The 144,179-nt window shown below is 38.4% G+C and overlaps 4 protein-coding genes across 5 annotated transcripts; 1 reads left to right on the top strand and 3 right to left on the bottom strand.

The window, feature by feature from the left end:
• Positions 1–11,619: 11,619 nt before the first annotated feature.
• On the top strand, positions 11,620–37,275 carry LOC146001697 (serine/threonine-protein kinase H1 homolog). The gene is made up of 3 exons (XM_083139352.1): positions 11,620–12,658; positions 34,954–35,124; positions 36,444–37,275. Exons 1-3 carry the CDS (start codon positions 11,771–11,773, stop codon positions 36,621–36,623), a joined length of 1,239 nt encoding a protein of 412 aa, XP_082995478.1. The 5' UTR covers positions 11,620–11,770; the 3' UTR covers positions 36,624–37,275.
• A 6,580-nt stretch (positions 37,276–43,855) lies between these two features.
• On the bottom strand, positions 43,856–105,021 carry LOC146001696 (zinc finger TRAF-type-containing protein 1 homolog). 2 transcript variants are annotated; one of them, XM_083139351.1, is made up of 6 exons: positions 104,770–105,021; positions 60,712–60,950; positions 58,482–58,693; positions 54,018–54,178; positions 52,821–53,023; positions 43,856–45,316 (listed from the first exon to the last, which is right to left on the bottom strand). In XM_083139351.1, exons 1-6 carry the CDS (start codon positions 104,977–104,979, stop codon positions 45,289–45,291), a joined length of 1,053 nt encoding a protein of 350 aa, XP_082995477.1. In that variant the 5' UTR covers positions 104,980–105,021; the 3' UTR covers positions 43,856–45,288. The 2 variants fall into 2 exon arrangements, 1 of the variants encoding a protein (XP_082995477.1); XR_014443594.1 differs by lacking the exon at positions 43,856–45,316 and having other exon boundaries at positions 52,891–53,023; positions 53,451–54,178.
• Positions 105,022–112,239: 7,218 nt separating this feature from the next.
• LOC146001695 (neuralized-like protein 2) lies at positions 112,240–127,945 on the bottom strand. Its single transcript, XM_083139350.1, has 4 exons — positions 127,824–127,945; positions 125,643–126,422; positions 119,440–119,572; positions 112,240–117,013 (listed from the first exon to the last, which is right to left on the bottom strand). Exons 2-3 carry the CDS (start codon positions 126,364–126,366, stop codon positions 119,454–119,456), a joined length of 843 nt encoding a protein of 280 aa, XP_082995476.1. The 5' UTR covers positions 126,367–126,422; positions 127,824–127,945; the 3' UTR covers positions 112,240–117,013; positions 119,440–119,453.
• A 10,086-nt stretch (positions 127,946–138,031) lies between these two features.
• LOC146001281 (A-kinase anchor protein 14-like) lies at positions 138,032–143,578 on the bottom strand. Its single transcript, XM_083138581.1, has 3 exons — positions 143,012–143,578; positions 140,766–140,873; positions 138,032–138,347 (listed from the first exon to the last, which is right to left on the bottom strand). Exons 1-3 carry the CDS (start codon positions 143,429–143,431, stop codon positions 138,225–138,227), a joined length of 651 nt encoding a protein of 216 aa, XP_082994707.1. The 5' UTR covers positions 143,432–143,578; the 3' UTR covers positions 138,032–138,224.
• Positions 143,579–144,179: the final 601 nt, after the last annotated feature.

Here is a 144,179-nt window from a genome sequence, read left to right as displayed (position 1 = left end):
TGAACTGGTTTAACCCTATTCCGTGAATGAACGTATCAATAAACCACTGATCATTTTGGCAGTTTATAGTTCCCGTATTTGGGCTTTCCCAATTGATGGACAGGTTGAAATCACCAAATAGCATAATATCACCACTTGTCATTGCTGCTAATACCGAATCCCTGCAGGCTTCTAGGATGGAAATAGGAGAGTTCTTATGTGGGCGATAATACGATCCAATTAGATTTTTTTTTGTTTTTTTGAAAATTGAGTTCTATCCAAATAATTTCACAGTCTTTGATTAGGTCTCTTCGTATTTTACAATTCCATTTAACATTAACGCAGATCATCACTCCTCCACCACGACGACTTGCACGGTCATTTCTAAATACATTGAAATGCTTTAAAAATGGTAATTCACTATCCATCACCGTGTCGTTTAGCCAGGTTTCGGTGAAAACTAAGCAGTCATATTGCAGTAGCTCGCTTAAGTGAATGTCACAGTCAGAAAGTTTGTTTTTTAAACTTTGCACGTTCTGGTAATACACGGAAAAAACAGTATCATTTCCTTGGGAGGGTTCCGGGTTGACATGGATGTCACCGCACAAGAGCACGAGGCACAAGAGGTGAAAGTAACCGAGAGTGGATCGCTTACCTCGCGGTCGTTGGTCCTCGGACGTCCGTAGTCCCATCATGGCTGCGGTCAGGCCAGAAGAAGTTCCAGCGGCCGGAAAAAGAAAGTTCCTATATCCTATTTTCCACGTCTCCAATAATGAGCCACTATTGACCATAGTTACATTAGAGTTCTGATTCACACGTACGTGGTATTGAAAAACACAAATGAAGCACAACACCAAGAAAATAAAACCACAATTTGCAGAGCGAAGAAACACGCTCCCAGTACTATCCGCCATCTTTGAAAGACCCATGAATTAATGAAACAGTGATATTTTTATAATTATTAGTAAATTGTAATGTATGTATTTTAATCGCAATGTCACATCACCTTAAAATCCAAGAAATTGAACGAAAAAGAGTCTCCCATTTGAACATTATGATAAAAAGAGATAGCCCAGGTTTGAAACCCAGCATACGCCACTGGAAATCATGTTCATATGTTTTTGTTGTGTATGTCAATTTATATCTTAATGCACATGCTATGTGTTTTTTTATTATTGCAAAATTAAATTTAAGAAGTAAAATATTGTAGCAAGAAACAAAAAGGTAAAACTATTTTCCTGCGATATGTGTTAGCATTTATGTAAATAATTAAATAAAACTGTTAAATATTGGTTATTTATATGGGTACGTCAACACTAAGTGCATTGGCACCCGTCACATGTCCTTTCTTTACAGGTGTGTTGCGGACATTAAAACACACCCATGCCCTCGTCGGGACTCGTACAATAGACCTCCGGATCGAAGCTACTCGAGTCGACCACCCAACACGCTCGGCTACCGTGGCCGGCATAAAATTGTTAGGTTGGCCTCTTAATGTAAATACATACTTCTTAATAAAAATGTTAATTGTTATCTAAAAGACAAATGAGCAGACACAAAAGACATACAGAGACTGAAATATTTTCTAAACGTTTTTCATGCTACATTTCATTTTTATGAGGAATATGGCTAATAGCTGGTTAAAAATATTACAAATTATTAGAAAATAAAGCATTCAAAGTACTCATAGTAACCCCGTGTTAATTTGTGAAAAAGTAAATTTTATAAATTGAACTGAAACCTACCTCTCACGGTTGCGACTTCCAAGGACAAGCGTTCATATATAAACAACGTGGAAGACTCAGAAATTACCCTGTTGGGACGGAGGGTCGTGTGATCGTCTCATAGAGGCGTGACCACGGCTACTCCTGTGTTTTATCTTTTTGTAAATTTTTATTATCCACATAAACAATATTATTTGGAGCTCAAAATTCAATTCTGTTGCTAACCTCTGCTACTTCAGGGTGTGATTCTTTACTGACATGATTTCTGTGAACATACATTTAGTCATTAGCAATTGAAAGTTGAGTCATCTGTCACTTCTACTAGTTTGGTTATTAGATATATATATATTACCCTCCCCTTCCCTCTTTTCGTAATCGCCATTGGCTGTTATTAATTTTTATCCGATCCATGAGAAAAGGTGCCGGTAGTAGGCTTTCCGAACTGTTAGGTTTGGTTTGAGTTGCTGTTTTAAGTCCACTTTATGCACAGTAAGGCTAATCGGGACTGGACCTACAGTTTAAAGTGGGATCCGAACCACTTATGCATCCACCGGGTATCGAAACCTTGATTACCCCTTGATTACAAGGCAATGACGCTACCACTGCGCCATGGGGGAGGCCCCCGAACTGTTAGGAAAAAGAGCACTGCTTGGTTAAAACATATTAATGATTCATCAAAGTATCCCAAATTGATTTGGTTTATTTTACTTCGCTTTTCTGCCAGTTTTGGCTAATCGTGAAGACGAGGTTGAGTGATGAAATTGATTAAGGGACACTAACAACGAACACCCATGTCCAGGTCGGGATTCGAACCCGGGACCCCTGGCATCGTAGCGCGCTGAGTTAACCACTACACTACGAAGACCGGCATATCCCAAATTGTTAAAGCAAAGAGTGGAATTACTGTTACCATATTAAATTAGAGCGCTTGAACAAACGTTAAAAGGAAACAGAGACGACAATGGCAGAGCTTTGGAATTTACAGTTAATCTGCACTGGATGTAAATATTTCAAGCAGAATCCGAACCACTAAAAAATACGAAAACGAATTTATTCCAGATAGCTAGTTGGGTCAAGTAAATAAACACGTAAACAAGAGTTGGCCAAAAGTTTAGGTCTCTTTTCATTTCGTTATCGTTCAGTTTATATGGATCTACACCGCAAAACTTCGCTTCTTCTCGATATCTTTTTCTGTCGACTGCGCAAAGAGATTGAATATATGAAAAATTCCGCTATTTCCACATGGGACAACATTGTCATTAATTTTATGCAATGTTACCGACATTTTACACAGTACTAACAACAGACTACGTACGTACAGTTGGCGCAGGTGTAACGAACGCTACGTGGTGGGTATTTCCTTGCGAATCCAGACGTCACATGAAACCCACCTATTCCTTTAAAAAACTACTGACTACCATGCGAGAGACCCGGGTTTGATTCTCGGTAAGGAAGAACCGGGATTTTTTTCCACCTGTTGAAGCGGCTCCGGCGCCCACCCAGCGTCGTATAAAGTGGGTACGTGGAGGAAACTCTTGGGGTAAAGGCGGCCAGGGGCGTGGTGCTGATCACATCACCCCCACCTTCGGCCGTGATCAAGAAAATGTGGGACTCTAACTTCACAACCCCCATACACCTTCATGGCTTGACGCAAAGCACAGGAAAGCACTTTATTTTGTAATAAATATAAATATACGAAGACTTATATTATGTACCAGTAACATGAGTAAAGTACATGTTAGTCTCCACAAAATATTTTATTACAATTAATGATCGATTTGTGTATGTTGAAAGAAAATTTTCAGCAGAAAGTAACTGTAAAAGTAACTTACAGTTACTTTTGTAGTAAGGTAACTGTAAAAGTAACTTACAGTTACTTTTGTAGTAAGGTAACTGTAATTGAGTTACTTTTTAAAATGAGTAACTGTAACTCTTACTTTTAAGCAATTAACTGTAACCGTAACTCAGTTACTTTTTTAAATGAATAACTGTAACTTACGTTTTTTAGCAAGTAACTGTAACTCAGTTACTTTTTTAAATGAGTAACTGTAACTGTTACTTTTTAAGCAAGTAACAGAAACTGTAACTCAGTTACTTTCTTAAATGAGTAACTGTAACTTATTTTTTAAGCAAGTAACAGTAACTGTTACTTTTTTAAGCAAGTAACAGTAACTGTTACTTTTTTAAGCAAGTAACAGAAACTGTAACTCAGTTACATTTTTAAATGAGTAGACTAGCTGTAACTGGAACTGTAACTGTTACTTTTTAAGCAAGTAGCTAACTGTAACTGTAACTCAGTTACTTTTTTTAAATGAGTAACTGTAACTTATTTTTAAGCAAGTAACAGTAACTGCAACTGTTACTTTTTAAATAAGTAACTGTAACTGTTACTTTTTAAGCAAGTAACTGGAACTGTTACTTTTTTAAATGAGTAACTGTAACTGTTACTTTTTAAGCAAGTAACAGAAACTGTAACTCAGTTACTATCTTAAATGAGTAACTGTAACTTACTTTTTAAGCAAGTAACAGTAACTGTAACTCAGTTACATTTTTAAATGAGTAGACTAGCTGTAACTGGAACTGTAACTGTTACTTTTTAAGCAAGTATGTAACTGTAACTCAGTTACTTTTTTAAATGAATAACTGTAACTTACGTTTTTTAGCAAGTAACTGTAACTCAGTTACTTTTTTAAATGAGTAACTGTAACTGTTACTTTTTAAGCAAGTAACAGAAACTGTAACTCAGTTACTTTCTTAAATGAGTAACTGTAACTTATTTTTTAAGCAAGTAACAGTAACTGTTACTTTTTTAAGCAAGTAACAGTAACTGTTACTTTTTTAAGCAAGTAACAGAAACTGTAACTCAGTTACATTTTTAAATGAGTAGACTAGCTGTAACTGGAACTGTAACTGTTACTTTTTAAGCAAGTAGCTAACTGTAACTGTAACTCAGTTACTTTTTTTAAATGAGTAACTGTAACTTATTTTTAAGCAAGTAACAGTAACTGCAACTGTTACTTTTTAAATAAGTAACTGTAACTGTTACTTTTTAAGCAAGTAACTGGAACTGTTACTTTTTTAAATGAGTAACTGTAACTGTTACTTTTTAAGCAAGTAACAGAAACTGTAACTCAGTTACTATCTTAAATGAGTAACTGTAACTTACTTTTTAAGCAAGTAACAGTAACTGTAACTCAGTTACATTTTTAAATGAGTAGACTAGCTGTAACTGGAACTGTAACTGTTACTTTTTAAGCAAGTATGTAACTGTAACTCAGTTACTTTTTTAAATGAGTAACTGTAACTTATTTTTTAAGCAAGTAACAGTAACTGCAACTGTTCTTTTTAAATGAGTAACTGTAACTGTTACTTTTTAAAGCAAGTAACTGTAACTGTAACTCACTTACTTTTTTAAATGAGTAACTGTAACTGTTACTTTTTAAGCCAGTAACAGTAACTGTAACTCAATTACTTTTATAAATGAGTAACTGTAACGGTTACTTTTTAAAATGAGTAACTGTAACTGTTACTTTTTAAGCCAGTAACAGTAACTCAATTACTTTTATAAATGAGTAACTGTAACGGTTACTTTTTTAAATGAGTAACTGTAGCTGTTAATTTTTTAAGCAAGTAACTGTAACTGTAACTCAATTACTTTTATAAATGAGTAACTGTAACGGTTACTTTTTTAAATGAGTAACTGTAGCTGTTACTTTTTTAAGCAAGTAACTGTAACTGTAACTAGTTACCATTTTAAAAGTAACTTTCCGAACACTGGTATTGAGAAACAACACCTGATCATCGTACAAAGCTAAGGAGCGCAGTTAACATTAAAACGAAATAATGTTGGCAGAAAGGGCATGGGAAAATATGCCTCCTTGTTCAGTCAAAATATATTCACTCAACACAGCAACAAAACAAGCCCTTGTGATGAAGATCTTGCAGAAGGCTCATAATAGACAATTCAGTCCCTGTTCAGGAGAAAAAAGAAGCTCTCTGTGAGCATCTGTCTGTTCTCCAAATTCCTCTACCACTTTACTCCCCCCCCCCTTCCATCGCTTCTTCTCATGTGATGGTTGAAATATTCCTTGCGTGGATATCCATCAGATACTGGCCTTGCCTCTAAACAAAGCTGGTCTTTGTTGCATGTCTGATGGACAGTTAACAATGTAGTGTACTGACCGGAGAGCGGAAGAATATTGCTTCAGAGTTTTTGCGCAAATACTGCCTCTGAAAGTGTTGCTATTCCCAGTAATTAGTTACCACATACCCGGTTCGGTGGGCGAGAACGTTAAGTGGCCGATTTTCGAAGTTCTCGGGTTCGAGTCCCGGCCTGGGCGTGGATGTCCATTCATCAATTTTATCTGACCATCACTCATCCATGCTTTCACTTATTCTGATTCTGATCCTCTTTTTTTACCGATTGGTGTCGGTTCTGCAGAGAGCTCGCCATCTGTCACGATCTTCTGCCAACTTCCTTCCTTCACTCCACGAGATGTTCCTCCTGCTCAGGATATCCTTCATTCCCTCATTCCATGTCCTACGTGGTCTTCCTTTCGGTCTCTTCACATCCAATCTTCCCATTCTTGCCTCCCATACCTGATTAGGTATTCGCTGTTCAGGCATTCTGCTGAGGTATCCAAACCATCTGAGTTGTGCTTGCTCAACATACTGATATATTGGTTTTGTGTTTAATGTTATTCTGATTGTTTGATTTCTGATTTTGTCCCTTCTGGTCTTTCCCACTGTTCTCCTCAAATATTTCATTTCTATTTTTTGTAAGTTTTGTTTTTGTTTTTCATTAATTATCCCGGATTCACTTCCATATATCAATGTTGGTTGGTACATAAGTTGATTTGTACACAATCATTTTTTATTTTTGGCTTATTTCCTTTTCCCCTAATAATCCTTTGTTTATTGCATAATATAATCTGTTGGTATTCTTTATTCGAGTGTTTAATTCTTCATCTACTTTTCCATTACTATTGACTGTAGCACCTACATACTTGAAACTTTGTACTTGTTTTAGCTCTGAATCTTCAAGGCTTATTATGCAGAGTTTTTCTATTCTCCCTATTCGTAACACAGTTGTTTTATCTTTGTTTCTTTTCATATATTTCTTTGACATATTACCATTTATTATTTCTAATTTTCTTTGTAGGTTTGCTTGTGAATTTGCAAACAATACAATATCATCTGCATATAAAAGTTCAGATACAGTTACAGTTTCCAATTTCCTACCTTGAATTGTCTCATCTTTGGTTTTATTTCTTTCAGAACGTCATCCATCAGAATGATAAGCAAGTATGGAGATATCTCCATACTCATCGTTGCAATTAGCCAAAAGTGACGAAAATACAAATACATTAGCTATTACTATACACATTCAGATTCCAGTCATAGCCGTACGCAGACCCTTGATGAAAGTTCAGTCTGAGGAAGAATATCCTCATTCCGTCTCACTGCCCTTTTGTATTGATGGATACTAAACAGGGGCGTATGTGGTGTGTGTCCGGACCCACCGATTATCACTCTACTAGAATAATTCTAGCTCCTGTGGCACAAGAGTTCACTGTTTCCTTCCCCCTTAATTTTCCTTCTCTGTGATTCAGACTAATTTACATATAAACATGATTTCGTATAGCAGATTCAATACAACTACACATAATTTATTCATTTCTAATTTATTCTGCGACCACGTAGCTGTAACACATCTAGGATAACGAATAAAATGTGCGAGTCGTAATAACAAGTAATTTGCCAGAGAACAAAGTGAGATCGTCCAATTACATAGGAAATAAACCCGATGTAGTTGCTTGGAACTTTCGTCGGCATGAAAATACTTTAATTTTTAAAGATAATATTATTGTTTATTAACGGTAGTAAGATTTGCCTACACTAAATTTCTACGTGAGAGTATTAGGAGATGCAACTGACCCCCGTTGACCCCCGTTCGCACGCCTATGATTCCAGTACTAAATAATAGCAAGGCAATCTTGTTGGAATAAAGCAATGCACTTTAGTTTTAATTTTAGTAACTTCATTAGTATATAATTTCAGAATGCTTCATAAGGATTATTTTTACAGAATACGGTACGGGCCTGATTATTATGGTTATGACCAGGCCCGGACCCAGAATTGGGGGGGGGGGGGGAGGGCGAAAATGTGGAGCAAAGAGAAAATCAGAAATGCTGTTGGATTTATCGAATTAGGTTATTTTACGTTGCTTTTCTGCAACTTTTGGCTAATCGCGATGATGAAGATGAGTGAAGATATGATGAAACTGTTTAAGAGATTCGAACCCGGATCCCTGGATTTGCAGCGCGTCATTCTAACCACTCCGCCATGGTGGTCGGCAAAATGTTGGTGGAGTATTAGATGTGACCACCAATGCTCTGGTAGCATTGCAGGTAGAGCTAAACGTGTAATTGTAGAATTGCAACATTATGGTCGAAAGTAACGGGAAGAATTAAACTTGCCGATAGAAAACTACAGCCATTATAATTCATTGTTTATAGAAAATAATATAGCTATTTATAAATTAAATTACTATATGTATCACCAACGATTATTAAAATAAAGAACAGGTGTAAATATGAGTTAACCAAAGAAACGAGACTACAGCAGATCGATAGAAGTCTGGAGAGGGATTGAAAAGAACTGACTGTCCCGACCGACTGGGACAGACGTCTGGTAGCTATGCATCAACGGGTGTAAAACTAAAATTACTCAATATTGTAGGCTGCAGCAGGCTTCTGTAACCTGCGCGTCTCCACTACAAAGCCATTTATTTATGCATGGACGACTGATTGATTGATTTGGTGTTTTAAGTCCACTTCATGCACAGTAAGGCTAATTGGGACTGGACCTACAGTTTTTAAATTGGGATCCATTTTGTATGGGCGAAATCAAAATTCCAATGCCAATGTTATTTTCGTAATTTTTATAGGTTCATATTAAAATATTTCATAGTTCGAGGGGAGAAAGCCATGGGTACGGGCCTGGATATTCCCCCACCACTACTACCTTGGACACGCCACTGAACACGAGGAAACAAACGAAGGGGCTGTCCGGTTTAGTTCGCGAGTTTCTTCTACTCTTGGTTGAGCATTCAGGGGCGTCTCTTCCGCATACAGATCTGTTCTTGGACACATCGCTTCCCTCCCGTCCCTTTGCGAAAAGCATTCAGTGTGCTACTACTGGTTTGCTCCGCCCATTCGATTTCTTCCCTTCTCTACATTTATGTGATTCCTGGGACCGACAGAGTATAGTAAAAATCTCCATTTATGCCCTCTGCATATCGTATACTCGCCGTGCATGTTCAATCAAATGTTCAATGCAATGGCCTGTCTTCTTCCTCAAGCGGCGAAGAGAATGCAAGTCTGCGATGCACCGGAACGATCCTTGAGAAGAATAACAACGCCCTTGAAAATATGACGATCGCACAGTTCTGCCTCAGGTTCTGCTTTGGATTGGACGACCTTCACGTTTACAGAAACGTTGGTGTGCGAATCTCTCAATCTTTAAAATACAGCCTTGTTGTCCATTCAGCCTTGTGTAGAGTGTTCCCAGATGAAATTCTGACTGAGCTTCTAGACAACCGGATGTCCAAATCGACCCATAATGAATGTGCTTTTGTAAACATCCGAAATAGCGTCTGAACATCGCGTCAATCATTTTGCTTTCCCAAACACGTGATTGTTCAAACAGTTCTTTCATTTGCTTCCAAGATGATTGTCGACTCATCTTCGTGCTTTGAGATTTCATTGGAATAAAAGTTGAAATATGATACATTCGTTTGTTTAACCAACATTTATTTATTATTATTATTATTATTATTTTCACGCAAATCCCTAGAGAATGAATTAAGAATAGGTTTGTTGGAATATCTATTGAGTTCCATTTGATAATTAAATATTAAAGTAATTTAATTTCATAAGCTTACAGATATAAATTAAAACGTGCAACGAAATGTTTTTATGTAAAACTTGTTAATTCTGATTTATTCTCTCCAGATTTTGTGGAAAAAATTACAATAGTTTATATATTCATAGACTTTGCAATTATCTTCACCTTTATCTTCCTATCATGGTTAAATTATGTATACAAAAAATTTAAAAAAAAACATTTTTTTCAATATAATCGTTCATAGTCTTGGCGTGGTACTTTTAACTTATGAGAATTGTAAGAACAATAATGCTGGTTAGGTAGACGTGATTTATGTAATGACCAGGGAAACGATTTATATGTATTAAAAATGTGCTAAGTATGTAAATACATATTTCGTTATTTCCATCAAAAAATGGAGTTAAATATGGACTTAAAATTGTAAAAAATTACCTTTTTAATACAATAAGGCACTACACGAGCTACATAAAATACAATACACTTACATTGATATTAATTGTAAAAAACACAAACTGTATTTTCATTTTCTGTTTCCAAAACAATGAATAACAAAATTTTGTTGTAAGTGTTGGAATGTAAATTTCCTTCTGTTGAGACAACAGAAGATGGATTTACTGAATTGATTGAGTTGTTGTTTTAAGTCAACTTTATGCACAGTAAGGTTAATTGTGACTGGACCTACAGTTTAAAGTGGGCTCCGAACCACTATGTGCCTCCACCGGGTATCAAACCGGAACCCGGGATCCTAAGATGGTTTTATATTGACTAAAACTGCGTTCAATATCGCAAGAAGTAATTGGAGTGCATTTGAAATTATAAAAACTGAATTTTTCGAGCCTACATGCCATGATGGCCAAAGATAATACAAAATATAACTGATGTCGGCTTCATACATAAATAAGTATTTACCTATAAAACCGTTCCCTGGTAATGACGAAGAAAATAGATTATCTGATTAAATTAGGTTATGTTACGTCGCTTTTATGGCATTTTTGGCTAATGAGTGATGATATGATGAAAGGACACTTAAAAAACACCCATGACCAGGCCGTGATTCGAACCCCTAACCCCTGGCGTCTTAGCGTGCTGTAATAGAAAAATCAAATAGAATCTAATGAAAAATCTTATTGATTCAAAAGTAATCACATGCTAACAATATAACAAAAACAGTTGCTTTATACACCAGTTTTCAGAATGAAAATGAGCTTTAATTACACATTTCTTGCCTTGTGCGATATTCTATTCTAATGAACCTCTTATAAGTCGTAATATGCAGTATGCACCACTGGTGTATGTAGAGGAGGGGCTGATGGGCTACAGCCCTCTCCGAAATCTTGAGAAAATCGACGTTTTCAAATAAAAGCAGTGAACTCAGGAAAAAATCCAGAGCGTAAATGTAAGCCCCCTCTTAAAATGACTCCAAGTTGTCATTTTTGAAGGTAGAAAATTCTAAATATACGGAATATCTTATTGTGTCTACCGACCCGTATGTAGTATCAGCCTTTTCAACTCCAGCCCCTCCCGTAAAGAAATCCTGCTTACGCCAGTGGTATTCACATTAAGTGAAATAATTTACCAAATCGATAATTCGTTTAAAATATAAAATGTAATCTATGATGCCGAATATTAATGGGAAAAGCAAGAGAGAAGCTGAAGTTTGGCGTGCCTATGAATTATTTCTTAGACTGACCAAGTGATGTAAGAATGCTACAAAAGCAACATTAAATATAAGTTTGCTAAATTTTAAAAAAGAAAAAGTACCAAACTTGCCCTGTGGTCCTACAATAGCCTTACAGGACCAGGAAATTAGGAAGCGCAGATATACAACACAAATTTTACTGTGTGACTCGACTCGAACCCAGGACTCTCAGAAGCGAGCACTCAATTGCGCCGGGCACCTTACGAGACGAGGTTGTAGCTGCAGTGACGCAACCTTGAAACACTTGATAATACTTGCATTCCTACAGCTTGCAACACTGCTCGCAGCAGACGAAAGCTTTGTGGCGGTAAAAGCTATTCAGGCAGTGGCATTCGAAGATGAGCAGTGGTATGACGCGAGCTAACGGACTAACGCAATCCTGACACGTCTGCTGTTTAAAACTCGTGCGGGCAAAATGCTCGGTTGTTTGTGAAAGTGCTGTGAAACGGGAGTTGCGGCAATGGGCTGTTTACTTAGCAAAAAGGACAAACCCAAGAAAGTGACCGACCAGCCTAAAGTGGACATCAAGCCTGTGATGTATGACGTCGATTTGACGTTAAGTGAGTGCAGCCCGAACAGGAACCAAGTGTGCAAGGGCAGTGACGGAATCACGCGTAGGTTGTCCAATGGCAGTGCGGAGAAGAAGCAGAAGTTCAAATCGAAGTGCGACTCCAAAATATCGGCCAAGTACGAAGTGAAAGCTCTGATCGGGAAGGGGACTTTCAGCCGGGTGGTGAGGGTCGAACACAGGGTCACGAAGCAACCGTACGCTATGAAAGTGATAGACTGTCGGAAAGGTCGCGAGCTGTTCGAGGCAGAACTGTCGATATTGAGGAGGGTGCGCCACCCGAACATCATCCACCTCATAGAAGTGATGGAAACGCAGCATAGGATTTACCTGATGATGGAGCTGGCGATCGGGGGAGATTTGTTCGACAGGATTATTTCAAGAGGTTTTTTTACCGAAAGGGACGCGATTCGAGTTCTGAAAATGGTGCTGGATGGTGTTCGCTATTTGCATGGTCTCGGAATAACCCACCGCGATCTGAAACCAGACAATCTCCTCTATTACCACCCCGGAAACGATTCCCGGCTCATGATAACCGATTTCGGGTTAGCATGTACTCGTCGCTCTGGCGGGGATGCGTTCATGTATACCGCCTGTGGCACTCCGGAATACATTTCCCCAGAGATTGTTAGCAGAAGGCCCTACACAAGCGCTGTTGATCTCTGGGCCGTTGGAGTTATAGCTTACATCCTCCTGGCTGGAACTTTCCCCTTCGATGACGAAAATACAACTAGGCTTTACAAGAAGATATTGCGAGCTGAATACTCGTTTTCTAGCGAGGTGAGTACGTAGATATATTTACGAATTCAGTATTGGGGTGTTATTTATTCATGTCTTCAGTTTGGGCTGTAAGATTCTGTAGCAATAAATACACCCTCCCCCTCCCAAATTGGAATATATCACGGTTTTGGAGGAGGGGTATTTAAATTCATTATTGCATTTCAACACTCACGGTTGTTAATTTTCACTCTAAAGTTACATGTAATCGAGCCGAATTAAATTTTCCCTTGTCCAGTACGTAAGGAAATATTTAAACGATGTTATAAAACCTGCAAAATGAGAAAGTGTTTAACAGATTAGAACGAAGATTTGAATGATAGGAATGACGCCTCTGGTTACTGTTGGTTTATGACAGACATGAATTCTGTATGGGGCTTGGGGGAGAGGACTCGACTGTTTACAAAAGTGAAACACATACGAACAGGAACATAGATCGAAATAATTATGTTGTTTTTATTTTCTTCAGAACAGGGGTTCTGACACCCCGTAACCCCTCTAGGGTACACTCATGATTACATCACACAGTTTTAATGTGGTTTACAAGCTGACGACCTTTTACGTATAAGAATTAGAACAATACAGGGTACTTTTGAGATACGAAATATCCGATAATTATTATTGAAACTAAAAAATTCTTACTAGACATTGGGAATTGTGAGCTAACAATTTGTGCAAACTAATTGACTCGTGCGACATTCCACATACCCTCCATGTCCGATTACAAGCAATTATTACCCATTCCACGCATCCGTCGCTGCCACGAGTTCCAATCATGTGATATCCGCTTTCTTTCGTCTGCTACCCATAGCAAGGGAACTCAAATCGCCATGACCTTGGTTCCCATGGCTGTCACCAAATTCCGCGAAGCGCTTCAAAATTATACTTGCAAATGGAAGTTAGTCACCGGGGCTCAGCGTGTATGTATAGTACGTGTCAGTTTAATACAATATGTAGTACAATCAAGATAAAAGATACGTAGACACAGGTTATTCATAACAGTTTTCAATCATTCTACATTGAATTATTCATCCTATGCCCTTACGCTGGGTGAATTTGTGTCTAGTGGCGTTCCAGAGGTGCCTCTGTCCTCTTGACGGTTTTGTTTCAATTTCAGAACCTCACAAAACAAAGTTGATGAATACGGCGATGAACAAATTGAGTACACGAGCGGGTTAAGGCGTTCACTCGTCTTGAGATCGTTCGCTGCGGGACGGCATAGGTTCGAATCCGGCTCTGGTCGGAATTTATTCGGCCCGCGTATAGGGCCGGTGGCAACCCACCATCGTGAGGAAATTGGGGAGCTCCGAGTGAGTGAGCGTAATCCGGTCACGGAGACCTACTATAACGGCTGGGGATACGTCGGGCCGACCCCCCCGACTATTCCAATACTGGTTGAAGATCTCCACGCTTAGAGGTGACGAAGGAAATCGTGGGAGGGAGACCGGCAGTCGGTAGGTACGCCTAGGCCCTCATGGGCTGTTGCGCAACGGATTTATTATTATTATATTTGAACTTGATTGACAGCACATTTAAACGGTTTCAATGCATTGTTTACATCTGCATCTGCATGCGAGTCTTAAGTATGCGCGCCCGGACGGCAAATGTGGATGAATGGATAAAAATGTCTCGTTGATTGTGTTCTTCGATTGGTAAACAATTCTGAATTATTGTTTTATCATTGTGCTGTTTTTGAATAATGATGAGTAGGTTTGATTGATTTGTTGTTTTAAGTCCACTTTATGCGCAGGAAGGCTAATCGGGACTGGACCTACAGTTTAAAGTGGGCTCCGAACCACTGTGCCATGTGCCTCCACCGGGTATCGAACCCGGGATCACTTGATTTCAAGGGGACGACGTTACCACAACGCAATCGGGGAGGCCTAATAATGAGTAGAATCATATCCTTCGTATGCACATGGAAAAGGGGGGCTGATGGGGTTACTGCCCCTCCCCCCAAAATTTTTGGTAGGGTTACCAGATAACAAACTTTAGAAAAGAGGACATTTTTAGATGCAGCACTTCGAACACAAGTTTTGGGTTTACTAGTGTTTTGGTGAGCTTGTAGATCACACACCCCTGTAAAATAAAATTACACCGTTTCAGTATAACTCATAATAGGCCTCATTATATGCAAATGTCGGAATATACTAATATTTATTTACTATGCTGGTACTATTATACGCAGTGCCGGATCTACAAGCAGCAAAACCCCGCAGTGCGGGGGGGAGGGGGGCGGAGACAAATAAGCGTTTAAGGGGCCCTCAGCCATTGACATAGTAGAGGGTTCGTATATGCATATGTAAGAAACAAACTTAGTTACTCAGGAGTACAGGAACGAATACAACATATACAGGTAGAGAAAAGGCCTCCTCCATGGCGCAGTGGTAGCGTCATTGCCTTGTAATCAAGGGGTCCCAGGTTCGATACCCGGTGGAGGCACAAGTAGTTCGGATCCCACTTTAAACTGTAGGTCCAGTCCCAATTAGCCTTACTGTGCATAGAGTGGACTTAAAACAGCAACTCAAACCAAACAGGTAGAGAAAAGTAAAATTCCCTGTGCACATAGCACCGTGCCACGAACGACATTTAGGGACATCACGAGAAATGCAGTAGCGAAGCTTTCTTCAACCAGTCTTGAATCAGGAAAAAGTTACGAGTGACTACATGATTTTAACAAATGTACCATTTTCCAGGTGTGAGAAAACAGTGTCCTATCACGTAACCCCCTTCCCAAAATGTTGAGTTGGGTGTGTGTGTGTGTAGGCAGAGGGGGGGGCCTTTGATAATATTTTACGGGGGGGGGCAAGACTTGTAGATCCGGCACTGATTATACGGTTCTGAAACTTCGTCTCTTACTTTAAAAGAAGAACGTAAATTGAGAGTTTTTGAAAAGAAAGAACTTACTACTGTCAAGATTTGACTGCTTTCGAAAGCACCAGCAGAAGCCGAAACACGATGGCCACAGGCTTTCTGCCGTTCGCTGAGGAACCACGTCGGCCATCCTACAGACAGATGGAAGGGGCAGTGAAGGGAGGGCGGGGAGGTTGCGAAGATCGGCGAGGACTGAGGAACCAGCAAGTTGTTCCTCAATCAGCGTTGTCAATCCCAGCATATTGGTACTAAACCAAGCACAGTTTGATATATGTTGGCACTTAGCACCCTGCTTTTGACATAATGGTAAAATCTACAAAAGTCCCTGGGAGAGGAAAAATCGAATTCAATGGAATATGTTTTCAGGAAATAGAAATAATATTATGTCCACATATCTACTTCACCAGCGGACATGTTTCAAACGAAAGGGAGTATGCCGAACCAGCGGCAAGCTTTTTTTACAACCATGCCACGATCCATCTTCTATATTTTCTTCATCCTGCCCGATTTAGTTCGTCAGGAGATTTTGTGGTAGGAAATCGGTGGAAATTTGGAGCTAAACAATTTTCTCAAACCTTCTTTCTCTGTTGAACCCATGTTGTTTGTTGCACAATTTTAATCAATTTTGGGGGAAAATTTATACTATTACATAACTGTTAAGAATAAGTAACGCAAGTTCAAAACTCTAGAAAAGTAGATGCAGAATTACAATTATCCGAAAAAAGTAATTAATAATAAATCCTAGCACAATTTAGAAACATTTAGCATAATTTCGAGGTTTATGCAGCACTTTTTGTTATCGTGAATCCACTCGATGACAGGGAGGGAGAAGAAAATCGAAATTCTTGAAAAATATGGAATATCGTTAATGTTATTTCGTCGGTTTTTCGAGGTTCATATTTAAATATTTCATAGTTCAAAGTGAGGTGCAAGGGCGCCTTGCCCAACCTTGAGCATAGGCCTGCAGCTAACATTCTAAATGCAGAGGATAGTACAGTGGGATCCATGAGTATTACCGTGCAAATTGTTCATCACCATGTTCGTGCACTTTATTTGACCCAATAAGAGCTTCAAGAATTAAAAGAAAACTCAAAACAAGCTGTTGACAATTTCTGCACCAGCATACATAAAAAATCCATCGCTTAAGAACACACAGGATGTAAGAGAATAATTAATGAAAATAGTCATGGACAATTTGCACGGTAATATTCATGGATCCCACTGTACAAGCGATACGTGTGAATGTAATTAACGCATTTTTCAAACCTTCTTCGGTTTACCATAAATTCTTCCTACACTCCGAACAAGTCTCGAGTCGTCACTGGAATATTACATAATAATGAACTGCATAAACTATATTAATTCTTTGTTGGAAGAAATGTTTCTTGTCTTTGCGCTTGCAACTGAGAGTGTTGTATTTCTTAACTTTGAAATTGAACATGGAAACAATTTTAACAATTATTTACAAATGTAAAATTTTGTTACCGATCTTGAAGTTGAAGCAGTTTTCTATACCCCTAAAAAGAGGACATTTCCCCATTTTCTTAAAAACCCGCCCGGACCATATTTAGGACCCGAAAAATAGGACATGTCCGGGTATAAGAGAACGTCTGGTAACCTAATTTTTGGACAATCAAAATTTTGAAATGAAAGCAGTAAAATACTCGGGGAAAACTAATGTTGTAAATGACCCCGCCTTTTTTTTATTGTGTATTTCGCACCCCCTAGAACGCAACCTCCGAGAAAAATCCTCCATATTCTGGTGACTAGCAATTAAGAGGCAGTATGTTGTATATTATTGCGACTCTATGATATGGCCTATCATTCGGCGTTCTTTTCACATGGAAAACGTATTGATGCCTGAGAGTGAAATGGGAAAACCTATATCTTGTTGACGAGATCTTAAATTTCAGCGAGGCTCACTACATTATAACATTTATTTTTCTGATTCCGTGTAATAAGCAGGCAAATTCATCGAAACTAATATGTATTTCGTCTATTGATTTTAGAATCAAAAACTTAAATATAATAACTCGCAGTACAATTTTAATTGTATATGTTCAACAGTCTTTACACTGTACAAGAGATATTGTAACTATCAATTCCTAGGCAGTATACGTACCACACTTGACTCGCAGAATGAGACGCTTAAATTACGCAATTAAAATGTCAGGGAAACCACAATTATGATTCATCAAAATTATGTCGTCAAAATTTCAGCTGATAAGAAAATAGTGCAGGTTCTTGAAGTGTTTGTCATGTTGATAGGCATAATATGCAGAGTTGGCACAAATGGTATTTCCTAAAGGAAACATTTTTTTACGTTTTAAACGTTCTAAACAGTGTTTAACCAATTTTTTCTTTTAAAAAAACACCACACGTTATGAAAATTTATTTCTTAAGAATAGTTGATCATTAAATGATATATCAGAAACACATAATTACCTTGGTAAAATACCAGTTTATACGTTATTTTAAAATATCTCATAAGTTGTTCGAAAGAAATCAGATTATTTCCAGATTGGCCAGGTCAATCTTTTCGCGTGGTGGCTACACTGTGATCGCAAATATCGCATTGTACGTATTTGTATTTTTTTAAATTTAATTATTTTACGTTGCATTTATCTCTACTTCGGCTAATCGCGACAATACGATTGACTGATGAAGGGGTGCTTACAAATAACACCCATGCCTAGGTCGGGATTCGAACTAGGATACTTCAGTGGCGAGATCGTTCGACGCACGCGGTGAAAATGCAATAACATATTATATTTACATTAACAATTACGTGAATTAAGATTCAGAACAAAATGCTTTAAATTAGAAAGTGTTTTTAATCTTAGGTTGTGTTTTAAACGCTAAAGAGAGTGTTCAGACATGACAATCCTGGAGATAGACCTACGAAACTTTATTGAGAATTCTTGTAAAGAGAGTGTGTGAGAAAATTTTCATCCCGGCGAGGTGAATTCTTGGCGGCCCCAACTTTCCACCTCTCTCCCTCAAACTTTCTACCTTCATTCATCCAACAATAAACATGGCCATATTTATGGTTTTAATGACGAAAAATAATAGCCATATTTTAAAATACTTTAGGTGTTACTGTTAAATTACACCTTTATTGTATGTGTTTATTTAGTAGAGGAAAGTCACCAAAACCGACATACCGTTTTGTTTTTTAACCTTAACTCAGAGTAGAGAAGGAATTTTCCGAAGTGGAATACATCAATGAGAATATCAATTCCATGCCCAAGTATAAGCTGTATAACAATATCTATTACAACAACATTTTGTTTCACAAAATAGTTTTTTCACGTATGGTACAATCATGGCATCTTAAAAAGGGTTCCTAAACCGACATACCTGTTTAATAAGTAAGGAATTAAATTACAAAGCAACGCAAATGAATGTGTGTGATAATATTTTAATGGCTTCTATTAGAGAATAAAGCAATTCATTTCATCAACATGAAAGGAAATTTAATTTATTTGGCCTATTTAGTCTTCAATGGCAACACAAATAAAGTCATTTTCAGAAATCACAGACTACAGGTCATGTTCTGCACCTGCACATTGAACATGAGCCCAAAGATTGCACAAATGATATACATGTACCACTGGCTTCCTCAGAATATAGTCCTTCACAAAAAATACATTCAGCATCTAGGACATATTGATCTGGCGTAACGCTTTAGGGAACTCAATTTTTGACGTATGTCGGTTTAGGGAACGACGCCATCAACAACAATAACCTCAAAAATCTACAAGTACCACCATGGACGTCCGCAGGATTTTTTCCAGGGAGGGGTAAGGAAGGTATTTTTTCCAGGGGGGGCAAACAAGTCACATTTTCCCCCAAAAGAGTATTGTTACCTAAAAAAAATATTGCTTAAATTTGAATTTATGGTGTTCATGCAATAATTAACACATATTATTGTGGCTAAAATGAAATTGTATGTGTGAAATACATAATTTTTGGTTGACTTTCCTTTTCCAGGGGGGGGGGCACGGCCCCCCTTGCCCCCCTTCCGGACGCGCATGAGTACCACCTCTTCCCAACTAAAAGAAATATATGTTTGGAATCGTTATTCTATCTACAATAACGTGATTGAAACTATAAAACTTTACTCGTCCTTCCAACATGGATAATATACAGTGGCGTGCCCAAGGGGGGGGGGGTTGGTGGGGGTTATAACCTCCCCTTTTGGTCCAGTATTCCTAAAAAAAAGAACATCAAAGGTAGGAAAATATGGCAAAATGAGAGCTGACTACCAGAAGAAGTGTACGTAACCCCTCCCTTTCGAAAATCCTGGGCACGCCACTGATAATATAGCACTATGGACAGACAAACAAAAATATTGAAATCACCCCAAAACAAAAATCTCTCCCTACACAAAGAAAACCGTCACGAACACTTGTTTCGCTGGTTGCATAATATCGAGAGCCTAGAGAATAGAGTTACCCTGTTTCCGCGAAGTGGCAGGACTTCTCAGCTGTGAAATAGGCATGTGTCAGTTTTGGCGACTTTCCTCTACATACCTAAAAATGGCATAGCACTACTTATTACGTTATACAGCAGTGACCTCAATTAATTCTTGTTTACACAAATTCAATTCTTTTTAAAACAAATATCCACACTTATGCAATCATAAATAAGGTTTTGGTGATACTCAAAAGAGGGCGCTTCGAGGGGCAGCGCCTCGGGCAATCGCCCGGGTGGTCAGCCCTTAAGCCGTGTTCGTAAAGTTGTGTTTTATCCCAAAATAGTTATAAATTGTCTCAGATTGCCAATATTTAGGGTACTGAGGCAATTTGGAGGACGCCGTCAAGTTTATATGGTGTACATGTGCATCTCAATAGCATAAAAGTGCACAATAACATTCCAGTTAATTTTAAATCATCCACTTTGTATTGCACTCTTTAATCGTGGAAGTAATGTCGATTCGTTTCTAACCGACTTTTCAGGCCAGTAATATAAAACGCCTAACGCATTAAAGAGAGAGAGAAAAACTCGTAAAGAATGCCCAGCCTCATGCTGCTCGAGTCTAACGTCCGTAGTTTCAAGAGCTCCTTCAACACAAAGTGTGCATTGTCAATGGCAGGCTCGATGAACTTCCTCTTAATATCCACAACTCAACTTGAAAGGAGAGGTGGAGAATGACGTGGTCTAGATCTACAGGCCAGTTTCGCTGATAAGTTCCACACAACATGCTCTCTTACAAGCAGTTTCTGGCATTGGATGAAAACAATGGACTCTTTCAGTGATTGTAGAAGGCTTGCTAATCCGAAACTGCAAGACCACTCGACCCACTCAGAACAGCGAGAAGAGAAATCGAATCGACCTGAATCGAAACATGAAAGTTCGATTTGGGAAATATGTAAGGAAATATTTTACAACTGGTCGAGGTGAAAGAATGTAACCATTTCCTATCTTGCTTGTGAAAATGGGTAACCAATGAAGGTGCACCTAACCTGTTTTTATATAGCTTTCGTGGTGTTATCACCTACTTCTGGACTCGCCTTATCGTACAGGAAAGGACATAGAAATATGTGTGACAATGAGGAACTTACCTTGGAAGAAAGCAATACCTAAAATAACAATGGCATACTGATAATTTCCGGTCGTTTTTACAGAAGACACCATAGCCAGAAAAAATGAATCATGATAAACGAAACCACTGAATAAGAAAAAGAATGACTTCAACCAATGGCATTTCGGGCTGAGAGGGCTAAGGACATGATTATACCTTTTTCTTCCTTCACACAACGCGCTGACGTCACTGCGGTCCATGTATTATGCCAACAGCGTGGATAAGCTTCCCATTCTCGTCCAAAATAAAATATTTTGAAATTTTCACTTACCATCTCACCATTTTGATCCCATCTTATTTTTGATTTCTTCCGATTTCCATCTTTAATTTTACTAACTTCTCAGTTTGCAAAAGTGTCGTGACCTTCCTTGTTCTTCTCTTCTGTTGCTTACTTGTTTGATTTTGTTTATTTTTCGCCACTTTTACTAATCGCGAAGACGAGGATGAATGATGATATGAAATCACCGTAGGGAAACTCGCATAGAACACCCATGCCTAGGCTGGGATTCGAACCCGGGAGCCCTGCCGTCGTTGTTTCTTGTTGCTTATCTCTTACACGGTTGACATGTGTCATGCGTAGTTTTTCTGTGCTATTTATTTTTCTGCGAAATGTGCCTTAAATTACAACTTCAGTGTTCGTTTAAACTAGTACAGTATTTCAATTCCTAGTGTAACATTGTCTACGCCTGTTCGTGACAGTTTCATATGTTAGAAACAATTTTTGAGAAAGTTATTTTTACATTACTTCTCGCGTGACAAATACTGATCTTACGGCTGCCGTGTAACGGTAGATTCACGCTCCCTCTCCGCCAAAACCGCGCCACTTCGCTCGGTAACGCAAGAGGTTATCTACTCGATTGTTTATAGGTTAGGCATATATTTTGTTTATGGTTGATCGATTAATTTGGTTAATTTTACTTGGCTTTTCTGGCACTTTTGGCTAATGAGGATGAATGATGATATGATGAAATTGATGAAAGGATACTCCCAAAGAACACCCCTGCCCAGGCCGGGGCTTGCACCCGGGACCCCTTGCGTCGTAGCGTGCTGTGACAACCACTACGCCACGAAGGTCAGCTTTTTATCAATGAGTTAATAATGTGGTATTAGGGAAATTGAAGCAGAATGTGTTTTCAAGAACGTCAACAATTATCACTTATAGTTACAAAAGCTAGCTGATTGGAAAATATCGAAAACTAAAATTCTGTTGCAAATGTTATGAATGAAAAATCCATAAATCCCACGATTTATTTGAGAAATCCATGTATCATATGATTTTGTATCTTCGTACAAGGGTGGAAGCCTCAAGTCTGATAGTGCCACCTAAATATGCCACTGCATGTAGATAGTAGATAGTCCAAATACACACGTTTCGTGTAATTACGTTCAACTTGGTGTTCGCTCCGACTTGATCGCCCACGCACGTTCACGCTCAAACAAAATGCTATATGCCAGTGGCGGCGATTGGCTTCCAAAACTAGGAGGGGAAGCTGCCGAAACTGGGGGGGGGGGGGGCAAAGACCGTTTATTTTCCCTCGTAGCTAAGGTTTAGCATAGTGCGGGGGCAACAAGTTAGGGGCAACTGCCCCCTAATCACCGCCACTGCTATGTGTACATGTTTTCACATGTTGAAAATACCGTATATCGTTGTGCATAGTCTACGTGATTCTTGGCATTGACCAATATCATGAGCACCTCTAGCACCGATATTGCGTGTATTATTCCCCACTTGATTGTGCATGGAAGATCATAATTTGCAGGAAATTTCAACTTGCTTTGTTTGTGTGATTTTTAGTGCTTGATTCATGTGACTTTTTCTGATAAGCTGTATTTGTGCCATATTCGCAACACTTTCTCCTAGTATTGTAACGCGATAATAAAGGGAGGGGGAAGAGAAGCACACAGCTGGTTGTCATTAGTTCCTATTTGAGCAGTTGTGTTGTTAAGTCAGCTTGTTAGCTAGAACTCGACGTGAGTCACCTTGTGCAATTCACAGATAAGGTTCGTCATTCGCAGAGTATTTTTTGAGGCGAGCGTGACATGAAGTGCTAACAGTTCAAAAGAAATGAACAACAAATCGAATCAAAGGCACATATTCCAGTGATATGTTTTTCTACGCAGTCTGCTGAACAATGCTGTGAATTATGTTGTTGAGCTATGACGTGTTATGTTGCTCTGTTTGGTCATTTTCATACATAAACTTTGGTAACAAGCACGTACAGTCACGGATACTGCCGGGTTGTAATTAATATATAGGCGCCGACCCCATGGGGCTTGGGGAGGTTTAAGCCCCCCAATATTAACGATGTGAAGGCCGAGTCCCCCAAATAATTTTGCTTAAGAGGATATAATGTATTATTTTGCTTCTCTTGTAAAGTTTACTCTGAATTGTGCCACATGAACTTAACTTTAAATACACATTTAAAATTTTCTAGACCATCAACTTTGGGGGGCTGAGACCGCTAAACCATCAACTTTGGGGAGGCTATGACCAGAGACAGCAAAACACATGACTTATTACTATATACTAAGCATATGCTTTTGGGTATTGTTAAAATTTTTACTAAAAAAGAGTTTCGGGCTACAAATGGCTCTCACATGACATTCAGAACGAGATCATTGATATATTAGGGAGATCTGTTTTGCGCTCCGTGGTAGCAGATATTAAAAGTCTGGAATATTTTGCTACTATGGTTGACGAAACTTGTGACATATCCATCCGTGGACAATTAATATTCTGCATTCGAACTGTGAAGTCGGGAAATTTTCGGGACGGGAAATGTTCGAAATTTCCCGAAGCTCTGAAAAATCTTGAATTCTACGTCATTTTTACTTTAAGTTATTTCTGGATTAAAAACTAACAATTTACGATAAGTTCCAGAAATTGACAATGCAGAAAAGTCGAGAAATATCGACATTTTAAAATGAGCATTCGGTATTTCCCGGCTGCTCGGGATCCCAAAAAAGTCGGGATCGGGACGGGAATTTTTTTTTCCGAATCCCTGTCCCAACTTTCTGTATCCCGCACACCCCTAGCTTTTATGATATTCCGAACACTGAGGCCAAAACTTAAAAAAGGGAGAGAGTGAGTCATTCATTAAGTTATTTCAGTGATCAGAGCCCCCCCCCCCCAATAATTTTGACAAGTCGGCGCCCCTGAATTAATACATTGACTTTCAACGGAATCATTACAACCAGGCAGTGTCCGTGACTGTACAAAACTTCAGCCAGTGATGTCCCCAAATATTGGCGACATACCCTTCATTGTTTTCAAAATTGTTTGACTTTGATTTATATCCATTTTGGTGCTATATGGTTCATAGGTGTGAAGACACCAGAATAAAAGTTGAATGACATGCGCAGCTCTTCGTGGACGTATCCAATTAAAATCGTGTGCAATGGCATGCGAATTTCTCTCCCTAGACGTCACTTTGATCTCGATGTGTTACCGATGCGCTAAACAAATTTTAAGGCATTTATGTAACATCTCGAAAAGGAGCAAATTGGTACAAGAATTCAGTCATAACTTTTTACTGGTTAAAGATTCGCTGAAGAAACCTTCACCATCGCATTTCTCGTGAAATTCTAGCCTGGTTTGATATAGCCTATCATATCACACCCTTCCCATTTAAAATTCTGAAGTTGAATTCAAGATGGCGGCCGTCATCGCCATATGCCCTACAGCATTTTCTCCCACCCCTATTACAAACCTATAATGTTAGGTTTGCAGAATATTATGTATAACTTTTATTCTGGTGTCTCCACACTTTTGAACCACCCTGTATTTACGTTTACACCCACTAAAATCGTCCTTAAACTCATAGATAGTAAATTCTGGATAAACCCCTTGTTTTGAGAAAGCGTGACTAATAGAGTACTAATAGGCCAGGAAAGGGAGTGGGGCACGAGAGTGGACGACGCAAACCTCTAACTTCTTTGAGAGCCAACCATCCAGTAAGCTCCTAACTTTTTTGGCGATGTTAGTTACTGTTCAAATGCTTTAGTTAAACACGTGAAGGAAAACACGCAGAAACAAACAATAAAAAACAACTGGCTTCATACATGATTTTGATGTACAGGGTGATTCAAAAGCAGTGACCTGCACTGAGGAATAGTTAGTGTAGCAGAGATAGATCAATCAATATCACATTTCGAATTATATTCAAATCACAATATCTATTGTCTTGTTAAAGCCACAGTTCATATGCAACACTTTCTTTTCCACGCACTTCTCGTCCATCGGTGTGATCCGCGGGCAAAGCTGGCTGGATACCCTAGCTCGCTCTTCTTCCGCCTGACCAGTTTCTAGGTAGAAACGGCCGCCCCAAGGAAAAAGGAAAATTTTTGCCTCTACCTCCCTTGTCCCCTCGCTGCAATGGTTGAAAGCCCAGGCTTTCAGGTCCCCCAGTCTATCTCCTATAGGACAGATAGGGGATTGGTTTCTCATAGATTTTTTTTGTAAATCCTCTAAAGAACTCAGGGTAAAATTTTCTGCAGTATTTATGTTCTCTGTATTTACACAACCTTTTACACGTTGTACAGCACGTATGTATAACATGGGAAGCAGTTTTATTATTTATGAAATGGGAACATGTTATGTGCAGACAATAATATTACGCTTTCTTTCTTTTTTCTTTTTTCAAGTATGGAATATATAATGATTAAATTACAAATATGTGCTCGGGCTCTCACTCTCGTTTTAGTAGTGTTTTATTTAAATATACTACTCTTGGCCTCTAACAGTCATAAATACGGAAGTATTTATTTGGGCATATTGTTGTTGGTTTGGTTTATTTTACTTCGCTTTTCTGCCACATTTGGTTATCGCGAAAATGAGGATGAGTGATGATATGATGAAATTGATGAAGGGACCATATATGAACAATCCAGGCCAGGATTCAAACCCGTGATGAGTGCGCATTCTTGTCCTTTGTGTTGTACTCTGCAGTGAATAATGAAATAATTTGGAATGAAAAATGTATCTCAGAACTCAAAAAGCCAAATGAATATTATTGAAGGAACTACAAAAAAGTGTGTTTTGTTTCTGTGCATAAAGTGTACTTAAAACACCAAATCAACCAACCGTGGGTAAGTGGTTTTCACAGTGTGCTACGATACCAGGAGTTCAGAGTTTGAACCCCTACCTGGACGTGGTGTTCTTTGTGTTTGTGGCTTCATTAATTTTATCTTATCATCTTCGCAGTTTATAACGGTCAAATATTGAGTGACAAGTAATTAATCTAATTGCCCGTTAGTAGGAATTAATTGCAATTGGTAATATTAATATCCGTCGCGAATACAGGTGTCTAGCGAACTGTCTTAGCCAGCACTAGCTTGCTCAACCACCGTTTTCCGCCCGAATTCGGATTTACATGCATTCTTATGGGAATAACAAGAAAAATGCACCTTCTAAACCAATGGATCGAATTGGATGAGATTTCAACCAGCGGAAGAACACATCATCAAAGTACTGATTCCAAGATTTGAGCCTAATCAGAACAGAAATACGGAAGTTATGAATTATTAAAGATTCATCGCTGGATTGAAAGGGAGAAGCTACCCTACTGAGTTGTCCTTGCTTTTCGTGACTGAATACAATGGAGGAAGAGTTAGCCTAATCTCTGCGCGAGGAGCTGCTACCAGGGGTTAAGGACCGGAGTGAGCATTGACCAGGATAGGAGGACAACGGTCAAAGCACCAGAAACAATAAACAAGCACCTGATCATAGAGGGTAGCGCGTCACTACGTTCAAATCTGGAATAAAAGGGATGATTTGGAATAGCGAGACACAGTTTTGCACAGTTTTGCCTACAATCGCCACCGGAGTGTGAGCTACGCGCGACCTAGCTGCGAGGTCTGGATTTGTTTTCCTCGAGTGAGTGTTTCAGAGCCATGGAGTAGAGCAGAATAGAACCAGGGGGTCCTTCTCCCCCTCGCCGTCTACGCATCCGTGTGCATACGTGTGGTTATGTGAGCATAACGCCAGACACGTCCACCCGTGTCAATCGTCCGAAACAACGTCCAAAGTAGTGAAAGTTAATAACATTTGATATCCATGTGAAACCGCGAATGGCTCATCGCGTATGTTCGTCTCGTCGCCCAAGTCACGAATCTGTACTTACGAGTGACCGCGAAGAACTGACCTATTATTGCGCAAGTTGTCGTATGGAGTCGACAGTGAACGTGTACCGTCCGGGACGTCCCTGCGAAGTGCACGAGTGAAGCCAGGATCCGATGAGGCCAGATGGAGCCGCCGACTGATCCACTTTCGCCAACCAGGATAACCGCGAGGTGCAACAATGGAGTGTGGAGACCTTCCAAAACTGTAGGACCACTTTCACCCAACCCAGGTCAGAGGGAATGCAGCGAAGGTAAGATCCAACCATGTGCGTGTGTGAGAAAGATGACGACTATCTTCCGCGAATCTGCGTAAATCTAATCATTGCATAATTTAAATCAGTGCTATGGCAACCCTAGACATCGGTATTCCGGCGGAAGTAATCAATGTTTAAGATGAGAGTTTATGTTAACAGCAAACAATAGTTCATTGAATATATGTATACCTTCAGAAAAGATAGAAGGGGTTCGCACAAGGAACCATTATTCACTTTATACTTAAAATCCTAAGCGATAAATTGTAAAAGGCAATGTAGCCAAGACATAGCAAGAGTATGGTCAAAGTAGTAAGTAATCTAACCTTTGTATTTGTCATATTGTCGCAATATGCCATAGAATGAGAGAATGAATGTGAGATCGAGTGAAAGAGGGCAAGATGTAATGTCTATTTATCTGTGCTTTAATATATGTGTATATTCAGAAACACCGTAGTATTATGTAACGTCATTTCAGGTTATTAAAATCAAATCCTCCTAGGTTTATTCTCGGTAACTCCGACTGTTAGGCACTTATCCTGACCGTATTATAATTCATGTAATGTTTAATTCGCCCAGCAGGTGAGGCGAGAGATTCTTCGTTGTTGCGTTGCTAAGCTCAGCTCAGTTGAGTTAGTTGAGTTAATTAGTTATTTATTAAATTAGCAGCCCGTGACAAGTTAACCAAATGTGACAAAAAAAACGACGGTAAGTAACAAAAATGATTGATTGCTTGATTTGGTTTATTTTACTTCGCTTTTCCGCCACTTTTGGCTTATCGCGAAGATGATACGATAAAATTGATGAAGACACACACACAAAGAATACCCATGGCCAAGCCGAGATTCGAACCCAGGATCTCTGGCTTAGTAGTCATATCAAATCGTTTTTTATTTTCAAATGTGGGTGGGGTTTACGTGTACTTTTTTTACTACTCTTTCATCATTTTGCAACCATTTCCTGTTATTGACATTCTTTTTTTTAGGAATAGGGGTGTGATCCACACCAACCCCACCCCCCCTTGAGCACGCGACTGACTGCTACCCCAAGTGTCGACGTCACCACACGTCACTGTTCAAAAGTCCCTTAACACCCACTCATAAAATGTAAAGAAGTTAGTATGGTCACAATTGGTCATGATAGAAACAGGTTAGGCCTAGAGGGGGGAACCAACCATATAGGTGTGTTCATGTGCGTCCGGAAGGGGGGGGCAAGGGGGGGGTCGTGCCTTCCCCCTGGAAAATGAAAGTCACATATAATTTAATTTCAGCCACAATTATATGTCTTAATTATTACATGAATATGATAAATTCAAATTTAAGCAATGTTTTTTGAGGAAACTACACTATTATTGGGGAAAATTTACCTTGTTTGAATCCCCTGGAAAAAAAAATACCTTCCTTGCCCCTCCCTGGAAAAAATCCTGTGACGTCCATGGGTGTGTTCCAAACGGACGTCCGCCATATTGGTGCCGACCATATTGAATTCAACTATTTTTTCTTAATGGGAAGAGGGTGATGTGATATATCAAAGCAGGCTAGAATTTCATGAAAAATACAATGGTAAAGAATTTTTCAACCTATCATTAACCAGGAAAAAGTTATGACTGCATGATTGTAACAAATGTATCATTTTCCAGGTGTGAGAAAACAGTGCCAGAATGCTCCTAAAGCATCGAGATCGTACTGCTGTCATTGCAAATGATTTTAATCAACGACACACCCTACAAGATCCAATATGTCGAATGTGACAGTTGCACAATTACTTCAAAAAAGTTCCAGGAGACGCGATCAGTCAACGACTGGCGATGATCTGGACGTCCCAGAACTTCTACCAACGAGTTAGGAGCATTCTGACACTGTTTTCTCACACCTGGAAAGTGAGGTATTTGTTACAATCATTCAGTCATAGCCATTCCTGCACACCAATATGGTTCCCCTTAGGCCTAGCCTGTTTCTATGATGACATGTTTCTGACATGTCCGATATCACTGCCTATATATGCAAATAAGTGATTCATGGATGAAATATATCTTATCTTACGAAACGCCCTCCCTTGCCCGGGAAAACAAATGCTACCACTACCTAGATACAGGCGGTAAAATCTCCCTCGGACAAGTGAAATAGCGTTACGGTCCAGGTTGAGTTCGTTTATAGGGACAGGTGACCAACAGTGCATAGCTATTAGCCATATCAATCAGAAAACATATACTTTCAATTACCATCTCTTTACCTGTAGCCGGGAAGCGGCTAGCTGCACACCTGAAAATCACGGGTAGCGACATGCGTACGAAATGATATAGCCCAAAATTAACATGAAAAATAAAAAGTATATTCTATTCATAACAAAACAAAAATCAATTTGTTACATCTCCCCCTCTCTCGCTCACACATTCAATCTTTACGGGGTCATCAACACAAAATGGTACATAAAATGTACAGGTTTTATGACGACGAGCCCTAATTATTGCATTCGCATTTAATTTTACCTTCACTTTTGTCTAAACAGGTCATTTGTGATTTTTGCTCCAGTGCTACTTCAACTCACTAGCCAGCCCTTACTTAAGTTCACCTTTAAAAACTAGGTCGGTGCGGTGACAATACATTATTTGTCCAGCATAAACAAAAGCGTCTCAACAACAATTACGCTCACGTGGGCGGACGTTTTCCTTTTACTTGACCTCACGTGGTTCCAAACATAACAATAACCTCCGTTGAGTGACGCAAACATATACTCTCTAGCAGGCGGGACTTCAACACTTCGCCGCGACGAGCAATTCATATTACCAGGCAAATACTTTTTAACAAATAATCACATACGCGACCTGACGTAGCTAGCAGCGACACAGCGCTGACACATAAAAATGAACAAACCTCAAATAGATTAAACAATTAAGCGGGTGGCTCTTTACTCTAGTAGTACGCACTTTAAACAAATACAAAAGGAGCACAAACAACAACGAATTTAAGATCATTAAAAAAAATCACAAGAAATAAGAAAAATTGACCTGAGACAATTAAATTACATATAAGAAGCGCAACGGGAGTTTGGTATGAAGTTTCGAGTTGTGTTGGCGTTTTCAAAAATGTTGACGAATTTCTAGGGCGTTCTCTAAATATCAATCGAGCCGGTACGTGTTGACATTCATACTGATGAATACATTACCATCTCTCAGGTTCCACGGTGCATCCTGGCGTCTTCATGGGCGATTGAAATCACTTAGTATGCACACGAAAGGTTTTCCTATTCTTCCTCCGTCGCGACGACGAAAATGCGAAGAGCGTTCATGCATCTGGTTCCTCGGCGGATCAGAGACGATGGGTCGTCGGCGTCGCTCGGGAACCTCAATGGGCTCGGCGTCTCTTCCTCTCGGGATCGGTGAACATCTCCGTGGTCTGGCGCGATTCGGACGTCGCATCTGGGCGGTGGGCGGTCGTTGTTGGCTCGTCGGCGTTTTCTCCATCACCGTCGGACGATCTCAAGCGTCGGGACGTCAACAGTGCAGCGCTCGACATCTCTCTCTCTCTCTCTGGTAGGCTTCGTCGGTGTAGCTCGGGTTTCTTGGCATGTTGTAGGCAATGGTCGGTGTCAAGTCTGGCATCGGGCGAATCGAGGGTAACCCCTCTCCTCTTCTCAATTCCGTTAGCCCGCCATGATTTTTGATGTTCCTTGTTTCACAAAAACTATAAACGGCGTAAGATTATAACGGAAACACAGTCTCGCTTCAACTTCCTCCAGCGGTTGAGGTAATCGCACTCGTATCGACTTACTGCCTATCACACACTGATGTTCGCGAAACAAAACAAAGTCCACGGTATACGGAGAGGTGGCACGGAGGTGCTCTCGCTACAAGAATCGCTGTAAACTGTGTGTCGAAAAAGCATGTACTTCGTTTTATCCGGATTTCGAAAAAGGACGCTCGACGGTCGTTGAAGGGACGCTTCCAGAGAGGTCATTCCACTTCGCTCCATTGTATCCCAGGCTGGACAGGGTCGTGCTTGAGGTTTGGTTCCTACGGATTAAGCTACAGTCTCGTTGGCGCCCAGAGCTTAACTGCAATCTGTGCCCATAAACCGATCGATTATAACCAATTCGTTCTGGCATCCGTAATTCTTGCTTGATCGCGACGAAACTCCACACATCCGTCCTTGCACACATGCTGCTGCGCTGGTAAAAGTTTCACCTAAATCCGGCCGCTGGAACCCGAGATATTTAAATGGTTGTCGTTACGGTCGAATTTCCTAAGCTTTAGAAGCATAACGTGACCTTTCAGGTGCTCGCCCGTCAGACTCGCGACTTCCTTTCTTTCTCCCGTTGGCTTGGCATATCAAATATATATACATACAAATAATAACACTCAACACCTTGATTAAACACATTTTTTTACGGCTAATGGTTAGAATAATAATAATAATGAGGCAGGTCGACGGTAAATCTGACTGTCACAATCTTATCTTTGTACACAGCCTAAATCTTTTATATTTTATAGGAGGTGTTAAGGGGCTTTTGAATCACCCTGTATACAGGCCCATGGCCAGGGGGGTTAAGCCCCCTTGGAACTTTCGTCAGCCCCCCTGGCACTGCCGTCAGCCCCCTTGACATTAGGTAAAACTATTTTGTGTAATTTGTTTGCAGTGAAGTGTGAAAATGTAGGCAGCATCAGTGGCGTACGCAAGGGGGGGTTACCGGGTTTAAACCCCCCCTTGAGCTCTTGAAATATTATGGAAAATGCTGTAGAAAAAATTAAAAATGGCTAATTTATCACAGTCAAAGATCTGCGACAGTAATAATAATAATAATAATAATAATAATAATTTGGATTATTATTCCCATGCAGCATGAAGAAAAACACAACATTCCAAACACAATCTAAGCGGCCGCAAAGTTCAATTTTGCAATTTTCTTTTGCAAAAAGTCGCGCAGTGACTCTTGCGAGAATTGTGAAAATTCCTTGCTTCGTCCTTATTGCAAACGTTCTTCCCGATACTGATTTCACATCCCCTTGTGAACTCTCAAGTGATGCTGAGTCTACATCCACATCATTAAATAATGTCGAAGAAGTCTTTTGTGAATCACCTAGAAGGGATAAATGTGTTGGAATGTCTATAAACTTACTTTACAACGAAAACATAGACTCAGTGGAATTTAGCAACATGTATTCTCGCGTTTCATCATCACCCTGGGTGAGTTCCATAGGTAAAGGTAATGTAAATTCCCCCGTGTATATAGCCCCGTGCCATGAAGTCACACATAGTGGTGTGGTGGGCCCCAAAGATTCTTGATCTCGAACTATTTTGCAGGTGATGTGATCAGCACCATGCTCCGGCAGCCTTCATCCCCCAAGGTTGCTCTCAGATACCCATAGGCTGGGTGCGGAGACAAGGCTGGATAAATTCCAACCAATTCCGGGAATCGAACCCGGATATCCCACGAAGTTGTCAGACTAGACCAGCGCGGCTCCTTGAATGAGTTTCATATTTCGATTATTTCAATAAATTTAATATATTTGCTTGTTTTTATGGATTTTCTTCACACTTAAAATGTCTCACTTATCATATACAAATAACCGTTGACTAGACAATTATTTTGAAACAAAAGAATTGTAATTTTGTTCTATTTCTTTCATAAATAGCAGCTGCATTAGTAGTAATTAAACTAATTAATTAATTATAAGAATTATTAATTAATTTATTATTATTATTAATTAATTAAAGTATAATAAAACAATGGTAATGTGAATTTGTAGAAAGTTTTCGAGATAACACCCCCCTTGATGAAATCCTGCGTACGCTACTGGGCAGCATATATTATTATGCTCAACTATGGTGAAGGATAAATTCACGGAACATGAACAGCAGCTATTCCATTCGTTGATCTTAATTACAAGAAGTCTAAATAGTGACTCTAGACTTTAGAAAGTTGCTTCATAGGGGAGCTTCTTTATCTGTACCTTCGCTGCCCGAGTTGCGACCTCACATTTAGAGAGAAACCCCTATCTGCGTCAAAGGTCAACATGGAAGGAAGGGGAGTTTTATGGTTTCGGCCCGGGGGTGGAATGTTCGCTAGGCACAATGACTGAATTCTGTCCATTTTTCTTGTGTGATATAAATATCTATCATCAATAGTAGTATGGAGTGTGTAGTAAGGGATGATTTCAGCAGCCGTCAATTGACACTTCAAGTGATATTTTAAAAGATATAAAAAAATGTAGTATTTGTATGATGTCTCTAAAATATATATAAATTAATGACCCCCTACTCCCACCCCATGCCTCCCCCCACACATAATTTACCTTCATTTAATACTGTTAAACTTTTGAAAAATAGACTTCCATTACAAAGCCCTCCCTGATAACCCGTGAGACCCCCCCCCCCTGGAGATCAATTCTAGCTACGCGCCTGCCTGTATATATAGACACACACACCCGTCAAAAAGAACAAATTTATATTGTGAAAAGGTTATGATACACCTATATATTCACGCGCATATAACTACATGTATTATATGATAAATTTGTATTATGTATTGCTCTGTGACTGACATATCCTATACTACTGATGTACCTAATTGTAAAAAAATTGTAGCCATTGGATGCAAATAAATGAAAATCACATACATACTTACCATTTATGCTATGCTCCCTCCTGAAAAAAAATCTGGATCCGCCTATGAACTGGAGACAGTTTCTATACCTTGAGTTGACATTAGGAAGAGAAATTGATGCTATTGGTTATCAAAGGGTTTGGGGAGTGTGCGATACACAATTCCCAGTTACTATTTTTTTTTCTAAGAGGGCACTTGGACCTAGAACCCACCTGAAAGAGTGGATGGGAAAGGTGTGATGGCTGACCAATAAGACATGTTCGAAATATCTGGCAGATACACCCAAACAGCAATTATAATAATATGCAAATTGTCCATCATGTTCACTCTTTGTTTTCCCCAATGTGAATTTCGAGAACTGAAAGCAAAAGAACAAATAAGCAGAGGACAACATCTGCTCCAGCACAAGTACAACTCCTTTCCATAAAAGAAAATAATAATAATAATAATATACAGAATGAAGAAGAAAAAAGATTGAAAATAGTGATGGACAATTTGCCTACTGCTATCTTTGCAGGTGATTGTAGAGTGGGATGCATTGCATTACCACGTAAATTGTCCATCACCATACTCATTCACTTTGATTTGCACAATGTGAGGTTGAAGAGATAAAATTAAATGCCACAAAGCAGGAGACGGGCCTCTATACCATATAAAATTTCAAATTTCCCTAAAATATGTAAAATACACGAGAAAAATTAATGAATTTGCCTGGTAATAGTTATGCATTTCACTGTATGCTGTATTTAGCAGCAATAACCACTGAGGCAGAGCCCACACAAACAAAATTCTACGGAGATGCTGTATACAATAACCTAATATTTACTGATTCGTATAATGCACAACATTTTTTTCTCTTGCAGAATTGGGTAGACGTGTCTCCACTTGCTAAAGATTTCATCTCGAAACTTTTAGTGGTTAATCCTGAAGCCAGGATGACTGCTGCAGAAGCTTTGAGGCACCCTTGGTTACTTGGTCCCACAACAATCGACTCAAGACGTCTCCAGAGATCGATCAGTCACAGTATTTTCAAGGTGAGTACATAAAAATCACTGCATTACTTCCCAACTGACTTTAAATTAGGGATGGACAAGTATGGAATTTTTGTCAGTGCTGATAAATAAAATACAGATGTAAAATTTTCTGATAAATATTCTACTGATCTGATATTAAATGGTTAATGTTACTTGCTATGTAGGGCTACTAAACCTCCTTAATTAGTGTATGTAACCAGTTTACTGCATTGGGTGTTGTTTTGAAAAAGAGGCTATGTATTTAGAAATTTACAAAAGTGTATATTTATATTCATACAAATAATTACAATATGGTAGAATTTTGCCCTAAATTTCAGGATCTGTAAAATGCCTACATCAGCTGAAACTGATAAAATATTTATTAATTGGTATCATCCCCTATTTAAACATTAAACTCAGTAAAAGCATCACGTGCATCTATCCCATATCAAAAATAGAATGAATACATTCTACATTGATGATAAAATCTAACACCATTGCCAATAATTTTTGCTTGTTAAGCTGACGATACAGAATTGTATTTTGTATATTTACTTTTCATAATTTACATAGCTATTGTGCCTCTCTAGGATAATTGTCAAAATGAATTCAATAGAATGAAACATCCAAGCTCAGGTTGGGATTTGAACCTAGAACCTTCAGTGGTGAAATTAAGGTTTTGCCGCTCAGGCACTGAGGCAATATATATTCGTAAACAATTTCAGAGACCATGAATATGAATGGTTAATGAAATAAATTTATTATTGTCAAGTGATACAGTGAATATCTCATGAGCATTGAAACATGGATGAAAAAAAAAATCACAACTAACAATAACTTGCAGTGCAACAGCCCTGGCCCACTAACAGCCTATCTCCCATATGCCTCAGCAGAGGTAGGGGATCCAGTAATGGAGTGACATGTGGTCAGAACCACTCATTGTTGTACCAGGTTATGCTACTCATTCGTAGCTGCCAAATTTCCTCATGATGGTGGGTGACCACCTGTGTCATACGCTGGCCAAAGGAGAGAAGATGTTACTTTTTCCCTCTCCCCAGGAGACTCAAAGCAGCACACGTGCTGTAGACCAAGCCCACAGCCTGATGCATTAGACCGCATGGCTAAAGTGCAAGACATTCTGACAAGTGGGAACTATTATAAATATGAATTCAACAGAATGTTATTTTTATCACTTCACCCATGTTTTCATGTATGTTAAAATATTAAATGTTATGCTAAATTAATAATCTAGAAACTGCAATATAAACATATATGTAACATACATAAGGAAACTGTCTTTGTTTAATTCATTATTTTATTTTTGCCATTCTAATCTCCAGGCCTCTACGAAATCATCGCAAGAATCTTCGACAAGTCAATCCATCGAGTCTTCCCAATCAACTCGATCTCGCAGATCATTACATTCAGACCACAGAAGGGTTTGTTCCCATGATCTAGATAACTTACAACATGACCCTGAGGTTTCTACGTACTACAGGAATTTTTATAACCTAAGGTGATTCTTGTAGATGACATTTTTTTAAAAAATGAATTTAAAATTCTAACGATGCTCCAGTTTTGAAATTTGCATGTGCTATATTTTAATAAAATGATCAGATGTTAGTTATAAACTCCTAGTGCAAATATTTCCAATTTTGTATTGCTACATTAATATATTTTTATGAACATGAAGCAGATTGCACATTTTTAATCTCTTGGACTGTTTTTCATTGAACTTGACATGTAAATGTATATATATGTACCTGGAATAATAACATTAGTGATATATTTATCTGATTATGTATAGAAACATCAGATAACCTACAATTTCTGCGAAAAAAACAAACTATTATGCATCCTATGGATGAGTTGAACACATTTAGAGAAAATTAAGTGTTTTGTTAGAATAAAAAAATGTGTATATTATTGAAATAAAATACTAAGTTATGTACATGAAATATCCTGATTGTATACACTTGGATATTCCAAGATGTTAAATGAGATAGTTGTTCAAAGATTGTACAATGAGTTCATACAGATATTCTTAATCTAATTTAATTAAGATCATCAATTTTAAATGCTTCATAGGACACATTAGAAATTTAATTATGCAGTATTTTTATGAATGTAATTTCTTTTTCATTGTACATTAAAGTGTGATGTCAAATTTGATTCCTCTATGTTCTTCTCAATGCAATGAATAACAAACACCCTCTAATCCATTTCATGAAAGAAAATTGACAACAATGGAAAGTTTACAACTACACTGGGATACAAGTAAAACATAACTAAAATTTACTCTACACAGCATTTTCCCATGATTCCTATTAAATAATCAAAGGATGGAATGATTTAACCAGTTAAAAGCAATGGGATCACAGGAGATTTGCAATAAAATTGTACAAGTAAATTAAATTTTTTCCTTCTTACTTTGTTAAAATTATCAGTTTATTTTTTTTATTTTATAATATTGCTTTTCAACCTCTGGGTAAATTTCTACAATAAGAATGAATTCTGAATTGATTAATTTAGTGAATGAAATATCCTGCTTTATCCACTACTAGAACCAAAAGCAGTGGTGTATTCTGAAAATTTGACCTGGTTTACTGCAACAATTCATATTTATTGTATATATTTATTATATATTAGATATAATATAAATAAAACACCAATGAAGTCAGATTACTTCAATTTTTCCGACAAATTCTATATTCATGAAAAAAGTGGTTTACTGCCAGTAAACCAGGTAATATGGGAAAATACGCCACTACCTAGAGGTTTAATAGCACTATTGTACAATAGCCATTCTACCTCATCTTGCTAGTCAAGCAGAGATTAGACAGTCTTTATTCCCAGACATTGTCTCTTCCAATTCATCATCTGTTCCATTCACTGGACAACCACCTTAGAGGATGACAGTTCTGAAACCTAGACGATATTCGAACTGCACTTGATTTCTTTGGATCTCTCTCTGCTCCTACCACAACATTGGAGACAGGTAGTGGCGGAGCGTGACCTTTCCAACAGTGTAAGCCTATAATGATGAAGGTTATTTCCTGTTGTGCTTATTTTTGGGCTGACATGGTTGATTTATCCACACACATCAACCCCCCCCCCCATTTTTTTCAGAACACTTCCCTGGAATTTTTCACCAAATTAAACATTCTGGATAAATCCCTGGGATTGGTGTTTTCTTTGCTAGGCTGTGTATCTCCTACATTTCAACTGATAATTAAGTCAGTTTTTTTCCTATCACAATGAGTAACGTAACGATAAAAAATATTCAAAGTTACATAAAATGAATAATAATAATATTAATAATAAAGAAACTAAAACAGAAAAGTGCTGAATACTTTTTACAACCGCATAACCAAGTATCAGCTTCGTACCCTGAATCACAAAATCGGTGCACTTTATTTTTCGTTTCTGTTACTATGCCTGTTAGAGAAGGAAGGGGTGGGCCTACCTACATCCACAAGTTTCTTCTTGGCAGCAAAATCCTTGCTGGATAACTGAGTCTTCAACAAGTTATCCACCCCACTGCACAATCACACTCATTTTATTCCATAATGCAATTCACTATCACACCACAGCACGGGGCCCGACAGTCTGCTTTCAATAGATGGAATTCGCAAAAGCAATACCTCGACAACAAGAACGGGGAAACAAAAAGAAACCAGATCCAAAATTGGTCACTGTCAAACCGGTGATCTTTCAAACTGTGAGGGGAATATCCCTTTCGGATATAAATAAATTCCCTCTTTTGCCTTAAAATTCCCTTTATTTAGTAAAAAAAAATACAATATTAATTATAAAAGAAATGATCACTAATTGTAGGGGCATATCCAAAAAATTCTATCAAAGGACATGTAAGTGCTTTCTTAGGATACTGTAAAAGCAAATCTAGCACCTAAAAGATCATAAACAGGCTTTTCGTACGTTGTTCGAAGAGTGTTTGAATCACAGACTACATAATTAATAATATTTGGTTCATTTGAGAGTATTTGAAAATAAGATCCTTAGGAAAATCTTTGGACCTAAAAGGGATGAGGAGACAGGTGAGTGGAGAAGGTTACATAATTTAGAACTACATAATTTGTATTTATGTCCAGATATTATTAGAATAATTAAATCAAGAAGACTTAGGTGAGCAGGCCATGTGGCATGAATGGGAGAGGAAAGAGGAGTTTACAGGATTCTTGTTGGGAAACCTGATGGTAAGAGACCTGTAGGAAGGCCAAGACGAAGATGGAGGGACAACGTTGAGATGGACCTAAGGGAAATCGGTAGGGATGGAAAAGAGTATATAGATCTTGCTCAAGATAGGGAAAGATGGAAAGCCTTTGTTGCTGCAGCCATGAACCTTCGGGTTTAAGAAGGCTAGACAGTTAGTTAGTTAGTTGGTTCATTTGACATGAGATTTGTAAAATTGGTTCAATCTTCAGCTTTCATTAACATTTATTTTTGCACTTTTTAGCTCAATTATTACCAGCTGAGTTCATACATAAACTGAAAACAGAGATCATTTCAATATTTCTGATGTTTATGCTCTCCTACAAGCTAAAAACAGAAACAAGAATTTAGCACATCAATGTGCATCAAGTTTTCCTGTATCCCGCTCATTTTTTCCCTTCCTGTTAGATTTTTGCTTCAGAATTCCCTTTTCCTGGAAAAAACCTCCTTGAAGCACCACCGGCTCAAATTTCCTTTTTCCAACCATTCATACCCGACAATGCCGGAACCCCTCCTCTTGCAGGACCTGTCTCTCGCTGGTGCGTATTGAGTGAAGCCAACCCAAGCATAATGGTGCTAAATCTCGCAAAAGTTTTAAAAAGTAGTTAAGTTGGGGATATAAATAAAACAAGAGGGCCACTTTTCGTTGTGGTTGAATTTTCTCAAACTTTTCACGTATAACGTCGAACCCATGCCGTTGGTTGAACCATTCAAATTTATATTTATGTTTTGTTATAAATTAATATTAATAATATGAAAATCACAGAACAATTTAGTAGTATGTAGCATAATTTCGGAGTTTAAATGACACCATGGATGTCCAGAAGGGGCAAGGCAAAGAGACACTTCCTGAAAAATGAATGTCAACCATTTTCACACATACAATTTCATTTCAGTCACATTAAATTGTTAATTATTGGAAGGGCATTGCAGAAAAATGTTAACTTCAAATTGAATTAGTATATTTTGAGAAGGGAAATATACCTAGTTTACCCCAACCCCTGAAAAAAAAAATACTTTGCTTAATCCTCCCTGGTGGAAAGAAATACTGCGGACGTCCATGAACAACACTTTTTCTAAACATGAGGTTTGCAATGCTGCTGTAAGCCTGTGGCCATAGGTTTACGAACCTAGGGGTTGGCCCGCTCTTCTCCCTATATTCCTTGCTCTTCTCCATCCAGGTACGTTAGGCACTGCTCCTTCACGGTCAGAAATTTGTAAGGCAACATTCAGATGGCTTACAACTTTTCGCAAGCAGAAGGCGGGAGTTCCCATGTGTCCCCTGGTGCAGAAGTTTTGCAATCTAACAAACAGGATCTTGAAGACTGGTATCGAGCCGAGTTGAAGTTTTTACGAATTTTGCCATATAATTACACACATTTTACTAGAACTAATAAAGTGTAAGCCCGGCTTAAATGGACCCTCCGCGCCTGGAGACAGGTCATTGCTGCTAGGGACTATGTTTGACCTGGCATGTCTGTTTCATGGCACTCGAAGAACTTTCTTGGTTACATTTGTGTTATAGATCTGCAGAAACTGAAGCGATCGATTGATTGGGTTTGTTTTACTTCGATTTTCTGTCACTTTTGACTAATTGTGAAGATGAGGATGAGTGATATGATGATATTGATGAAGGGATACTCACAAAAAACACCCATGCCTAGGCTGGAATTTGAACCTGGGACCCCTGATGTAGCATACTGTGCTAACCACTCTGCCACAGATATCAGCAGAAACTTAAGCAAACACTGCAGGCTCTACAGTGTCTCCAACCCAGCATAGTGCCACTGCTCTACCAAGTCATCCCTGATTTTTCACTTCTGCTGTATTTTCCTGTGTGGAGTTTTGTCTTCGTCAGTGATAAAACAGGATCTATTGGCTTTCAATGACAATGTCAACAGTGGCCAGTATCTGCCAGCATGTATCTTACCTCCTAAGTGGGCAGAAGAGGTACTGTGTGGAAATTTAAGTAAAAAATGAAGGCCTGTTGAAGACTTATCCCTCCACAACATGTGTAAAATTATTACTGCTTAAGCCTGCTTTTTGTAATGTACGCCGGTGTGCGGAGTACACCTATCACCCAACCCTTAGATGCAGAGGCTGATTTTCCAGGTATTTGCACTAACGCAGAGCATGTTTTCAGCAGGAAATTTGAAATTCTGCATGCTCCTACATGAAATTTTATTTTTCCAGAACTAAGAACGTTAGAGGTACAAATGATATCTTATTTTGTTCAGTATACTTTGGGCTATAATTCTGATGGGGAAAAATCTGTAATCAGTTAAAGAAGAATAAAAAAGCTTCAGGACAGGATAGATCAGGCACAGATGAGGTGGTTTGGAGTCATGAAGAGGATAGATGCAGAAAGACTTACCAGTAAGAGCTTACCATGCACAAGGAGTGGGAATAAGGCCAAGGGGGAGACCAAGATGTCGGTGGAAAGAGCAGATAGCAGTGTGTGTTAGGAGAAGAGGACAAGATTGGAACACCGTGGAAAGAGAGGAGTGGTGGAAGACCAGGAAAAAATGGAGAGGCTTGACTTCTATGCCGACCCAGCCAGAGGCAGCGAACTGCGAAGGAGGATGATTGACTTTCTAAATGATATCATATTATAAAGTTAACACCAGCTGCATGCTTGGTGGACAGGTGCCTAAGTATGTAACAACTGAAGCAGTTTCATGTTCACTTTCAGTCATGTACAGAGGTTGTTCGCTTTATATCCGACAATTGTCGATTTGGTGCTGCAACCTGGCATATCACGCTGGAAATATGGGTCTGCTGGCGGGAGCAGTGTTGTGTCTGACCTTGTAGGTGCGTGAGTGTTGGTAGTGAATGTTATCAAATGGCGCCGAAAATCAACCGGTATTGGGAGGGTTACGTAATGGCCCTTTTCCATGCTAAGTTTTCATACGTACGCATTGTGAAACAGTGTCGGGAGAATGGGTTAACACTCGGGGTGACTACTGCGAAAGCTATTGTGGCCCAATACACACAACAGGCTCTCCTTGCGAAACATTCACTCACGAAAACCACCAGGAGAAGCAAAGTGTCACCCGTAGTGTGAAGGGGGATCCGTCGATTGGCGTGCCAAGAAAATCCCCCGACTCAACGTGATATGGCCCACAGATTTCACCTCGCACCGTCAACTGTGAACAAAACAATTCGCAAGCGCCTCAGGTTGAAGTGTGTGCGGAAGGCCCGTGTACACCACCTTCTACCACATCGAATTGCCGAACGTAAGACAAACTGCAGGAAACTCTATGAAAAGTACCTGGCAGGTTCCAAAGGAAGAAAGTTGTCACAATGGATGAATCATATGTCCATCTCACTGCTGGTGGTCACATTCGGGCGATCACATACCGTGACATTGATGGCAAGGGGCGCAGCAACTTTGTTCGTCAGTGCAGGGAAAGTTTCCCTCGTGGCTTTATGGTTGTGACGGGATTCGGATATGAGGGTAAGTTGATGATACGCAAGGTGGACAAAAACGTGAAGGTGAATGCCAGATACTTCCAAGACTCCATTCAAATGGCAGAGGAATTAGAAATTCATGTCATTCCATTTGAAGACATTCCTGTGAAAAGCCCAGATGCCAGTCCAATGGATTTTTGCGCATTTGGACTGTTGAAACGACGTCTTCAACATCACTGCCCATGCACCCTGGATGGTCTATGGAAAGCTTGCAGGGAGGAGTGGGACAGAATTCCCATGCCTGTCCTGCGCCGGAGCTTGCTGCAATGGAAACTGCGATGCCGGGCGATAGTCAACAATGCTGGGGGTCCAATAGAACATGATCGGTGGTGGCGGTGCGGTATCTCTTAAGGTCAGTACCCGTCAAAAATGGACGGATATAAAGCGAACAACCTTCTGTAGTACCTTTCATGTTCACATTCGTATCCAACACCTACATGTCCTTCCCTTCTTTATTACTACTTCTCATAATATCTGGAACTCCTGTGCACTCGGTCTTTCGACGCTTTGATATTTTTCTTATTTATTTAGGTGCATTGGTGATAACTGCCCCCAAAGCACGAAACTGATGTTAACTTTATAACAATACATGGCTTAGAAGTACAACAGAACAACACAGCATAAAAACAAAAATATAATAGATCGAATACAGAAAAGCACCCACATGCAGTATAGTTCAGAGTGTTGCAATCTCGCAATGAATATCAATGGGTGACACGTACCCCACTTGCCTAACAAAGCAAGGTGTAACTTGTGAAATATTTGCACAAATGAACTTATTTTTAAAACATGTTGTTGAAGGAACTGAAGTTTACTTTCATGGAGTGTGACCTTGATCTTGGGAGAATAAAAAAATATATATATTGCCAATTACATTCAGTATTGCCAATTTCCATTACAGTGAAATAATAAAGCTCCATTGTTTGTTGGTAAATTATTTAATAAAGTCATTTTGAGGAATAGTTTGCTCTCTTGACAACTTGTTGGTTAATACCTTTACATCTTTCATCCATGTCCTAATTATTGGTTGCAAACAAAAACAAATGTGTGTTTATTATTGTTATTTTATTGAAAGTTTACTACATATTTTTAGCAATATTACACAAGTATTGCTAGCTAGTGAACTCCACTTAAAAATGTTCCAATTCTTCCATTTTGTAAAATAAACATTTTGTAGCACCTGATATCACACAATTTCATAATGAACTTGAAATTCTGGTTTATATATTGACAGTTATATTTTCCTTATACCTAATGTTGAGTGTGTTACGTGAGTATATATGTAAGTTCTGATTTGCAAAATAAAATTTAAAAAAAAAACAATGTAAGTGGTAATATTATGCATTCAACTATGCAAAAGAAATTGCTACTCTAAGTGAATATTAAAACTGAAAACAAAAGTAACTAAATAGCAACTTACAACACAACTAACATAAGTCAAGAACACTACAGCTGGTATGGTTTATTATTTTTTAAAAAAAATCAAAACTCCTAGGAACAATGTGTGCTCGAATTGGTCTTGATTTGTACACCACGATCACACACCATTTATTAAGCACACGTGCTTATATTTGTGATTTTTCATTTCATAAACCAAATTTTTGCTCAGAAACAAACAATAATGAAACATGTAAAACAGTGAATACTATGTATGATACTACATATAGCTGCATGGATACTAATATTAATGTTTTAACATTAAAAAACATAACCTATTTATTGTATATAACAACAGCAACATACTACGGAAATAGAAAGACTATACGAGATTCAATATCCTTATAACCTATATTTATATTTTATAATAAATAATATTAGAAATATTCTTTCTGTTTCTACTCTTCTTGTTCTACCTACACAATATTTGGTACTAAATTGGTTTGTGAGGAAAAATAAATATATGAATATTTTACTAGTAAAGAAAATTAGAAGACAAGTGAAAAACAATACAAATTTCATTGTCATGTGAAGTTTCTTCTGCTTCTCTCGAAAACTAAAAATAAATCTCAAAAGTGACATGCTCATGCCTCAAATAGAATCTATAGCTACATATTACTTAATTTTTCATCTTCAATATATGGACACTACAAAAAAATCATAGCAATGAACATTTACACTATACAATCTTGAGATCCAACAAATCTGTTAATTACATATAAAGCCCTTTTTAATATATATATCCATGTAATATTTGACAACAAGAAAAATCTAGCATCCAAAGATATCTTCAATGTATATATTTTGCACCTCCAAGACATTAACTTGAAATTTGTATTTTACCCTTGTGGTATTGTGTACTACACGGAAGCCTTAAGTATGACTTTTGCATCCTAAAAATTGCAAGGACAAAAACCTGTTCTTTAGTTTTGTCTTCCATTTTTATATATGTACAAAATTTGACTATACACTTAAAGCCACAAAATACATGCTCCATCGAACATTTTCAAAAGCAAAACTCTATACAATCTACGTATCCATTTATTATTTTGACATTTGAAACATGATGAGCCTGAAAATAAAATACAAGAATATTTTATAATATATATTTATACAAAAAAAAAATGAACATGCATAATGCAATACCAAACAAGTAATCTTGAAAACTATTACTAAGTAATGAAGAAGTTTTCTTGGGATATCAGCCAGGTGATTTCCGGATAGGGTTCCGAGCTTTCGAGAGCTAACGTCACTCTCATCTTCAGGTTTTGAAGTGCAAAGAATAGTTAGGGTACGGTTATATGTGTTTGATGTGAGAGGGGTATGGTGTAGGTGGTTGGCCAATCAGATGCAGTCTCTATGTCGGCGTTCCCAGTCGACTATCGCTAACCAGCCTGGGTCCAGTTCTAGTCCTGTGTCCCTGTTCAGGTTTTCCTTTTCCACGTGTATGGCTATTGCTTCTTTTATGATCCTGTCTCAGTAATTGGATGATTTATTTTATTGATGATCTTGGTGGTTGTGAAGTCAATTCTATGGCCCTCCTGGATGGAATGTTCTGCCAACCCTGATTTTTCTGAATGAAAATTCTTGATGCATCTGGTGGCATGTTCTTTGCAGCGATGTTAGATTGCCCTCCCTGTTTGTCCGATGTAGGCTTTAACACAGGTACAGACGGTATGGTAAAGCCTGGGTGTCTTCTGTCCTAGGTCGTCTTTATGGTTTTAAAGTTGGCTTCTGACTTTCTGTGGTGGTTTGTGGATTGTCTTAATGTTGTGCTTTGAAAGAAGGCAGCTGATGACTGTGGAGAGGTTTCCAGTCTATATGATGATGGCTACCTTCTTCTCTTCTTGGCCATATGGGGGTTCTGGGTTTCTTTGTTGTTTATTCTTGTTGTGCATTACTCGCTCTAATGTATTGTTGATGATGCCCTCAGTGTATCCATTCTGTCTGAAAGCTTATTTTATCTTGAAGGTGCTCTGCGTCGCTGATGGAGATGGACTGGTGAAACAACAGAGAGTACAGTTGATCGCTGCGCTGGATGGTGAAAACTCTTGGCATTAAGGTATAGGTCAATGTGAGTAGGTTTCCTGTATACACTGTGTCCTAAGGTCCCATCCGGTTTGCATCTGATGAGGATGTCCAAAAACGCTGGTGCTGGTTGTTGAGATGATCCAGGAATGTCTGTTGCTCTGCTTCGCCATGCAGTCTGATGACAAAGGTGTCGTCTACATATCTGTAAAATTCAGGTTTCTGTGGAGCTGAACTGAGTGCATCATGTTCGAAGTTCTCCATGAAGAAATTGACTATTGCAGGCATCCCATTGCCACTCTGTTAGTTTGTTTGTAGTACGAGGCACATGTAAGAAAAAAAAGGGCTGATAATTTTTTAAGCAGAGTTGGCAACACTGATGAAGTTGAGCATGCGCAGGGGCATGCCCTAGTATTCTGTGCTTGCAACAGAGATAGAATCGTCGGAGTGGGGTTGTGTACGTGCGAGTAGCAGTAAGGCGAAATGGCTGCCGTAATACAAAATCCCGCCAAAGTGAAGTGAGATCTGTCGTATGATTTCTGAATGGCAAAGGACAGAATGCAGCTGACATCCATCGGAAATTGTGTGCCATTTATGGACCGACAGTGATGAGTGAAGGGAAGGTCAGGCAATGGTGCAGAGAGTTTTGGGAAGGGCGTTCAAATGTTCATGACTATGAGCGTAGCGGAAGGCCTAGTGTTCAGGCGGATGATCTGGTGGAACGCGTTAACAAGAAAGTGCGTTCCAATTGCCGGTTCACAATATCTGAACTCCCCAAAAAGTTTCCAGAAGTGTGTGCGAAAACAGTGCATCAAATTGTGACTGACAACCTGGGGTATCACAAACTGTGTGTGAGGTGGGTACCAAAAATGCTGACAGACGCTCACAAAGATCAAGGAGGACAGCTGCACGTGCTTTTTTGGCCCACTGGGGGGAGGGTGGGGATGACCTCTTTTCACACATAGTGACGGGAGATGAAATGTGGATATCGTACGCCACTGGGGAGTCGAAGCAGCAGTCAATGCAATGGCGGCCCTCTGGTTCTCCTAAAGCGAAGAAATTCAAACACATACCATCAGTTGACAAAATCATGGCAACTTTGTTTTGGGACCAAAAGGTGTGATTTATGTGGAATTCTTGGAACCAGGATGAACAATTACAGCAGAGGTGTATTGCAAAACACTGAATAATCTGCGACGTGCCATCCAAAATCAGCGGAGAGGAATGCTACGCTCTAGAATTTTTCTGATCCATGACAACGCCCACTCACACACAGCTGCTCGTACTGTTGAGACAATTCAAAGATTTCGATGGAAACTATTCAATCATCTCCCTTACAGCCCCGACCTTGCCCCAAGCGATTTTTCTCTTTTTCTTCACCTGAAAAAGTGGCTTGCATCGAAGCATTTCAACGACAGTGACATGCTCAAGATATCAGTTCTGGACTAGCTCCACTCTCAGGCGGCAGATTTTTAAGCAGAGGGTATACATAAGCTTGTGCCACGCTATCAGAAATGTCTGGAGGTTAATGGTGACTACGTTGAAAAATAGCCAAGGTATGTACTTGTTTATCAATCACAATAAATTTCTTCTATCATTTTCTTGTTTTTTTTTAAAAAAATATCAGCCCTTTTTTTTGGCATGTGCCCCATACTTGCCCTTGTAGCTTAAGTAGGTTGAAGTCCGGGTGTGTTTGAAGAGGCTGATGATGTCTGGTGCGAAGTGTTACTCTAACAGTTTCAAGGAATCTTGTAGAGGCACTCTGGTGAAGAGCAATACTACGTCAAAGCTAACTAGAAGGTTGCCGGGAGAAGTTCTGATGTTCTGCAGGGTGTTGATGAAGTCCGATGATTTCTTGGACATGCTGCTGGCACTTGCTCGTCAGAGGCTGGAGTTGTGCCATTAGGAATTTGGTCAGTCTGTAGGTAGGGCATCAAATGGCGCTGACGATAGGTGTTGGTACAGCAGCTTTGTGCATTTTGGGAAGGCCGTAGAGTCGTGGAAGTACGGTTCCATTGGGTGTTAACCGGTCCCCGGTTTCTTTCGGCAGTGTGGATTTCTTCAGTAGAACACTGGTTTATCTCTCTATTGCAGCTGTGGGGTCTCGGAGTAAAGATTGGTATGTGATTTTGCTGTGGTACTCTGTATTCAAGTATAAAAGCAGAATTTCCTTTGTCTGCTGGTAGAATGATAATGTCCTGGACTTCTCTCAGTTGCTTGAGTGCATCTTATTCTGCTGCTGTGATGTTCAGCTTCGGCGGAGTGGCCCTTTTAAGGGCCACGTGCACTTCTCAACGTACGTCCTGAGCAGCTGTGGCTGGTAGGTCTTTTACGGCTTGCTTGATGCTGCTGATTATGTCTGTGGTTGGAATGGTCTTAGGAGCTGGGGCGAAGTTCAATCCCTTCGACAGGATGGAGATAGTGGCTTCGTCAAAATAGTTTGTCCGTCAGGTTTACAACGGTGCGGTAGTGTTCTGTCGGTTTTGCCGGTCGGCTGTCGGTTGACCCAACCTGGCTAGCGATAGTTCACTGGGAGCGCAGAGGTCATAGAGTATAACCATACCCTAACAATTCTCTGCACTTCAATCCTTGAAGATGAGAGTGACGTTAGCTCTCGGAAGCCTATCCGGAAATCACCTGACTGATATCCCGAGAAAACTTCTTCATCATTTGCCGCCAGGAAAGCTTCAAGATTACTAATCCTAAGTAGTCTACTAGTTCTAGGAATGGCTATGTATCCTAGTTGCTTTAATTTACTTTAGTTGCTTTAATTTACTTATCACAAAAGACCAATCTTCAAGAAACTATTACTTTTTTGAAACAAATTCACAAAAAAAATTAAAAAACTGACCCCCTGCACACAAACATATTTTTTTAAAAATTTCATCTGTCCATTGACCCCTACTTAACACACAATGGTGACAACAGGGTATGACAGTAGGACATGTGTATCTATGCACGTACCTACAATAAAACAATATTTTCCTAGACTGAGGTGCTTATTGGCACCTATGATGCTTTTCTTTGTATTGCATAATCCTATTATTATTATTGGTGACAATGAACTACTGAATTATCATCAATAAAACTTAGCACATTGTAGGAAGCTGAGTCAGGGTTGCTACGATTTTTTTGATTATGAAATTCCCTGACATTTCCAGGTTTTCCAGTCCAAAAATGAAATTTTTCAAGACATGTTTATCATCATGATTTTTGCTTTTGAAATTTGTTTTTTCAATTAAAAATATAATAATTTAATTATTAAGAATATTCACTTTCACAACTTTTTCTTAGAAAATTTCATTCTACACACAAGAACACGTGAAAATTTGAAGAATAAAATGCAAAATTACAATCGGCATCAAACGTATTGGGTGCTACAATCATGTGCATCTAGCCTTCAGGCAAAGGTAACAGAGGTACATTAACAGATCTCCACAATATAAAAACAACAGAAAACGTTCATAAACCATTCACAATTTTTCATTTTCTGGCGGATTTATAGTGTCATAGAAAATGCTGCTTTTTTGCTTACATTTGTAAGTACACAGCATCTGAAGAATTTTTTGTTGCATATAGGAATTCTATAGAAAATGCCAACAATCCTATAGAAAATGCTAACAAGACTTAAGATCTATAAAATAATAGACAACAACCTATAACCATCACCAACCTTTCCCATAATTAGATCATATTGTCAATTTACTTTAGTTATCAATCAGAAATCTGGAATGCAAATTTTACTTTGATAATCTTTCTAATATCTAGTATTATAAAAGTGAAAATTTATTACAGAAATTCAAAGGAACCATAATTTTGCACAAGACTGAGAATCATAATAACAAAAGAAACAAGTTTCTAAACTGAATCACAAGAACCGAATCAAGAAGTGGAAGTGAACTGCTGGTTCATTTTACAACTTTTTCTCTTGGAGAGACTATGTAAATTCCAGATGATCTGCAAGTACTGCTATTAGATTTTTTATTCGCATTAGTTTACTGCAGGGGTCACCACAAATTTTTTTTGAAAAAAATTTAAACATCTTCATCTCTCGTTTTTTTTTTTTTTTTTTTTGAATGGGATAACAATTTCCTTTTCACACGAATACGATACTTTGAGGGAAAAAATGAACTTTTCGTGCAGCCCATCTTCAGAGGCTTGCAAGCAGGAAAAGCTCAATTCCCCTGAAGCTTATTGGCAAAGTAATTGTAGACGTACAATTTCAGTTTTTCACATAGGCGTGCGCACGCTCACCTAATACTCTCACACAGAAATTTAGTGTACAAGATTTTATCACAGTTATTAAACAATATTATGCTCTTAAAAATTAAGTATTTTAAAGCCGATGAAAGTTCCAAGCAGCTACGGAAGAGAGACGAAAGTGCATTATTTCCTATGTAATTGAATTATCCAACTTCGTTCTCTAGCAAATTTCTTGTTATTAATACCCCCACACACTTTATTTGTTAGTTATGTTACCTCTATATGTTTTCAGAATAAATTGCCAATACATTGGATTGGAAATCAGTAGCAACAATTGGGTGCCAAAACTTTTTGTGGAGAAAAGTGAGGGGTTAACTGGCCCACAAATGGCCGTCACTATTGGAAATGAATAATTATGTGTAGTTGTTTTGAATCTGCTGTACGAAACCATGTTTATATGTAAAATAGTCTCTGAACTACAGAGAGGTGAAATAAAGGAAAGGTGCAAAGAACATTGGTGCCACGAAAGTTTGAATTCTTCTAATACAGTGATTTTCAGTGGGTCCGGACAAACCCTACATACAACTCCTGTTCCAGACCATCAATACAATAAAACTGAAGATGAAATGTTTTTTTTCTTTCTCCAATTGAACTTTCATCAAGGCTTTGCCCCCCCCCCCCCAATCAGAGAGTCTGCACACACCTATGGTTTTTCATTATCTTTAAGAATGTTAAGGTTTTTGACATGGCGATAATTACATAATGACAGTAGCTAGTATTATGTGACGGCAGAGAATCAAATCAAAGTTGCTTGTTTATTTAAATACTCCACATTGCTTCAATTGATTGATCCATTGATGTGGTTTATTTTACTTAGCTTTTCTGCCACTTTTGGCTAATCACAAAGATGTGGGTGATTGGTGAAAAGATGAAATGGATGCAATAACACTCGCAAACCCACAAGGACAGCACACAACACGAGCCCCATGGAGGATTATAATGGCCATGGGTCGATGCCAGAGCCTTACTAGTCTGCAAAATGCAGTACAGGGTGTACTATAAGGGTGGATCCCTATTCTACTTGTGCTAGAATTTTCATTTTGTGCAGTATTAACAACTGATATGTCCATAGTGTGCATGTAAAATTACATGTCAGTATGTGTTTCTTCTTTTAAAGTGCTTGAATGATTGGAAGTGGTGAGTCAGTAGCAAAATGGAGCCTATTGAGTAGAGGGCTGTAATTAAAAGAAGGTGATGATGCCTACTGAAATTCAAAATGATATGTCTACAACTATGGGGAAACTGCTGTGTCTTATGATGCCATAAAAAGATGGTTCCGGGAGTTTAAATGAGGGAGAAGATCCTGTGAAAATGAATATGGCAGTGGCCCTTCAAAAACTGTGACAACAGAAGAGAACATCAATAAATACATGATACAGTGAAGTAAAACTGACGCATGACCACCAGGGACATAGCAGAGGAAACTGGCTTCTCATACCATAAAGTGTAAAATATTTCGACAAAGGAAAATAACTGCACGATGGGTACCCACGATGTTGACCACAAGCGTAAGAGGATTGTGCTTTTGATTCAACATTTAAGAAACTTTTGGATGGACAAACAAACATTTCTCGACAGACACATTACAATGAACGAGTCATGGCATTATCATTATGACCTCAAAACCAACTTCAAAGCAAGGAAGGGAAACATGGTTCCTGTCCCCTAAGAAGAAATTCAAGGTGATGCCATCACTAGGCAGCCATGTTGTGTTTTTTTTTGGGATGTACAATGTGATCTTGGTGGATTATTTGCAGGAAGAAGCCACAGTAACAGATCCTTATTATGCTGATTTCATTATAAAATTATGTGCTGCAATCAAGGAGAAACGTGAAAAGTTGAGGTGGGAAGTGTTCCTTCATCACGACAATGTTCCCAGCCATAGGGCGTGTGCTACAATGGCTACAATTAATAATGCAGGCTTGGAATTGCCTGACAACCTGCATATTCACCAGATCTGGCACAGGGTCACTAGAGATTGTTTCCAAAACTGTGTGGGAAGAGATTTTCATCGGATAATGAAGTAATAGAGGCTGAAAATGGGTCTTTTGCCGAGGTTAGACAACCCTTCTTCCTGGAAGAGGTAGAAAAGTTGGAGCATCGTTGGGACAACTGCATCAGAGACTGTGTCGAAAAATTAGATAAGAATATTGTACGTTTCCCATATGGACATCGGTCAAGGGTGGAGCATAGGGATCAACCCTTGTATGCGGAAGAGAAAGGGTGGGTCACCCCTTACACCCCACACACATTGCATAAAACGTGGACAGAATTATTTCACTCACCTGAAATGGATTGCTTTGGTAGCAAGCAACCGATTGCACTCATCTGAATCGCTTAATGGAAGATGGAGGTATGGACTTTCGTTCTCTTGATCTGTAAATTCGAACTTATGGATCTTGGACACAACTTTCATGTCTCCAAATGGACCCTTCAGAATCATGTAGTAGATATTTAATGGACATGTTGTCTTTGTTTTCAAAATCAGCTGAAACAATAGAAAGTCAATGAAATTTTTTTTAAGCCATGTAATTAGAATATTATCTGAAACAAAATTATAAATCCTGTATTTTTTCCTCACCTTGAAAAGGAGTTGAATATAACAGCAGATTTAAACACTTTTCGACCTTCAAGAATATGTTTTATGAGCATTCTAACTTTTTTTAAAAGCTTCATGTGACAACTTTACTTGTAAAAAATAAAGGAAAGCAATTACTGCAGTGGAAATAAATTAAGTAAAACTGTATTTGAAGCAGCCTTGATAAATATATGAATGCTTTTAAATATTTACTTGTTTGTAAAGTGTTTTGTCCACTATACTTTATTAGATCATTCAACATTCCAAAGTTATGTTCTGGCTACAAAGTGCTGTACTGTGTAACTCACTCACACACACATTTACAGTATTTAAGTACCTGATCTCCTTTACCAAACACATGTATTGGTTGCGGACTGTAGACAAGTGACCCAAATGGCTTATCTTCTTTGCAGTCCTGGATATCTTGGTTACGATTTAATTCTTCTTCTTGGAACTTCCAGTTGAGCCACAGCGGTAATTGCAGATCGGCCACAAGAATGCTGTTATAAAACAAGTAATATTTTTGGTGGGAACGAGATAAGGACGTAACAAAAGGAGCTCGGGTGATGGTAAAGTGGCAGGGTGCGTGTTTGATGCTTCATATCCAACCATAGGCTTCTGGGTTGGTTGAATGATTGGTGATATCCAAAGATGGCAGTCGGGCAGGTGACAGAGCTCCGTATCAAAGCTCTTTGGTTCAGCAGTGGTTGGGCATCGGCGAGAACTGTTGAAGACACCTCCGCACACCTCCCACCAACACCATGATGGTCCTATTGGGTAACATCAGTACTATCTGTGAGACTTGTTAGTTAATAATGAACATTTAATCAGGGATAAGCATGTACTTTCCCCTCCTTACCTTCATCCAAACAGACATCGTGTCTCATTTAAACCTCAACATTACCTGGTATGTCATATGCCTTTCACAACTCTGAGTTGGGTCCCTCTGATTATTGTTGATTCGTGCCTTCACCACCCACTGGTTATTAAATGCACCAAATCTGCTGGTTTCGTAAAACAGTTTATGCACAAACTCGTCCGTCCTGTAAGGCTTCATCTGCAGATCTGTTAAAAAGCCAAAGAAAAAAGTTTGTGAATTTTAGCACATGCTCAACACTTTCTTTAGTCACATCAAATTGAAGAATCAGACCTGTACATGTTGGCTTCTTCAGAAGACTTTGATGTTGCATCACATAAATCCATGTTTAAAAGATAGGTGTACAGGGTAGGTCAAAAGTCATGATCAGATATGCTTTATAGTGCAAGAATGTGTCATTCACAAGCAAAATTGACTTATAAAGTGGTCACAGATTCAGAGGAATGTTTATCCTCCTCACATACTTTGTGTGGTAACAATTCATCTGTTTTTAAATAGAGTTCAGTCAATCCCAGTACTGTGGTTGAAAGTCAGGTTTTCTGAATTCATATAAATTATGATACTAGCAAAATTTGCGTGAATTTAGTTGAGAAATTGTAACTAGGATACACAGACATTCGTAGAACTAGTAGACTACTTAGGAATAGGTGGCAACACTACTCTTTTCACAACAGATCACTGGTGTTCGCAGAGGGCTACAGCTCCATCTCAAATTTTGAAAAAATAAATATTTTCAAATAAACGCAGCGAAGAACTTGGGATGGACCAGAGTTGTAACTGCAAACTCTCCTTAAAATGAACAGGCAATTGGCAGAAATTTGAGAGGAATTATTTTGGTATTGCATAATGCATGTTAATATTTTTGGTATGATAAACTATGAGGCAGTTTTCAACTACACCAGACCTGCAATTATTACATATTTACACATCTTAATTGCACCTGTCTTTCATTTTGTCAGTACTCAGGTTTCATGAACATGATTTTCTTCTGCGCCCAGCATTTCTGAGACTGGATAGTCTGCCAAATAAATCAAGGCAACTGAACACATTGCTACTTTTTTACAGTATTTGCTATTCACCAACAAATTAGGCCACTTTTATGTGCTAGAGCAGCGATTCTCGAGGTGTGCTCTGTGGAGCCCTGGGGCTCCTCAAGGGCTTTGCAGAGGCTCCGGAAAGTCACTCATGAATATCGTGAAAACTCACCTTCATACCTGCCTGTCATTAGTTACAAACTTCCAGTCTTTTTTTTTATAACATATTATGCAATAATTATTTTCTTTAAATAGACATAAACATCATTTCATATGTGTAAAAATATATACCTGTCCCTCTACGTGAATTTAGGGGGAGAAGAAAGTGCCTTGCGTCCCCTTCTCCAAAAGTTGGTGCCTATACTGATGGGCATAGGAAAAAATGTCTTCTCTTTGGGTGAAAAGGGCTCCACGGATTAAAAAGTTTGAGAACCGCTCTACTAGATAATGGAAATGTACACAGATGCTCCATGGAGACATCATGCTCAAGACTAGATTGATTGATTGGGTGTTTTAAGTCCACTTTATGTACAGTAAGGCTAATTGGGACTGGACCTACAGTTTAAAGTGGGATTCGAACCACTCTGTGCCTCCACCGGGTATCGAACCTGGGACCCCTTGATTACAAGGCAACGACGCTACCACTGCGCCATCAGGAAAGCCCCTCAAGGCTAGATTTAAATTTGTCAACTTTAGCAGTGTAAAAATGAAACCTGCTCCAAAACTATCTGTGAATATTTTACAGATTGGGTGGAGAATATTGTAATTTCTGAAACACAAACACCCTAGAGATTACGAGATATGAAACAGATTATAAAATGTTTTTCTTCAACAACTATTCATCATGATATGTTTAGGCTGGGCCCCATGGCAGAGTGGTTAGCACATTGTGCTACAATGCCAGGGGTCCTGGGTTCGAATCCTGGCCTGGGCATGGATGTTTGTGAGTGTCCATTCATCAATTTCACCATATCATCACTCAGCCCCATCTTCGCAAATTAGCCAAATGTGGCACAAAAGACGAAGTAAAATAAATCAATCAATTCATGATATGTTTACACATAAAACAAAGGCTCATATTTACTAACCACAGCAAGAAGTGTGATTTCCTGCAAGAAAGTTAATTATTAACATCTAAAATAGACGTACAGTCAAACTGAATTGTTATGTATCATTCTCTAACACACTAACTCACAATAATAAATTACTTAAATTGTGAAACTTGCAAGTTATGCAGATACAAATTATGCAGACATTAATATTTTGAGTTTCAACAACTTTCCTGTTGTTGACAATCATCTTTTTCAGAATCGTAGTTTTAAAAGCATTGCTTATTCGTCCATCATGTTCCAACATAACCAAAATTAAAATCAAAAGCATAATTCAATTTACGACAGCATGTCCAGCAAATTTCTCATTTATTTAAATAATGGAACAGTTGTTTGTCTCAAGAGAAAGAATACAACCAACATGCTGCCACTTGCAATCAGCTTTAACTGAACAGTACCATTGCTGTTACAAGTGTGGAGAAGTTATTCCGCATTGGCATTTCACATAACGTTTTTACTGTGCAACATGCATTTCATGCAAATTTTGAGAAGAACCCACTTAGGGACAATTCCAACGATACCAACATCCCCTTTACAATTTTCACGACTCCCAGTTTATGGTCATTTTGGCTATAAATATGCTCTTCCTCCCGTGATGGAACATTTGGGATGAATACCTGCACAAATTTCAAAGGAAGTACCAAGAAGAAAATGTTGTTGCCTTGTGATCAAGGGGTCTTGGGTTTGATAACTGTGGAGACACATCGTGGTTTGGGTTCCATTTTGAATTGTAGGTCTAGCCTCGATTAGCCAATCTGTAGTCTTAAAACAAACACACAAGCCAAGAAGCAAACTAAATTTTTCTTTCGTTAATATCTCCCTTGTTTATTTTCAATTTTTTCGAGTATTCACACTTTGCATTAGCAATTGTGCTCATGAAGACATCAAAGATTGTGAATCAATATTTTCTTTATGTACAAAATTATTCTTTAACTTGAATATGTTATCTTCCCAATAAGGATAGAGAGAACCCTTTGAAACATCACAGCAGTAGCGGTCCCTCCATGGAACAGAGGGAACAGGCTGTTCCCTTCTACTTATCGGCCTTTTTAGCTATTTAAATTATCTATAATAACATAATAAGAACACTTCTCTGTTCCGAAATCAACACGCCGAAGAAAAACTTTCACCGTGACTGGACGTTTGTTTACTTCACCTACTCTCGTTGTCCCACCCTCTGGTGTCTGACGCCGAGTATTTCCGACCACGCACGAAGGTAAACGATCCTCATGTGCCACCTCCCACCACGGAAGCTGAACTCTCTAGCTGTTCCCTACGAGAGACATAGCGAATTAGTTTTCCTTCGAGTTTTTGCTATGTACTAAAGTTTAATTGCATCGTAGTGATAGTTTTGAGTGTAGTAAGTCTATAGTTTTCTAATCTCATTGCAAAATTGCGTCTGCCAGTCATAACGAACTGGAAAAATCTTCTACAGTCTAAGTGTCTGCTAAATGCCTAGGCTAAACGCTGTGAAATAGCTTACGAGGGAACAGCCCGCGTCCACCTGTTCCACCAGCCCCAAGACGCATGCAGTGACAGGACAAGAAAGCAAATGTTGTATGATCGACCGGTTGAAGACGAAAGCTTTTAGTTCATTGAACTTTACAGAAAAGACAGCAAACCAACACCTATCCTAACCGAATTAAAAACTAAAACTAAATCGTAACTGGATACTCTTCCAGTGGCAAATTATTGTTGTTCTTGTTTGTTCCCGAAAAGGGAGTTTGGATTTAACTCCCTTTAACAGTTCAGGTTACTCGGCCACCTTTATTGCATTGAGGATGTTTGAATTACAAGAATGCTTAAAAAAAAAAAAAATAATCCTCAAATAGCTATATGAATCAGGTTTTGACAAAACATTTTTTTTCTCTGATAACTCATAAATTGCTTTTATTAATTTTTTCTTTGTTGCACATCAACAATTTTGTTTTTAATGTTTTCTTTACATTATATCATATTTGCTTTAACATTGGTATTGTCATAATTTTAATGTGCTTCATGGATATCACTTCTGACAATTTGTAACATATGTATCGTATGTTTATTTGGTTCATTTCAACAAGGGTTGAATTTTACTTGGTCTACTGTATTATATTATGACAGGTATGGGAGGGGAGGGGGGGAAGTGCAGGTCACCTGTTCCCCTGCCTGATATAGCACCACACGCCACTGCATCACAGATTGATTTCTTACCATACTGTATTTGTGTGGTGGATTGTTTTTGTAAGGCATTTCACAAGAGGCTATGCTAGTATATGATCTTGAGTTAAGAGAACTGGGATGTGGCACAAATTTTGAGTAAATTAAACATAATCTGAATTTCTCCGTATAATATCACATGAACTTACCATTAAATGTGATTTTTTCATAAGACAACAAGTCGAAAATACAATCATAAATCTTCTTCTCTTCATCAATCTTCTGATCGATAGCCTGCAGGGCATCCATGACCTCTGCTCCAGTTTTCCTTGGATGAACGCACGAATTCTCATGCTCTGTCGCTTCATGGAAGGGTCCACGCCATGGGCATCCGATTCGGCTATATTTACAATTTGTGAGTCTGCAAATCCAATAAACATAAATGCAGAGTCATAAATATGTTTACTTAATACAAATCTACTACATAATATAGGCCCGGATAATCATGTACTAAAAAACAGCATATCATCATTGTATGAGAACCAGGAGAACATAACTCCTAAAATGTGGTTTTCAGTTTTGTTTAAATAAACTCCTGTAATAGTAAGGAACAACAAATGTATTTCAAATGTTCAAATATGAAACTTCTCCTGTTGTCGCACAACAGGGCATTGTATTAACTAAATAATCTTTCAGTTTCACACGAAGTAATGAGGCATATTTAAATTTGCACTCATCTTCTGGTGTTTCCAAGGCATCAGAATTATTGCCTCCACTTAGAAATTCTATTAATAGTTAAAACTGTATTGTACCCTGGGTTTTTTCTCCAAAACTGACGACATCTTTTTCCTCACTGCAACCCCAACTGATCCTTCCATACTTTCCAAAGAAGAGACTGAACAATTTCGAAGTTGTCTGTTCTGAGGCATACATTTTGTCGTATATATATTGATAAAGGAATTGGGAGCATAAAATTCAAGATCTCCATTCATCAAAATATTGTCCTGAAGCTTGACAGCTGAACGCTCATTCACTCCAACTTCCACCGGATGCAGAGCTGAGTGATGAGAAATTTCCACTTGATTCTGCAGAGTCAGCTAGGTAATGGCCCTTGCAAGTGCTGAATGCACCTCCAATGTAACTTTCCACCGAGGGAGCAGCTGAAGGTGCAAAGTTGACCACAAAGTTGAAAATTGGAATTATAAGAACTTCTGGAGATGGGGAATCAACACAAAACACCTTCGAAAAACTTGCAGAGATCATCGACGCTGCTTGACGGGAACACACCGAGAGATCGCAATACTACGAGGTGGCATCCAGTCTACTACACCGCACCAGTTCCGGTCAGACAGAGAGCCAAGAAACCAGCCTGAGTCCAGAGAATAATGCCCAATTCGATAAACTGCTGAATTTTCTGACATCTCCAGGATGCCAGCTTTCCCGCCAACCAGAGCAGCTGAGAGCCGAGAACACCGAGCAAGGGGTGAGTGACGTACAGCCTACTTGAACTCCTAATCTCCTTAATGTTTCACCACTCAGGGTAGGATGGTGGCCAGCAAGTTTTAAAACTCTATTCTTCATTTCACTGAGCTATGTCCGGGCGTGACTTGATCTCCGTGCCTAAGCCTGACGTCATGCTACAATATGTGTATTAAGGCTCGGCTGGACCTTCGGCTGACAGCAGGGCAGCTTTTTTCGAGTCTTCCTCTATATTGAAAAAAACGCTATGATATTCCGGAATCTGAAAAATTACATATGCTTAGAATTTCTTCTAGAACATTCACGTGAATCTTCATGTGGTTTGCTTTTGCTGTTGTCTAGATATTCTCAATAGTCTCGTTGCTACGTAAACCTATTAGGCTATTGATAATACCTAGACAATAGCGAAAGCAAATCACACGAAAATTCACATGAATGGTCTAGAAAGAATTCTACGAATGTCATTTTTCAGATTCTGGAATATCATAGTGTTTTTCTAAAATGGAGGAAAACTTGAAAACAGCTTCAGCCACAGGCCCAGCTCAGCGTTAAATATGAAATGTCAGGAAATGTGTAAATATATGTACTTATGAGTAAAATATGTACTTTAAAATGCATGTTTTTTTTAACTTAATTTGGTATGAAACAATTACATTTCGCTGATATGATCTAAAAATGTTAACAGAAAAAAATGTAATTAAATAATTATCTGGGCCCTATGAATTACATATGAATGATGAAATAACTACATCTGTGATGTAAAACAGGATCCAGGTAATGAAAGAATGTGAAAGGTGTACCAAAAACATGCCAGTAACTATCAATGAAATCAAAACATTGAAAAAAAATAATAAATAAATAAAGAAAATAATATATACCACAAGAGGAACAAAATGCAAAGAATATCAACAAGTCAACGGGCAAGTATTGACTGAGAGGGGAAGTTAGATGTACTCTTACCTCTCCTCGCAAAGTTGCTCTTCATGCCTCTCCAGAGAGTTACGAGGAAATTCCTTATTACAGAACTGGCACTCCGCAGGTAGCTCGCTCACTGCCTTCTCCACTGCCAAATTCCTTGATGATTGGGTTTTACTTATCTCTATCCGACAATTTGGACATGTGGCAATTTCATCCCGTAGCCTTGCATCTGCTAAGAGGTGTGTAAAGCATCCAGCACACATTAAGTGTCCATTTGTACACTGAAAGGACACAACAGCACATGAACATGGTTAAAATTCACCTCTTACAAATCTATTGGTGAATAAAAATGATATTTCACAAGATGTCTTCCAGTAAATACTATCATTTGTAAGAAATGTGCATGTACAAAAGACTTCTCACTGTACAGACAGGCCCGTAGCTAGTTGCCCCCCCCCCCCCTGTGAAAAATGCAGAACACATTCCTACCTAGAATTCGCACTAATCCTTACAATTATATCATGTGTTACTCTAGCAACATAACAAAGACACTTATTGATTTTGTGATTTATTAGGGTGTATATAGGCCTCCCCAATGGCACAGTGGTAGCGTCGTCACCTTGTAATCAAGGGGTCCCGGGTTCGATACCCGGTGGAGGCACATAGTGGTTCGGATCCCACTTTAAACTGTAGGTCCAGTCCCGATTAGCCTTACTGTGCATAAAGTGGACTTAAAACACCAAATCAATCAATCATTATTAGGGTGAATGGGATTCCCTATAATGTCGTATCAGGATTGGGGGGAAAATTCACTTCCAGATTCAAACTTCGGGAAATGATTTCGCAATTTTCAGTATCTAGAACAGTTGTGACATTTTAAGTAGTCTTATATTAAAGGTGCCTAATGTGTTTGGAAGTTTTTCTTGGATGTGTTGCTATGAACTTGGAACTGCTTAAATTTTTGTTTCCCAAGTCTACCTATTGGTAATAGTGATTCATATGGTAGAGAGAGGAGGGAGTGGATATTTGATTTTTGTTACTTTTCTTTGCTTTTCTGCCACGTAACTAATCGCAACAATGAGTGATGACGTGAAATTGATGCAGATACACTCATAAACAGTGCCGCAACCACAGGGGGCAGGGGGCATTGCCAATTTTTACACAATTCATCAAGTGTAGATAATATGCAACCATTATTATTTAATTAATTCGATTTTCCTTGCATAACACAACACAATGGTGTTGGATTCTCGTTAGATTCCTTTGTACGTAAAAATCTTGCCTACTGGAAACTAGAGGGAATCATTATGAAGCATGATTTATAAAGGGCTCCCTTAATCAGTTCTGCAGAGAGGTCCAAAGCTGTTGGTACATATTAATCGTCTTTTAACATTATCGACCTGTAAATATCAAGTAGATACAGTCCCTATTACCCTATTTATGTTAAACTTTATTTTCTTTAGCAATCTGGAAAGGTCATCATCGAAATATTGCTATTTGATGCTGCTCGAAGTTTTTTTTTTTTTTTTTTTGCGCAGTTTCAAGATATATCATCCCTTTTCTGTTACTTATCTCTTTTGGGGACGGGGCAAATGCCTCTGTGTACCCTGCTATATCTGCCAATGTGACACAATATATTTAAAATTTGCCCCCTCTAGGATTGACTTTGCCCCCCCTGCAAAGAATTCCTGGCTACGGGCCTGTGTACAGAAGTGAGTAATTACAACAGATTATTATAAATTGTTTATGTCTGATTAACAGATGAACTAATTAAAAGCATCATAATTTCTTTCTTCTAATTTATGGTTGTTACAAGCCAGTTAAAAATTTTCTTGGTGTAACATTTCCAGATTAGTCCATGTTCTCTCCCCTCCCAAAAAAAACAAATTAAGCTGCTGATGTATACATAAAAATATGTACTGCATATTTTATATGAAGTTCATACAGGCCAAGTTTATAATACATCAATCATCAGCATATATACAAATTAAATATATTTTATATAATTTGGGTATCCCCATGCAGAGTGGCAGCAGTCTAGTTGGTAGGGCATCTGACTGCCACACGGGGAAACCTGGGTTCAATTCCTGGGATGGGCGATTCCTTTATACATGGGAAAACAGCAAAAAATTAAGTTAAACAAAGAATCTGACCCACAACACTTGAAAACACTGTCGAGATCGACTTAGTTGATCAAAAGATTGCTCATTTTTCCAATTCCATTGCACCCACATAAGAATAACCATGTTAATTCCATATTACAATAAACAAGAACTAATATGAACATTTATTCCAACTAGTAGCTGTTTTAAGGTTGAGTTGGTTTTTAAGAGAGAGTTCTTCTTAGGTATTTATTAAGATAAATATGACTTCAGTAGTATGCATTAGAATTCAGAACAAATTCAGTTCAGTTCAAGAAAAATGAACTTCTAAATCACAGATTTTGTGTTGTCAAGAATTAAACTAGATTTTGTGGTGTCAAGAATTAAACTACCTATGCTTTGAGTCAATAAATGAATTTATAACATATTTATTCTACAATATATACAAAGTTACAATTGAAAACAATTCACCAATTGGAAATTATCTCGATTTTCCAATTGGTTTCAGTTGAGATTCTGATTGAAACCAATACATTTCGATAGCTATATTAGGCATCTGATAGAATCCGATTCATTCCAAATGAAACCAATTCAGGTTCAGCACGACGGATGGGCAAGCGTCCACACAAAAATTCGTCTGCCCACCCGATTGCCCACCTGAAGAAATTCAATGCGTAAGTGTTTAGGCAAATATAAATGCTTCAATAAGAAAAACTATATTCTTGTCTCGACTCTATGCACATTTTTCTTATGAATATCATCGATACTAGAAAGGCTCAAAAATTATTCTACAAAACGTTTCACTGTTTTTGGATTTACATTAGTTTACTGAGTAAGATAAGGAAAATCGTTAGAACGGCATTCCGGTTCGTGAATATCTGGAACCTTTCCGTTCCGTCTCAAAATATTTTTAAGTATTTCGCTAGATTTTCCTTTTCCGTGTGAAATAAATTTGTTACTACTCTTTAATAGTACGTAACTGTACGTTGTTGCCTCATTCTTTGTGCCTTGTGGTTCTATTTTTTTTTACACTTTTCTTTTTAATTATTATTATTTGTCGTGTCTGGTAGATTCGATTGTTCTCCCTCTCTCTGCTCCTGAAATTTTATAAAATTCCAGAAATTCAATTATTTAAAAAATATATTTACAAAACAGAGTCTGGTTTCCAGTAACATCATGCAACCATATCTGCTCAGCCAGAGGGTGCCGGGCAACTTGACATGTGCTCCCCCCTCCCCTGAAATGCAGAATTAACTTACTTGTTCGCAGATGGCCATCGATAGAAAAAAAAATCCCTCATCTCTTAGCTACACCATTTGTGGCAAACGTATACTCTGCCAACTGCCTACAGTTACAGTATCAATCCAGTAGAAAGTTTCAGTTGCTCAACCAGTCGACGCCTTATTGCTACACAATAAACAATCAAACTCGTTACCAATAGTATTAGTTTTACGTGTGATATTTAAAATTTAATTTTCCACCAAATATTTTCAAGAGGGCCCCAAGCCTTTTCATATTCAAATAAAGAGTTGAGATAAAGTTCCCATATTGCTCAAACCTGTTACGTGTTACTTCAAAGGGGCCCAAAAACTCAGTAGAAGGTGGGACCCAGGTGGCAATTATCCCTTTATACAAAAGGCCATTACACTCTCTTCTGTCTCACAAGGTATACAACGTACGAGCCTTTTTTGTACACATTTTTGAGGAAAAAGTGTTATCACTGAATATTATAATTAATTTACAGTATTGCAAAAGTAATATGTAGGCCTACTTTCAACAAATAACTTACCAATCTAACTAGAAAAGAATACACTTTAATATTCTTCATCATACATCGCAAGGAAGAAAGAAAGAAATCGTCTAACTCAGAACTGAGAAAATTTCCAGAAATGGAGGTAATAAAAAACTGAGTATCGGCGGATAACAAACATCATGTTTTTCAGACCTATTTTTAAAGGGAAAAAGTGCATCTTGCACACCGGCATATACAGTAAATGTTACCATCATATTTGGGGATTTGAAGTTCATTTTTCTTCCATATAGAAATTTTGTGGACATTTCTATCAAACCAGTAATTTTCCAGTGTGTTACTATTTTCTGATCTACAGTGCTTGAAGTGGAAATTCCTAGCTGTGAGAATGCTTGCTCGAGTTTTGGGATAGAAGGAAGAATCCTTGTGTGGATCAGCAAGGATGAAATAAAATGAGCTGGGCATGCCTAATACCTTTGAAGACTCTAATATTCTGTCTTATATCACCAAGTTTAACAGGTTCAAGTATATATAAGTCCATATTATGCTCATGATAGACTGATCGGAATTGAAACTGCAGTTTCAATTTCGAACCGAACCACTGTGCAATATGCCTGAAAAGGGGATTGAACCCGAGGCCCCTTCAGATAATACGTTTTTGTCTCTGTTTATACACTTTACTCATCGTCTTATAGTTCACTTTACCGTGGCAATGACAATGAGGGATATTATGACAAAGGCATACCATAATAACAATCTATTTCAGTCCTGGTCCCCTATCTTTGCAAAACAATACGATAATCTCTAGAAGATGGAAGTCAGCTTGGTTCCTGTTTACAGTACTATATCTTGTTTACATAATACAGTGAAAGTGTAGGTTACAATTGATTCTCGGTGAGGTGAGGTAACTTGGATCCGCCACTGGAAGCGACCCCTAGATATTTCCTTTGGGGGGGTCACCACGTGAATAAATATGCCACCATTCAACTCTGTACATGAGGTTTCCTGTTCGACGACGTCACGAAGAGATCTCTATCATAAATCCTGTTCGATTTATTAGTTTGATGCAAAGTTACAGATTTACCCTGCATATAGATATATTTTACATGATGCTTACTTTTTGACATTCTCTACTTTTCCAGAAATGTTTTTCTCTGCGATCCATTTCCGCTTGGTAGAGGGAAACAACAATCCTGCCGACGGCGCCAAAATATCTAGTTACGGGGCTCGTATACACATGATAATATTCTCGATAATTTATTTTCACCAAGGGGGCCCCAACATTTTACTTGCGCGGGGGGGGGGGGCACAGAAACTGTGCTACGCCACTGTTCTGACAGAATTATCCTCCTGCGCAAGATCTTTACAAATTCTGATTCTCTTTTTCTAGTCACATATTTTCCTTAATAAGCTGAGCAGATATATTGTTGACGAGCTGAAGAATAAATCCAATCCCTGTTCACACCAGGCCCGTAGCCAGGAATTCTTTGTAAGGGGGGGGGGGCAAAGTCATTCCTAGAGGGGGCAAATTTTTAATAGATTGTGTCGCATTGGCAGATATAGCAGGGTACACAGAGGCACTTGCCCCCTTCCCCAAAAGAGAGAAGTAACAGAATAGGTATGATATCTTGAAACTCCAACGAACAAAAAAAATTCGAGCAAGATCAAATAACCACATTCTGGAAAGACCTTTCCGGACTGCCAAAGAATATAAAGATAAAGTTTAACATAAATAGGCTAATCAGGACTGTATCTACTTGATATTTACAGGTCGATAATATTAATAGATGATTAATATGTACCCATAGCTTTGGGCCTCTCTGCAGAACTGATTAAGGGAGAGCCCTTCATAAATCGTGCTTCATAATGTTTCCCTCTAGTTTCCAGTATGCAAGATTTTTACGTACAAAGGAATCTAACGAGAATCCAACACCACCATTGCGTTGTGTTATGGAAGAAAAATCGAATTAATTAAATAATAATGGTTATATATTAATATTATCTACACTTTGATGAATTGTGTAAAAAATTATAATATATTTTTTGTACTTGCTAAAACATGGGTGTCTCAGTCCACCATGGATCCTATTTCCTTGCATCACTACAGACAATGTTTGCCTACTGGTTACGTTAACCATTTTCCAAAGTATTGTGTGAATTGAATTATATTATAGGTGAAATACATGTCTTTGACACCTGACAAACAAATAGGAATCCCTTGATTGATCAATGGTTTCTTGGATTACAGTGTCTTCATTAATATTTCATATTAAGTTTCAAAGAGAGAAATTGATTTAATAGGGCGCAAATAATTTTACGGGGCACCATGGCATTCTCCTTAACATTTTTTTTTCATATAGATCGTTTGGCTCCCAGGGCCAGCTCGTGCCGCCCCATAGCTATGGCTCTGAACTTGGACTATAAGAATTGTAGAGATTGCGAGCGATGCGAGCAAGAAAATTTTACGAAATTTGTTTTTATTTGAATAAAATTTGAAATCAAGCGGGCAATTGCCCCTCTGTGCCCCCTGAAAGTGCCCAGGGCCATCTGGAAGAAAAATGAAAGGAACACGTGAAAACTAATTCCATCTTGAGTATCCATTTGTCCTGCTATTCTTAGATTCTCCTAGTCTTGTTTTTTTTTTTTACTTCAATGTTTGCTTCCTCTAGAATGGACTTCCCTCCAAGGTCGGCGGGGACAATGCCCCTGCCCACCCTGTGTTGCAGCTCTGTTTGTGAGTGTGTCTTTATCAATTTCACGTCATCACTCATTGTTGTGATTAGCTAGAAGTGGCAGGAAAGCAACGCTAAGTAACAAAAATCAAATATCCACTCCCTATCTCTACCATATGAATCACTATTACCAAAAGGTAGCCTTGAGAAACAAAAATTTAAGCAGTTCGAAGTTCATAGCCACACATCCAAGAAAAAGATCCAAACACATTAGGCACCAAGACTACTCAAAATGTCACAACTGTTCTAGATATTGAAAGTTGCGAAATCATTTGCCGAAGTCTGAATCTGGAAGGGATCCCCCCTCCAATCCTGGTACGGCAGTATATGGAATCCAACACAACTTAATAAATCACTAAATCAATAACTGTCTTTTATATGTTGCTAGAACAATATAGGATATGATTGTAAAGATTAGTGAGAATTCCGGGTAGGAATGTGTTCTATATTTTTCACAGGAGGGGGGCAACCGCCCCCCTAGCTACGGGCCTGGATCACACGCAAAATAGCACTTGCACAAATTGATTCCTTTAATGAGCGTTATTAAGACAAAGTATTGAAGATGCGTGCACTGAATTAAGAAAAAAAAACGATTGGGCGAGCTGACTACCAATCACGATTTCCATCTGTTTAAATTTTAAAAAAGGAAGAAAATTCCAGAAGACACTTGTCCAATGTATTTTATATTATTTGATGTTCATCTAAATATTTTAATATCAACTATTATTCATTGTAATAGTACATCGTTAGTAGTTAATATCGTCGATATAGTATTCAACATTGGCGTACGCAGAATATTTTTTTCGGGAGGGGCTGGAATTGTAAATGTGGATGTAATACATAGCTTCGTTTGGGGAGGTTTATACACAATAAAATATTTCATATATTTGGAGTTTTCACTGTATTAAAATTGTACTTGAAGGCAGAAATGGTAATCGGGGGTCATTTTAAGGGGTGGCTGGCATCTGCATCTTTCTTTTCTACTTATCTACCGATTATTCACTTGAAAATTTTGATTTTCACAACATTTCGGGAGGGGCTGTAGTTATAGACAAAATTAAAGATACAACACCATGTTAACGAACCTTTCAGTTTCGTCAAGATTTCCATTTCGAGGACTCATGATCCAGTTAACATTCACTGTGGGGAATACAAAATCATACAAGATAAAACAAATATCTTAAAGCAACCAAACACGTAAATAAAAACAACTTCTTCGCGTAATTTCAATTTGATATGAATAGAACTTCGATCCATGACAAGGCTTCCATATCCTAGCATTTTGGGTAATGGATGTTTTATTTCCATAGTAAAACCAACTTCATATAAATATTGTGGGCAATATTTTTTTATGTATACTAATGTATATATTCTTGGCGAATTTGGGGTGGTGGGGGGGGGGGGGTGGCAGATAGTGCTTTGTTCCCCTAAAGTCTGCACGTATGGTGATAATTGTCTGTGAAAACCCCCGTGAGCAAAGTAAAAGGTCCATTCATTAACCCTCATCCAGGAAGCAGCAAAGGAAAAAACTACGCAATTCTAAATGTCGAATTTTGGCTATCCCAATCTAAACGCTAACATTACATTTTTTTAGTTTTTAAGTCCACTTTATGCATAATAAGGCTAATCGGGACTGAACCTACTGTTTAAATTGGAATCCGATCCACTGTGCGTCTCCACTGGGTATGCTAAAATTACATTTCGACTATTCTTGCTGCTAGACGGCTCCTCTTCATGTAGGACGAAACCTTGCCGCTCTCCTAGGGGCGGCGCTGGTTTCACACAATAAATACTTCATGTAACGTAATAACTTTCGCAGTCTCTTGCATTGGTAAAGAATTGCATCCAGATGTTTCATAATTTTCGCATGAATTAAACAATACAGCCCTACTGTCATTTGCCAAGTTCACCTAATAAAGTACGTTTTCATTTACGTATCCACGTATGTGAAGAATTTCTTCTTAACTTGAAGGGACAAGACAATATAACCACAATACAAAGCGAAGTACACAGTGAACAGTTCAAAGCATGGACAATGAGATACAATGAAAATTATACAAAGAATAAATAAGAAAACGTACACCAGCAAAAATAAAATGGGAAAGAAATACAGAGAAATCGGGAGAGAGAGAGAATGCATGTTTGTGAAACTCGTATTAGGCTACTTTATATCTGCCCACCATAAGTTACCAATTTGTGGATCCTGCCCACCCGGTCAAAATTTTCTGGCGCCGCCCCTGAACCAATTCAATCCAATCCTTTACCCCCATGCGGAGGTGGTAGAGGGAGTGAAACAAACAGAAAGAGAGAGGAGGAAAAGAAACCTACAGGGTCCCCCGTTCAGCCTTGAGCTCCTTGACGGCGAAACCCTTAACGGCCGCCAGGACTCCAACTCCCGTCAAATCCCGTGCGATATCTCCGCGATGAAAGCAGCTAGCTTCGAAATGATTTCAAGTTCTCAGAATTATAGTTACAATTACATTCGAAATAAGCACGTTAATTGTCACGGGGGATGTTGGAAATGTTGTCCTCGTGCATCCACTCGTTTTTGGCACGGTTTTACGAAATTTGAGGGGTGATCCCGGAGATTTGTTTTAAAATTTATGCAAACTAGATTCCCCTTTGCTTGTGCCCCAGCCCTCCCCCCCTCCCGTGTTGCTGTACGTATAACTTTCCTCCTTTGTTTTGCTGTCAAAAACTTTGACAGCGTTAAATATTACATTCCTATCGATGTGTACAGTTTTCCTCTTCATGATAATACAATCATTTGGCACTTTAATAAAGGTAACGACGTTGTGTTGAATAACGCTGCAAATTTTGGCAATGCAAGAGCACGATTACATGGTAAACACCTGATTGCATCGTCCACGCTCCCTCAGATTGCGTGTGGTTCAAAATTCAACAGTGGAGGGGGGATGTCTCTTCTTGGTCAAAATCCGGATGGAGAGATTGATTGACAAGAAGAAATAAGTACAAAAATCGAGAATCACGAAGAGAGACTAATTTTAACAGTATAGTTTGTCCAGGATTTTCGAAAGTGAAGGGGGGGGAGTACATATACTTCTTTCTTTAGCAGTCAGTCCTCATTTTGCCATCTTTTCCTGGTGGGCTAATTAAGCTTCCGTTGGCATTACTGTTTGTTTTTTCAGTTAACTAAGAACATAACTCAACAACTGTGTGTAGCCGATCGCATTGAGTGCATGAGGCACACGATCTTGCTACCCGATGTTCTAAGTTCGAGTCCTGGCCTAGATGTTCTTTGCCTCTGTTCCCAGCCCACTACTTGTCAATAACATCTAATTATCCTCAAAGTTGCGACTGGCGTAAAAAAAACAGAAAAGAATGAACACACCTGTTTGCATTTTTCAAACGTATGCGTCTTAAGCAAATATTAACAATGAACACTGTTGTGTTGTGCCGACCACCGTGGCAGAGTGGTTAGCACACCGTGGGGGTCCCGGATTCGAATCCCAGTCTGGGCATGGGTGTTCTTTGTGGGTGTCCCTTCATCAATTTCATCATATCCATCTCATCTTCGTAAATAGCCAAAAACGACAAGAAAAGCGAAGTAAAATAAACCGATCAATCAAGTGTGTTTGTGAAGGGAAGTTGATAAAATGAGTTATACTTCCACCTTACTGCCACGTAGAATGCTAGGACAACGTTAAAAATAACGATATATAACGATGGCTAACAAAAAAAAGTCATATACAGTAAAACTTCGTTAATCCGGACTAATGGGGGGAGGGGTAAGTTGACCAGTTTAACGAAAGGCCGGATTAACTGAAATAACCTGAAAGAACGGTAGAAAGTGCATTAAAACTCAGTTTATAGCAACAAAACACGTTTATTATGGTGTATAAATAGGCCTAAATACACTATACAGTACAGTACAAAGTCTGCGGAAACAGAATTTCATCAGTGGTTGACTGTCTTTTCTTTTGGAAGTTCTCTTGTTGACTTCTAGCCACATTTTAAAACCTTGCAATCTGCTTCTTTTTTCCTTTTGCCTGTCCGGATTAAGCGAAGTCCGGCTTATCGGGGTTTTACTGTATTCCTTTACGCTACTAGCGTTATGTCTTGTCTGTCTTTGTTAACACTTATGTCGCCAGTTTGAAACTTACAACCAGAACGACGAAGGATAAGCCTTAATTGTCTGTCAAGGTCAACAATTCTGGGGTAATAACATATGTTTTACGCATCTGGCATTACAACATGAACTTAATTACAGTCACTTTTCACATTGCGTTTTGCGCGTTTAGTATAACGACAAAGTAGCGTTAAGGACAAAAAGGCGTTTATGAAAAGAATTCAACGTCGACTTGTGCAAAATCCTGTTTACAGCTGATGCGTAGAATCAAGTTGCGTACATTGGCGATTTTGAGCATGGTGTGTGTTTCAAGGTCAAAATCATTTGAGTACGAAGTGCCATTGTTCCAGATGGATTTCGAAGAGAGTAAGAGTGGGGGAACAGGTATTACCATCTAGCTGCTGAAAACAGCATGGCCGCCGCTAGAGTTCACTGGGATCGGCACTGCCAACAAAAGTGTTACAATCTTCCGCATAACTTGCGCAGAAGAGCTTCGCCAACATGTAAACACTGGGCGGTGACAGCAAGTCTGGCCTTGTACGCAATACGCAGGGTGGGTGATTCATGAGATTTGCTCAAGCAGACTTCGATAGTAAATGAGAGGTAAACCGCGTGTTACAAAGAGGCAATTGCCAGGTTTACCTTTCCTACATACCCACAATACCTCCAATCCTTTCAGTTATATCAAACAGTGACCATTCTCACACACTACCCTCTCCACGAAACACAAGTACACAGTGGCGGCGATTGGGTTCCAAAAGTGGTGGGGGGGGGGCAAGGTGCCAAAACTTTGAGGGGCAAGGGCAGTTTATTTTCCCTTGGTATATAGTGCGGGCGCAAAAGTGACAAAAAGTAACTAACCTACTCACCGCACTCAAGTTTCCTTTACGGGAAAAAAAGCACCATATACAAGCAAAAAATACTTGCCAAATCACGTCACTGTGCGACTTATTCAGACATACCAAGTGTATATTCTCCCTGACAGTGGCGCAGGAACGTTTTTCATTTGGGGGGGGGGGGTACAAAATTCAGCCTCCCATAGTATATATATATATATATATATATATATATATATATATATATATATATATATATATATATATATATATATATTACTTCACAGTAATATATAGGTATAATTTTCCTAGGTCCATTTTCGATCAGCACACACGAATTTCTTCTTATTTTATGCAAAATTTGCACAAATAATTTTTATTTCTGTTTTTATTTAGATTTATGAACTAACTAACTAACTCTCTAGCCTTCTTAAACCCGAAGGTTCATGGCTGCAGCAACACAGGCCTTCCATCTGTCCCTATCTTGAGCAAGATCTATATACTCTTTTCCATCCCTACCGATTTCCCTTAGGTCCATCTCGACGTTGTCCCTCCATCTTCGTCTTGGCCTTCCTACAGGTCTCTTACCATCAGGTTTCCCAACAAGAATCCTGTAAACTCCTCTTTCCTCTCCCATTCGTGCCACATGGCCTGCCCACCTAAGTCTTCTTGATTTAATTATTCTAATAATGTCTGGACATGAATACAAATTATGTAGTTCTAAATTATGTAACCTTCTCCACTCACCTGTCTCCTCATCCCTTTTAGGTCCAAATATTTCCCTAAGGATCCTATTTTCAAATACTCTCAATTTATGTTCCTCTTTCAATGTAAGGGACCAAGTTTCACACCCATATAATACTACAGGCAAAATTACGGTTTTGTATATTTTAACTTTTAGTTTCTTAGATATTAAACGAGAAGACAAAAGTTTATGAAGAGAGAAGTAACATGCATTTCCTGAATTAAGCCTACTTTTTATTTCCTCTTTAATATAATTTTCATTTGTTAATATTACTCCTAAGTATTTGAATTTGGAAACTGGTTCAAACGAGTTGTTATCAATAATTAAATTTTGATTATTACCTAACACTTGTTTTCGGCCTGTAAGCATATATTTAGTTTTCTCTTTGTTAACTTCCAAACCTATCTCTTTAGCAGTTTTGAAAAATATTTCAGCATTATTCTTAATTGTATTCACATCATCCCCCAGTAAGTCTACATCATCTGCATATGCTAACAACTGAGTCACACCATTTAATTTTAGTCCTTCTTTAGTTTCGTTTACCTTCCTAACAGCATATTCTAAGGCAAAATTAAAGAGCAATGGAGATAATGCATCTCCTTGTTTTAACCCATCATGAATTGTAAATTTGTCAGACATATTAATACCCACACGAATTTTACTTTCTGTTTCACTGGTGCATATTTTTATCATACTAACAAGCTTCTTAGGTATTCCAAACTCTACTAATATATTATATAATTTATCTCTTTTGACCGAATCATATGCTTTTTTGAAATCAATGAATAGCTGATGGACATTTTGATTATATTCCCACTTTTTTTCAAGTGTCTGTCTGATGTGAAAAATTTGATCTGTAGTTGATCTGTTGCGTTTAAATCCACATTGATAATCACCTATAATTTCATTAGCATATGGCGTTAGTCTTGTTAAAAGAATGTTAGATAATATTTTATATGTTGTTGAGAGTAGAGAAATTCCACGGTAATTATTGCAGTTCATTTTATCACCTTTTTTAAACACAGGAACAATTATAGATTCTTTCCTCTGTTGAGGGATTTCTTCTTTATTCCATATTAAACAAATTAATTGATGAATTTGACATATTAATGAATTTCCACCATATTTAATTAACTCAGCTGGTATTAAATCAATGCCAGGTGCTTTGTTATTCTTTAGCCTTTTAATAGCATCTTTAACTTCAGTCAAGTTAGGTTCTGGAACTAAAGGTTCTGCTGTGTGCACTTCATTTACTTCTGATTTATCTCCTACATGAACATTTAAAAGGTAATTAAAGTAGTTCTTCCATCTATTTAGAATATCGCTTGGGTCAGCTAGAAAATCACCGTCTTTATCTTTTATCAAGTTTACTTTAGGTTGCCACCCCTTTCTAAACTCATTTACACCTTTATATAAATCTCGGATATTTTTATTTTTGCTGTTTGTTTCAATTTCGTTAATTTTGCTTTTCAAGTAATCTCTTTTTTTACTTCTAAACGTGCGGTTAACTTCTCGCTTTATTCTATTATAATTGTTTAGATTTGTATAATCAGAGTTATTTAACCACCTAAGTCTAGCCTGATTTTTTATTTCTATTAGATTATGACATTCATTATCAAACCATGGCTTACTTTTTCTCGGTTTATGGTATCCTATACTTTCTTTAGCTGCTGATTCTATTGCATTACGTATGTGCTCCCAATTCTTATTTACATCTGTTTCATTTATATTTTCATCATCATTTAAATCCTGCAAAACATCAAATCTATTTGACAGTTTAATTTGGTAATCTTTCTTAATTATTTCATCAGTAAACTTTCCTGTATCAAATTTTAGAACTTTTAGATTTTGTTGCTTATGATTTATCACTGAGAGTCTTTCTCTTAATTTAGCAATTACTAAATAATGGTCACTGGCACAGTCAGCACCTCTATGTGTACGAACGTCAATTATACTAGTATGCCTTCTCTTATCAATGAGAATATGATCTATCTGATTATGAGTTTTACCATCTGGAGAAGACCAGGTATATTTATGGATATCTTTATGTTTAAAAGTGGTACTTTTCACAATTAAATTCTTTGAGGTTGCAAAAGTAATCAATCTTATACCATTATCATTACTTAATTCATGAAGACTTTCTTTACCAATGGTGGGTTTAAATGTCTCTTCTTTGCCAATCTGTGCATTACAATCACCTAACAGAATTTTCATATCATACTGAGAAAATTTATCATTTAGATTTATGATTATTTTAAAAACAGATTTTAAGACCAGATAATAATTCCGAAACATATAAAGCTCTGGACCTTGTTCTGGGCTCATTTTGAATTTAATGGAACGGAAAATCAGGAGTTCGAAATTGCGAACAAAGATACATCTATTCATTTTAATGCAGGTTGCGATTTAAAGGGTGTGAGAAGGATTCCTATCCCCTCTCTCTTGAGCCATCCCAACCAGGAATCTCCCACCTACTGGATATAGAAACCATATTATTGAATACATCATACTTATAGAGTTCCACTTCAGTTTAATTCATTTGAATTTTAAAGTCATATGCCTACATACAGTATAAAACAATATCTTTAAAAATTCATGGCAAAGCATTTATTTGTAATATAATTAATTATCTGTACCTAATGATGCTCTTCAAGCAACAAAACCGGAATCCTTCATCTCAGAGCAAGCAAGGAAAACCATACGCTCAAAAGTTTATATCTTTCCAATCTTTGGTGGACAATATGAAGAGCCAGCCAAGGTTTCTTTTCGTATGTAGTGGCATCAAGTATAGATACATGCTTGTGTTTTAGGGTGACAAGTCAATTCCTCGTCCTCCGTGGCGGAGTGGTTAGCATAGCGTGCTACGATGAGAGAGTTCCCGGGTTTGAATCCCGGCCTGGGCATGGGTGTTATTTGTGAGTGTCCCTTCATCATGTCATCACTCATCCTCATCTTCGCGATTAGCCAAAAGTAGCAGAAATCCGAAGTAAAATAAACCAAATCAATCAATCAAACATTCCCATCTCACTCAAAGACCTTGTGAATCCAATCCAAAATCAACTGAATGTGAAAGCGGGTTCAATGCAATAGTTTTAAACCTACTTTTCCTTTCAATAAATAGACCCCCAGCGCATTATTTTCATGCAGAAAATTTGCAAGAAGTTGGATCAAGTCAGAATCACAGTGCCCTTGACAAGCCAACTGGCAAACCATAGAACCTGCAGTGATTCTCATTTCTCTCGTACATTCATCTGATTTTCTTACAGTTTGACTTTAGGGTTTAACTTAAAATGGCGTTATGTTTTTGTTTCATTCGATATCAAATTAGATTTTAAGTAATTAGTGTCTTAATTCTAAGTATATCTAATTAATAGGTAAAAATAAGTTCTCCTCCTCTGATAAAATTACAAATCGCACTCTGTTTTAATGACTAGGAAACATTTAATTTTAGGAATGATATTGCGATGAGATGAGTCGAAAATTATCACAACTCAACTGTGTGGTGAAGTCCTCCCTTTCTCGGTTTCGGATCAGGAGTTATTAAAACTTTCTCCAGATTCACTTCATGCTCAGATAGGCTAATCGGGACTGGATCTACAGTTTAAAGTGGAACCCTAAGCAATGTGCATGTGGGGACCCGTCAATTACAAGGCGAGATACCTCGTCCTGATTGATTGATTGATTTGCTTTATTTTACTTCGATTTTTGTGCCACTTTTGGCTAATTTTGCAAAGATGGGGATGAGTGATGATATGATGAAATTGATAAGTGGACACTCACAAACATCCATGCCCAGGCCGGGATTCGAACCCGGGAACATGACGTCTTAGCGCGATGTGCTAACCACTCCGCCACGGGGGTGGCATATCTCGCCCTGACCCACGAAATGTTTAGTATAAGCAACATGTACATTGTGTCACCACTCTCACAACGTACAATATGTAATTATTCTTAATAACGTTTGTCTGCTTTGCATCTTGTTTCGACACTGCGAACCTTCGAAATACGGAATTTTATCCTGAATAGATGAAATCTGGCAGCACAGACTCGTAATTGTCACTACTGGATTTACTTTGTAATTACAATTAAAAAATGCGGCTAATTTGAAAAATCAATCAGATATACACTTGATATGTCTGAATAAGACATAGTATTTTACGTTTATTTTAAGCAGTTTCTTCAAATATAATAACCAAAGTTTCCAACGAGATTTCTCTCGGACATCAAGTATTGCCTCGCTTGAAATTTGACAGCAGAGACTTTTCTTAGGGCCTCGCCGATAGAGCCTCGCTACCACTGGCACAGTGGTATCGTCGTCGCCTTGTAATCAAGGGATCACGGGTTCGATACCCGGGCGAGGCCCTAAGAGGTGTACATTGTACCCACTCAAGTTGGTCTGTCGTATTTAGTCTCGTTTGTGTTAGTATTTAGTTTCGAAAAATTCCATTTGAAAGATTGAAAAGAAAAGGTCAGTCATATACTCTTCTGATGAAGATTGTAACGAACCTGAGAGTTTAAGATTTTATATTTATAAGAAGTTACGATTTTTAAAATGTTTGTTATTTCAAATAATGTGCAAGTTGTCACAGATAATTATAGTTAGACTGATACAGTTGTAGTTGGAACTTTTATGTATGTTTATAAATACGTCAAAATCTGTTCGTGTTGACGTCACTTTCTAATCTCAGCCGAGGAAATGAACTAACCTGAATGTTTCTCACCTGACGACAGACTGAAAAACAGGTGAAGGTGAAGATCAATAAGAACTTGGAAACGGGGAGAATTGAAGTATAGTTTTTGGTTTTCGAGTTTTCTTCTTGCCGATAAGTTGAAAGTAAGCAATTAATTATGTTCTTTGACTTTCGTTATATGTGAGTGAATTGCCCAACGTTAGTATTGAATGTTCTAGTGTTTTACTGGTAAGTGATTATGAAATATACGCGTTTATAAAACTGCGTTTTAACTTTGAAAACAGTGTTGTGTTTCTTTTCTACCCAGCACGCCCTGATGATTTGCATATTCTCATGTTCCCGACTAAAGGAGTAGCGGACTAACTTTGTGATGACTGGTGTACAACCGGGGGACGTTGCATAGTTATTTTGGCACACCAACGCGGGGCTCGAGTGCATAGTTATTTTGGTACAATCGTGGGGGCTTGAGTGCAAAGTTATTTTAGCAATTAAAACGTGATACCCGATTTAGTGCATACTGAAAGTGTTCGGCCATAGAATTCACGAAGGTGATATTAAAAGTCCTTGGAATTCACGAAGGTAAAAGTGTGATAGTGAAGTGAAGGTATTAACTGGTAAGAGCCATAGACGGTGCAGTAGAATGGAGAAAGACGCGACAGGAATGAATCTGCGAAGCAGAGGAAGAACGACAATGGATGCAGAAATCAAGTTTGGATGCTGTGATGATCTCACCAACGACAGGGAATTCTTCCAGTGTTGCCAATGTTTGCAGAGGTTTCATAGTAGTTGTGATGGGCAGGAAGTAACGTTGGCATCAAATAAAGAGATGCGATGCAAATCATGCTTGTCATCACCAGAAACAGAACCAGAACCGAACGTTCCTACCAAACCCTCATCAGATCACTGGCTACTTGATTGGTTGATGAAAGATAAAGCAGAGCGAAACCAGAAAGAAAAGGAGGATGAAGACCGTAGACAGAAGGATGAGGAGCGTAGACAGAAGGAAAGGATAGAGGAGGAGAAACAGCGTAAGAAAGAGATGGCTCAGATAGAGAAAGTTCGAAAGAAGGAGATGATGGAGTTTAAGCTCATAGTTGAGTCTATAGAAGAAAAGAGAAGGAAAGAGAAAGAAGAGGAAGAAGAAAAGAGAAGGAAAGAGAAAGAGGAGGAAAAAGAAGAGGAAGAAGAAAAGAGAAGGAAAGAGAAAGAGGAAGAAGAGGAAAGGAGAAAGAAGGAAAAAGAAGAGGAAGAAGTTAAGAGAAGGAAAGAGAAAGAGGAGGAAGAGAGAAAGAGAAAAGAAGACTTAGATATTTTCCGTGCATTGATTGAAAACCAGGAAGAAAGGAGGATACAGGAAGATATAAAACAGAGTTACAGGCTCTATTCTCTCAACATAAACTTGAACAGGTAGAGAGCGTCAGAGGAGAGATAGAAAAGCTTAGTATTAAAGTCACTGAAAAGGTGAACGAAAGGGTAAAGGAAATTGTGGAAGAACAGCTAGAGTTCTTCACAGTTCGGCAAGGACGGATAGAGAAGGAACAGGATCAATTGAAGAAGAATATGGAAACCTGCCTTGAAATTGTCCAGTCTGGATGAGAATCCGAATGTGACCCTCCACAGGGAGTTCAAGAATTAAAGAGTTCTGTAGAGTCTATTAATGTAGCACTACAAACCTTTGGTGAACGAACAGAACTCATAGAAAATATAGTGCAAGGACAGAAAGTTGAAATAAAGGAAGCTGGAGAAAAGGTTAATTTTCTCCATGAGAAGGCTAAAAAGATGGAAGTATCTCTTCGCCAAGAAATTCAGGAACAGACAGTTACAATTATAAGTAGGGTCAGTGAACTGCAGGAAAAGATCCATAATTTACAGATTCGACCAGAAACCTCTTCCGATATAGTGCCTGATCCAATCCGAGGACTGAACCCAGAAGCTACTGCCTATGAACCTCCTGTTGTACTTCCAAACCCATTCTTCCCCGGTAATACCACAACTTCTGATAGATGCAAGAGGCCTAGAGAAAAGGATAGTAATGACAGTTTTTCTCCTCGACGCGGAAGAGAGTTTAAGATGCCCAGAATGGCTGATATCGCGAACATTCCGAAGTTTAAAGGCGATATCGAAGCTCAATCTGCCGAAAGATATCTGCGTGAATTAAATGTCAGTTTTGACTTAATGCAAGTGCCTGAGCACTATAGATTGGAATTATTACCTCGGGTTTTCACCGGCAAGGCTGAGCATTGGTTAGCTGGTAATATGGACAACCTTGTGAATTATGCTGATTTCTGCGCACGCTTTAAGGATGAATTTGCATCAGAAAAGGCAAAACAAAGACAACTAGCGGCTGTGAGGAACCGAAGGTATTCTCGCCTGGTCCACGACAACTTAGAAAGTTTGGCCTGGAATGTCTACGCAGCGTACAGAAACCTAGCTGACAATTTTAATGAGAGTGAAGTACTTAATTTGATCATTGGACAGTTGCCGTATCGCATTCGGAATCTTTGTCTGGCGCACGCTCCACGAAGTGTGGATGAATTGACACATTTCTTGAAGGACTTCGATATTTATGATGACCCTGATGCCTGGAAGAATAAAGAAGACTCTAAGAATAAAGATGCTGCAGGGAATAAAAGTTTTAAGATCCGGAATATCCAGATGGATTCAGAGAGTCGAGGAGGAAATTTCTCACGACCTCGAAGATTCAACAGAGGATTAGGCAGGAGAGGTTTCAACCAAGATCAAAACCAAAGACAGCGAAATTTCTACAGGCCTCGTCCAGAACAAGAGCAGAATTCTCCAGACAGATGGCGTTACGAAGAACGACGTAGCCGTAGTCCGCTCAGACGGTACTCTCCACCACGTAGAGGTGACAATTGTGGTTCCTTCTCACCAAGACATGACGTTGCCTCAGAGCGGGAAGAAGCAGTGAAGACTACCAGAGAGTTTCTGCACAACCAGCGATCTCAATCATGTCAAACAAACGTCGACCTATTCTAAGTGCTTCCTCTTCGTTTAGGCAAGTAAACTCGAAGGGACGAAAAATACAAGAATAATATGTAAATTCTTATTGCTGACCGAAAATGTATCTTCAGGCAGTCAAGTGCAAACAAATTCCGTATGTGAAACTGGTGTAATTTCCGGAAGACTCAAGAAGAGAGTGTTAGATGGTAGACAAGTAGAACTGGAAATCGGTGGTCTGAATCTTAGCACCAAAGTATTCATTTAAGAAGGTTTTGGTTCTGACTTCCTCTGGCGAATGCTTTTTCCTGCACCAGGCAGAAATAAGTATTAAGAAAAATGCAGTTGATGTGTTGTTTGTTATCACTCCTGATCAAATGAAGGAGGATTTTCCAGATATATAGTTAGTGCGGTACATCCGAAAGGTCCAAGATAAGGATAGAATCGGGATGTATAAATCCGTAGACCTCTCAGAGAAGGTTCATATAGTAAATATTTGGATTGATTCCTATAAGCAGGAGTTATTATATTGCTGGTGTGGAATTTTAAGGCATTATTCTAGAAGCACAGAAGCAAGAAGAGTGTTGAGTTTGAAGTGCTATGGAAAAGTACTGATTCAGTTCATTGCTTATCGAAACCTATACAGTTTTCTACAAAGTCTTTCTGGAGAAGAAAATAAATATATGGAATCAATCATTGCCTGAATTCACTGCTTATTGGCTGATTAACTATCCTGGATTACATTCTGTTTTGGATACTGTAAACTACGTCCCTTCTGAGCTCTTGTCAAATGAAGAGAAGCCAAGATTGAGTCATTCAATTGTCAATATAAACTATAATTCAATGTTCTTTATGTACTCAAAATTTTTTCAGAACTTGTAAATTACAATTTCTTCAAAAATTTTCCCCAGACGAGGGGCAATTGTAACGAACCTGAGAGTTTAAGATTTTATATTTATAAGAAGTTACGATTTTTAAAATGTTTGTTATTTCAAATAATGTGCAAGTTGTCACAGATAATTATAGTTAGACTGATACAGTTGTAGTTGGAACTTTTATGTATGTTTATAAATACGTCAAAATCTGTTCGTGTTGACGTCACTTTCTAATCTCAGCCGAGGAAATGAACTAACCTGAATGTTTCTCACCTGACGACAGACTGAGATTGAAAAACAGGTGAAGGTGAAGATCAATAAGAACTTGGAAACGGGGAGAATTGAAGTATAGTTTTTGGTTTTCGAGTTTTCTTCTTGCCGATAAGTTGAAAGTAAGCAATTAATTATGTTCTTTGACTTTCGTTATATGTGAGTGAATTGCCCAACGTTAGTATTGAATGTTCTAGTGTTTTACTGGTAAGTGATTATGAAATATACGCGTTTATAAAACTGCGTTTTAACTTTGAAAACAGTGTTGTGTTTCTTTTCTACCCAGCAAGCCCTGATGATTTGCATATTCTCATGTTCCCGACTAAAGGAGTAGCGGACTAACTTTGTGATGACTGGTGTACAACCGGGGGACGTTGCAAGATTTGTATCTTATCTTCGAATCGACGCGACCGTTACCTTATCTTCGAATCGACGCGACCGTTTCTTAAGAAATGTGTACCCCCTTACGCAAAAGTGCATTCCCTGAAGAGTGATTTTCTGAGAGTAGACTAATCTTTACCTGATTTCACTGTTCCACACACATTGTGAACAGTTTTCATTTCGTTAAAGAAGTTTCCAAGAACACAGGTCAATGAACTAAATCGTAGTAAGCACAATACAATGGTTTGAATTACTGAGGTAAGGAAGATAATGCTTATAAGTTATAAACAATTTAAACTTTTTCTGTTGAGCTAATCGCAAATAGGTTATTTAACAGTAGCATCTTGCGTCTGTCAAATTATCTAAGGGGGTACAGGAGGTACAATTAGATTTACGGATTTAGGGGGGTACAGTACCCCCCTTCAAAAATTTAGGGGGGTACAATGTACCCCTGTACCCACCCGTTCCTGCGCCACTGCTCCCTGAATAGGTCATATATCTTGTATATCGTAATTACGAAGCTAATTCCTTGGCGGTAACAACCTATGCAGCGTGGTTGCATTCATTCAGGATAAAATCCTGTTTTCCTCGATATTAAAATGAGCAAAGCAACAGTAAAAGTTGTTTGCTTTAATGATTCACGCTGTAAAAGTTCATACAGCAACACGCTGTGTAAGTTGCTTCCACTATGTAGCACTTCGTGACTCAAGATGATCGATTGCTTTGGTTTATTTTACTTCGCTTTTCTGCCAATTTTGGCTAATCGAGAAGATGGGAATGAGTGATGATAGGATGAAATTGATGCAGAGAGACTCGCAAAGAACGTCAATTCGGGATTCGAACCCGGGATCCAAGACGAGAACAAGACCAGCACTCACAATTAAAAACGAGATGGATCTCTTGACGCAAGTCTCGTCTCGACTCTCGTATGTTTTTTCTTGCTACCATCCCGTCTTTGACACAAAACTTAATAATAATATTTTAATTTCCTGAAGGGAAATTTCAACATCAAACAGAAAATTACTCGACATTCAACAGAAAATATCAGCTTTTAGGAGTTTCGCAAATTGCAAATGCAAGGTGAACGCACTTGCAATGCCTCACGGGAATAATTTATGCAAAAAACTTCGACTTCAGTTGAAAATTACAGAGCCTCATCATCTTGCTTCAGACTATCGGACAGCAGGTGGACGGAATGGAATTTTTGCTGCTGGCGTTGCCCACATTCTCACTCTTTTCAATGGTCATATGAATATTAAGCGAACTTACATAGATAAACGGACTAACAGAAACAATTCGTGTTGAGTTAAACTTACATTTGCTACTACTCAATTTATGAAAATGTCAAGACCTTTACGCTTGCTACATCCGAGATATCGACAAGTCATTTTAGACTTGTTGCCTCCCAAGTAGACTGAGGGATCCATCGAATCGATTTGTGTGGCGAGGAGTTACTAGGCTGTTGGCATACCAATTTACCAACCAACAAACTGCACGATTCACTGGAAAACTGAACATACACCAACAAAATATATAATTATTTAACAAAAAGCATTCAACAGTATGATTTTGCTGCTCAATTGCTTTCTTGATTCGCAAAACGGGGTTGCAATTTCCTCAAACATTTGCCTTGGATCTGCACAAACATTGCTAATATGTTTTGATTACAAGCCAGATAGTTCCTTGACCTTTGCTGCTTAAAACAGGAAAAACGAAAGCTATTTAAATGGACAAGGAAGACTGAACTTCAACCCTGAGATTACGATTGCTGTGTTTGTATTTACTGTTTATTTGATCAACGTCACAATTTGTCGATGTAAATTTCTGTTTCGCAAGGAAAATTCCTGGATACTATTTTTACTATAGCGCCAGTAAGTTTCTTTCAAACAACGCAGTTTCTGCGGTTTCGAAAAACAATTCTAAGCAGCATGTCTGTCGTGTCACTTTGGTAAGAAAGGTTACATTTATTTATGAACGTTTGTTTCGCTTCGGTCTGAAACCTCCCTAAGAGCCACGATAGGTTAACTAGCTTTCAAGAAATCAAAACGGCGACAGATGCTATGGAATCAAATGCACTCTCAGGGACGACTGAAGGTAACATTTTCACCCACGCGAGGTGAATTTTTGGCGCCCCTACTTTCCTCCCTGACCCCCCTCATCTTTCTACCCTGGTCCTCCTCCTTTCCACCTCCCTCCAATAAAAACCAGGACCATGTTATATATTTACGGTTTTAATGACGAAAAATAATAGCCTTATTTTCAAAATACTTTGTTGTGTGTGTTTATTTAACACCTACACAACTACATCAAAATAACAGTAACCTCTTAGCTACATGATTTTGCAAAATGCTTCTTATTATATTATGCAGCAGTTACCTTCAATTAATTCTTGTCAACAATAAATCCAACTATTATTAAAGCAAATAGCCACGCACCATAGTGGTTCGGATCCCACTTTAAATTGTAGGTCCGTCCCGATTAACCTTTTCTGTGCAAAAGGGGGCTTAAAAATAAACTTATCCACACAAATAGAAACGCTTATGTAATAAAAAATAAGGTTTTGGCGCTATTCAAAATGAAACGGTCCGGTTTGGAACCCCGGGCAGTCTCCCGGTCCTTAAGCCGCCCATGTGCACTCGACTAGTTATACCGGGTGGTCCAAAAGTCCCGGAACGGTCACATATCGTGAGAAATACACATCGAATCGGAAAACGAAAAAATACGTGTTGAATAAGTGAAAGAAAGCTATTCAATGATATCACACTTGATTCCATAAATGGAAACCCCCATTTTGTATTGTAGAATCGGAAAGATGACTTTATTCCGAGTCCAACGAGCTATCAACCATCCTCCTAGCTCAATTACGAACGGAGATATGACGATTTCAAATTTTCACAAACAATTTTCAAAGGGACGTATCTCTGCTCGAAAGTGATAGAAGAAGGCTAGAGTGAAGGCGTTTGCAGATTCGGAATGTGCATGTGATCGTAGACCCCACCCTTTTTTTTAAAATGTAAAATCGCCATATCTCCGTTCCTAATTAAGCTAGGAGGATGGTTGATAGCTCGTTGGACTCGGAGTGAAGTCCTCTTTCCGATTCTACAATACAAAATGAGGGTTTTCATTTAAAATTTCACAGTTGCCCCCTGCCCCACCCCCAGGAGTGGGGGCGGGAAATCAAGTGTGATATCATTGAATAGCTTTCTTTCACTTATTTAACACGTATCTTTTCGTTTTCCGAATCGATGTGTATTTCTCACGATATGTGACAGTTCCGGGACTTTTGGACCACCCGGTATAACTCGGGCCCGTGTCAAGACAAAATGCTCCCCTATTAACGCGACGCATGTCACGAATTGCGTGTGTTCAGATGGTATGACTCATCGCAATAAAGTCAAACGCCGTATTTCATGTTCTGATGTAAGCGCGGAATGCTTTCGTGGTTAGGTTAGGTTTGGTTCTGGTTTGTTGTTTTAAAGTCCACTTTGTACACAGTAAGGCTAATCGGGACTGGACCTACAGTTTATAGCGGGATCCGAACCACTATGTGCCTCCACCGGGAATCGAACCCGGTACCACTTGATCACAAGGCAGCGATGCTACCACCGCGCCATCGGAGAGGCCCGGTTAGGTTAAGCTTAAATCTCTTAGCATACATGCACTACATTTAGCATAAACACGAAAGCATTTAACCTGACGTCAGAAGACGAAATACGGAGCTTGACCAAGAAGGTGTTTGTTTTGGGTGCGACAAGTGAGACCCGAGTTCAGACCAGGCCAGTAGCGTACGCAGGATTTCATCAAGGGGGGTGTTATCTCGAAAACTTTCTACAAATTCCCATTACCATTGTTTTATTATACTTTAATTAATTAATAATAATAATAAATTAATTAATAATTCTTATAATTAATTAATTAGTTTAATTACTACTAATGCAGCTGCTATTTATGAAAGAAATAGAACAAAATTACAATTCTTTTGTTTCAAAATAATTGTCTAGTCAACGGTTATTTGTATATGATAAGTTAGACATTTTAAGTGTGAAGAAAATCCATAAAAACAAGCAAATATATTAAATTTATTGAAATAATCGAAATATGAAACTCATTCAAGGAGCCGCGCTGGTCTAGTCTGACAACTTCGTGGGATATCCGGGTTCGATTCCCGGAATTGGTTGGAATTTATCCAGCCTTGTCTCCGCACCCAGCCTATGGGTATCTGAGAGCAACCTTGGGGGATGAAGGCTGCCGGAGCATGGTGCTGATCACATCACCTGCAAAATAGTTCGAGATCAAGAATCTTTGGGGCCCACCACACCACTATGTGTGACTTCATGGCACGGTGCTATATACACGGGGGAATTTACATTACCTTTACCTATGGAACTCACCCAGGGTGATGATGAAGCGCGAGAATACATGTTGCTAAATTCCACTGAGTCTATGTTTTCGTTGTAAAGTAAGTTTATAGACATTCCAACACATTTATCCCTTCTAGGTGATTCACAAAAGACTTCTTCGACATTATTTAATGATGTGGATGTAGACTCAGCATCACTTGAGAGTTCACAAGGGGATGTGAAATCAGTACCGGGAAGAACGTTTGCAATAAGGACGAAGCAAGGAATTTTCACAATTCTCGCAAGAGTCACTGCGCGACTTTTTGCAAAAGAAAATTGCAAAATTGAACTTTGCGGCCGCTTAGATTGTGTTTGGAATGTTGTGTTTTTCTTCATGCTGCATGGGAATAATAATCCAAATTATTATTATTATTATTATTATTATTATTATTATTATTACTGTCGCAGATCTTTGACTGTGATAAATTAGCCATTTTTAATTTTTTCTACAGCATTTTCCATAATATTTCAAGAGCTCAAGGGGGGGGGGGTTAAACCCGGTAACCCCCCCCTTGCGTACGCCACTGGACCAGGCCCATAGCTAGAACTGATCTCCAGGAGGGGGACTCTCACGGCTTATCAGGGGAGGGAGGGCTTTGTAAACCAAGTCCATTTTTTAAAAATTTAAGAGTATTAAATAAAGGTAAATTGTGAGAGAGAGAGTGTGTGGTGTGTGAGGGGGAGTCATTAAGTTACACAAAATTTATAAATATACAAATACTACATCTTTTAAAACATCTCAGTGGTAGCGTAGGCCCAGTCCTGATTAGCCTTACTGTGCATAAAGTGGACTTAAAACACCCAATGAATCAATCAATTTTAAAACATCTCTTGAAGTGTTAATCGACTGATACTGAAATAATCCCTTACACACTCCATACTACTTTAGATGACAGATATTTATATCACACAAAAAATGAACAATATTCAATCACAGTGCCTACAGTACAGTAGGATGCATAAAAATTACCAAGCAAATTGTCCCTCACAATGTTTATTCTCTTTGTTTCACAGAATGAGGGCTTGGATAATTGCAACAAAACGTGAAACAAGCTGCCCACAGTCTCTGCACCAGTATAAGTAAGAATCTAGTCTTTAAAAAAACACGTAGGACGCAAGAGAAAAAAATAATGAAAGTAGCCACGGACAATTTGCCATGCAATACTTGTGCATCCCACCAGTGGCGTGCCCAGAATTTTCGAAAGGGAGGGGTTACATCCGCGCCCGGCCGAAGCAATGAAACTCCCCTTAGGTCGCACCAGGGACAGTGAAGTAACAGATAAAGAAGCCCCTATGACAGTACTTACAAAGTCCAGATGTTCTTCCAAATACTTGCAGTTGCAGCTACTTCGACTTCAGCTCATAAACAAGATGAGCGAATGTAATAGGTGCTGTTCATGTTCTGTGGATTTATCCTTAAAGTTGTGAGCTGTCTACATTTTCACTCTTCAGGGCAAATAAATTATACAAAATAGTTTCACATACCTAGGTAATGTCAAGGGGGGGCTAATGGCAGTGCGAGGGAGGGCTTACCGCAGTTCCAGGGGAGGCTGAGCTTTACCTGGCCCCTGCCTGGCTTCGGGCCTGGTTCAGACACACTCATGCATATGCATCTACGGCATTTGGTGGCGCACCGGAGGTTTTCGTATCTGCATTCCCTACAAACTCCACCCCTTGCTCCCTTCTTGATGGCGCAAGTGGTCAGTTGTCATGTCGTACGCCCGTATCGATTTTTATGCTGAAAAAGCTCTTTGAACCAAGACATCACTCCTGGAAGTTCTTCTTGTACTAATGCCGTGATTGCCGCTTTCAACAGTTCTCATTGACGCGAGGACTTCAACGTCAAACTATTACAAAGTTGCAGACTCGCCAAAATCAATGAGAAATTGTTGCCAGTGATCAAGTTGTTTGCAGATGGGGAGAAATACCCCCTAAAATCATTTAAGTATAGCTTTACAAAGTTGAGTTTTAAGTCCACTTTTATGCACAGATAGGAAAATCGGGACTGGACCTACAGTTTAAATTGGGATCAGAACCACTTCGTGCCTCCACCAGGTATCGAACTCGGAACCCTTTCATTACAAGGCGACAAGGTTACCACTATGTCATCGGGGAGACTTACTTTTACAAAGTTTGTACTGTATATCATGCAGTAACTTCGCTATTTTGAGAGCGGGTGTTAACGATTACTATCGATAAGATTTCCCTGAAGATAGAGTTTGAGTTGGTGTTTTGAGTCCACTTTATGCACAGTAAGGCTAATCGGGACTGGACCTACAGTTTAAAGTGGAATCCGAACCACTTGTGCCTCCACCGGGTATCGAACCCGGGACCTGAAGATAGAGCACAAGATTTTCTGCCTTTTCAGAACGGATAACTTATCAACATCCATCCATGTAGCATTTATGAAAATAAACTTCTGGGGTCATAACTACAGCTCCAACGTGCTTTAGTGCGTCGATATACTGGCAAAATTAGTCTTGCATCAAAATTTGTTCTAAGTCCATCAGTGGCGCAACCAACCTTCGACGGAACTCAATTCTAGGGGGCAAACACTGACGGCTAAGGACACTTATGGGGGGCACAGGAGAAATTAACCCCCTGGATTTCAAATTTTATGCAAATAAAAACACATTTCGTAAAATTTTCTTGCTCGCAATGCCTGCTTTTCTCAGTCTCGTTAACTTCAGATCCGTAGCTAGGGGACAGCATGAGTCGGCCATGGGCGCCGAATGATCTAAATGAAAAAAAGTTGTGAAAGAGAGAATGCTATGCCGCCCTCTGATATTATTTGCGCTCTATTTGGGGCAAATAAGGCACCTGCAGGGGGCGCACAGAGGAGAAATTACCCCTTCGATTTCAAATTTTACACAAATAAAAATACATTTCGTAAAATTTTCTTGCTCTCTTCGCTCGCAATGCCTGATTTTCTATCTCGTCAAGTTCAGACGCGTAGCTAGGGGGCGGCGGGAGTCGGCCATGGCGTACAGTGAAATTACTTGCGCCCTATTATTCAATTGTAAAAATTAGATCGAAATATTTTCTTGCTCGCAGTGTGTTTTCTATAATGCAATGTGTTTAAATAATATGTGTTGTATATAGTAAGTATTCAATAAACTTTGAATACCTGCAAAATTTAGTGTTAGCATGTTGCATATGCATTTTATTTTATGTCGCTCCATGTTGCATATGTGTAAAACATATTTGTACAGTCACAGACGCGTAGCAATCCCATTGAAAGTATAGGTATGGGCCTGTTACAACCCAGAAAGTGTCGATGACTGTACATGTTATATGTATAAAAAGAATTATCGTTGTAATGCATTTATCATTCATTTTCTGCCATTCAAAAATACAGTTTGTGTGCTTGTTTTCCATGATTAGCTAATGTGAAATTGACGGTGTTGAAAAAATATTTCAAATCATTTGTTCCAAACAAATGCTTTAGCACAGACTTTTCAACCCCTTTTTGCGTAATTTATGAGCATACTTTGATACTACTACTACTATTACTAATAATAATAATAATGTCATTATCATTGTTGTTGTTATTATTATTATTGGTACGTTTATCCTGGTACTTGCTCCCCAGACAAAAATTCGTGGTTGCGTCTCTGAAGTCTATTCATTCACAGAAGCTTTGGTGTGTGTTACTCGTCTGGCCCCCCCACTTTACCTCCGCACTCGAGGTTCGGTGCACTTCATACTCGGCTCAGATTTGTCTAGGGGTATCTTTCTTTGTACGACAATGCACGTGGGTTGCTACAAGTCAACATAATTATATAATTAACTACAAGAGTCAACGGATAACTTTTGCGAAACCTTTATGATCAGGGGAATAAATTACCTTGTCCAGCATGTGTGAAATTAAAAACGGAAATTTTTGGTATTTTCTATAAGTTTAATTAACGTAAAATTTGAAGTATATACAAGTCGTTTCCGAACGTTCATTTCTCTAATTAATTATCGGGCCAAAACTCTAATTTTTGATGTTGGAATCTCTATTGTTTGTACCTGGATGCTTTACATTTTATGAATTACATCTGAAGTACGCTTGTCACAAGGTAGACTCGCGTTACTCCAAGAAACGTCTTAACAGGCGCTAGGCCGCCCGACGTGTACATTTCTCAACCTCCACGGTGACAAGGCACTAGGCTGCCCGGCGCACCGTAATTACTTCAAAATAACATCCAGTACAAACTACCTTATTACCTGTAAACTGGACACCAAGGCACTAGCTTGCCCGGCAATCCAATCTCTTACAGCATCCGTTTCGGGAGACCTGTCCTCCGGTCCTAGCTAACCGAAGCAAAAACAGCCTCTCCCTTCCAAGTCTCAGTTCCAACAGCCGACATCCCCCTCAAGATCTGGGAGTTTATATATGTTTGGTTGGCGTCTGTTGCCAACCGCCCTTCTTTCAAAATTTTTAATCTTTAACAGCTAAACTGCCCGCCTTTTCCTCGAACGTTCGAAACACGAAGCAAGAACAGAGAGCTACATGGTATTTATACATCGAATAATACGAACCTAAAAAAATGCATAATAAATTGATTTACACTAATCACACATATATATGTTTATACACTTGATTACCCAATTAATTAACATATTAATAAATATTACAATAAGAAAAAAAAAACACTGTTGCCCTGACTCGGGGGCAGGGTAACAGATTCCCCCTCCCCAGCGTTACAATTCAATCTGAAATTTAAATTTCAGTCTATCTGAATTGTCTTTCCAAGTTACTGAGAAAAGTTAAGCACTGTAACTGAAAAAGAAAAGAGTTCACTGATAACGTTATTTTCACTACACGTCAAAACGTCTCTCTGAAAAAGAAGAGTCTCGATTTCACTGCACTAAATATCCTATTTCCACACGGATTCTTCCTCCTGGAATCCTGGAAACCTCCTGGACATCGCGGTCATCTGGTCATCAGGACTGCTCCCAGGTGCAGACGGATTCAGCTCCTCCACCTTCCAACGAACATGTCCAGCTCCCGCTCTAGGGTCGACTCAGCCTCTCCTCGGTCCATCCGACGATCCACCGGCTCCTTAGTCCCCTAGTCCTTGCGTCTGGGACATCCGCGGTACTCGGTTCGACTCCTGCCGAATTTCAGCTTCAAATGCTTTCTATCGTTCGATCACACGACCCGACTTGAATGCTTTTCCATTTTTCATCTTTAAGGAATTCCCTTCCTTCTTCGGGCATCGAACTGCCATCCTTCAGCATTCTCTTAGCGATGAAAATCTCATGTCTTCATGTTCACAATTGTCACCACCCTTTATCGGCAAAAGGTTGACATAACATAAAATACAACAGTCCGTAATTTAAATCTTATATTCACATGAAATAAATTTACCAGGACACTAATGTGTAGCGACAATAAATCAGGAACTTAATTAACTACTGTACAAACTAGCAGTCTTCTACTCGGCTCCCCTTTCCATCATTTTTCACAGCTCTTCTACCCCCTCCCCTTGAGATGCATTCTCAGGGTAGAATTTAGGGACGAGTGCTTTCCCTCACACTTCTCAAATTTCTTCTTGGAATGACCTTCAGCTGGTCAACGTTAGCCAGAACTCTCTTCCCCTCACCCTCCTTTTCCAAAACAACATTATTTGGGGTAGTGAAATTCAGAATTCTGTAGATCCCTTTGAATTTCGGGAAAAAGCACGCAGTTTGCTTATTAAAAGCAGACGAAATTCTATGCTCCTGAAGCAGTACTCGATCTCCGACACGAAGATTAACCCTTCTTCTGCCCTTATTGTAGGCCCTTGACGCCTTTTGCCTCGTCTTTTCTTCTTTTTCTCTTGCAAATTCGAAAGCCGCGCCCATTCTTTCCTTTAACTGTATGACGTAATCCATCTGTCTCTCCGCCGTGACGTCCTCCCCGGTTCCATCTTCCCTCTGAAGCTCCATTTTCCGAGTGTCATGCGGTGTGTACAAATCACGTCCAAAGAACAAGAATGACGGCTTCAATCCAGTCATCGAATTCGTTGCATTATTAATGGCAAAACTTATCGCGTCCAAGTTTTCAGCCCACGACGAGTGTTCCTTGCAGAACTTCCCAAGTGCTTGCTTGATTATCTTAATTGCTGCTTCTGATTTATTTCCCTTCGGTCTATATGGCGTAATATAGACAGGCTTGCAATTCACAGAACGCAACGTTTGTGAATACAGTTTGCTTCGAAATACACTCTGGTTGTCACTGACAACGTATTTCGGGAATCCTGACTGAAAACAGTACTTCAAGAATGCTTGCGAGATCGTCCTCGCCGTTGTAGTTCTAAGAGGTGTCAAACTTATGTGCCTTGAGAACTCATCTTGAATGACTAAACAGTACTTGTATCTCCCTTTCGTACTTGTAGGCAGTGGTCCAAAAATGTCCAGAAACACTTTGTATCCAGGCGCAGTAGATTTTCTCGAGTTCATAAATCCCATCTTTCTGCTGTTGTCAGGATTATACTGAAGACAAGTGATACAACTTTTGCAATATTTACTGACATCTTTGACTACTCCATCCCAAGTATAATTCTCTAGGACCTTAAACAATGTCTTTCCATGTCCTAAGTGCGCAGATAATAAATCATCATGCGAAGATTTAAGTACTTCATTCTTTAACTTCTCTGGTACCCACAGCTTCAATCTGGAGCTAAACGGTGGATAAAGTCCAGTGTTTTCGTCAACGAAACGGTAAAGCAGTCCATCATCGTCGAGACAGGAATGTTGCAGATAAAAGTCAAATTTTCTCTTCTCTCGAGCATCCTTTATTTCAACTTCTTCTCCATTTAAACATCCAATTAATTTCGACAAGTAAGGATCACTCTGTTGTTCTCCTTTCCACATCTCTTTATTGTTAAGATCTACGGGCGGCGAAGTTTCTTTCTGTCCGTCTGTCTGTGTTCCGTTTACAGTGTTGCCAGCTGCATCTGTAAACATCGCTTCCGTTTTCCTTTTCTGCTTCCGGTCGAATTTCTGACACACTTTGCCTTCGACTTTAGGAATATTATGATGTTCCATTATCGTCCCATCCGGCATCTCTAATCTGAAATATCCTTCAGGCTTGATATCCTCTATCGGATAATTCTCTTCTGCATCCGAAGATCCAATGTAATTCTCCCTCTCAGAGAATCCCGCTTCGATCCTCGACAAGTAGTCAACCGCTGTGTTATTTCTACCGGCAATGTATTTTACTGTAACTGGAAACCTGGTCACCCTGTTTATCATTCTGTTTATGTGGCTCGGAATATGAGAAGATTTCAAGATATCCACGAGCGCAGAATGGTCAGTGTAAGCTATCACTTCCGGTGCTTGCAGAAAGTAATATTCAAATTTCTCCAGACCCATGGTCAACGCAAATAACTCTTTCGCTGTGACAGAATAAGAACGCTGAGTGTCAGACAGCTTCTTACTCCCAAATGCAACAGTCTGCAATTTTCTCGTTTTGTCGTCCTCCTGAGCGACGATATAGCCAAGCGCTATGTCAGAGCAGTCTACAAACAAGTGAAACGGTTTCGAAACGTCAGGAATCTTGAGATCAGGACTATTTACAATTGCATCCTTCAACTTCTGCAAACTCTCTTCTTGTTCTTTTCCCCAAGAAAATATCCTATTTCCTTGTAACAAGTCCGTGATCGGTTTGGATATCTTTGCTTGGTCCTTTATGAAATCCGACAGAAAATTTAAGAAACCTACTAGTCTCCTAACTTGCTTGATATTTCTCGGGCGCTGCAATTGCTCTGCTTGTTTCCTCTTACTTTCCGCACAAGATATGGTATTTTCTGTAATTGTAAACCCAAGAAAATCGATTTTCTTTCTGAAGAGACGCGACTTTCGATAACTAATCGTCAGTCCTTTGTCTTTCATCTTTCCCAGAACAGAATCCAACACTCTCAGTTGTTCTTCCTCGGTAGCGTTCGCAATCACTACGTCATCATAATAACATATTGCATCAGTTTGATAATGCTCTCCTAGCGTCTTCTGCATCAGTTCTGCAAGGTGAAAAGGTCCACTACGACAGCCATAAAATAACCTTTTGTATCTAAACGTCCCCATTTCTGTCAAGAAACCTGCATATTTTCTTGTATCTTCAGAAATCTGCATATTTGCAAATGCAAACGGAATATCCAGAACTGTAAATATAGTTCCCCCAGAAAGCTTACATATTGTCGACCTAATATCAGGTATTTCTCTACGTCTAGCCTCCAATCTCTTATTCAAGCCTTTGCTGTCGATGATTACTTTACATGTGTTATCTCTCTTCACATGAAGAATAGGCGGCGAAAGGTAATCTGTATCACCCCTTTCAATGATCCCGTCTTCAAGCATCTGCTCAATTGCCTGATTCATTAATTTCCTCTTTTGCTCAGAAAGTGGCCTAGGTTTCGCTCGGAACGGCTTCTCGTTATTCACATCCAAACGAACCTCGTAATCCTTTGCTAATCCCGGTTTATCTTGAAAAACATCAATATGCCGTCTCAGTATGGCAATCAATTTCGGCTTGTTTTCCTCTGAGATATCGGTACCCTCCATCAGCATGGCAATCCTTCTCTCTTCGTCAACCCCCTCCCCTTTGATGTCGCTGCTACGTGTCTCCGCTCCGCAAGCAGAAACGTTCTCTCGGACCCCTTCGACTCCATCCGTGGTCGAACCCAGTCCCCTAGAACCAACAGCATCAACGCTGTCACGTGTCGACGGCGAATCAAAAGGCACGATTTTCGAAAGATCAGGCTCAATTGCCCACCCGTTACGATGAATCATGGGTACAAGTCCCAGCTTAGCCATTAATGTCCTTCCCATTAACATTTCATGATTAGCACTAGATAACACAAATATCTGATCCCGAGCCTTGTGTCCGTGAAACTTAATATTCACGTAAGCGCTCCCCAAAGATTCTACATTTCCTTCCGCAAGTATTACTTTAGTTCTGCAATCCTTCAATTTTACTCCATTTGCCTTCATTTTCTCGAAAACCTCCAAAGACACAAAGTTATTGGACGACGCAGTATCAATACATGCGTGTACTTCCACGTTAGCCACGTTGCATAAAACGATAGGTTCCCTTACGTCTTTTACATTTACATTGTGAGGTGAAAAATTTTCCTTCTGTGTAAAATTTGCAGTTTCCACGCCACGAACTTGACAAATTCGTGGCGACTCTACGAGTTTTTTGTTATTTCCTTCCCACGTTCATTAATCTTGTTTTCCCTACGGTGATTTGAAGCTCTGCAACCTTTCTGTCCACAAGTGTAACATAATTTATTTCTCTGGCAATTTTCCTTCGAAAAGCGGTTCTGTTTGTTTTCATCCCTCACCGCAAGCCGCGAGGGTGGAGGGCGTGAAACCACATGTTCAACCCTCAAGCGCTCGACTTTCGGGCGGTCAAAACCAATGCTCACAGGGTCCAAGAAAATATCAGATTTCTTTCTCCCCCTCTCCTCTTCGCATTCCTGGTTAACTGACTTCCTTAGCGACCAGCTGTAAATTTCGTCTTCCGAAACGAAAGACTTGAATCTCTGCCTTTCCAAAAACTCGGATTGTAATTCCAGGGCGTACTCGCTCATTTCTCTCATAGAAGTGAATGTCTTGTTGTACAAATAATCCCTAAATACCGGATTGCAGTGCGATTTCACAAAGTCAATTCTCTCCTGTGCAGAAGCCGAATTCCTTATCCTACTAAAATGCCTGTCAACTTTGCGAACGTATTCCGCCAATCCCTCGTTAGCAAGTTGAAACCTTTGCGACAAAAATAACTCTGCTTCTCTCTGATAATCCAATCCGTGAAAAGCCTGCAAGAATTTATGCCTGAATTGTGAAAAATCACCGAACGGTTCCGTGAACAAAAACCACTCCTTCGCTTCATTTCTCAACGAAAGAGGAATAAACTGCTTCAGAAGATCATCTTCAGAAATTTTCAGCGTTCTCGCGTAATCTTGAATCCTATCCAGATACGAAAAAGCATCTTCCTTCCCTACATTTCCCTCAAATGTCGGAAGCGGCAAACGAATTTCCTCCATTGTCACTCTTGGAACGCACCTTTGTTCCTCAACAACAGAAAGCTCTGACACGGTCGGGCTGGACCTGCTCGAGTTACCAAGCGACATTCTTGTAACTTCCCCTTTTCTGTTTCGCAAGATCATCGGTTCGATCCTCGTCTGTTTCTCTCCTTAACTTTCAAATCAAAAATCTCGTTCAATATCCTGCGACACGCCTTCAAAGAAAATAAGTTCAATCGCGGACAGAGCCCCCAAATAAATATGTTACTCGTCTGGCCCCCCCACTTTACCTCCGCACTCGAGGTTCGGTGCACTTCATACTCGGCTCAGATTTGTCTAGGGGTATCTTTCTTTGTACGACAATGCACGTGGGTTGCTACAAGTCAACATAATTATATAATTAACTACAAGAGTCAACGGATAACTTTTGCGAAACCTTTATGATCAGGGGAATAAATTACCTTGTCCAGCATGTGTGAAATTAAAAACGGAAATTTTTGGTATTTTCTATAAGTTTAATTAACGTAAAATTTGAAGTATATACAAGTCGTTTCCGAACGTTCATTTCTCTAATTAATTATCGGGCCAAAACTCTAATTTTTGATGTTGGAATCTCTATTGTTTGTACCTGGATGCTTTACATTTTATGAATTACATCTGAAGTACGCTTGTCACAAGGTAGACTCGCGTTACTCCAAGAAACGTCTTAACAGGCGCTAGGCCGCCCGACGTGTACATTTCTCAACCTCCACGGTGACAAGGCACTAGGCTGCCCGGCGCACCGTAATTACTTCAAAATAACATCCAGTACAAACTACCTTATTACCTGTAAACTGGACACCAAGGCACTAGCTTGCCCGGCAATCCAATCTCTTACAGCATCCGTTTCGGGAGACCTGTCCTCCGGTCCTAGCTAACCGAAGCAAAAACAGCCTCTCCCTTCCAAGTCTCAGTTCCAACAGCCGACATCCCCCTCGAGATCTGGGAGTTTATATATGTTTGGTTGGCGTCTGTTGCCAACCGCCCTTCTTTCAAAATTTTTAATCTTTAACAGCTAAACTGCCCGCCTTTTCCTCGAACGTTCGAAACACGAAGCAAGAACAGAGAGCTACATGGTATTTATACATCGAATAATACGAACCTAAAAAAATGCATAATAAATTGATTTACACTAATCACACATATATATGTTTATACACTTGATTACCCAATTAATTAACATATTAATAAATATTACAATAAGAAAAAAAAAACACTGTTGCCCTGACTCGGGGGCAGGGTAACATGTGTTCCAAAGCAATACGTGTCTCTGCATCTGGAATCAACATTGGGACCAGTAACTTATCCAACCAACAATACCCTCCAAAATGTCCTCAATATCCCAATAGTTTTTTTCTCTTTTCACAAAGGCCCAATTCTCTCCATGCCCGGGACCCCTTAACTAACCACTAATTGACCTAGGGATGGACGATATTGGAAATTTGATATCGCAATAAATCGTCACAGACGATACACGATATTTTTTTTCAATATCGCGACATAACGTCTTCGCCCAACACTATTGATTACGCTAGCGAGGTTCTTATAATTTTCAACACACACTCGCGATTATACAAAAAGTAGTCGAAAAGCGAACTAAATAAAATGAATCAATCTTTCACACACGCGCGCGTGCGTAGGTGCACTAAAAACGTCAACAACAACAACATTCCAAACGTAAAATCCCGAAAACACGAGAAACCTCACGCTACAGCCAGTGAGATTGTGCGAGTACAAACATGCATGGCTTGGAAGGGGAAGACCAAAGTACTGTGATGTAACCTACCTCAAGTGCGCAGTTGATTCGCACAACTCGTCGCGGAGTTCAGTGAACTTTCGAACAGCAGACTTGAAGGCTACTACTTTGTTATTGTCCATCTGCTGCAAATTGCCCCTCGGGATACGTCGACATGTTTTCCTCTTCCCCGATTCTCAACCTGGCTATTTGCAAGTTCAATTCTCGCAGTAGAGATCTTCAATGAGATAGGCTCGGAGTTCAAACAACTTCAATTGCACGTAGTAAAATCGAAAAAGTTTCGTGTTGCTGTTAGCTTTTCAACGTGGATTTCCTTCTTTTCCTGGTTTGCAGAAATAAACTAAACTGACAATGCCACGCTCGGTATGATACAATTTATTGATTTAAAATCGCACGTGTGTTTACGAAAAGATACAGTACAGTCAACGGCAAAGATAATGCTAGGCAAATTGTCCATCACTATTTTCATTACTTTTTTATTATACATCCGCTGTTGATTTAAGGAATGAAACTATGTTGGTTCGCTTTCTGCATATTAACGTCATTGTTTCAATTCATTGCCATCGGTTTGTGTAATACAGACCGAATGAAAATGGTGGTGGACAATTCGTCTACTGTTTCTTTCGCCGTTGGGTGTACAATGGACGTCCAAAGGGAAACTCGAAGCACAATAACTATGAGACCCCTGCGATTAGAAATTAAGGGAGCAGAGAGAGATTGCGTGCGTAAAATGCACAATAATGAGCAGGTCAATAGACGAAAATTGTTATGGAAAATTACTCAACCGCAATGAAACACACTGTTGTCATTTGAAAAAAATATCTCGATACTGTACAAAACAAATTCAATATACTTCGGGGATCCCGTATATAAAAATTGTTTTAATGGGTTTCTTAAATAGTTTACAATACGGTGCAGAGAATTCCATTGAAGGATTGTGAAATCTGATGAAACTCTGCCACAGTGATTGTTCAAAGTCCGCTCAGGCTAATCGTGGACTTAAAAGTTTTGAAATGGGATTCGAACCATCGGGCAATGCATCCACAGGCAGTGGCGCACCCAGGGTTTTCGAAATGGAGAGGAGGAGGAGGGGGGTACCTTTTTAAGCAGTCAGCCCTCATTTTGCCATGTTATCCTACCTTTGACGTTTGTTTTTAAGGAATGTTGGACCAAGGAGGGGGGGGGGGAGTTATGGACCCCCTGAGAACGCCACTGTCCACAGGGAATCGAACCAAGGACCTCTTGATTGTAATGCGACATCAGGGATGTGATCGATCCCCAATTACACTGTGATATTATGATCGGCTATAGGCGAAGGTGCACCCCTACCCCACCGTTGGGTGTAAAATTAACCAATTTTCCCAGAGAGAGTTATACAAATCAAAACATACATCGTTAATGAGGGTAAGAAGAGCAAATAACAGTTTAATATTAAGAGGTCACCCCTTGGGAGGCTTTTCAAGATTGACAAATAACTTACAGCTCACAACTACAATAGGTTTCTAGGGGCAACAAGATTAGTAATCCACCACGACCACACTACATCTCTGGTGCAAGGTCGCATAGAAGGATAGGAACAAGGTGGGCAGAGAGAAGCAGTACACCCTGATACAAACAGCTGGGATCTACCGTTGCTTTCCCCCTCCAAGCAATTCTGTTTCCTTGGTTGAGACGTCTCCTGTCACTACTTGCTTTCATTCGATTGCTCGATTGCTCCAAAGATTTTGCATGACAGAATATACACTTCCCAGTGAAGTGATTGGAAAATACATCTTTGCAGATTTTCGATCTAGGGCAGAACCATGGTTGGTCTAACTGCACTCCAAGCATGTTTCATTCAAGAGGAGGTTGGGTGTACTCCAGGACAGTGATTTATCCACACAACCTCAGCACCCCCTAATTTATGATTAGTTGGGCTCAAAATGCATTCCCCCCAATAGAAAATTGTGGATAAACCCCTGCTCCAGGACTGCTTGATTAGACAAGGATGATCATTGGAGGTGCCAGAAGTGGTGGGTTGCACAATCCCCCTGGTCGACCAAAACAAGCAAAACTAGATAAATAAATGTTCATTTGACCCACATATAGTTATCCAAATTGTATCTACAATTCAGTGGCATGTCCAAGGGGGAGAGGGGTTGGTGGGGGTCATAATGCACCCCTCTTTGGCCCAGTATTCCTTAAAAAAAAAGAACATAAAAGGCAGGGAAAACTGGCAAAATGAGGGCTGACTACCACTAAAAGTATATGTAACCATTCCCTTTCGAAAATCCTAGGCACGCCACTGTTACAATTACACTCCAACTTCCCCAGTAATTGTTTCTAATGTAGTCCTTCACTATGAGAACGACCTCTTGCCATCTTCACTCACAAATATAAAATTAGCATGCTAAATTAACATGTTTATACATGCTAATTATTGAACTATTGGAGGCATTAGTGTCATTATCATACATAACGCAAATGGACGAACGGAAGGTTTACAATCAAATGGCAACTCATCAAAAGCATTAACACAAAGAGCTTTCATAAATAGTCAAATATAATGTGAATACAAAATTTTTAGTCAAAATAGCAACAAGTAGCTTGGAGCAGAACCATTCTGAAGAAACAGGAGTTATGCATTTGAATTCTGAGTGAGGCACAGGCAATGTGCGAATTAATGGGGGAGGATGACAGGGATTTCCCCCACAAATAGTTTCGCCACCAACAAAAGAAAATAGTTTAAATTCCTGCCTGGGATGATTATATCCTCCTCAAGGAAAATGGGATTGAAAGCATATCGTACACCATTTCTTAACAAACACAATTTAAAAATCATTCCTATCCATTAATGGTCCAGTTATGAAAGATTTCCCTGCCTTATGGATTAATTTGAATTTATATTAGAGTTTAAAATTTTGGTTGTCAGCACTAAGGCTATTTTGCACCAGTTACGTTATACGGGGTCCAGCCCCTTACCTTACCTAAATTAACTGTAATGTCGTTAACTAAAATATTAAAACATTCTGACAGGTTAAAAGCTTAGGATGTAAAGGGGCACTCGGCACAAGTAAGGACAAAACACGGATGCCAGAGCCTCGTTAGTCTGCAAAATGCAGTCTAGGGTCAAGGACGTATTTTGGGGGGACTCCAGACCAGCCCCCCCCCCCCCCCCAAGACTTATCAAGTACTAAAATTAAGTAATGAAAACATATTCGATTAGCCTTTGTTGTATAATTTCCTCTGAACTTATTAGAAGACAAGGATTATATTGGGATCTTATGGCTTTGGAGAACAGGAAGGACTTATTTTGGGGGTTCGGACCCCCCCCCCCCCTTCCTCCCCACCCGAAAGACTCATTAAGTACGAAAATTAAATGAAAATATACTCTTTTAGCATTTGTTGCTTAATTTCCTCTGAACTTATTGGAAGGCAAGGATTATATTTGGATCATACGGCTTTGAAGAACAGAAGGGACATATTTAGGAGGGGTCCAGGGGTCCGCCGGATCCCCTGAAAGACTGACCAAGTACTAAAATTAAGTAATGAAAATATTAACATTTGTTGCATAATCTATGGTTCTTAATTTCCTCTGAAATTTTTAGAAGACAAGGATTATATTGGAATCATATGGCTTTGAATGGCATTACAAAGCTGATTTATGTAAATACTGAAAATAATATGCATAAAATATTAATCACTTACTTACTTATTTCCAACTAAATGTAATATCATTTTTTGTTATTTGATAAATATTTACTTATTCATCGATTTGACATTAATTTCATTGCCAGGCACTTGTTTTTTTGTAAGTTATTTCGATCTTAACTACACGTAAGCTACGTAATATGCACTGTTATATTCTTATACTATATCTTTTACCTAATAGTGTAATAATAATATAATATTAATTTGATTTTAAATTAAACATTATTATTTTTACTATTCCTGAGACACTTGGTTCGGACCCCCCCCCACCAAACATATTTCTAGATACGTGCCTGTCCAGGGTGTATTGGCAATTGGGTGACCTACGTGGAAGGATCGCCCTTTACACCCCCTTATGGATTAAAAAAGGACACCATTCTGTAAATGAACAACTCACTGAGCCATAAACAAGAACAAGATGTTTTCCACTTAAGTTTTCATGCCATAGAGCTCATATTTTACAGCATTAAAGAAGTGTTCGTAAAAAACTTATATGTAAGTTAGATGCACATTGAGTTTGTACTTGGCAATTGAAATTTGGTCAAGCTTTCAGTGTTACTACTAGTTCGATAGCTACTTTTGTGTATGAGTTTCAGTTTTCTTAGAATATAAATATATATATGTACTGTTTCAAAATTAAATTGAAATGTTATCATAAGATAACATATACAAATTTGCATATCACCACAAAAAAATTATCTCCTCAAATGAAATCACACTGAGTGAAAGCAAAAAAGCTAATGCACACAGTGGGCACAGGTTTTTCTATGTACTCTATTTTGGTTACTTTATGCCAGTTCTCTACCTCTAAACACATTGATAAAGAGGGAAGATGATGAAACAAGAAGACTCAAATCAAGAAAATAAAACCATAGAGTTTGTCCTTTCATCTTCGCCATCCATACACATTCTCTCTCTGACTTTTAACCTAGAGATAGAAGAGTAATGTAAAGTAAATTTTTAAAAAATATATATGGGAGAGTACCCTCGGAGGAACGAAGGTACAATACTACACACCCCATATCATCATGGATAGATGAATAATTCAAACTGGTCATTTCACAGATTATTCTCTCAATAAACATACATATTTCTTTCCAGAACAAAGGCTGCTACACTGAGCTCCAGTTAGAAAATATTGATTCTGTTAAAAAATTTTGGTCTACATTTTTCTTTACAAATTGTAGGTAGAGTTTTGCACTTAATAGACTACATTAAGGTTGCCTACAACAAACTAACACTGTGTAATCCAACGACAGCCCACAGACCATTTGCATGAATACATAAGTGAACTGAAATTGAAGATTCAGTTGATGCATTGGGCGAAATTAATGTGGAAAGCTGCTTTTTTTTTTTACTTGCAAAAATCTGTTAATCATACTCGATCAAAACTTATGGGAAACAAAAAACAATATAGCTATTGCCAATAGAAAGAAAGTAGAAAAATTGGTAACAGTTTGATCTCCGCCGAACGAATTTCTTCATTTTTACTGAAGAAACTACTTACGGAAATGAGTTTCTGTAGCATTCTGGAAGTTTGTGGAGGTATTTTCTTCCATCATGGAATCTATTCGACCGAGAATCATGTATTTTTGAAGAAAAATATCTCTTCAATGCACAATGCCCGTTGCTTGTATTTGCTTCCTCTACGTCAACCGGATGTTCCGTACATTTTATGACATAACCCCCTGTCAGTGTTTACAACCACGTCGTTGTTTTGCAAGAAGTGAAGATGAATTTTTGTTTTTTTTAAAGCTGTATCACATTGTTTTACGAACAAAATTTTAACTATGCTTGCCTAACCTAACCTTGCCGGAAATGGTTCGTGGGGCTATCCGTGAATGGTTTGTGGGGCTATTCAGGCATTTTTCGGTTATGAAGGTTGGAAACACTGCATACCCACATGATCCACGACGCGACTCAAGCTGTGCCCGCCATATTGTGTGCTACGGAAGCCAAAAAGGAAGAACAATAATTACTGTTAATGTGAAAAATTGAAATTATTTTCGTGAAAAAAGCAAAATGCCACCTTAAAGTATCTTTCGCAATCCAGAATAGGTTAAGTACAAATTTTAAAAATGACAAAATAAACGAGTGAGAGGAGTTCGGTGGAGATCGAACTGCTACCGAAAAATTATTTAAAGAATACGCAGGTAGGTTAGGAATTTGGCAAAACCAAACCTAGGATATCTGCCATTCGTAAAGCTTAGTGACGTAAAAAATAGATCAGTACTTGATTTTTATGGTCAAAAGTACTTTGTACTTAATATTAATCGAACATATAAAATTCCATTCGTTGTAAAGGAATTCACTGTGTTTTTAATACAATAATTAATATTATCGCACAATCAACGAAAGAGCAGACTCAAAATAAATATTATTGTAACTCCTAAAAATTCTTTGTTACAGATAATAAAAATTTCAAAAAAATATTCAGGAGAAATGTTTGGCATGTCGTATTCAAATAGTCTCAACTCAATAACCGACACATCATAATTTGAATACAATGAACTACGTAATGATACACACAAAAAATTAATTTAGTTAAATTCGTTCCTTCTTCCTTTCTACTTCCGCAGGGCCTAGGTGAGATTTCGGGAAATGGCAACACAACACACAGTTCAAACACAGAGTACTGCAAACTTCTCTAATATTTTGCCTAAATGCAGTTCAAAAATTATGGTGCTTCTGCACATATTTCTTTTATTTTGAAACACAACACCCCGAGTTTGGTTAACTGTGCGGTCTGCCACACAAAACCTCTAACAAATATCAATCAGCTGATCCTACCTGATATATGGCAGTTCGAGGCAAGTCGAGACATACGGCACAACACAAAATTCCACCTAATCTATGTTCGAGTTTTTCTGTTTTTCCATCCGATGGCTTGTCTAATTTTTGCTTCTTCTTTTCGGGTTCCTGAAATTCTTCTTCTTTTCCAGAATTTTCTTGGTGCTCTGGTGTTTCCGCACTGGACGAAGCGACCTCTGTGTCAGCCATCTTGTTTGTTTTGATTCTGACTGAACAGACGCCTCAAAACCAAATGCAGCATGGGTGTGTATGTCGTCAGCTGGTAGAAAATCACGTGATCGAACACAATCTCCAAGATCTGTGCTCCAAGGCTGCGTCAAATTTTAATAAAATTCGTCGCAGTGTGTATTCGTCTTCCATATCGATAACATTCTACTTTGAGGAGCTGACCCATGCGCATTTTTTTTTGTTTTTTTTTTATTTCCGTGCGCAATAAATTTAATAAAAGAAGCACGTAATAAACCCGTTTTCTAACATAATACACACGACCTACCCTGTGGCAGTCGTAGCTAACCACTGTAATAAATCATTATTTTTTTCTTTTATCTTCTCTGTTAGGGCGGGTGCTTCAGTTTTATTGTTGTCGTTTATGCTCTCATACATATTATAGTAATCTTTCCTGGCTGAACGATTGGTACAGAGCACTATAAAGTCAACGGTCCTGGGACGTTTTAATGAGTTTGTGTTCTTGCATTGATTCATCGTCATCGCCACGATTTATATAGAAGCAGTGGCGGCGATTAGGAGGTATGCGCTCCCACTTTTGACCCCGCACTATGATAAACCTTATGCAAGGGAAAGTAAACTGTCCCTGACCCCTTCCCCCAATTTCGGAACCCAATCGCCGTCACTGCCTAGAGGCAGAAAACGATAAGTTTATTTATTTGATATATCTTGAACTTGAATACGGAATCAATCCATTTTATACCAAGATGTTAAGAACGAAATGAAAAATAACAAGAAAGTCTCCATGCATAAGTAACAAAATAATAACAATAAAAGTATAATTATTGTATATTCCAATCCCCATTGGAAGTATACTACACAGTGCTTTAGATCACACTTTAAATTGTAGATCCAGTCCTGATAAGCCTATCTGAACATGAAAGTGGACTTGAGAAAAAGATGCTAGACAATTAAGTGCTACCGTCAGATCTTGGACCAAGCAATGTAATCTGAAAAATCGTGTATTGAAAATAAATATTAGGTCCTTATGCTGTCACATCTGACAGATTATAGACCATGGCCAGACATCCTAAAAACAATTCCTTCTGTTTTTTCTAAGTAATTCCTGACGAATGCTGGAATGGAACATTTAATGGTCACAGTAGCGTACGCAGGATTTCGTCAAGGGGGGGGTTATTTCTAAAACTTTCTCCAAATTCATATTACCTTTGATTTATTATACTTTAATTAAATAATAATAATCACAATTAATTAATAATACTTATAATTAATTAATTAGCTGAATTACTACTAATAATACTACTAATACCACTACTACTATTATGTAGTAGAGATATACATAAATATACCATTTATGAAAACAATAGAAAGAAATTACTTTCTAATCATTCAATTTTTATCAAATCGTGGGAGCATTTTTTTTGTTTTTTGTCTGGTCAACGAAGTGAGACATTTCAAGGTGAAGAAAATATATTAAAATAAATTGAAATAATTAAAGTATGGAACTCATCCAAGAAGCTGCGGTGGTCTGGTCGGTAGAGCATCTGACAATCACGCGGGAGATCCGGATTCGATTCCCGAAATTGGTTTGAATTTTTCCGGCTTCTTCCCCGCATAAATGTCCCCGATAATTCACATCTGGATTGTCTCACTGTTCTTACCAACAAAACATTTTCCAATAGTTAAGCTTATTGTCTTTGAATAATTGTCTAGTCAACAAGGTGAGACATTTTAAAGAGAGACATTCAAACGTGCTGCGGTAAATAATACAATGGGAAGGCAGACTGGTGACTGTATTCTTGTCCGCCTACCCTTTGTCTATACATTAGCCTCTAACAACGAACCAAGAACTTTCTTTAGTTAATTCTCATTGTTCACACAAAAAAAAATACATGTTCGTTGAACACTGGCGTGCGTAGAGGCATGGCCGATGGTTAGAGGCACATACTTTTGGTAAATAAAAAAGCAAAATTTCAGTATAAAAACAGAGTCAATTTCGGGTTCAAAAGCTGTAAATAAAATGAAATTTCGCTGTTATATAAAATTACATTTTGGTTTTAAAAATGTGAATATAATCGCAATTGATTTAAAAACTGCACTGTTACACAAAATAAACATATCCCTTCTGATAGCATATTAAATCATTACCAGAATATTAAGTTTATTCCTGTATAGAGAAGTCCATTTTTGCTTTTCAAATATTTACAGCAAAATTAATAAATTTTCCGTGAATTGCATAACACACAGGATACTTCAGACTTCAGAAAGTGTCGCGTCGGTCTATAAACGGTAAATTTCGTGTTTAAGAGTCTATTTCGCATTTTGCAGTTCATTTCGCATCATTTCGAGACAAGACAGGGTAGGAAAAATGCACCTCACACCTTTCAGAAACCTTAAAAATTAACATTGCAATGTGTTATTTCAAATTTCGTTTTCTTTTTGTCAAAAATGAAATATGCATGCCTCTACCGATGATGCTACAGCTCCTACCAAAATTTTGAGAAAATCAGAATTTTCAAATAAAAATCCGTTAAGAACTTTTAAAAATCAAAATATGTAAATACGAAACCTCTTTTAAAGCCCCTCCCCCCAAAAAAAACTGCGTACGCCAGAGTATTGAACATTGTTGCAACTGAAATACAAAACATTTTATTTCTCTTTTAAATCATAGTTACCCTCATATTTCACTTTCAAGAACTTGTGCTTATTTTCAAGGCATCACTCTGAAAGACGCGTGTGCTTGGAATGCTGTGCTTTTCTCCATGCTACATGGAAATAATAATTCAAATTATTATTATTATTATTGTTATTAGTAGTAGTAGTAGATGTAGTGATAGTAATAGTATTGTCCCAGATCTTTGACTGTGGTAAATTGGCCATTTAAATTTTTTTCCACAGCATTTTTCATAATATTTCACAAGCTCAAGGGGGGGGTTTAAACCCCGTAACCCCCCCCTTGCGTACGCCACTATGGTCACACACTTTTCTTGCCACTTTCTTGGAACACTTCTCTCTCTCCTTTGTTATCTTATCTTCACCACTGCAGCTAACTTAGTCATCAACCAAACCAAAGTTGGTGGTTTATTAGTGTTAGTTAAAGTTTTGTGTGAACCAAAGGTTTTGCTCCAGGCAAGAATGTCGGCCACTGCTGTAGTCAACTGTACACAAGAAATGTATTTGCAAGGAAATTCTAATTCTTTTTGAAGGGAAATAAATGCATAGAACGATCGTTAACAGGGCCAGATTTAAGGTGTCATCACTCTAAGCCAGTGTAAAAATGCCACTCCTCCCATTCTATTTTCTGTGAAACTGCTACAGTGTGTGTGGATGTTGCATAATGAGAGGAATGTATTTTCTCTTGAATCTTTACATGAGCCACAATATTTTGCAATAATTTTCATACTTCTTACAATTTACAAATGTACAGATGTATGCAGGGGCATTGGAGTGTGCCTATCATGAAAGTTTCTAACATTAGTTACTTGATGGCAGATACAATAAAGAAAAGTATTAAAGAAAATTAAAAGAAATTATAATAAATAATAATAATCCGTCGCGCAACAGCCCATGAAGGGCCTAGGCATACCTACCGACTGCAGGTCTCCCTCCCACGCTTTCCTTCATCACCTCTAAGCGTGGAGATCTTCAACTAGTATTGTACTAAATTAAAACTTTCAGCTTTACAAATAATAATACAAAGCTCATTCAATATATAACCGGAAACATGTTGTAACATATATCTATAAGCACCAAAAGAACTACAGTACTATGATTCAACATAGTAGAATGCAATGCACCTATGCCAGCACTTGATAAGGGCACTGATTCCACAGGGAAAAAAAATATTTTGGACGCTTGCATAACCAGTCATGCACTCCTGACTGGACTTCCTCATTCTGGAACCTCGATCCACTTAGTCCATCTTTCAGTGGGCCAAAGGTGTATAAATCAGAAGGTGCGAGATCGGGTGAATATGGAGGGTGGGGTAAGCACTCAGACTTTAAGTCCATGATGGTAAACAATGTGACATTAGCAGTGCGTGGTCTCACATTGTCATGGACCAAAAGCACACCAGTGGACACCAGACCACGTTTCTGCAGAATGGCTAGTTTCAGTTTTTCGCGCAAAAGGTTGGAGTAGGTGGTACTGTTTACATTATGACCTGTGGGTATGTAATGTTCAAGAATTGGCTCCTTGTGGTCCCAAAACAAAGTTAACATGACCTTTCTGGCACTCCTTTGAGCATGCACCTTCTTGGTCTGGGAAACGAAGGATGTCGCCATTCCCTTGTTGTCCCAACTTTCATCTCCAGTGACAATATGATGAAGAAATGCCTCACCATCAGCACACGTCTTTCCTTCATTTCCGGTGTCAAACATTTCAGAACCCACCTTGCACACACTTTCCTGAACCTCAGTACGCCATGACTGATATGGCAGGCTGATCCTACACTTATTTCCATCTGGGAAGCAATTTCACCGACAGTAATATGCCGGTTCTCCCGTATCAAGTCCTCCACTTGAGCAACGTTGCTTTCCGTGACTACAGTGACAGAGCGACCTGGACGCGGAGAATCTTCAGCACTGGTTATACCTGTTTGAACTTCTCAGCCCATTCGTACACTTGTGATTGACTCATACAGTTGTCACTGTACTGAACTGTCATGCGGCGATGAATTATCAGTTTCACGACTTCACTCAACAAAAATCTCATGACACTTCACTGATCCAGCTGGGAGCACTCCTGTAAGGGTGCCGCCACCTTGTGTAACTGTTTCCCAGTGTCCTGTGCATGAGGCAGGCATGCCAGTTCCAGCTATGAATAGCTTACAGATGCCTTCACAAAATAACAAACACATAACAATCACGGTCATATTTTATACTACTTTTCTAGTTATTTATTGAATGCACCTTGTATATTTCTAGCTTCATTCAACAAATGGTAATTGTTTATTTTATAATGAAATGTCCAAAGTAAATCAATATTGGTTGGAATTTTAAACATGAACTTCCAAAAAAAATCAGCAACTTTGTATCCTTTTGCAAAGAAATACAGTGCACTCTCTTCAATTCGAACTTGAATAATTCAAACAAAAGCACATTCTTCTTGAAATCCCTATCTAAAACAATGTTAAAATTGACTACTTAATTCAAATTTTGAAGGTTAAATTTGGATAATTCGAAGTCAGGTTTCCAATAATTTAACATAAATCTTTCCAAGAAAGACCAAAGTGGTTGCTACATAAGAAATTCCAACAGAGGACTTGTCCCACTTTTCTTCTTGAAAAGGTTGTTTTTATATGGTTAACAGATGTGCCAAGGGCATATAAGAGAGGGCAGCGGGAATCCCCAGAGCTTTTGTTTGTAGGAATTTGACCTTCACCCTCTCAAAGAAGTTGAGAGGGGAGTGGATAGCCAGACAGAAGGGGTCATTTGTCTGTGTGTTTTAGAGGAGTCACAATATCAAAACATGGTGCATACAGTAGCTCAACATTAGATAAGAAAGTTGAAGTGCGTGTTAGAGGCGGTGACTTCCCCGATATTGACATGTGTGCTTTAAAGTGGTTCAAACAATCACGGGATGCGAATATTCCAATAAGTGTACTGCTCCTGGATGGAGATATGGATAAAACATAGCAGTTTTAAGGTAAGGTGTACTGTTTGCATATTAATGCAGTTTTATGTTTAATAGTGTGTTATTTCATTGGTGTTTTCTTTATTATATTCTGTTAATTCGAATTTTGGATAATTCAATTTTTTTGTAGCCCCTTGGAGTTTGAATTAAAAAAAAATCCACTGTAATATGAGAATAGTTTATCACGAACCTTTGCTTCTAGAGAATTTTTTCCAGTCTTATGAATTATTGCATGAAATGAATTTGAATTAAACTTTCTTTGGGTGCATCAGCACTGAGGCTATTTTGCACCCATCACACAATACGGTGTCCAGCCCCTTATCATAACAAAAATAAAAGCATGTCTGAAAACTAAAATTTCCTTACCTTGGTTAAACTCTGAGGCTAAAAAGGGTACACAGCACAAATAAGGACAAACCACAGGACGACACAGAATTATACTGGCTGTGAGGCCAGTCGCCAGAGCCTCGTTAGTCTGCAGTCCAGGGTGAAGTGGAAGTGAGGTTGACTATTGGGTGCACTACGTGGAAGGAACACCCCTTACACCCTGCATGAAATTAAATTAAAAATATTACCAACTGAGAAAATTATCCTTGGCAGGGAATGAAAATTTACCTTTGTAGGCATGGAGAGATTTCAGACATAGAACCTCCCACAACCCCATTAATTTGTACTTTGCATTTACAGTATTCCTTAAAAGTATTAACATAAAACAAAAATCACACCCGTTTTCTTATTTCTGCCTCCATATTTCACATCTACATTTGTACTGTACAAGAGAAACAAAGTATAGTGCTTTAGGAAAAAGTGTGAGGAATTATCAAAGTTGGCTATTTTTATTAGGGATGGCCAAACCGATCTGGATCTATAGACCATTATCTGAAGTGCCAGATCCAGGATCCAGACATAGTATTTCAAATCCAGATCCAAACTTCAGTGTCAGTGATCCAGATCTATGGTTGAAGTTCCAAATCCAGAGATGCAGGCCAAAGTTTTAATGTTTAACTCTTCCAAACAGAACTCTTACACAAATTAAGCATTTAAAACATAATGCACAAGAATTATCATTACCTTTTGCCTCCCATTATCTCTGGATCTGACCATTCCTAATTTTTATAATGAATAAATGATTGATTGATTGACTTGGTGTTTTAAGTCCACTTTATGCACAGTAAGGCTAATCGGGACTTGACCTACAGTGGGATCCGAACCACTATGTCTCCACCGGGTATCAAACTCAGGACTCCTTGATTACAAGGCAATGACGTTACTTACCACTATGCCATCTGAGAGGCCACAAATAAATAAATAAATGAAATTAATAGCAATAGCATCAAAGTATTCCAATCCTCTTTTCTTTCATTTCAAACAATTTATGTGAAATTTGGTTTGAAAAACAAACATCTACAAGTTTCAAATTAATACAATCATTCCATACATAATTTCTTTTTTAATCCCTGCGTTGCGAATTGGATGGTATTTCAGATTAATTTTGAAGGACTACTGACTTCATTGTCCCACATGTCATACCATCCAATTCGCAACGTAGAAATACAGAACTTTACATGTGAAATATTAAAACCACTTTTACCGCATCCATCATGAATAATACAAACATGTTTACTTCAAGATTTTATTTTTTTAAGCACACATTTCCCTCCTTGAACTGAGGCAAAAGACAACTTTCTTTGCAATGAGTTTTACAATACAGTTCACCTATTAGGCTCTTTCAGTGAATACAATACTGTACATATTTACATAGAAATATCACAGGTACATAGTGTTTCAAAGTACAAATATTTGATTTTTTACCATGACACAACTGTAAATTATTATTATCCAGATCATGATATTACAATAATGTCTTCAGTTAAACTTTGATTATGTATGAGGTCCAATTAATAAAGAATGAGAATGTATGTATTACTCAGCAAAGACATCTGCCAGTTTTGGAATACATAAAAACAAATTGATATGGACATCACAACTGCTTTTGCAGTCATGACAGCTAGAGTCAAAATGTTCCAATTTTAGAAAAAAAGGGGAAGAAAAGGGTCACATGAAGCAAGGTCAGCTGTATGGAGGGTGGGGCACACATTCGATATTTTTCTTAGTCAAATATTGGGAAATGTCTGGTGTTGTCAGATGGTACAGCTCTAGGATTTTCGGCACGAAGAGCGGTGAAGGCACTGCCATGAGAAATGTGTAATTGTCTGCCAGGTCATCAGAAATTGCTCGGAGATATTCAGAAACAATGACAGCAGCTGTGGCTGCTATCTTTGCTGTTGATACATGACTTTACTTTAAACTCTTTGAACCAGCAAAATGCCGTTGATTGACAGTGTATGTTCCCCATAAGACTGCCGCAACAATTGGTAAACTTCATTGGCAGATATTTTCCAATGGACACACAATTTCAAGGCTGCATACTGCTCCTCCTGGAGCAAAAATTCATCTTCAGCAAGACTATATATAGCCTGTACACAAAAATCATTTGGCATTTAGTCAATTGTCCATCACAACAAGATGCATGCAGTAACCTGTTTTAAATTTACCTCGGTGGTTTGTCCACTTTCACACTAGACTAAAATACCTTACTCTCTCATGCAATTTAATAGTGCATAATAAATTTATTCTCATTCTTTATTGACAGGCCTTTATAGCATGATTTATTTGTCTTGATATTCTGGTAAATAATTTCAACAGAAAAAAAATTGCACCAAAGCACTGCTTGTTACAACATTATAATTTTCTAATGGGAAGTTGTCTATATCCTTCACAATGCAATGAAAATGTTGCTTAATATTGTAAAGCAAAATGTTCATGCTTTGTTTTTAGATGAATATGAAAGTTTAAATTCACTGCAGTTCACTACAGAATATGACCAGAAAAAAATCTCAAATCAAAACAATTTGGAAATGTTGATCATACATGCATTTTAACAACAAAATAAGCACCCAAGTACAATTATTGAAAATTCAGTTACACTAAACAAAACAAACACATCACATGCTTCAAACTACAGAAGACTTTAGCAATTATAATTAATCTTTGATTATACATTTGGTGTGGTTTGTAAACATTCCCTTTCAGATATATCAGTTAATGATACAGAGCATTGCCTGACATTCGCTACGAGACAGAGGCCCGGCATCAGCGCTTGTCTTTCCTGGTGAACGGGTCCGCAACAGTCGCATGCTACAGTCTGGGTTTTTTTTTGCTCTCCATGCCTTCGCTCTCTTTCCCTTTCTGTTGACATTGCAGACTGACGCCAGTATAATCCTCCCTCGGAAGTTGTGTTGTGTCGTGTCCGTGTGTTGAAGATTGTGGCTTAATATGGAACCACAAAAGTTTACATTACAACAAAGGATTTATCTTGTCGAGTGTTACTTCGGAAAAAGGAATTGAGGAGAAGTGCGACGATGTTTTGCAACGAAATTTCCTGGTGTTCCCGTTCCACATAGGACCACTATATTAAACCTCGTAAAAACGTTTAGAGTAACAGGGTCAATTCTGAATAAAAGTGGAAAGAAAAATGGGAAAATAAAGTATACAAAGACAATATGCACACCATCCGTGAGTTAAAAGAGAGTATTGTACGAGAAATCAGGAGAATTACAGTAGATGAACTTGCACGTGTAAATGCCAATTTCCTTCGGAGATGCCAGGAATGATTTGCAGCGGAGGGGCATCATTTTCAACACCTTCTGTAGTCAAGGTTAGTACACAATATGAAAACTGTAATTTTAATAGCCGACTCTACCGACTGTCGCAGTCCCCGTTCTCTGGGAAAGGCAAGCGCTGATGCCAGGCCGCTCACTGCCGAATCTCGTAGTGAATGTCAGGGTAGTTACTATTATTTCAAAACTTGTTTCAAATGCAAATTTGGGGAAAAAATACCACCACTTTTGAAAAAAAAATAACACCAAAAAGGCAAGGTCCCCATCTATAACTGAAATTTCAATTATAATTTCAAATTAAATCAACTAACAAGTTAAATGGTATAAAAATTCAGGAAAATAATAAAAAAGCACCAATAAAACTTTAGAAGACCACATTAGAAGTTAAATGGTATAATAATGTTAAACCTTCTAATGTGTGTCTTCTAATGTTTTATTGGTACAAGTAAGAGGATGCTCTACTATCCAGCATCTTGTGCAAGAATGGACTGTTAAATCCAAACACAGGAATATTTAAAAATCTTTGCAGTGTCAATGTAATGCCATTCATAATAGGACTAATAGCATATTTACTCAAGTAAGTTGCACACCTGGATTTTGAAGGGGAAAAGGCTATTTTAGTCAATACTGTACTGTTAGTCTTGCCTTTTCACTGCCACTTTTTTACTAATTTTGTTAAGTAGTGTCAGATGGCATTTCAAAATAAAAAGTAGGCTGAAATGCATCTCCCACTCGTAATAGGAGATAATAATGTTGCATCCACAAATTTATCACACAGTGCCTTCAACTGGCACATTTCTTAGATTTATGATAACACAGTTTGCTTCTACTTCCGTGCCAAAGTGGTTATCACAGCATATTCTAACACCAGGGGTCCTGGGTACGAATCCCAGCCTGGGCATGGGTGTTCTTTGTGAATATCCCTTCATCAATTTCATCATATCATCACTCATCATCTTTGAAATTAGTGGCAGACAAGGAAAGTACAATAAAACCAAACCAATCAATGGAGACATCCTAATAAGCTGAAACTAGTCCCGAGCTGAGAATGATAAAGGGGAGACCCTGATGTATATCAAAAACATAAAATACATCTGAATTTCTGTTTCAAGATCATTACTTACTGGGCTCTTCATTGAATGAAATTACCAGGACATAAAACACTAAAAGTTAAACATGAAGATGAAATCTTGTAGCCATTTGAGTGGTACAGAGATGAATGAATTGTTTACAATCTCCTCACTGACTCATCACTGAAAATTCTGGGTTTTTGAGTTCTAGCATGAACATTCTTTGTGTGCCCCCTTCATCAATTCCATACAATAATTATTTATTCTCATTATTGCAATTAGTCTAAAAAAGCAGAAGAGTGAAGTAAATTAGGAAAAAATACTGTATAATATGTGGGGACAGTCACCAAGACTGAAGAATGAGATTCTTTTATAAAAAAATGTATAGTATTCTGAGCATGTAGCATACACAAAAGATCACATGTTTCCTGTATTAGTATTTAGGCAAGATTATTGTTATTATTTATGATATGTAAGAAAATCTAACAAAAACAGTTAGTGAAGAATATAAAAATAAAACTGTTGTCAAAGGATACATGAGATGTTAACATGATTTGGCACTGTCTCCTTCAATATTTACTTTATACAGGGTGGGGCACAAACAATTAGATGATATAAATTTGGCACCATACCAATATATTTGCAGGTGGCATGGTGAATGATGACTGAGATGGGGCCAAAAGCAGGGTTTAATTTTACATCTTTTTGTGTTATCTGTTGCAAGGTAAGCCAAACATGACTATCTAAGTATGGAGCATTAGGGGCTTTTAGAAATTTAAATAACGGTATTTTCACCATACATAGAGTGGATTATTTTAACATGGAAAGAAAAAGATGCATTTGAAGTTCAAAGAATACTTACTGCTGTTTACTATGTGTTTGCTTCATGTATGTGCTAAAGATTAGTCAATTCAAATAAACTGATATTCACACATGTAAATAACAAGCTGTTTATCTGCAACATTTTGCCAATATCTCACATTCAGATTTGTGTTTTGAAATATTGCACACCTACAAACAAAACTTTTGTAATTGTAATATTGTACATGAAAACCTTTTAACCACACGTAAAGAGAATTCAAATAAACTGACTAATATGCAGATCTGAAGCAGTGCAATAGAACACCTGAAATGCCTCTCTCATTTATGTAACACAGGTTATTTTTTTAAAAAAATAGGTGACTGAACATGGTTTGAGTGTTGAGTTTCAGTTACCATTTTTTGAAACACCTTGTACCACACAATACAATAAAAATAACTGGTAATAAAAGTGTTTCACTTAACATTAGGTTCCCACATTCTAATCAATCTTTCAGATCATGAAGCAGATGTTTACTTCTTAAAGAAGAATCAAAATTCTTTGGTCTTAAGCTAGAATCTTCTACAAATACATAATATGCAGAAAAGAATTACAAGATAAATGAAGGAATTCAACTTCCCATTTCATTTAAATAATAAGTTAAATCTGTTTTATCATAATTTAGTTAAAAAGACAAATTGACAGTCACGCAGTAACAAAATTTCAAATTAAGTTCTAGTACAAAGCAAGGAAATATCTCATGCTACCAATCCATATTTTTACTGGCTCGTCATCCCAAAACCACTTCTCACTTCTTGGAATTCCACATTAATCAGCCTTAAAATCAGCTCACCCTGCCGAAAAAAAAATATACTTTACATTATTACATACAGGCAATATGTCTATTTGATAATGAAGCACAATGAATAAATCTGAGTACCTATATGCATGGCCACGAAATTAGAGCCGTTGCCACGTTGGAGCACAATCCCGTGTGTTCAGAGGTTTAAGAGAATGAAAGAACTCGTTGTAGAGTTGGTCTCTGCAATCCATGTGATACAAACTGACAGTCTTTGCTCGAAATGTCAGGGATGACACAAAATTAGCTCGAACTAGGCAATGCAACCCGGTCGACACTGATACATAGTGCGCGGGAAACAGTTGTCCCGCTCTCGTTTTGCTTTTCCCATGCAATTCTGCCCAGCCGTCTATTTCCATGGCAGTGCGTTTAATCATTTAATTGTTTTATCACAACAGTGGTGACTTGATGCTAAAGTTAAAAAAGGTAAAGTTCTCCCCTGTGCTTAGCACCATGCCATGAAGGCGTATAGGGGGTGTGGGGGTAACGCCCCACACTTTCTTGATCCGGTCATGAGTGGGGGTGATGTGATTAGCATCATGCCCCTGACCGCCTTTACCCCCCAGGGTTTCCCCCAGGTACCCATGTCATTCGATGCTGGGTAGGTGCCGGGGCCGCTTCCAATGTTAGAAAAGTTCACGGATTTGAACCGGCCGGGGATCGAACCCAGGACCTTGAGCATGGAAGTCAGATGTGTTACCGACTGAGCCACCGTGGCCACGGTGGCTTGATGCTGCATACTTTTTTTTTGTACAACTGTAGCTACAGAATGCAAAAATGGGGAAGAACAAAAAAAAGTGTATCATAATTACCTTCCACTGGTGGGCAATTTTCATCCACAGATTTTTCTTGTGTTTTGAAATCGGTTCAGATGAAATGAAAGAGGGAAATTATGAGCCTGATTGACATAGTTCAAATATTGACAGAAAAACAAGAAATTAAAGATAAAGTGACTAACATGGTAAATTTGAACACAAAATTGAGAATCTACATTTAGATAGATTTTCAGGCAATGATGTGTACATTCATCGCTTTTCATATTACAAAAATTGGCTACAATTCTGGTTAACTTAAAACACACAGTTTCTAAAAAGTTACATGTTTCTAAAGAAGATTGGCTAAACTTTGAACAACACCGACCTCCTACTTTTCGCTGGCTTCTTGAAATGATATGCAACTGCTACTCTATGATTCTGTGGAATATCAAGCATAGTAAGGATAGCAATTATGTAATAGGACATAGGACTAATGTCATTAGCTCATGGCTTAAACAGCTTACAATGGTCACCAATGCACTTGTAAGTGACGACTATGACTTTCCTTTCAGCAGTATCAAATGGGCTCTTTACAATGCACACATATTTATACAGCGTGTCCACCAAAATCACAAATACAAAATTCCCTTAGGTATAGTTTTTCATTCAATGAAAAACCCTACTGCAAGGCTGGATAAGATGAAATCTGAAGCCCTACTTCAACAAGAGATTCCAACTTGCTTTAATCACTAATGCATGTAAGAATTAATGGTTCAGACTTCATCCTGGAAGAAACAACGTGAACAAATCTTAACCACAACTCAACACAATTTTAGATTTCAAAATATTCAATTTTATCAAATTCCAGTGCAGGTATATAACCACGTACATTTATTGTACTGTAAAAAATAGGAAAAATAGTTGACCACAAGCATAATATCTTGACTTTCTTTAAAGTAAATATCTATCTGTTGAGACTCCCTGTTATATGTATAGAATTCCTTGGGGTCATGCACCATGGTCATAGGCTTTGGGTTCCGACTACAGTTGCAGGTTCAAGTCTCCAGGGCAGGGGTAAGGAAGCTTCACAACTTTTCTCCTGAGATTATGGGACTGGTGGCCTCCCACCATCATGAGGATATTGGTGGTGAGCTATGAATGAATAGCATAATCCGATCATAGAGAACCTACAACAATAACTGGGGGTACGTCGGGCTGACCACTCATCACCTCCGTAACTGGGTTGATTGAGTATTCCTTTGGCCACTTCGGAATCTCACCAATTTTATCAACTGATGGTTCCTGATATTCAGTTTCTGAACAGTCCAAGTCAGTGTCAAAGTTATCATAATCGCTGCTTCTTAAGACATGGACAACATTCTAGTCTCATTCCTTGCTGGTACTACTTCCGCTGCATACTTCCACATGGCATGGTAGTTGCATGTGTCATGCCTTCTCTGAGCATTATTTGTGTGTCAAAAGTATTTCATACCTACAAAAATAAGAAATCACACTTTTTCAAAGGTTTTGGGAAAAATACTTTTTTTTGTATATCAATAATACACTGCTGACCTCTTAAGCATGGCCCATCTAATAATAGAAACTCTACAGCCCTGTATCAAAATTATCCTTGAAAATAGAGCAAATAATTAATGTTAGAACTTACCAAGTAAGCAGAATTCAATTAGATTTATACAGCAAATATTCCTTGAGCATTTTTGGAAGAGGAAGTGACGACACAGCAGTTTTGGTTATGTGCTGCATAATGGCATCTCGACATGCACTTTGCAGAGTTGCAACTGAAATTGGAAAGAACAATTTTAGTAACAATTTTTGGTAAAAATCTGATATTCCCCGGACACCTATAACTTCTTCGTTTTGTCAATTTTTGACATTTGTACTTACCTATCTGCTTTGCGGAACATTCTCTAAGGTGTATTTACGTTTTTTGATCAAAGTAATTGCAATTTTTCACATTACGAGTACTTCTTTCTCGTAGTCTTTTCACTTGCCTGAGACACAATATGGCACGTACACCTTCCTACATAATCGCACGTCGTGCTTGTGTTTTGTCGATTTTCATTCGTTATGCAGTGTTTCAACCTTCGGAACCCAAGAAATACCTGTGAACAAAGCTCATCTGATCCATTTTTTTTTAAAACTTTTTCGCATTGTTTTATGAAGAAAATTGTAATGTTTTGTGGCGCTATCCGTGAATGGTCTTTGGGGTTATCAGTCCCGGAATCGGTGGGAAATTTAAACTAAAAAATTACACTGTGCGACAATGAAAATTGCCGCAGAACAAAAACATGTGATTCCTATGGAGTTCAGTACCCTGATGACGATACTGAAAACCGTTTTTCGCTATAACCTAAACTTTTCTCTGAAAACTCAATTTTATCAGCGCACGACTGCATGTTATTGTTGTCGCAGCACTTATCAGCACAGCCTGTTACTAGGGCTCGATTTTGCATAGGAGAGGAGGTGGAGAGGGAAGGGATAGATAGCCACTTGGTTGAGGTATAATGGAGTTGCAGTTATTTGCATCAGTCAGTTGCTAGTTGGACATGCAGTGTCTGTTCCTGCAGTGTGTGTCATGCAAAACCCCTAACGTGAAGAATACTGTTTGTGTGTGTTTGCGTGTTTCTTGTGTTCAGCGATGTCTAGGATGTGTGTTAATTTACCAAACCTTTTCTGTTATGTGTGTGGTGAGTTCACGACGAAGTCCCAAAGACATCCCATTTCCCCGCTTGTCAAAAAGGCGTACGAGTTGTATTTTGAATCAAAGGTAGATGAGGGTAAGTGTTAGGCACCACAGAACTGTTCCTCATGTTACTCTTGCTATTTAAGAGGCTGGTTGCATGGAACCCAACCATCTATGCCATTTGCCGTACCACAGTTGTGGAGGGAACCTAGAGACCACATAACAGATTACTTTTGTTTAATGAAACTAACTGTAATCTCAAGTAAATCAAAACACACAGTTTCATATCCAAATTTGGAATCTGCAGTGTGCCCAGTTCCGCATTTCGATTCTCTCCCAGTTCCAAAATCACCAACGGAATGGACACTGGAAGATGAAACAGACAATGGTAGTGACCAACCAATAGACTACACGCCATCTATGTCACAGCCATTGTCAAAGGCAGAATTGGAATGAACACATTCTTCACAAAGACAGTGTGCTGTTACCACCGCTCCATCTGATATTGGACTTCATGAAGAATTTTGTGAAAGCAATGGACAAAGATGGCAGGGTATTAAATTTTTACTGTCCAAATTTCCTGCGATTAGTACTGCAAAAATTAAAGAAGGTATTTTCATTGGTCCTCAGATTCGTGACTTGATGAATGACATAACCTATGAAGAGTTGCTGACAGATACTGAGAAGGCAGCTTGGCTTGCCTTTAAAGATGTATGCAACAATTTCTTGGGTAACGTCAGGCCTGACAATTACAGAGAACTGACAGAATACATGCTGGACTGTTACAAGGCTATGGGGTGCAACATTTCTTTCAAAATACATTTCCTGTATTCTCATTTGGATTTTTTCTCGCCTAATCTCGGAGATGTGAGTGACGAACATGGTGAGCGATTTCACCAAGATATCGCTGCCATGGAAAGACGATATAAGGGAAGATTGTCACCAAACTTTTTTGGTAGATTACTGCTGGACACTCCTACAAGAAGTTTCACCATTCACCCACAAACGGAAAGTTTCCAGGACATGTTTCTAACTTATAAATACATTTCAAGCTTTTTGCAGATTTCTCTTACCCTTTCTATGTTTTGTAATACAAACAATTAATTTTGTTCCATGATCTGTATTTTATCCAGCTACAGGTTCCTCCTGTACTGTAATGGAGTCGTTTCCAAGTGTCAAGAAAGTTGCTACTTTGTTTTTCGTGAATTACAATATAATACTTACTATATGAAATATAGGCTAAGTAGTACATATAGCATATCTTTTCCAGAAAAATTGGTACGTGATGGAACATTTCTGATTTCATTTTCGTAATCAGCGTATTTGATTTAGAAAAGAACACCTTCTTTCATCTCGCGGCAAGACACAAAGTTCAAATTTGTTGCAATGTGTTATTTTAGTTTGAAATTTTTGAGTCCAAATTTACCACCGATTACGGGCTCCGCCCCTGGGGCAATTGCACTACTGCACTTTTAAATTTGAAGAAAACCATTTCCAGGATATGGAAAACATACCTGAATTTCACCACGCATCCACGACACGTCATATTAGGCATATACCCACAGCCCATTCCTTCTAACGAGTAGCTTACATTCACTGCCTCATTTTCGACATTCCTTTCCTTTCTTCACAATCCTATGTTCAATTAAATTAAAAAATCCACTGGATCTTCCACACCCGGTACGAATTTCATCACACATCCACGACATGTCATGTTTCTAACTTTCGTTGCAAACAGACAGTTCGAAACACTGGATACCCAATGAACATGAACAAAACACAATCACGACACGTGATGATGTACGATGGTTTACGCACCAAACACTATTGTCCGTCGAAGAATTAATCTTCAACAAAAAACATGAATTTCTGCTATGAAACATTCCCACATCACACAAAACACCTTCCAGATGTTAGACAATGCTACAGGATCTTATTACGGTAAGTAGTTTCTTCTGTAAAAATGAAGAAATCTGTCCGGGAAATATCAGATTAGTACCCAATTTTTGAAACTATTCTCTGCAATGTTATAAAAGAGACCAACAATATTCACTATGAAACTATTAAAAAAGCAGTTTTGTTTCCATATTTTGAAAAATTTCTGAATTTTCAAACATCGAAACATGGGACAAAAAACTGTGCCAATGACTTCTATCGTGAAAAAGGACACCTCAATGAAAAATGGGAAGTAGACCCACTAAATATAAAAGCTAAAAGCAACATAATGTAAGTTAAATGACCCATGTGTCTGGCTATGTGAGAGATCAATTGAGGGAAAATCTAATATTTTTTTAAACTAATAAAGGAACGACTTGAGATGACCGGACCCCTCTCCGATTTTCTTCATATTTGGTATACTTACTAATTGAGGCCTCCTAATCACGAATCTGAAGTTAAAATTTGTCGGAAACTTCTAGAAATTGCAAAATAAGCTAAAATACAGCGTTAGTTTTCGGAATGGAAAGCGTCGATTTTCGTGATTTCTTTTGTTTCACAAGCAAATACTACCACGACACCAAATTTTAACTATGTTTGCCTAACCTAACCGAAACTAACCTAACCACGTTGCAATGGTTCGTGGGGCTAGTGTTAATGGATCGCAATTGTTTGCAATTTCTAGATCCTGATACTACCACGACACGAAATTTTAACTATGTTTGCCTAACCTAACCACGTGCCAATGGTTCGTGGGGCTAGCGCCAAATCTTTTTAATATTTAATAGCCCTCGTATAAATTCATTTGGAGTTTTAATCTTTTGAATGTACATTTTTATCTTTTATCTTTGTTAACATTGTAACGCAGTTTCGGCCCAACGAGAAAGAACGCAAAGCAAGTAGAAGCTTGCGTTGTTTTTCTTCCTTAACAACAATGAGTTCTTTTCGTTCGGCGCTGCGTGGGTTTGTAAATAAGTTTAGCTTGCATTGTGTTTCTGGATATGTCTTTTGGAAAGGGTAATTGTTAGATGCTAAAAATAACTTTTCAGTTTGTCGAAATCTTTTGTTGAGAAATAGGATTGCGCAATCTCGCAAGTATAAATATCAGCGTTCTCGCTGGCAGATGAATTCAGTATAGCAGTAGATTCCGGAATCGTTAGGTGATTAATTCGCTTGTCGAGGTCCAGGGCTGGGAGAACACAGGCATTGTGAGGGGAGTGGCTGGTCAGCTCTCCCTTCTACAATGTCCTGAGTTTTCCGTAGGCCACCTTTCTGGATTTGTGCTGGTCAGCATGATCCTTAAAGGGGATTTTGGCAGGCTTGTAAATAATTTGATTTATACATAATTAATCTTAATAATTTAAAATTTTGTTTCATAAATTCTATCGAAGTTGGCACTGGTCAGTGTGACTCCGGTATAAATTCAAGTTATACTTCCTTCTCGTCGAGTTATTTGTTTTAATTCTTAAATCATTTTGAATTCTCCTGGTCAGGAGGTTCATTTAAATAAATTTGTTTCTTTGATACTTAAATCCGAGAGCATACCTCTGGTCAGAGGATGTCTCTTAAATCTAATAACTTATATAGTTTTACGTCCGTTTCTAAAGTCTGAGTATCCGGAACGTTTAATGGGTTTTCTTATTTTGGTTTTATGTTAGATATAATTTTGAAACAGTTATAATAGGTGACCGGTCGAGTAAATGTTTTTATAGAAATTCGTTTTATGTAAAATCTATTGTTTTGCTTTTGCAATGTAAGTAGCCAAAGAGGGTAGACAGTGTCCCCTGTTATGTTATGTAATTCCAGGCGAACATTTGTAGTTTGTGGCCGAGAGATGGCTTTGGTAATTGGGTAGAGACAGGCTCCCCTTATCTTTAGTTATGAATGTTATTGGAGGTTGGCCCCGAAGAGGGGAGTATACCTCGAGAGTTCTAAAGAACATAATACTGAAGTGAAAATATGACAGAAGCACAAATAGATATTTACGGAAAGAAGTTTATGTAATTTTCTTTTGGTTTTGGTTAATGGAAATTGTCGGTCATTACTGTTAATTTGTCACCTGTTTATTGAAACCAAGTTAAGCTGGGATATGGACGATATATATATATATATATATATAAGAGGGAGCTCTCTGGATTGTATTTTATGAGAAAGCAAGTTTCAGTCTATGTTTTTCGGAAGTTATTTGAACAGAAATTAAATTTTGGCATTGTAAATTTTTCTCAATCTGAAGATTGTATACTTGCTTTTATCCTAACATATATATGGATTAGTAAATAAATTTATAATCGTTATTTGGTATTTCTTTGAAGTAAGTTTGCCTAATAAGTATAAATTAACTGACTTCCTTTTGGTTGGAGAGGTGTCCCGCCGTTACTGGTCAGTGAGGCGGAGGCCTTATCAATCCAAAGGACGCCAGAATTGATTATGTTGATTTCAATCGCGAATCGTATGCGTATCCTCACTGGTCAGTGGGATGCGGGTGCGATTGCGGTGGAGTTCAAGCATGAGAAAGGGCTAATATAATTTGAAGTCTTGGTTATGTAAGTGTAAATTTAACTTTTGATTATATTATTATCTTGAAACAGACCCTTACCCGAACTTTGGGATGCGGGGTCTCATGCCCCGCAGGAACTGAGCGTAGTCGTGGCATTTATATATTTATAACAGAAAGATATTTGGTAGGCAGCGACGCCCGGTCTTTGTCTGTCGAGGGGACCGAGCCGGTGTGTCGTGTGTCTTGGCAACGGGCTATCCGCCTACTTGTTGCACAATTTTCTTTTGACTGACTCTTCCAGCTATGGCAGTAAAATATTCAAATATCAACACAATATATTTTATGGTTGAGATATCTATAAAACTCTTTAAGGGGGAGAGGGACAATTTCCCCTAGGTCCTCCTCTCTGAGGCAGCTGGGAGCACTGTTGCCAACTTAGCTCTTTTGGTGTCAGATCTGGCTCTTTCATGCACCCATTTGGCTGTGAACTGTGGCAACCACCCCACTATTTCTAGATGTGACTGCCAATTTTTAACTGCACATTTGTGATTACGAGGCTAAAATTTGTGAGTATGCTGAATTTGAAAGCAATTGGAGATACTTCTGGTAACGTAAATTCATACCAAAAAAAAGTATGAAAAATTTCCTAAGATTAATAAATTGAAAATCGCAAATACAACTTCGAATAATTCAAATTTCTACAAAGAAACTAAAAATAATACAATATATTTACCTCCATACAGTTGGACTATTCGAACTTGTTTAGTTGTACCATAAACATCAATGACAGCATGAAGAGGCCCTTCCCTGTACGGAATGTCCTTGGTGCATGGGCCCTGATCTTCTCCATTGATGATAAAATGCATTTCGGCCAACTCCCCTTGAGGAATATACACAACACCTATTCTGCTTCCTACATCTGTTGGCAAAATATCATCCCGATCCTTCACGACCTCAATATTTGGACATGAAGACTGATGAGCCAATGAAGGCTTGAGCACACTGCGAGGAATAGTCCCTTTTGAGGTACATATATGATCTCCACTACCAAGAATGTTTCCTAAGGGTGGTTCACTTGTTGCACCTGTAAATAGTCTGCTGTCCAATGGGATTGGGGAACCTTCATACTCATCGCACACATTATGAGATTTTGTAATAGCAAACACCCATGAATTTCCCATATTTGCCAAGTCTGGAAGGGCGTACTGAGGAAGCTGAAATTGGGTATTTGGATCAAGTTGAGTTAGTCCTAGCCTCATGTAACCACTCCATCCTCTTTCGTTCTTCTCTATCTCTATCAGAAATATCTCACCAGGTAGTAAAGGTTTTTCACTGAATGTCAATGCATGTGCGAAACTGGCCTTACGGTATGCCACTGTGTTGTCATCGTAAAGAATAATATTTTCTCCATGGGATGGATGAAAACGTGTGATTGTCTTCCTACACTTGTCACCCATGGTTGTTGCTTAATTATTAATGAATCATCTTGTGTATGTCTCCTCTATGTAGAGAACTGCAAAAAGAAGCAAAAGTTATGACAATGCATCCAAAGATTATGTACCTTATAATGATGAAATGGACACTGCAAAAATTCTTCACATCCTCTATGGTTAATACATGCGAAGAATGCATATTAATATAAAAGTTACAATCGGACAAGGCATAACACTCTCCATATCACTGAATCTCTCATTCTATAAGACATGATAAAAAAAATAAAACACTAGCACTTATTAAAAATGCATGCTAGTCCATGATTTTCTTTTGAAACAATATTGAGATTCATCTGTTCATGGATATAGTCAATGATTAATGTTCGTGCTTGGCTGTAAGTGTTTTCCCAGCACAGTGAATCCTGAGTGTTTCAAATCACATTTATTAGCACCTTGCTTGGAGAAGAGAATTGTGACAATTTAACACAGAAAACTTTAAAGGAGCTGTGTACAAAAAACAGATAGTTTCATTACAGTTACAAAATAAGTTGGTAAGACAAATAGTTATAGAAAGGAATACACCAGGAAAGTAAGCAGCAAAGACTTAGTACAGTCAGTTGCAATATAAATGGACACAAAGTGACCACCCCTATTTTCATTTTTGTACTATAGTCTAAGCCTCCACTTTGTTTCAATTATTCAATCTCACATCGCCCAAAACAAACTGAACTTGGCTGTACACACAGGACACACTAATTTTCCAATATCCTCAAAGTAGTGGCTGGTACACCATTAGCAACGTAACAACCTTTCAATGCTTACATTTAACTACAAATATTCTAGAAAGGCGCCAATTGTTCAGATATTAGGATCAGCATGAAAAGTAGCATCTAACCAGACAGGCTGAAACTTACGCTTTTAGATTCCAATTCTCAAAACGCAATCATTACTCACCTAAAATAGCAAAAACCTGTAAGTCAGATCCGGTTACAAAGCGCCGCTATTTGTTCCCGAAGCCGGAACAATTCTCTAGTTTCATTCTAATAGAAAATATGTGTCTGATGTTATATACATTTGAATGAAATGTATCTGCTGATAACATGTCACCTCGAGTACTAATTGTACGACACTTAAGTCTCAGTTTGTTGATAATGTTATTACAAGGCGAGTGCTACCACATGAAACTTTCGTTCATCTAAAAATTGCAATATAAAACCATAATTAAGCAAGACAGAATCCAAACTGTCTTTTTAAAATTCAGAACAGTGTTTTCTTTTCAAGAACACTAACGAACGTACATGTTGTAACAATATATTACGGCTATACGCAACGAAAAAAAACGCGAAAAGTGCTGTGGTCTGCGTTACGAGGCCTAGCTTGTTCAAGTACACGAACAGTAACAGTGTTGGTAGACATAACTTCTGTGGAACTAAGATACGTACTTACAAGGATTACAGAATTACACTTAAATCAATACTTACTAGTTTGTCTTCTTGGAAGAAACAGTCGTCCATTACTTGTATAACCTCGAAATCTACATTCCTTGCCTGGAAATCACATCCTCAGACAAACCGGAAACTACAAGATCAGCACAGATCCAAACAAGACAAATCAACAGGCAGTATTGCCAAACTCGACGAATATAATTTACCTTTCGCACGTGATATATTTCACTATTATTGTTAGTAGTGCGAAGCGAAGCCTCCGAAAACACGGTACGGAGATCGGAAAATAAATTTCCTGTCACAATCTTCACTTCAGGAAATAATTTCCTGACTTTTCGGGATTCCTGCAATTTTCTGAAATTCTGGAAAATTACTTTTCTATCGAGATTCCTATAGCATCGGCCAATAGCGGCGATTTGGTTCCAAAACTGGAGTTCAAGGACTGTTTAGTTTCCCTTGATACATAAGGTTTAGCGGGAAAAAAGTGGCAAAAAGTGGGAGCAACTGCCCCCCCCCCAATCGCCGACACTGGCATTGGCAAATTACGAGATTTTCCCGTCCCGAAAATTGGTATCGTCACATCACAGATAAATTTGTCTGTTACATTGAATCCAGTTTCGGCCGAACTTTTACACTGGCGTACACGTCAGAAAGCGAAAGATCTCATTGGAACAGAGCTACTATGACGTACAGTGGGATCCATGAGTATTGCAGTGCAAATTGCCCATCACCATGTTCGTGCACTTTAAATGACCCAATAAAAGCTTCAAACATTAAAATAAATCTCAATACAAGCTGTTGACAACTTCTGAACCAGCATACATAAAAATCCATAGCTTAAAAACACACAGGATGTAAAAGAAAAATTAATGAAAATAGTCATGGACAATTTGCACGGTAATACTCATGGATCCCACTGTACATGGCCGTGTTTCATTTTGTACTTGATTTCTTGTATTATTTGGGTGACAACAGTGAATACATAAGTTCTGCACTTATGGCTGGTTTACATTGGTCGAGTAACCGGGAGAGTTACTGGGACGAGTTCATGGCTTGTCTGCTCGACTCGACCATTATGTGGCGAGTAGATGTTTACACAGTTTCTATCAAAGCGGGATAGTGGCTGCAGCTGTTTGGTGCTCTTTTGACAATTGAATTGAATTGAATTGAATTGAAAAGTCTTTTTATTTACTACAGAGCGAGATTCAGCCTTGGGCTGCTCTACCACCTAACTCTGGTGAATAAAAGTTACAATACATACATTTATAATACTGAATAATACTGAAATCAAATAACATAACATGAATGAATACGACATAAATGAAAAATAATAAAATTATAAGAGAATACAATGACAGATACATTAACACACACACACACACACACACACATACACACACATACACACGTGTACATATGCAATTTCCAGATCGATACTAAAATAGCATGCACACAGGTTGAAATATTCGTTGTGTCAGATAAGTGTTTGCAAAATACATGGTTTTACTTTACTTGATTCCTGTTGCTTAGCCGTACGAGCTAATGCTCAATTGTTGTCTCTGCAATAAAAATAATACGACTTGTTCTTTGAAGTTTTGGGGTGTTGTAGCAAAAGAAATATAATCGGGAAGAGCATTCCAAACCTTTGCAGACCAGAGGGAGAAGGAGCCTTCGAAACTGATAGCAGAGTGGCGGGGAATGTCTATTTTTCGCCGACCTCTAGTATTGTATGGATGTATGGAATTTCTAAATGTCAGTTTCTCGTGGAGATAGATAGGTGTTTGCAATTTTAATACCTTATATATTGTAGAACACTGATGCAGTAGGCGTCGCCTAGACATGTTAAGGATTTTGTATGTATTGAGCAAGGGTAGGATGTGCTGATTTCTCCTGATCGAGAGAACGTAACGAATGCAAGAATTCTGTATTTTTTGTATTCTGTTCGATATTTTACGTTGTAAATTCGTGCCGTACACCACATCACAGTAATCGAAAATAGGATATATTAGAGTTTCGATTAGATATAATTTAGTTTCTCTAGTGAAAAAGTCTCTCCTCCTGTAGAGTGATCTCATTATTGTTAGTGCTTTTGTGCATATATGAACATGATATGAACACGTCGACGTAGTTGGCGATTTTTTTTTAAAAAAAGCTCTAAAACAGTTCACACACATTTTCTTACGAGAAATGAATACAATAATGCACGAAAACAAGTATAGAAAGAAAACTAACTTAAGCCCCTACCACACAGAACTGGATTTCTAGTAGGAATGCCCTAGTTGCCGCTGAACTGACTCTCTTCATTGAAGTTTTATTGTTACATAAACATGAGAGTATGGAAGGACTCCCCGATGACGCAGTGGTAGCGTCGTCGCCTTGTAATCAAGGGGTCACGGGTTCGATACCCGGTGGAGGCACATATTGGTTCGGATTCCACTTTAAACTGTAGAAAGGTGGCAAAATGAGGACTGACCACCAAAAATAATATGCATCTTCCGAAAATCCTGAGCACGTCACTCTTTATCTCGGACACAATTTTTAAAATCAAATCACCAGAAGTTTTTATCATTTCATATTGGAGACTTAAGTAAGATGCGTTCTTCCTGCAGGTTTTGATATTATCCTTCAGGATGCTGTCGCCTGCCTTCGCACCTAACCATAACAAAGCCCTAATTTCCCATCCTTGTAACTTGGATCTTGAAGACTTAGGAAGATGTCAGACCGAAGGGGCAAGCGATACATGTCGTTTGGAACGAGCCAATCAACAGCACCGTTTCACACCGTAGCGACACAAAAGGCCGCACAAACCTACGTTCGACTTGTGAAATTCTCAGGCGACACGTTGTGAAATCTTCCTTAGTAGGCCACTGTCTTCGTCACCTCGAAGCGGCAGCTCGTGTTGACTACAGAAGTAAAATGTCTCCTCAACCGTTGGGAATGCCCCTCAGCTTTCTTCTTTCTCCTTTATTTTCTGGGCTTGTTCGTTATACAGGGAACATCTTACGATTTGAAATACAGAGGACATGTACTATGTAAACATATTAGCTAAAAATCAGTCGAAGTCAAGGGTGGCTCAGTGGCTTAGTTGATAGAGCAATGGCACGGTACGACAGAGCCCTGATTCGGGTCCTGGTAGACCCTGCAATTTCCGCTAAAATGTCTACATATGCAACATCTTCTTGGTTCTTGCTTTCTCTTCTCGACATTCATAAAATTTTCGGCTGTTCCTTTATGGTAGTTAAGTTTCAATGAGCGTGTGTGAAATTCAGTAGTTATTTTCTTATGCCATGAAATTCTAGGACTGCATACACGAAATTTGGTCCTGGCACAACTAAATCATCACTCAAAACTTTGATTTTCAGTTGATCTGTGCAGCTTCTTTCATTTTTTATAAACCGCTCCAATACCCGGTACTGCTGAAATATTCACTTTAGAGAGAGAGAGAGAGAGAGAGACCTTCGATCTCTTCGGCCTTGTGGCCTAGTAGTTAGCACATCGCGCTGCGACGCAAGGGGTCCAGGGTTCGAATCCCGCTCGGGCTTGGTTGTTTGTGAATGTTCATTCATCAATTTCATCATTTCATCACTCATCCCCATCTTCGCAAATCAGCCAAGAGGCACAAAACGCGAGGTAAAATAAACTAAATTAATTAATCAATCAAACAATCTTCGGCCCTAGACTAGGGATGGCCAGATCCGGATCTTGGCGGATCCGAAATCCGGATCCGGATCTTAAAATTTTTCGGATCCGGATCCGCGGATCCAGAACTTTCGGATCCGAATCCAGAACTTTCGGATCCGGATCCGGTACTTTTGGATCCGGATCCGTTTTGCCATCCCACATGCGCTTCTTTGGAAAGTAAGAATGTGTTTATAACATATTGTTACATGCTAATATACATATATATATATATATATATATATATATATATAATATACATACATACACACACATATATATATATATAGTGTGTGTGCGCGCGTGCGCGATTTGTAATTAATTAATACACTTACAAGGGAGGTCTAAGTCTCCCCCTCCGATTTCCATGAAACTTGGCAGGTGTATAGAAGCCCCCCTCAAATGTCAAGATGAGGAGAAATTGAAGTAGGGATCTGACCCCGAAACCACGTAAATATGGCATAGGAAGAAACAGGGGGCATAGGGCCTCTCTATACACCAGTCAAATTTCATGGGAATCGGAGGGGGACACAGGGGTGAGATCCCCACTTCAATTTGTCCTCATCTTGACAATTGAGTGGGTTTTGCCCTGTAAAACCGTTTTTTAGCTGAAACAAAAAAACACGTATTTCTTCCTTTGGGCCTCACTATACACCTGCCAAGTTTCATGGAAATCGGAGGGGGGCACATAGGTCAAATGCCCACTTAAATTTGTCCTCATATTGACATTTGAGGGGGATTGCCCCCTAAAACAGTTTTTTAGCTGAAACAAAAAAAAACACGTATTTCTTCCTTTGGGCCCGTTTATACACACACCTGCCAAGTATCATGGAAATCGGAGGGGGACACAGGGGTCAGATCCTCACTTCAATTTGTCCTCATCTTGACATTTGAGGGGGTTTTGCCCCCTAAAACAGTTTTTTAGCTGAAACAAAAAAAAAAAACACGTATTTCTTCCATTGGGCCCCACTATACACCTGCCAAGTTTCATGGAGATCGGAGGGACACAGGGGTCAGATCCCCACTTCAATTTGTCCTCATCTTGACATTTGAGGGGTTTTGCCCCCTAAAACCGTTTTTTAGCTGAAACAAAAAAACACGTATTTCTTCCTTTGGGCTCCACTATACGCCTGCCAAGTTTCATGGAAATTGGAGGGGGACACTTAGATAACCTCCCTTGTTAGTCTTAAACTTTGTAATTATATAACACTGCATATATTATAATGTTTTATTTTAATTTGTAAAACTGTAACTGTAGAACAATTGTATAATTTTTGTATAACATTTCTATCTTGTTATATGTGTTAAAGGTTTCATCCTGGAATGGAATGTCTCACATTTATGTGTGTTTCCATTTCCAATACATTCGAATGAATACATATTCGTTTCAATGGCAGTTACAAAATCACCTCTGACATTTTATGTTAAACAAGTAAGATTATTTTTGTGCACGAGTGTGTTAGCCGATGCGTAGCAAAGTATTTTAGGAACAACACTTGAAAAAAACAACTCTTGTAGGACTTACTAATGAAAAATGTCTTTGTAATCGAAGATCATAATACCTTTTAAGGTGTGGTAATATTGTAATGGGATTGAGATCCGAAACTTTCGGACCCGGATCCAGATCCGAAACTTTCAGACCCTGATCCGGATCCGGATCCGTTTGGCCATCCCTACCCTAGACACGAACTAGCACTACACTGAGGCTCCGGAAGTTCCGCTGTCGTCAATGTCTTCAGCTTTGGACCCAAAGTGGACTTTTTGTAGTAGTGGACTTCGTTACTTTATGGTATTTAGTCCTTTTCATTTTCGAATCACTAGATTTTATAAAGCTACCAATTGACACTGACTGATCACTAATTGACTGTGTGAACTGTCACACATACCCGTGATGTCTCATTAACCGATTGTTTACAAAGATCAACCGGGAAATTGAAGCCGCGTATTTATATCCTCATTATATTCTAGAACGTTCCGCAGATAAAACGATTCGTTAATATTGCCAGTAGTTCGACTCCTTCTCTTATTCAAGAACGTTCCCTCTCGCGCTTTCCAGAGATTAAAAATTACAACGAATCGTCCTACTTGTGATGCTACCTTTGTTGTGCAGCTTCCAAATGCTGACAAGTCTTTACATTATTGCTCAAGTTCGCTGCGACAACACCGAAAGCGCAAGAAAAGTTTACGTGCAATATTATCAACAACAGGGTTATAGAGGGTGGCTCAAAAAGTCACTTAACACCTTCGGTACAAGGCCACTGCAGCGCGCAACGTGGAAATGGTGATGACCAATCGTTGCCCGGCCAAGGGGGAACTACATTGACGCCACCCGCGCAGTCGGCGGCCATCTTGATGTCCGCCATCTTGAATTCAACTTCAGAATTTTAAATGGGAAGGGAATGATATGCTATATCAAATCAGGCTAGAATTTCACGAGAAATGCAATGGTGAAGGTTTTTTCGATGTATCTTTAACCAGTAAAAAGTTATGACTGAATTCTTGTACCAATTTGCTCCTTTTCGGGGTGTTAGAAAAATGCCTTAAAATTTGTTAAGCGCACCGGTAATGCATCGAGATCAAAGTGATGTCTAGGGAGAGAAGTTCGCATGCCATTGCACAAGATTTTAATCGGATACATCCATGAAGAGCTGCACATTATAAATGGTTGTCGCAAACAATTACAGTGTGACGCTTCCATTAAATGAAAAGTCCATCACAGTGACAAGGCTAATGTTTATGTTCAGAAGGAAGTTCATAAACAGAATATTCGATGGTTTTTATCTCATAACCCATTCTCGACAGATCAAAGCTGAATCGTTAGTGCTGGTAAGTTAATGGCGTGTCGTGCTGTGTGGAACACGATTGGTTAGTCAATTTTTCATCAACGGAACCTTAAATGCTTAGGGCTACTTGGATTTGTTAAATAAACAGTTTTTTTCATCCTTGCTTATGGAAGAAGGTACTTTTTACAGAGTTTTTTTTTCCAGAACACTATGGGAACGTTGTGAAGCAATTTCTGTCCAAAGTTATTTTATCAGATGACAAGGGTCGCATATTCTGTTTATGAACTTCCTTATGAACATAAACATTAGCCTTGTCACTGTGAAGGACTTTTAATTCAATGGAAGCGTCACACTGTAAATTGTTTGCGACAACAATTCATAATGCGCAGCTCTTCGTGGATTTATCCGATTAAAATCTTGTGCAATGGCATGCGAACTTCTCTCCCTAGACATTACTTTGATCTCGATGCATTACCGATGCGCTAAACAAATTTTAAGGCATTTTTCTAACACCTCGAAAAGGAGCAAATTGGTACAAAAATTCAGTCATAACTTTTTACTGGTTAATGATACATCGAAAAAAACCTTCACCATTGCATTTCTCGTGAATTTCTAGCCTGATTTGATATATCATATCACCCCCTTTCCATTTAAAATTCTGAAGTTGAATTCAAGATGGCGGACATCAAGATGGCCGCCGACTGCGCGGGTGGCGTCAATGTGGTTCCCCCTTGGCCTGAAAACGATTGGTCATCACCATTTCTATGTTACGCGCTGCAGTGGCCTTGTATCGGGGGTGTTAAGTTACTTTTTGAGCCACCCTGTAGAATATTCTCCGTCTTGTCTTGATAATTATTTATTTCCTTAAATTATCATCATATTATTCAAGAACCAAAAACGTAAATCTATCTAGCGTAAACAGAAAAAAAATCCTGAAGAGGGGCTCGAGTACCCTGATCCCTACCTTGGATACGTGCTACTAACAATAACAGGATTATAGAGCATTCTCCGTCTTGCCTTGATAATAATTATTCATCTCCTTAAATTATCGTCAAATATTCAAGAAACCAAAAACTTAATTTTATCTAGTGTAAACTGAAAATTTCCAGAAGGGGGCACGAGGCCCCCACTTTAGGAAGTAGTTGAAAAATGACACTTTTCAGTTTTTTAAAAATTATTTCCCAACGAATGTTTAAATGCAAAATTTCAAAACTTGCAATCATACTCATCAATGCACCTCTTACTACTTGATTTAAGTGGTACTTCTCAGAGAAGACAATTTTTATCAAAATTTCTGGAATAGTCAAACTACAGAGTGTCCGAAAAGTCACGCAACCCGGTGTTTACGACCGTATAACGGAATAGCGAAACGGAATTTGAAGAAACGTTTTCTGCCAAGAGAATGCCCTGTATATTGGGAAAATTTAGAGAGACAAACATATGTAAGAACATGCATGTTTTAATAACAAATAAGCAAAGTGTTGGCAAAGGCGGGGAAAAAATGCAAATCGTGTGTATTAATGCACAGAACTCACTGAGGTAAATTATTGCAACATTTCACCAACGAACAATTTGGATGACCATCTATTGAATTTGACAGAAAAAGAACTTTGAAAAAGTTTCAAAAACATTGCAGAGGGGAATAAATGGGCTGCTCCAAAAATTGATGTTTCCACAATATTACGAGGGACACTGGCAACACTGTTGCTGTCACATGTCAGTAACAGACGTGTTTCACCTCAGGCTATCACACTAAGGCACTTGTAACGACAAAAGTGGACAGTCAAATTCGTTGAAATTGTAGGGACCAATATCAAACATTTTACAGACTTTATGAAAAAATAATTCTCTCGTGAGTCTGTTGTGCTGATGGTAATGAAAGTACTCTCTCAACATTTGAATTATGACCTGTAATGGCAAACAAATATTTAGCAATTACCGTTCAATAACAGGGTGTCTAACAAAATAATACATCCAGAAATCTTGACTTTTCCTGGACTATTCTAGATCCTACTTAGGTAAAGTTGGAAATTAGTAATTAAGAAAATAAATATTTATTTAATGAAAATCCCTACCAAAGGACCAGTTAGGATGAAAACTGAAGCTGAATTTAAGAATAGAATTAGATCTGCTATTTCGTATTAATGCATCCTGAACTGTGTTTGGCAGAGAAGCGAGGCTTTGGCGTCTGGACTCACAGCCAGTATAATCGTATGTGAGGTTTGTGTCGGTTGTCCCTATATGTTTATGACTATCCATTCATCCATCTTATCTTACCATCATTCATCCTCATCTTCGCGATTAGCCAATGGGACAGAAAAAAGTGAAGCAAACTAAATCAACCAATCAATAGCAAAAATTCTTGACCACAAGAATAATTTATTGCCTTTTTAGTGACTTCTTTACCTACTTGTTGATTTTTTACTTTTTCTTGACTTCCATGACTTTCTTGACTGGCAGACACCCTGAATAACTTTGTTCTCTATACCCCTGCTTTACAATCAAATGATATTGAATATTGAATAAGAATGGGCAACACCTTGTTCCATCAGTATATACCCTAAGGCAAGAGATTCTGCTAAGGCATTGAACAGTGACGTTATCAGAAAGTGGTCTCAAGACTTTGTTCATTAATTGCTTCCGTTTTCCAGTTTGTTTAATAGCAGGACAAACTTTATTCTTTTTGTGCAATGACTGAATCAAAATAAATTTCACTATTGAGTTTGGAAACGCAGTCCATAGACTTGTAATTTGCATATTTTTTTTCTGTTACGTATTTTCCTAATTAATATTATGTGACGCTCAAAATGTAGGACATTTATGATATTTTTCAAATTCCTCCCGGGCGCCGGACATAAGGCTAAAATGTAGGACATGTCCGGGAAAATCCGGACGTCTGGTAACCATAGGCGATTAGGGAGTGGCAGTTGCTTCCCCAGTTTTTGCCACTTTTGCACCCGCACTATGCTAAACCTTATCTACGAGGGAAAGTAAACTGACTTTGTCTCCCCTAGTTTTGGAACTTTGGCCCCTAGTTTTGGAACCCAATCACCGCCAGTGACTCAAACCAAGGGAGTGGGGGCCGATGACCGCCTGAAAATGAACAACTACCTTCACGACAATAAATCTCAACTGAACATAGCGGATGGCAGAAAATGAGAGAAATCACCCTTTTCTCCCCAATCCATGGCCGTTAATCCACCACCTCTTGGCTTGTCATGTCCAGCCATCATATCACATTTGCCTTTTTAGTTTTTTGTTGTTTTTTATGAATATCCAGGAGGAAAGTGTGAATATGATCAATTGCATTACACTTTCTAGTCTTCGATTTTCATGTGGGAATATATGTCTGATATTTGGTCATGCAAAAATTCACTTACGATAATGTTCTAGAATGATTTTTCCTTCCATCGTTAAGACGAAATACTTATATCAACTTACTTAATTCCTTCACTCACTAGTAATTACATAAAACAATCTACAAATAGAATGCAAATCAAAATGCAACATATGCACAATGCAGACACGAGGATGAGAGGAAATTCCCCTTTTATGCTTACTCATTCCCCCCCCCCCTCTGCTTTGGTTGTAGATTTTTGGCCCTTGTGGGGATGATATATAGCTACTCTATAAATATATATATAATGTATGTATATATACTTTCAAAATTTTATGTGTAGATGCTTCAAAAGAAGCTACGGGAATTTCTTCATATTGGAAATATTTCAAATACCACAGTGGATACACCATTTTATATGACTTCTACAAATACTTATTAAAATTTCAAAACTTCCATTTTTATTAAATAAACTACAAGACATGTTTGTAACGAGAACATATCGCAGCCTATATAAATATTTATGTAATTACAAGAAAGAAGCACACGAAATATGTAAATTTTAAATATTTTACATTTTGATCTTATATTTTGATGCAATAGCAAAATTTAGACCATTTATTATTCCAATCATTGCTTTCAAAATATGAGTTTTGGAAAAAGATTCATTTTGGTAACTATTATGTCTCGCACCCACTGTTCGTTAAATTCTCTTTCGCCTGGACGATGTTCGAACCGACAGCCTTCCATAACATAGAACACCTGTTAGTAAATAACACATACTTATATGAGAATTGCAATAACAAATTATTTATATGAACCTCATGGGTGGATAAAGGCAGACAGTTCGAAAGTGACACTAAATGGTCAGTTAACATAAAAGTCTACAAAATTAAGTGGCTCTCGTAGCTCAGATGTCTTCAAGATTGTTAAACTGCCACCGACAAACCAATAATATTGATTCTTTCATACGATACAGTAACACAATATCGTATCAATGAGTATATTTGGAGAGGGTTGAATCTGGTGCTTAATTTATCCTACAGGAAAATTTGGTTAAAATATTCAAGTATGTGTGTGTGTGTGTGTTTCCTTGCCCTTTTGGGTTCGTGAAAATGTGGAACGAAACGTTTCCGTTCCTTCTCGTCAGAAATGGCAACGGAATCGATCCGGTTATTAATGTATTTCACTACATTTTCTAGGTCTGAGGCGATACCACTTTGAACCAATACCGATGCCGATACTCTTACCGATTCCCACCGATACCGTTATCGATACTTGAAAATTGCAATAATTAAAATTTGATCAAAATATTGACGTGTACATGTTCTTCTTCAATTATATGCATCAATTTACAAAGAAATTTACTTTAGGATATTCACGAATTACATCAGAATATTTAAATATAGTATATTATGTAATCACAAAATATTGTTTCTCGTGCAAAATTTGTGCAAAATAAAAAGAAACTTAGAATTTTGCATAATATCCAGGGCTAATTATACTTCGCGAAAGGGTCACGCGGCATTTTTGCGGACCACCTGAAAGACCAATATGCCGGAAAAGTATCGGCTGGTATCGGTAGATGAATTCCAACAGATATTTTTCGATACTGGTACAACTGGCATTGGCTCAGCCCTAACATTTTTCTTTTCACTATGAACTAAATTGTGAATATTCTTTATGTAGCATTCACATAATTTTCCCTTTAAAGAGGAGATGCGTTGTAGAGAATTCATGGGGCTTATGTTGCTTTCATCTTTTTGTGCTCTGTGGTGATTCGAGTTTTCATTATTTTTATTTCTTAATTTGTTATTATTAGGACCAGGATTTTGATGCAAATGCATCTTCTTTTTGGTAAGACAGAAACGTTGCATAAGTAGATAGGAACGTTCTTTACACATAAGTGAATAAATTGGGATGCCTTTGTTAGGGCATTTTTTTTTTGCATTTTTTATCCATTTTTCGAGTAAAGGTCATTTTCTAAACTTTTTAAACCGTTTAAGTCATTTTTCTGCCTTTTGAAAGTCATCTTGTGAATTTTTCTACATTTTGGTGAAAGAAGGGGCATTTTACATGCAAATGTTGAAGGAGAGAGGTTCAGTTTCTCGTCTCATTGCCTTCAGTGCAGTTCTGAACTGTGTTTGCAGAAACAAAGAAATTCTGTGCAGTATTGTTGATACAAGCTGTTGTGTAACAATTCAATTCTCTTGTCCGACAACTGACAATCATTCACTTTTGAATATCCTCATATGATTTTTGTTGTGTACTGCAACTCATTACTTAAAGTGTAAACTATGACAAAAAGTGAACTTTCTTACTTGTGCTACCATACGCAATGAACGTGTGATAGATACTGTAACGTTAATGTGTAATTTGAATTTCTTTTGGTAGTTTATAAATTTGTTCTACAAATCTTTCAGAATTTTTAGGTCATTTTTCTAAGTTTATAGGGCATTTTCTTGCATGTATTAGGTCATAAATGCATTTCTTAAAGGTAATGTTTTTGGCAATTTTAAGGTCATCAAAATCCTAGCCATTGTCGTATTATGTGCGGGCCTCCGTGGCGGAGTGGTTAGCGCAGAATACTGTGACACCAGGGCTTCTGAGTTTGATTCGAAGCCTGGCAATGGGTGTTTATTATGAGTATTCCTTCATCTTCATCGTCGCAATTAGCCAAAATTGGCAGAAAAACGATGGTAAATAAGTCAAAATAAAAAAATCGTATCTTGTGGATTCGATTGTTCTGATGGAGGTATCCTCCTACACAAGATCTTTACACAAATTCGGGTTCTCTTTTTATGGTCATTCTTTTTTCTTTCATACTTTTATGTTGTATATTTTTCCCTGGTTAACCTAACGGTATAGAGAGAGCAAACATTTTCCCACAGTTGGGAATTTTAAAGAGAAAAATAAATCCAGAATGTATTTCATATTATTTCATGTGGCGGCGAATGGGTGCCAATACTCGGGGGCAAGGACAACATTCCAACTGACAGACGGATTCCCTCCTGCCTCCAAATTTAGTGGTCGACGGTCGGGCCCTTCTAGAGTTATTAAGGGTCAAGCGAAGTCTAGTTTAACTTCGCAACACTTGGACCGGGTATTTAGTTGCTTCTTTCGGATTTCAGCTAGATTTTCAATTCTTTGCACATAATGTAACACTAAACAAATACTTACCTCTACTGGCATGTTCTTAGGCTTTATTTTGGACACTTTCAAGGTAAAGAAGACACTGGCTGTAGCAACTGGAATAGGACGTTTGCGTGTGGGAATGCTCCATTTAGCCTAAAATATAAATTATCCAAGATCAAAATTATAGTTGCTACCCGACTCTTCTCTATTGCTTAATTGTCTACAAGAATCAGACTAATTTCTGACCTTGTACGTGATATGAGCTCTCCTATGTCTCTTAGTATACGAGAATCATGAACGTAACTGTTTCTCCCAACTTTAATACAGTATTGTCGAATGGACAAATTTTTAACTCTCTCACTTTTGCTACAAGGAGCTTTATGTTCGATTCCTGGTGAAGACCCAGTAAGGTTGTCAACTGGGTAAGTATGAAAATAGTAAACATGAGTCCGCATGAGGTTTTCCATGAGGAGGGGGATAAGCAAGGCATTTTCTCCCAAAACACTGCTTCATTTTCCAGAAGGAGCAACGATTCCCTGTGTTCCCTCCTGACACCCATGAGCATAGGTGTTTACTCTAACATCTATTCATCAAATCACAGTTCATCCTCATTGTCGTATTAAATTGAACGGGTAGAAGAGCAACGGCAATTTTTTAATGTAAATTGTAAAATGTACACACCAGGGTCAATGATGAAAAGTATTAGAAAAAATAAGAAATAACAGACGGGTAGGTTTCTCTGTTTTGCAAGATAGAACATTTATGCACTCAACCATAAGAAAATTCGAAGATATAAAACATTATTAATATTTGACATACTCTGACTAACTCTCTGGCATTCCTAAACCAGTAAGTTTAATGTTGCCGTAACATATATCTTCCATCTGTCCATATCCTGGCCAAGATCAATCTACTCATATCAATCCTTACCAGTTTCCATAAAGTCCATCTTAATATTGTCATTCCAAATTCATATTCAGGAGTCTCGAGTTCGAATCCCGGTCTGAGCATGGGCGATCTTTCTGAGGGTCCCTTCATCATATCATCACTCATCCTCATCTTCGTAATTGACCAAAAGTTGCTAAAAGTGAAGTAAAATAAACCTAATCAATCAATCAACGATCTTTGTCTTGGCCACCCTACAGGACCTTTATCGTCAGGTTCCCCAAAAAGGACCCTGTAAACTTTTCTCTGGTCTGCTCATCTGCAATAATTGGTACTTGTCTGATAAGGCCCGAACACCTCTCACTCGTTTATTTCCTTAATTTTAGCATTGATACTTACATATTCTGCATTGCGGAAGATTCTTTAAGGTGAAGTTATGCCTTTTCCATAAAATAGTGTCAACTTTTCATATTACAAGTCATTATTTGTCTTCCTTGTTATGCTTGGGTAACAGACAATATGGCGTGCAGTTGTGTTTGTGTTTTGTCGATTTGGAGTGGGTATGCAGTGTTTCAACCTTCTTAACCGAAAAATACCTACTTTCGTGATTATTATGTCATCATAAACCATTCACGATAGCCCCACGGACCATTTCCGGCAAGGTTAGGGTAGGTTTGTTTAGGTTAGGTAAGCAAAAATTCTAGTAAAAAAAGGCACGTTTGGAAACACTGCCGAGACCGCGTGACTTTCGACGCTCGCGCCATCTGCACGTACATAATGGAAACAACGGCCTAATGTTACAGAAGATACAAGTTCCTTACGTAACAACTGATTATTTATTGTTCTGCAGTATTCTATGGTGAAGTTTTTAGTTTCCGTGAAAGAAAATACCTCGAAGAACCTCGACAATGATACAGAAAGTGATTTCAGTAAGTAGTTTCTCCTGTAAATTTGAAGAAATCCGTTTGGGCGATATCAGACAGTTACCCAATGATTTAATTATTCTAGTAATATCAAGTGATTAATATAGGTTATTCAGTTCAGTAATCTGTAACCTTCTTCATTCACCTGTTATTTAACCCCTTTTAGGTCTTACGATCTTATTTTCAAAGACTTAGTTTATGTTCCTCTTTTAGTGGAAAGGTCCATGTTCTATATTCTTACAAAACTACAGGCATAATTATTGTTTTATATGTTTTAATCTTTAGATTCTTTGATACAAGACGAGAAGATAAAAGTTTATGAGGAAGACTGTTGTATTCTACGCTATCCAAATATTTTGATAATGCCTTAAAAACACTAATCTCTACAGGATTTTTTAAGCTCCCAAACATTTGAGGCAAGAGGACGATCCTATACCGAACCGAAACTACTACATTGAGTAGTTATCACAAAAAAAAGCTTACCTCATATATATATCTATCTTCATAAAGACCTCTTTCTGTTTGTAAGAAATCCAGGCAGTATAACCAACCCCTGCACATACGCCACGTCTTGATCAACTTATCAATTGATTCTTTCCCTGCTTCAATGTCAAAGGAGCCAATAGTAGGCCATGATACATTTTTGCATATACAAGTACCTTCTTTTTCAGGAGGGCGAGGATATGTATCGTATTTGCGTCCTGTTAACAGCTCAACATATCCAACAGCTTTCTTAATAATTTTGTCGACAAAAGTACCAGCTTCAGATATGCGTATAGTTATGTTTTTGACATCCGATGTAGATGTAGTCTCCAATGAGCCTCCTTCTGATCCATTATCGCCTGTTCCTGCTTCAACCACAACACCATCAAGTCTAAATTTAACTCTGTTCCGAGTTGTCATTTCTTTGCAATTTCACGATTTTATCACAACATTCCCCCTGTTTGAATGTTTATTTTTATCCATCGAACACTCGCTTACTTGTATTGGTAGGCTTGATGGATAAACAAAAGGTGATTTAGAGCTATACTTCTAATAACTTTGATTTAGACCTAGACCTATACATAAACAGACATTCCCGAAGAGACCTTTCAAAGCTTTTGGAATTTTTTCTTCTTCTTCTTTTTAACTGTCCCTGTCAGCATTATCTTCTCGACTTTGGACATCGTTATTGTTTTGTATTTGTTTTAATGTTTTCTTCTAAAATTGAGAGTTAGTCTCTCAAATTAATCAGAATCACAAACATAAAACGATTATTATGAATAATTCACTTTTTTTTGTCCTTTTGCTGTTTCTTATTTTTTATTAAATATATATACAGTATGTAACATTCTTATTCGTACACACAGATTTTCAAAGCAAATGCTTTAATATCTGAAAGGAAATACACTCTTTTGAAATTGTTTCTTTACAATTCAATAACTAATATCATTAGGAACATAAAATCTTACCCAAATTCTGTATAACCAATGACAATAATAAATTAAATGAAACAAAGAGAAACATGCCATTTTTTGTACACCTTTTCTATTCGTACACTTAATAATATAAAAGAAAAAAGTATATTCAGAGCAAATTGACTGACAGTTCTAATAGTTTGATGCCTATCCTTTGGCTTTAATTACTGCTTGACACCTGTTCTTCATAGAAT

Source organism: Lepisma saccharinum, chromosome 17 (genome assembly GCF_977018435.1).
Source record: "Lepisma saccharinum chromosome 17, izLepSacc3.1, whole genome shotgun sequence".
NCBI lineage: Eukaryota > Metazoa > Arthropoda > Insecta > Zygentoma > Lepismatidae > Lepisma > Lepisma saccharinum.
Note: the sequence above shows the minus strand (reverse complement) of the source record. Positions and strands in the feature narration are given on the sequence as shown.

Coding starts and splice junctions, on each gene's coding strand:
- LOC146001697 (XM_083139352.1), top strand. CDS start 11,771: ATGGGCTGTTTACTTAGCAAAAAGGACAAACCCAAGAAAGTGACCGAC. Junction 12,659..34,953: donor AATACTCGTTTTCTAGCGAG/GTGAGTACGTAG, acceptor TTTCTCTTGCAG/AATTGGGTAGACGTGTCTCC. Junction 35,125..36,443: donor TCAGTCACAGTATTTTCAAG/GTGAGTACATAA, acceptor TCTAATCTCCAG/GCCTCTACGAAATCATCGCA.
- LOC146001696 (XM_083139351.1), bottom strand. CDS start 104,979: ATGGCTGACACAGAGGTCGCTTCGTCCAGTGCGGAAACACCAGAGCAC. Junction 53,024..54,017: donor AAAGGCATATGACATACCAG/GTAATGTTGAGG, acceptor CTATTGTTTCAG/CTGATTTTGAAAACAAAGAC. Junction 45,317..52,820: donor ACCAAAGCAATCCATTTCAG/GTGAGTGAAATA, acceptor TTTTATTTTCAG/GCTCATCATGTTTCAAATGT.
- LOC146001695 (XM_083139350.1), bottom strand. CDS start 126,366: ATGGGTGACAAGTGTAGGAAGACAATCACACGTTTTCATCCATCCCAT. Junction 119,573..125,642: donor AATAGTCCAACTGTATGGAG/GTAAATATATTG, acceptor TTCCAATTTCAG/TTGCAACTCTGCAAAGTGCA.
- LOC146001281 (XM_083138581.1), bottom strand. CDS start 143,431: ATGACAACTCGGAACAGAGTTAAATTTAGACTTGATGGTGTTGTGGTT. Junction 140,874..143,011: donor AAGATAGATATATATATGAG/GTAAGCTTTTTT, acceptor TTTATATTTTAG/GCTAAATGGAGCATTCCCAC. Junction 138,348..140,765: donor CTAAGAACATGCCAGTAGAG/GTAAGTATTTGT, acceptor ATTTACTAACAG/GTGTTCTATGTTATGGAAGG.